At 42.2% G+C, this 110,936-nt stretch overlaps 2 protein-coding genes across 3 annotated transcripts; both read right to left on the bottom strand.

Annotated features, from left to right (window-relative positions):
• Positions 1–1,043: 1,043 nt before the first annotated feature.
• kif2c (kinesin family member 2C) lies at positions 1,044–67,513 on the bottom strand. 2 transcript variants are annotated; one of them, XM_067989685.1, is made up of 21 exons: positions 67,382–67,513; positions 49,754–49,848; positions 48,340–48,423; positions 47,444–47,492; positions 44,009–44,116; positions 43,007–43,104; positions 41,823–41,921; positions 40,581–40,635; positions 34,679–34,841; positions 32,827–32,917; positions 29,878–29,941; positions 29,706–29,797; positions 27,414–27,556; positions 25,777–25,981; positions 22,925–23,035; positions 22,039–22,106; positions 20,815–20,935; positions 18,484–18,561; positions 5,332–5,427; positions 4,001–4,136; positions 1,044–2,369 (listed from the first exon to the last, which is right to left on the bottom strand). In XM_067989685.1, exons 1-21 carry the CDS (start codon positions 67,458–67,460, stop codon positions 2,305–2,307), a joined length of 2,100 nt encoding a protein of 699 aa, XP_067845786.1. In that variant the 5' UTR covers positions 67,461–67,513; the 3' UTR covers positions 1,044–2,304. The 2 variants fall into 2 exon arrangements, with proteins under 2 accessions (XP_067845786.1, XP_067845785.1); XM_067989684.1 differs by lacking the exon at positions 18,484–18,561.
• Positions 67,514–98,835: 31,322 nt separating this feature from the next.
• Positions 98,836–108,350, bottom strand: LOC137324890 (putative nuclease HARBI1). Its single transcript, XM_067989583.1, has 2 exons — positions 107,763–108,350; positions 98,836–99,351 (listed from the first exon to the last, which is right to left on the bottom strand). The coding sequence occupies exons 1-2, from the start codon at positions 108,348–108,350 to the stop codon at positions 98,836–98,838; spliced, it is 1,104 nt and encodes a 367-aa protein (XP_067845684.1).
• Positions 108,351–110,936: the final 2,586 nt, after the last annotated feature.

The following is a 110,936-nucleotide window of genomic DNA, read 5'->3' as shown; positions in this document are numbered from 1 at the left end:
AAAATCCAGCATTGAGCACTTTGGACATTTTGCCAACTGTGCATTGTAAGTTTATTTAAGAGGCTTGTGATTGACATGACAGGCTGCAGGATGGTTTAAAGTGAATGCAAGTGAGCAAATACTAAACTTTTGTGGGTATGAACTTTCCCCATTTTGATCTTTTCTGTTTCTCAACCTGTGGTCACACCGTAGTTTAAAAACAAATCCTGCTATTGCTAACATGAAAGTGTCAAATTCCCTACTAAATATCAAATGATTCTACTAACCAACAGGTGCTTTTTTGCCAGTTATTTATTGTAATTTACTGATGCAGCATTAATACTGACATATGCAGCAAAAACATAGCATAGCAACTTTCAGGGACTGGTCATGCTGTGGTTCATTGGCCTGAAACTGCTCAGTGCAATCCTGTGTGTGCTTGCATTTAGTGTCCTGCACAGAGCAAGCCTATTGCTTCTTAGATCAATTAAACAACTACCATAATAGTTATAGTTTGCTGCACTGAGTGCACTGTATGCCTAGAATGACAGAAATAGTGATGATCTTACAGACCCCTAGGATTGGTTTAGATGATTTGCTGCCGGTTATGGGATTCATGTCAGCATAGGATTGTAGCATTAATTTTAACTGGCCACAAGCTAGTATGCAAGAGTAGGAAAAGCAAGATTGGTACTGCTTAGGGCTGTTTTCCCCAGCAGAGGATAGGTGGGGCATGTGACAGTCTGATATACAAGTCAGGCTACTTTTCCGATAATAGTCAGGTACCTTTGTGCCAATCAATCTGGAATCAGTGGAGCAGATGCAAGACAGAAGGGTAACTGAAAAAGGGCCCTCACCCTGTTTCTATTGGAGAAGTTCAATTTATGTTTGTGTATTAAAAATACTTTTGAAGACATCAAAAGTAGAAACTGGCTGTACTGATGTGAAACACTGAAACCTATCTGCAAGTTTCACTTGAAAATATTATCTCAAAGCTCACCACTTGTATGCTCAGACAAGGTGGTTTAACTAGTTATTTTAAAAGGTCAACAGCTGTAAACCAGTTTGTATGGTAATTAATTTCTTTATTAAATGTGACAATGAGTATTACAGTATAATGATGATTCTTCAACATATTCCAATGGCCCACGCATTCTGGGATTGGACAAATCGGCATGGACCAGAAAATAGCTCACATTTCACTTTTCCATCTTCAGTACAGCAATCATCTAGGGATAGACTAAGAAAACCTTAATTCAGTTCTTCAGCTCATCTATGCATTAAAAAAAAGTCGTTTCAGAATCAAAATCTATTGATTTCTCTCCTCCTACTCCATTTCTAGACATACAGAATTTTAAAAAAAAATACAAATGTAGGAAATGCTTTTAGTTATGAATTAAGCAGATTCTCAATTATTCCTTTTGTTGTAGCTTGCTTTGCCCTCACAGTAGAACAGTTCAAAAATATCAGATTGCCATGCTTCACATCAGCTCTTCCAGACTGCACAAGAGTCTGATTTTTGCCTATACTGCAAGGTAAAAGTCTGCAGCTGGTTTATAAACCTAAAAGTTCACTAAGAATTTAGGAAAATGTTTCAGCAGTCTATAACAGAGATATACCAAGATCCTCAAAGTCAAAAATGGTAGCATTTTAATTGCATATTGAATTGGCAGTTGGTTTTAAAATCAATTGTTACTGGAGGACCTCATAAACCAGACAAAATCACTGTTCATGAAATCCAGATACCAAAGATTTGGTAGTGTATCCTACTGGAACAATTATAAAAGGATGCGTTGTGAAATTCTTAGAGAATCTTGTATGTATTAAGTACAGTTCCACAATACCAACACATTAAAAATATAGATTGGTCTTATGGAACATTTCTGCTACATTTTGGGATGGGGCAGGAAGACAAGGACACAGCAATTCCATTCTCCTACTTAATAAAAGTTCTCTTCAAACAAGTTCATTTCTTCACAAAGCAACCAAGGAATGGATTAGAGAAATCAATGCACCCTGAAAAACTAAACAGCTAAACGGCATTGCTATGTGTGCAAACTTTCACGTTTAGTTATGTGTCACGAAGTCAGTTCAAGCATATTATATACTTAAGATATAAATCTGTACAATTTTCAAAAGAAAACATTTAAGAAAGTCGTAGACAAAGTTTTAGAAAGAGGATTGCAAGAACAGGAACAGTGAAGAGAAACACATGCACAGTTTGCGGCCCCTGGGTGAATGACAGTTGAATCCAGTGGCCAGGACAGTTACAATGCAAGTGATTTAACAGATGCTTAAGATTCTCAAATTGAGGCCAATGACTTCTCAGCCGTGAGTTTTGGCAGCTTGTTCCTCCTTCTGCAAGGCTTGTCTCAAGGCTTTCAGGTTTTCTGTAGATGAAAGACAAGTATTTTAATACATACAGACCAAAACAAGTTTAACATCCAGATGAGAAACAATCACTTCATTGAGCTCTGCAACATGAATAAATTGCAAGCTAGTTTAGTTTAAAAAGAGAGCTACCATTTAAAATCTGATGTCTCAAATCACATTTAAAATGTTTTATTTAAACTTAAAACCTCTGTACAAATTGAATAAGTCAGTTGCAAATTTAAGAAACTAAGAACACTCCACAAACATGAAAAAGCATTGACAACAACTAATGCAATATTGGCCAACAAGCTATAGCAAATGGCATCATTAACTCATCAGGTACATCCTTGTCTTATTTATTTTGACCACAAATCACTAAAAAGATAAGATCCTAAAGGAAATGAAATAGCCCTACATTTATGGAATGTAGGGATAAATAATATTTTAATTGAAGACTTTGTAAAATATATAAATACTTAACTCTTCAGTGGATCAGCATCAGCAGTAAGTTAAAAGTAACACTGTAAAATTAAAGTATAGCAAATGGGACCAGTACAAATTCTGGAGAATGGAATGGGAAAAAGGGAAAGCAAATAAATTTTAGTTTAGTTAATGACTTTGAGCTCATTAATGCACTGCTTAATTGATGATGCAAGCTTGAATACCACCTTTTACTGTGAGCAATGATTTTGGCATAGTTCTTGCCAATATGGTGATCACACTGATTATCACTAATATTAAAGTTTTAAGTGACCTACGACATCATTCTATTGTATATTTGACATACACCCATAGTGTTGAATTCAGGATTGGATATGGAATTCCATAGCTTATGTAAATGCTCTGCCAATATGGTTTCTCTGCCATAATTCAAGTTTACTGCAGCTTTTGCCTGCCAGTTAGAGGGCCTCAATAATTTAGAGTAAAAAACACCTGTTTACTGGATAGTCTCCCAAGGTACAGGTATCCATTTAAAAAAGTAACTATATTTTAAGAAAACAGTACAATATATTGGAGCACCAGAATGTTCATGGGTTTGCAGTGTCACGAGGCAAGTGACAAGTATGTTGCCCTCTTCCCTTAGTGGGAAGAGAAAGATCATGGGTCGCTTTTAAGTCCAGTTTATTGGTCAAATTACATGCTTCTGTACCTCTGCCAACAGAGCCAGGGAGAATATTCAGTGCACAGTGTTTTTGGGGGAGGGGAATAGGCATAGGTGGCAGACCCAAGAGAGAGTCTTACCTACACAATAGTAAAACTTTAAACACCAGTGGCCATAAACATGGCAGGGGGGGGGGGGGGGAAATCTCATCTTTGATAGTAGCGCAAAACAGATTAGCAAAATCAGTGCCCGATTTTCTTTTCCACTGAGAAAACAAAAATTGAGCGTAGTGTAAAACAGGCTGCTGATTTGCTATCACCCATAACCAATTTCATCTAAGGTCTCTCTCCATTCGGTGCACCAATCCTTGTCTGGGCTCCAGGTCATTTAGGGAAGGAAGACATTGAAGAGGGGAGTGAAAAGCAACAGGTCAGCATTACATACTAAAATATTCAATCCTCCCACTTGTCTTTACATAGACAGATCAGCTCCATTTCATAATAGTTTTCCTTCATCCAATACAAGAATGTAATTTTAAAAATGTACTGTCAAATTCTTGAAATATTTCCATCCTCTCGTCCATGTACGTTTGTAATGTGTTGGTGTAAGTCTCAACATTATAGTCAGGTAGCTGAGTCATCTTCAAGAGTTTATTATCTGCATCACTCCACTGTAATAGTTTCTGTAAAAAAAATGGTAAACACTTATTCTATACATTTAAAAATGCCCCATGCTCATTAAATGACAGATTTCAGTGGTGGCAATTGTTGGTTATAGAGATGGGAAAATGGCACAATCAGCATTAGGCATTCCTAGGTCTGGTATAGCTTAGGTTGGATAAAATTCCTTCTCTGCCCAATGTGCCTCAACTCCAACCTCTTGCACTACACTAGTTCATGAGTTATTTCCCCTCATTAGCTCTCTTTGCAGGATCTTGATTAGTCATGGGCATGTTTTTGCTGTGAACTCAAAAGCAATGGGAATTAGATTGAAACGGCATGCATCCACTTTACTTGTAGCCACATTATCCCAATTTGACACTAATATCAGCATCCTGACATACAGGCACCACAATCTTGGCTGCAGTGTATCTGAACAGAACACAGGAGGGATGCTAGGGAACTTCCAGGCTCGTGCTAAATTTCACATCGTGACACTAATAAAAAAGGTAACAATGTTTGAGTTTTGGAAACAGTAGACTTGTTGGCTGAAAGTAATGGCACATGGTCTTTGTAGGATATTACTAGCAGACCACAGCTGGCTTTTTTGTTAAAAATCTGTAACTAATTTGTACTACAAGCTAAACAATTTACTTAAAATCTGTTAAATACCTCTTAGTATTTTAAAAACCTGGATCATGTACCCAAACATTTTCTCTAAAAGAACGAACATTCAGTTGCGACTCTTACAAAGCTTCAAGTTGAAAAAGCATCACTATCCTTCCAACAGATCAACATCCATTAAAAGCAGGGTGCCCAAAATTGCACTCATACACTGCACATTCTCCCCACCCTCATCCCTCCTTACTGGGGTTGGCTTAATGGGCATGGGTTGCTCTGTGATACCTTGTCCATTTGAAAGAAAGCCTTGACTGAGAAATGGTGGGCTACTCCAACAAAGAAGATGGGTGTGGGGTGGGTAGAAATGAAAGCAATGGGCAGTCACAACCAATCCTGATCCAGTCATCAGATATCCATTTACATTCAATTGTAGCACCCCACAGCTGCCCTGATTGTGATCAGTTACGATACTGGGGATCAAACTTGGAAGCCTCCTGGTGTAAACGGCTCAGCTATTCACTTGCAAAAAACAAAGTCATTGGGGAGTTAAGGAATTAATCAACATTATGACTTTTTGGAAAAAATTCTATTTCATACCTGTTGAATTTCTCGATGTTCATCCACCACCTGTTCTTCCAGTTCAAAAATTCTCGAAACATCTACATGCAAGTCACAAATCTTTGATGACGCCTCCTTAAAATGGAAGAACAATCAACAGAACGCATTTATAAGCAAGTACTTAGGTCCAATTTTTAAAATGGTGTGCATATAGCAGATCAAGGTCAATGCCATTTAGCTACATGGCAGAATGTATGTATATTAGTGACTGAAGTGTTAATGCTTTCAAAAAGGAACGTAGTCTTTTAATCTTACATTATCCTCTCAACAAGGGAGATGAAAGTTTAACACACTGGTGGGTTGCCTGCAAATTTCAGCAACAAGATCATTATGCAGGTGAATGCAAGAGCTGCTAATTTAGATATTCCAGTTTTTCCATTACCTGAAACTTTGCTTTGGAAGCAAGGTAAATTATACATCCAAGAGACTGAGTGGTCTCATTTCCCTTTCCATCTACAGTGTAGATGATTCATTTCAGTCATTTAAAAAAAATTCCAGTCCACAATCAATTGAAAACTTTCCTGATCAGTTGATTGTGGCTAGGAGAGATCTTTGACAATCTTGGGGGTCAGATAGCTCCTTTAAGTGAAAAGCAGAAAAATGTCTGTACTCTTGACTATGTGCAGACAGAACTCATAGGTTTCTTACATTTGCACACAGCAAATGAGATTCAAACTGAAGCTAGATGCAAGTAACTGCAAACAATTGATATTCTGTATATTGAAACACTGTTGTAAAGATGATATTTTGCTTTAAGAGGCTACACCTTTCATTAACCTCTGACAAAGGATCTCAAATGATGGATTGACTGGTTCCGGATTGCACTGTAGAATAGATATTCAAGGAGAGCAAGGGAGTCTCATGGTTTTTTTTAAAACTAACATGCAAAAAAACCTAACAGTATTGGAAGTTGGAGATGAGAGATAGCTGAAGCAAAGAAAGGAGGGAAACACAGTTTCATTTGGACCGTTGCAAGATCTATAAGTGGACTTTGCAAAAGTCCAACCCATAAGAGTGTGTACAATCAGCTTATTGTAGCTGACAGATAAGCCAATACAATTAAAAACTGCAAACATTGGAAATCTGTCCAAGTGTATTTGCAGTTTTATTTCCATTAAGCATCTGAAAATAAAGACATGAACAGCCTTTACCATTCTTGATCCCATCCCAAACACTAACATTTCTTTCAGAGGCTGATTAACCTGCTATGTATTTCCATTATTTTGTTTTTATTTAAATACATATACTATATTGATTAATCCAGCACAGCTTTATACCCACAGGGCATTAGCCAGTTAGAGCAGCTTAATTTTTTTTAGGGGTGGGGGGGGGAAATGGAGGAAGAAAAGAACTAAATAGAAAGAGAGAAAGCAACTATATCCAAGAATTGTATCCTATTCTTAGTATTTTGTTTTACAGTACTACACTTTTCTTGTAGTTCATTAATTGCTTACAATTAAGCAATAGTTTTGATCAGGGCTGTTTCAGATATAACTGGGAGATGGTGTAAAATTCTTCAATATTTTCCCCATTTGTATGTCCTAGTCCAATTAAAAACAAGTAGCTAACTATAATATATTCCATACACAAGGATATTTACCAAAGTCTTGTGGCAGAAGGAAAATTTTCAGGTGCCTGCCGTGTTTATCGTACTGCATCACACCTTCCCACTGGACAAGCTAGATAAGAATAAATTCTTTTGAAGAGGTAGATTACTCTTGGGTGGATCACTGGAGTTACATATCATCAAAATGTAGCTAGCCAAAAACTTCAAACTCCATATACTCACTCCAGAAGATTGGATATTACTCATGTACTTTCTCTTTGATTCCTCTAGCAAAGAGCCAGTACAAAACACGATGGACCAAATGACTGCCCTTTGTGCTGCAAGTTTCTAAACTTCCTACATTACGCAGCCAACTTGAATACTTTTGGTTAATGGAGACATTGATGGGGATATACAAATAAAAATCAGGAGGTAACCTGCAGAACACAGACTCCTGAACTGGCTAGCTGCACAATTTGCTCACAATGAGCATTTGCCCCGTCAATTACTGTTGCTGCACAGCAGTACAGCAACAGTTAGGTTGTCATTGGAATGGGAGTCTTCAGAGTGTGAAATTGACAATGCAAATGGATTATGGTTATCACTTTTTGGCTAATATGAGCGGCTGCCTGTTTTAAACGTAGACGTTGTAAATGGTGGGGACTGTATCAGAGTATAGGAGTAAAGAGGTCTCGCTGCAATTATATAGGGCTCTGGTGAGACCACACCTGGAGTGCTGTGTACAGTTTTCGTCTCCTTACCTAGGGAAGGATATATTTGCCTTAGAGGGGGTGCAATGAAGGTTCACTAGATTGATTCCTGGGATGAGAGGGATGTCCTAATGAGGAGAGATTGAGTAGAATGGGCCTATACTCTCGAGTTCAGAAGAATGAGAGGTGATCTCATTGAAATGTTTAAAATTCTTAGAGGGCTTGACTGGGTAGATGTTGAGAGGCTGGCAAGTCTAGAACTAGGGGTCATAGTCCCACCTAAAAAGTCTGCCATTTAGGACAGATGACAAAATTTCTTTACTCAGAGGGTTGTGAATCTTTGGAATTACATAGAAACATAGAAAATAGGAGCAAGAGTAGGCCATTCGGGCCTGCTCCGCCATTCAAAATGATCATGGCTGATAGTCTAACTCAGTACCCTGTTCCTGCTTTTTCCCCACATCCCTTGATTCCTTTAGCATTAAGAAATATATCTATATCTATCTCCTTCTTGAAGCATTAATATATCTATCTCCTTCTCTACCCCAGAAGGCTGTGGATGCTCAGTTGTTGAGTACATTCAAGACTGAGATAGATAGATTTTTAGACACCTATATTATGTAGGGATAGGGCAGGAAAGTGGAGTTGAAGTAAAAGGTCAGCCATGATCTTATTGAATGGCAGAGCAGACTCTAGGGGTTGTATGGCCTACTCCTATTTCTTATGTTATGATAAATTACAGGGGCAGTATTATACAATTTCCCAAGTTACATTGCATTAGCTTTAGTGCCAGGTTGCTTCTTGTGCGTTTTTGTAGTGCCCTAGTTAAAAATCTGACCGTAAATCGCTTTCTTACAAATACAAAAAGAATAATTTCTCTTCTATATCCAACGGGACTGAGGAATTGTTTGAAGACCATTGTTCGTTTGCAATTTGATCTCTAGACGTGGGCAATGCCAGCAAGGAAAAGAACTTACATTTATATAGTGCCTTTCACTGCTTCAGGACATTCCAAAGCACTTAACGGCCAATAAAGTACTTTTACAGTAGAGGGAAATGCAGCAGCCAATTTGCACGCAGCAATGTCGCACTGACAACTATGAGAAACAACCAGATAATCTGTCTTCATAGCGCTGAATGAAGGATAAATGTTGGCTAAGAGAACCTCTCTGCTCTTCAAATAGTGCCATTGGATCTTTTACGTCCACCTGAGTGGGCAGATGGCACATCAGTTTTAAAGTCTCATCTGAAAGATGGCCCCTCTGATGGAGTGCAGCACTCCCTCAGTACTGCACTGAAGTGTCAGTCCATATCATGTACTTAACTCTTGAGTGGTACTTGAACCCATTACCTTCCGAGTCAGAAGCAAGAGTGCTTGGGTATGGTAGCATAGTGGTTATGTTACTGGACTGATAATCCAGAGTCATGAGTTCAAATTCCGCCATGGCAGCTGGGGAATTTAAATTCAATTAATTAAATAAAATCTGGAATTAAAAACCTAGTATCAGTAATGGTGGCCATGAAATTACCGGATTGTCGTAAAAACCCATCTGGTTCACTAATGTCCTTTAGGTGGAGGAAACCTGCCAACCTTACCCGGTCTGGCCGATGTGTGACTCCAGACCCACAGCAATGTGGTTGATTCTTCACTGCCCTCTGAAATGGCCTAGCAAGCCACTCAGTTGTACAATCTCACTAAAAAACAAGAGTCATAAGAATAAAACCGGACGGACCACCAGGCACCGGACACGACAGAGGCAAACCAAGCCCAGTCGACTCTGCAAAGTCCTCCTCACTAACATCAGGGGACTTGTGCCAACATTGGGCGAGCTGTCCCACAGACTAGTCAAGCAACAGCCTGACATAGCCATACTCACAGAATCATACCTTTCATCCAACATCCCAGACTCATCCATCACCATTCCTGGGTATGTCCTGTCTCAGCAGCAGGACAGACCCACCAGAGGTGGCGGTACAGTGATATACAGTCAGGAGGGAGTGGCCCTGGGAGTCCTCAACATTGACTCCAGACCCCATGAAATCTCATGGCTTCAGGTCAAACATGGGCAAGGAAACCTCCTGCTGATTACCACCTAACGTCCTCCCTCAGCTGACGAATCAGTCCTCCTCCACGTCGAGCACCATTTGGAGGAAGCACTGAGGGTAGCAAGGGCACAGAATGTACTCTGGGTGGGGGACTTCAACGTCCATCACCAAGAGTGGCTTGGTAGCACCACTACTGACCGAGCCCCGAAGGACACAGCTACCAGACTGGGCCTGCGGCAGGTGGCGAGCGAACCAACATGAGGGAAAAACCTAACTGACCTCGTCCTCGCCAATCTACCTGTCGCAGATGCATCTGTCCATGACAGCATTGGTAGGAGTGACCACCACACAATCCTTGTGGAGACGAAGTCCCGTCTTTGCACTGAGGACACCATCCAAAGTGTTGTGTGGCACTACCACTGTGCTAAATGGGATAGATTCAGAACAAATCTAGCAGCTCAACTGGGTATCCATGAGGCACTGTCGGCCATCAGTGGCAGAATTGTATTCCAGCACAATCTGTAACCTCATGGCCTGGCATATTCCTCACTCTACCATTACCAACAAGCCAGGAGATCAACCCTGGTTCATTGAGGAGTGTAGAAGAGCATGCCAGGAGCAGCACCAGGCGTACCTAAATATGTGGTGCCAACCTGGTGAAGCTACAACTCAGGACATGCATGCTAAACAGTGGAAACAACATGCTATAGACAGAGCTAAGCGATTCTACAACCAATGGATCAGATCAAAGCTCTGCAATCCTGCCACATCCAGTCATGAATGGTGGTGGACACAATGATGGTGGAGTCCAGCTCGTGAGTGCAAAAGACAAGGCTGAAGCGTTTGCAACCATCTTCAGCCAGAAGTGCCGAGTGGATGATCCATCTTGGCCTCCTCCCGATATCCCAACCATCACAGAAGCCAGTCTTCAGCCATTTCGATTCACCCTACGTGATATCAAGAAACGGCTGAGTGCACTGGATATAACAAAAGGCTATGGGCCCCGACAACATCCCGGCTGTAGTGCTGAAGACTTGTGCTCCAGAACTAGCTGTGCATCTAGCCAAGCTGTTCCAGTACAGCTACAACACTGGCACCTAGCTGACAACGTGGAAAATTGCCCAGGTATGTCCTGTCCACAAAAGGCAGGACAAATCCAATCTGGCCAATTACTGCTCATCAGTCTACTCTCAATCAGCAGCAAAGTGATGGAAGGTGTTGTCGAAAGTGCTATCAAGCGACACTTACTCACCAATAACCTGCTCACCGATGCTCAGTTTGGGTTCTGCCAGGACCACTCGGCACCAGACCTCATTACAGCCTTGGTCCAAACATGGACAAAAGAGCTGAATTCCAGAGGTGAGGTGTGAGTGACTGCCCTTGACATCAAGGCAGCATTTGACCGAGTGTGGCACCAAGAAGCCCTAGTAAAATTGAAGTCAATGGGAATTAGGGGGAAAACTCTCCAGTGGCTGGAGTCATACCCCCTAGCACAAAGGAAGATGGTAGTGGTAGTTGAAGGCCAATCATGTCAGCCCCAGGACATTGCTGCAGGAGTTCCTCAGGGCAGTGTCCTTGGCCCAACCATCTTCAGCTGGTTCATCAATGGCCTTCCCATCATAAGGCCAGAAATGGGGATGCTTGCTGATAAGTGGCAAGTAACATTCGCGTCAGACAAGTGCCAGGCAATGACCATTTCCAACAAGAGAGTCTAACCACCTCCCCTTGACATTCAACGGCATTACCATCGCCAAATCCCCCACCATCAACATCCTGGGGGTGACCATTGACCAGAAACTTAACTGGACCAGCCATATAAATACTGTGGCTACAAGAGCAGGTCAGAGACTGGGTATTCTGCAGCGAGTGACTCAGCTCCTGACTCCCCAAAACCTTTCCACCATTTACAAGGCACAAGTCAGGAGTGCGATGGCATACTCTCCACTTGCCTGGATGAGTGCAGCTCCAACAACACTCAAGAAGCTCAACACCATCCAGGACAAAGCAGCCTGCTTGATTGGCACCCCATCCACCACCGGCACACTGTGGCTGCAGTGTGCATCATCCACAGGATGCATTGCAGCAACTCGCCAAGGATTCTTCGACAGCACCTCCCAAACCCGCGACCTCTACCACCTAGAAGGACAAGAGCAGCAGGCACATGGGAACAGCACCACCTGCACGTTCCCCTCCAAGTCACACATCATCCCGACTTGGAAATATATCGCCGTTCCTTCATTGTCGCTGGGTCAAAATCCTGGAACTCCCTTCCTAACAGCACTGTGGGAGAACCTTCACCACACGGACTGCAGCGGTTCAAGAAGGCGGCTCACCTCCACCTTCTCAAGGGCAACTCGGGATGGGCAATAAATGCTGGCCTCGCCAGCGACGCCCACATCCCATGAACAAATAAAGTCAAAGCTGACATCTACACTATGTCTAGTTGCCCTGAGGTAGTGGTGGTCCTTCTCAAACTATGGCTGTGCTGATAGTGAAGGAATTCCCTACCTAGTACTATCACTGGATCAAAATCCTAGAATGATAATTCACGTCCAAGTCAGGATGATACGAGTAGAGGGGAACTTGGTGATACTACTTTTGTTCTAGTTAGTGGTAGAGGTCATGGAGCTTTCATCATCAGCAGAGTACTGCAGAAGGCATGAAGAGTCAACTTTTGTGTGGGACTGGAGTCACATGTAGGCCAGTCAAGGGAGGGGTGGCAGGCAGCCTTCCTGAAGGACATTAGTTGATTTTCACAACAACCCAGCAATGTTATTTTTTGGTACTAGCCCACAAGCTACCAAATTAAAATAAAGTTTCACAATTTGACATGGTGAGGTTTGAACTCACCACTTTTGAGTTGGCAGTCCAGTGCCCTGATCACTACACTACTGTACCTGTAATTGTTACTGTATATAGATTTTTTTTTAAAAGCACAAAGCTAAAGTCTAAACTAACCACAGCTCCAATTATGAACTGAGCATCTTGTACTTAGGAAAAATTTAGCTCCTTAAATCCACCTGAAACTCCGCAATGGCTACAACACTGTACAATATATATCCTGATCGCTACTAGAGCGAACACATGCCTAATCAGTACACCACAAATGGCACTGCAATTTGATGAGCACAGTTATCTTTTGCAGCTTCAAACATGGAACAAGCAATCTCAAGGATGGCTATCCACTTTGAAATCAGGGTGGGCTCATTAACAGAACTTCCTACTCCAGGGAACCAGAGCCATTGTGGCAGTTTCCAGAAATTTGGATCTGCTGATTTAACTGGAATGTAAAAGTTCTAGTAATACTCATCTAGTTCCTAAGTGACAAGGTACTCATGCCAGGTTGCAGTTGTGCAGCAGTTGCTGCCATCAAATTGCTGTTTATGATAGCATAGCAATTTGATTTGTGACCCAGAGAACACAGTAAGCGAAGGACAGCAACAGAATGATCAAGTTTAACATGAATTGGGAGCCAGAAATACCAGAGACCAGGGGCTCGATTTTGGCGTCGGGTTTCCAGCAGGGAGGCCCGGAAAATCCCGATATCCAGTCACGTGACCGGATCGCGACGAAATCCCGGCCACTTCTGGGTACCACGCTGACGTGCGGGGCTGCGCGCGCAAGCCCCGCTGGTGGGAATCCCGCAGGCAATTAAAGCCAGCAGGGTTCCACTTGAGAGTACTTACCTTGCTTGTTGAGGTCAGTTAATGAGCTGAATCAGCTGTCAAAAGAGGAAGTGTGGGATTTTAGGTTCAAGGCAGTGAGCTTCACACACTGGGGGAAACAGTCTCTCTCCAACCAGGCGTGTTGCAGCCAGCAGCCTGTGGCAGGTGCCAAGGTGCACTCCACGGGGGACAGCCCTCACCCACGCAGGAGGCCACCGCGTCACATAGGGCAACCCCTGCCCCCCACCACGCCAGAGGACAGACCGACACGAAACCGCAGCCCCAGTCCGAGGAACCACCCACCTACGCTGCACAACCCCTCAGACCAACACCTGCCAGATGGGTGGTGTGTGAACACCCTCGGAGGACGAAGAGCATGACCAGCCCCAGCAGCCTCGCAGTCCACGCCGTCCGCCGCAGACGTGGATCCCCCCAACACGGTGTTGTTGCACGCCCACCTGCACAGCAGGAGGGAGGGCTACCGCAGAGAGAGACGCATCGCAGAGGGCACTACCCTCGCCACAGGGTCCACAGACCGAGGCGCAGCTCCCCGGACCTCTCCGAGCAGCAGTGCACAGGGAGGCGCAGATTCGCTCGACATGTAGTCGTGGAGATCTGCAGGCTCTTTCATGCCGAGCTGCTCCTGGCTGGCCCCAGCACCAACTGCTTACCTGTCGCTGTCAAAGTCACCACTGCCCTCCGCACCTTCTCCTCTGCATCCTTCCAGGGTGCAGCCGGCTACACCGCCGATGTCTCTGTCGTCTGCGCGGACGAGCCCTGCAAATACACCTGCACCTACTCTGCAGTAACACGATGGGTGGCATCAGTGGTGGGTCCTCATAGTGATACCCAGGAGCGGGCATTATTGGACACAACGGACAGGATTCGCGGAGACATGGCAGTGGTGGTGTCAATATAATGTGTGCTGTTTGTTGCTCTGAAATTCAATATAGGTAACACCCATGACAAACCCTCAGACACCCTTGTGCACCCCCTTCATGCTCACGACACGTTTGCCTTACGCTGCCTACTGCACATATGTGATGCATGCCCTGTGGCTGCAGCACAGGTGGTGGCAGGTTGAGTGAGGCTGGCCGTGAGGGAGATGCACGAGAGGGTGAGTATGGGATGGAGCAATGAGATTGTATGAGGATTGGGTTGCGTGTTAGTGGCAGGATGAGTACTGGCGAGGTGAGTAGGTGGAGGTAAGATGAGGATGGGGTTTGAGTGGGTATGAAGGGTGATATTACAGAATAGTGTTGGCGGTGCCGAAGGAGATGTGGGGTGGGGGCAGTGTTGTGGCAGACGGAGTGTAGGGGAAAGACTTCGTGTTCTCACTGCGGCTGACCTACTGCGGTCATTGCAGCGCCTCCTGCACTGTAAGCAAGTGGGCCATATGTTGGTGGCGCAGGTGACCCCCTCTGCCACCTCGAGCCAGGCCTTCTTGGTGGCAGAGGCAGGTCGCTTCCTCCCGCCCGCCGGGTGGAAGATCTGTGTCCTCCCCCTCCTCCTCACCCCATCTGATGATACCTGGGGTGAGGCATCATTAAACTGGGAGCAGCCTTCCCCCTGGGCTGCAATTTGTTCCATTGGTTGCAGCATCTGTCAGTGGAGGACTGCCCCTTTAACTAGAGAGCCTCCAGCTGACAGATCGTACTGCGCATGCGCAGCCCGACCGACGCGCAGGCCAGCGCCGTGGACCCCGGAGGAGCAGGTAATTGATTCCTATTAGTGGGTTGCCTGCTACGATCGTGCGGGCAACCCACTAATTTCGCCGAGCGTGTTGACCACGCTCCCGGAGGACCACCCGCTGGGAACCCGCAGGCCTGCTAAATTCGAGCCCCAGGAGTCAGGTATGTAACTTAAAAAAGGACTAAATTCATAGAAATGAGGGAACAACTAACAAATGGATTGGAGGAGGTTATTTAACAATGTAGTAGAGGTCAAGTATAACATCTTTAAAAGAATATTGCTAAGCTTGCAGGATAAACACATACCTAGAATCAGCAAGCAGAGTTAAAAACAAGTGTGACCCTAGGTGACAGACACAGGCAATTATAGACAATAGTCCGACTTCAATTCCACATAAAAACAACAGAATCAAATCAGAAGTAAACCAGAATTAATCACTACTACTAGAGTCAGTTGCGGCTCAGTTGGTAGCACTTGCCTCCCAGTCAGAAGGTTGTGGATTCAAGTCCCATTCCAGAGACTTGAGCACAAAATTTAGGCTGCCATGCCAGTGCAGTACTGATGATGTGGAGATGCCGGTGATGGACTGGGGTTGACAATTGTAAACAATTTTACAACACCAAGTTATAGTCCAGCAATTTTATTTTAAATTCACAAGCTTTCGGAGGCTACCTCCTTCCTCAGGTGAACGATGCGGAAATGAAGTCCTCGAAATGAAGTCGCATTTATAATTCACAGATTTGTATATTCTGAGACCTGGCAGGTAACACCTGTCTGTCTGCACACTGATTGCCTTGGCAACGGGCAGTTGAAAAAACTGTCTGTTATCACCAGCATTGTTCTGTGAATTATAAATGCGACTTCATTTCGAGGACTTCATTTCCGCATCGTTCACCTGAGGAAGGAGGTAGCCTCCGAAAGCTTGTGAATTTAAAATAAAATTGCTGGACTATAACTTGGTGTTGTAAAATTGTTTACAAGTGCAGTACTGAGGAAGTGCTATCTTTCGGATAAGATGTTAAACCGAGGCGCCGCCTGCCCACTCGGGTTGATGCAAAAGGTCCCATGGCACTATTCGAATAAGAGGTGGGAGTTCTCCCTGGTGTCTTGGCCAATATTTATCTCAACCAAATTCACTAAAAATAGATTGTCTGATTATTACATTGCATTTTGTGGGATCTTGCTGTGTTCAAATTGGCTGCCGAGTTCCCTACATTACTTCAAAAGTACTTCATTGGCTGTAAAGCGCTTTGGGACATGGAGATAGTGAAAGGCAGTGTATAAATCCAAGTTCTTTCTTTTAGTAAGCAGCAGTTCACATCGATTATTACAAGGGGAAGATTCTGCCTGACCAACCTCAATTTCTTTAAGGAAGAAGAGGGATATGGGCCAAGTGCAGGCAATTGGGACTAGCTTAGTGGTATAAACTGGGTGACATGGACATGTTGGGCCAAAGGGCCTGTTTCCATGTTGTAAACTTCTATGATTCTATAGTAGAAGTGACAACCCACATGGACTATGGAAAATCTATGACATGGTGTATTTCAGAAATGGATCTGACAAAGTGCCATAAAAAGGCTGCAGGGATTCAAGGTAAATTTAGGAATGTATAAGAGATTGACTCGAGGTGGAATACAAAATACTTGTTAGGAGTTATGTTGGGATGGGGAGAACTATGAATTAGGGTGCCCCAGGCCTCAGTTTTAAAAAAAACTCTTGGGATGTGTGTGACACTGGCAAGGCAGCATGCATCACCTGTTCCTAGTTGCCCTGAAGACATTAATAGCAAGCTACATTGTTTGGGACTGAAGTCACATGTAGGCCAGTCGAGGAGGGGTGGCAGGTTTCCTTCATTGAATTAGTGAGCCAGTTTTTTTTTTACAAAAATCCAGCAACTTTCACTCAGTTTTGGGCTACCCTGCAAGTTTAGATTTATTGAATTCAATTTCACAATTTGCCATGATTGGAGTTAGTAGCCAAGCACTATACTAACTAGGTTACTACACCTTCAGTGTTGGGAATACTGTTTATTTCTAATTGAATCAAAGTAATTGTTCTAAGAGACTCAAAGCAAATCAGTCTGATTTATAAGGGGGCAGAGCAGTAGGAAGTATAGAATCAGAGGAAGCACCTAACATAGCATAAATTGAACAAAATATCTATGTGGGCCAAACAGTTTCAGATGAAATTTAACAGATAAGTGTAAAAATACTGTAAATAGTAAAAATAAGAGTGATGTACTCCATGAATGGTGTTGAAATACCCAAGAATGTTAAAAGACACCTTGGATCTTAGTTGAACTTCAAATCTACACATTCAACTAATGCACAACAGCACTCAATAACACCAATAGAATGTTAACTATATAGCTTAAATTTTTTTTTTTAAAAGTCAGAAGTTGTGATCAAACTATACAGTGCACTGGTCAGACTGCATCTCAAGCACTGTGTACAGTTCTAGTGACACAATAAAGATATTCAAGCACTGGAGGGAAGTGCAAGAACCCCATGGAGTCAAATATGAGTTCCGAGGAAAGATTGGAGAAACCTGGGCTTTTCAGTCTGGAAAGGAGGCATCAATGAGGTGATCTTGCAAGTATATAAAAGATATTTAACAGAATGGAAAAGGTAAATCCAGAATATTACTTTAAAGTTATTTGCAAAAGTAGGACAATGGGACATAATTTAAAACTAAGACTGATATCAGGAAGTTGTTCACACAGGAAAAGGTGATTAATACATGGAATGGACTACCGGTAGAGTAGGAGAGATGAAAACCCTGAATCATTTAACAATTCGATGCAGCAATGGCAGTTGCGGTGAGCTTTAGGTAAGTTCTGGATGGAAGAACGAAAATGGACTGATTATCTTGTGATTTTGCCTTACCTGTGCATAGACTGCAGTTAGTTGAAACAGGAACATTATGTATTTTAGAAGATATACTTTATAAAATGTGCTTCATTATCCGGAGTTGTGTGTTTTTGTATATAAAGAAATCGTACTGGTTTGAAAATACTTCACAGCTGTAGGCAACAATTGTGTATACAATTTAGTTATAAATCTAGATTACAACAAGCGCCCCAGATATCCAAAAGTTACACAACAAAAAAAATCCAGTATAGGAACCTCAAGCTTACCATACTGGGCAGACAGTAACAAAGAAGGGAATTTGACAGTTAACATTAGAACACACATCTGGACGAGTCAAGATAGATCAAATTTTTATTTAGAGAATTTTCTTTGAACCCGATGTTTGAGTTTCACATGGAACCTAAATATTGCTGCAATAGGTGGCTCAGCATAAGCTATCAAAAGAAAAAAGGCTGCTGGATTGCACACCCACCCAAAATGAAAATTAGATGGGTTTAAAACAAAATTTAAGTTTCAACATTTCAAGCTATCCCTGTGTCCACCAATAAAATCTGAAACAGCCCTGAGTTTTGGGAAAACTAGTAAGAAACTATGAGCCTAACCTGAGGTACGTCCAAAGACAAACCACCATGCGCTGTAACCATTTCCTGATTCTCACTTAGAACTTCAGTTTCGCCAGGCTTTAAAGACAATACCAGAGGGGTATGTGAGAAAGACTGTGCTATGCAGGAGTTACCATAAACAGAGGTTAGATAGACGACATTCAGTGGCCATGAAAATTAAAACATGCAGTATTGCTTCCAATTCTCTTGGGAACTATAAAAGGACCCTTTTGTTTGAGATATTCTATTTTTGAAGTAAAGTTAGACAGATTATTTCAGCCAAGGAAGGTTTGGAAAAAATAAGGGCACCTGATACTGTTTGCATGCATGAACTGTGGAGCCAAAGATTCTAAACACCAGAAGTTAAGAACATGCTGTGTTATTCCTTGCAACCAAGGCCCTTTCTCTCAAGTATTTAAAGGTAATAGAAATTATATTAGTGTCTTTTGCACAAAAGCTATTTCAATTTCTTAGAAGGCAGACCAAATTGCTATTAGGTGATATGTGGCTCGATAAGAATAGTTAAGCTGCTTTACTTCAGTGAGTGAACTCACCAGTAAGTTATGATCAACTGGTACAAATTTTAAAAAGGTAAATACAAAATAAATATGCTATGCTACCTCCCCAAAAACTCAGTAGGTTATCTTACTTGACAAAGTTCTAACTGTTTCAGCATTTTTGACTGATCCTACCACAAAGACCCTTAGATTTTTCTTTAATAAAACTTGACTGCTCACATGTAGGTCTTTTTCACCACCATTCCTGTCCTCATAGGAAGTTGGGGCCTGGCTCCTACCACCTCCCCCTGTTTTGGGCAGGGAGAAGAAAAAAGGGGATGGCCAGTAAAGCTGCTAATCAAATATGCTACCATGTCCCCTCCCTTTGAAACCAACCATAGAAAGCTCAACAGGAAGGGACATTCCACCCCCCCCCCACCCCAGTGCAAATGTTGGTTCCGAGCCCCTATAATGAGATAGTGGCACCCCCTTTGTTTCCAATCATCCTGGGTAAGTCAATGTCCAGCTTTAATGGACATTCTCCTAATGGATGGCTGCAGAGACAGAACCATGTTCAGATTAGAAAAAGGGGAGGAGAGAGAATAAACAGCATCAGTGGAAAGATGCAATGGGTCTGTCAAGTAATAGATGGAAGCCTTAAAAGAAAGACATTAAAGAAAAGGATGCGTGCATAGCTAAGGCAGTGGGAGGCCCAAGGAAAGTGAGAAAATGGGAGATGGAAAACAGAAAACCAGAGTTTCAGGTTTGAAACTATAAACAGGTTTGAGACTGAAATAGAAGATGCTGGCAAAGTAGTGAGTTCACCAGCTCCCAAAAGGAGCTGATGAAAGGTTAGAGCATTTTAGATGGGGAACCCTTCATCAGATCAGTTCATGTTTTTCAGTTCTGAAGGGTATGAAATGTCAACTGTCTATTTTCTACACTGATGCTGATTGACCTGCAATTCCTGCCTTTTCTGTTTGCTTCATATTTTTAAAGTTGAAAAAAACCCTTTTGTACATTAGAAATAAACTAGTTTAGAAAGAGGTGGGGGAAGAAAGTGAACTGAAAGATATCTTACACTTGCATTCAACTGTCAGCTAATGTTAGGTACTTAGATCCATGGATGGTGGGAAGGCCAAATAACATGCCCTTGTCTTTAAGAAAGTTTTCAAAATGATCACTAGATACAACTCAAGTTGATCCGGATTTTTTGGCAGAGGGCAAGAAAAAGGGGGTGTAAAAGAATAAGCGGAGTGAATCTATATTCAACTAGTTCTTGGTTCACTGAAGTAAACAGTGAATTAGAAAAAATTTTTTAAAAACCGAGTATAGCTGTGTGTTCAGTTATAGCACTGCACAGCAGGAAACAGAAGTTTAAGATCTACTCAGTGGAGAATCTTCAGAAATCTCTGGATGATCTCAATAAAACAAACCCTAGAGGGTGTAAAATATCATACTTTGATTTTGAGCCTGTCCTATTCTTTCAAACTATGGTAGTGCTTAAATATCAATGGCAGATGTCTTTCTGTTGCATAGATTTGGAAGGTCAGGAAGCTAGGCAACAAGAATAATGAAGTGAAGCAGACATACTCCTTCCATAAGTCCAGCATAGGTGGTCATCTGTTTTCTACATGTGCAAAGTTGGTTAATACCATTACTTCAAAATGTTCACTTTGGAATTTGGCTCAGAGAAAATATTTGTGATGAACAACCTTACTGTAAGTGATTCTGGAATTTTCTGGGGTTGGGGGAAGAAGGGAGAAAGTATATTGGAACACAGTAGCATTTTCAGAGGACATTATTAAAGAAAGCAGCTCCAAACTGTACTTACATTTTTTTCACAGAGCATGCGAATGTCAGACTGTTCCAAGGACTCGTTGAATCTTTTTTCTTTAGATATTGTGGAACATTCTGGCTCATTGAGAACTTCCTCAACACCAAGTTCTTTCACCCTTAAACAGACATGGATACAATTCAATCCCTCTAATTACCACCAGATAAGCAGCAAAAATAGACAAAGTACTTAAACAGTCACAGGCTACTGGATTATGTCTAGTTGTTTATTGCTGAGCATTGCTCAATTCAAATTCACTGGGAAAGTATTACTGAAACAAAAAAAAACAAACATTTGCAATCTAGAATCTGTACTTCAGCATTTATGACCAGAGTCAAATGTGCTTTGGTACTCAGGTACCCTGTGATCCCAGATTACCAAACAGTAATTCTGCCAGACAAAGATTTGAAGTTTATTGCAGTTATTTGTATTTAATAATTCTACAGACCAACACAAATGGACAGCCTTTGTCATTCCACTTCTCAAGGTGGTGATTCATGCTGGAGTAAGATTCAATAGGTGCTAGCTGCCCTCTGGTACCTTGCCTGAGTGGGCATTCATTAAGAATTTAAGTGTTGGCAGATTGTGGGGCCAAAGTCAAGCCCAATCTTATCCTCACACTGATCCAAAGAATGGTTCCCCCCCAGACACAAACATCATTGTTGATCAGCAACAGTAACTAGAAGTTCCTTAGCGCACATGGGGAGGGGGTGGGAAGAGACTGCGTAGCCCACAAACCAGCACATCGTGGTGCTCCCATCTGTTGATTCACTGAAACACCCTAATGGGAGCGAGAGAGAGACTAATATTTTGTATAGTCAACCAAAATCCCAAGACAAGATGGCATTCCCTCACTTAATATAGACCCTAACAAACCAGAGGGGGGAGAAGGAGGCCATTCATGCTGAAGGACCATATTAGAAGGCCTCCACTTATCAAGTCAGAACAGTTGATTGTGAACAGCATATGTTAAAAGAACATTGAATTAAAATAATACTTCCAAGAAATTATGGCATAGCATATTTAATAGCCCTGATGCATGGTTCTAATAGTTTGAATGGAAGGAGTCAACACTTGATGTTGCCATCAGCATGCAACAGACCACCCAGCACCAACTAAGCACAATGACAGGCTCACTAAAAAAAAATGCTCTACATTTCTCATTTGCCTTGTTCATAGAACATTTCTGGAATCCAATTTCTATAGTTGATCTGTTATTACCTGTCCGCATATCTCAATGTATTTAGAGTGTGTTCACAGGAATTTAATCCTGGTGAAATCATTGCAATCTAGGAGAGAGAGAGAAAAAAAAAAAATCAACTCAGGCAAGATTAACAAAAAGTTTCCAATGAATTGACTTCAGCGCAACATTGGATACCTGATAATTTTTTATAGAAATCAAAATACTTAATCTTCAGTTTTGTGGATGGTTCCTCATTCCATGCTGCAGCAGGAACCAACCATAGCTCCTCCCAGAACATGACAACAATATAGGACTGAAAACAAACAGACCTTCCACCTCCCTTTCTGAACAATCTCAGGACAAAATATGCCAGTAAATTAATACTTAGTCAGTGAGAGACCAAAGCAGTCTCAAACTGTGGCGCCTGGCAGAGTCTGCACCTCAATTTGCTTAAATTTATAAATTATGCCTCTCCTAGCAATCGTCTGCTCATCTCCCACTTAATCTTTAGAAACTCTCCGTTGGCCTGGATGGCTCTCATACGGTTTTGTCTCTAACCCTCAAAGTGCACGACCTGATTGAATACTTGACACACCAGAGCATTTAAATGACATGGAGAGAAGTTCAAACCAGGGGCACAATAGGATTTGTTAGCTAGACATCTACAAAGACATGTTAAATACTTCAAGAAGATGGTTTTAATGCAAGAAGCACTTGGATGACAAAACAGTTTCATTGCTCCTTGCTAATATACAGCGCACATTTCAAAACATTCTCCATGATCTACCTCTTGCTAGAAGAGGCCAAAGGCAGCTCATGAATTAGAGGGTCTAATTTGTTTAAAAAAAACATCGATTCCTGTATAGCAAAACTTCACAAAAAATCATTAGAAACAAATCTTAGACTCTTGCATAGAAAACATACCATGCAAGTCCTTGAGTTTTCGCCAATAAATGAATCTCTCAGTACCAGGGTCAGCTTGCTTGCTCGAAACGGTGTATAGATATTATTCTGCCCCAATGATCGAATGCACTCCTGGAAGACAATAAAGCTATTACCGCAAGGAAAGCATACAAGTAATTCACATTTTAAAACAGAGCAATCAAATCCCTAATTTCTTCCAAGCTACCATTTCATGAAAGCAGCATCACAAATTAGCCAAATTTCCCAGTTAAGCCTTACCTTGTGCATAGAGCTAGAAATGTCACCTGGGTGCTGAAGTAAGCCAGGCATCATGGGAATTGCAGCTCCACAATTGTAACAGGGTGAAAATTAGAATCCAGAGTACAACCATGATAACCCGTCACCTGACATTCATCTTCCACCATCTACAACATGACCCTGCCAGCAATCACATCTTCCCCTTCTCTTTCTTGGTCCCTCCATAATACCTTATCCCTACATCCAGCTGCTGTTATCCAGAACTTTTCCATGCCATCCTAACATATATATCTACCGCTATGCTCCAGGGCCCTAAACACTCCTCCTTTGAGAAATAGCTATTTACATGTACTTGCTCCAATCTCATACATTGCATTTTCTGCTCATAGTGCAGTCTCCTCCACACCGAGGAGATTAAATGTAAAATTAGGTGTCCGCTTTTCTAAATATCAGTTCCATTTGCAACAGTGATCCTGAGCTCGTCGCTAATTATATTAGTTACTTTTTTAAAAAAAAGATTTTCTTTGGGTTCAATTTCACTGGCCACTCCTGTAGATGACTTCACACCCCTTGTGAATCAGCCGCTACCTGCCCAATATCTAGGAAAACATAGCAAGATCAGGGATTGAAGAATTATCATTGCAATCTGGCTTACTGGAATAGATCACATATTGCCACTTGACCACCTCATCTTTGGTATGTGGAAAAATATACACATCAGACTACGGTTCCAGCTATAGATCAGGAGAATTTATTAAAGATTAAAATAAGTAAATGAACAGTAATTACAATCTTTAATCTCTGTCAAAATCAAAAGATGCTTCTCCAGTGCAGACCAACATAAAAATGGTTACATTGAGTCTACAGCACAGAAAAAGGCCATTCAGCCCAACTGGTCTATGCCAGCATTCAAGCCTCCTCCCACCCTACTTCATCTAACCTGATCACCATATCCTTCTATTCCTTTCTCCCTCATGTGCTTATATCTATCTAGCTTCCCTTTAAATGCATCTATGCTATTTGTTTCAACTACTCCTTGTGGTAACATGCTCCACATTCTTACTACTCTTTGGGTAAAGAAGTTTCTCCTGAATTCCCTATTGGATTTATTAGCAACTGTTTTATATTTTTGACCTTTAGTTTCTGACTCCCCCACAAGTGGAAACATTTTCTCTACTTCCATTCTATCAAGACGTTTCATTATTTTCAAGACTTGTATCAGATCACCCCTCAGCTTTCACTTTTCTAGAGAAAAGAGCCCCATTCTGTTTAGCCTTTTCTGTTAAGTGTGTCCTCAGTTCTGCTCTCATCCATGTGAATCTTTTTTGCACCTTCTCCAATGCCTCTATATCCTTTTTATAATATGGAGACCAGAACGGAGTACAGTACTCCAAGTGTGCTCTAACCAAGGTTCTATACAAGTTATGTTAAACTTCCCTGCTTTTCAATTCTATCCCTCCAGAAATGAACCCCAGTGCTTGGTTTGCCTTTATTGCATTAACCTGCGGCACTACTTTTTAAGTGATTTGTGTTTCTATACCCCGATATAACGGTCAGTCCTGTTCTTTCTGTAGCCATGTTTCAGTTATTGCTACTACATCTGGCTCCTCATTACGAATTATTGCTTCCAGTTCCCCCGTTTTGTTCCGGATGCTATGCACACAATTTAATTTGTTTTTAATAATTGTTCCCATCACTATTTTTACAGACATATTGTACGCAAGTTCTATATTTGTATTTGCTCCCTGACCGTTTATGTTCCCCTTGTTCCTTACCTTGGTCTGACTTTTATTTTCATCTCCGATTTCTTGAAACATTCTTCTTACTTCACTGTATGCTACCAGAATTGTTAACCCAGCCCGCTCATTGCTACTGACTTCAGACTGACTGCAATCTAAGAGATACTGACCAAGATTTAGCTCCAATTCCTTAAAAAAAGGACATTAAACTGTATCTCAACTAGATTTAGGCGGTCAGATATCACAGGATCTAGTGGTATTTGCCCACACAAATACGGTTGCCAGAAAAACAGGGGATCGAAACAGTCAAAGCATGCATGCAACTGAATGGAATGGCTTGATTCCTTTCTGGGAAGCCCAATGATCTTTTCCAAATACTTGGAAAAGGGAATTGGATATATATCCCTTTAGAAAGATGTTACCGAATCTGCTTCCACTACCCTTTCGGGCAGTGCATTCCGTATCACAACTCTGCTTAAATCCTGTGCCTGCCCTCCTCCCACCCCACCTCACCTCATGTCACCTCTGGGTCTATTGACAATTACTGTAAATTTGTATCCTCTGGTTACTGACCCTTCTGCCACTGGAAACAATTCCTTCTTATTTGCTCTATCAAGACCCTTCATGATTTTGAACATCTGTATCAAATCTCCCCTTAACCGTCTCTGCTCTAAGGAGAGCCACCTCAGTTTCTCCACATAACTGAAGTCTTTCATCCCTGGTACCATTCTAGTAAACCTCCGCTGCATCCTCTCTAAGGCCTTGACATCCTTCCTAAAGTGTGGTGCCCAGAATTGGCCACCATACTCCAGTTGGGGCCTAACCAGTGTTTTATAAAGGTTCAGTATAACATCCTTGCATAATACACTTAGTTACCTTCAAGGCAAGTAGGCTTTTATTAATCTCTGCCCCTTCCATTCGTGTTTGTCTATCTGCACTGCTAGTATCAGCACCTCGCTCATTTCCAGCCAGATCAATGAGGGAAAACTGGCCGTAAAGCTTATCATTCCTCCGTAGAATAATCTGGAAGACTGCATGGGACCTGGAGGAGTTGTTATTTGCAGAAGTTTGCCCAGAGGTCCTATGAAAACAAAAATAACCTGTAACCTTTTAAAACTATACCAGGAGCATTAGATTAGTTTTAGAGGAGCTTTAAACATTTATGCCCCGAGTTTCCGCTAGATTGCGCAGGTCTTTTCAGCGCAATCCAGATGAATCAGAGCAAAACATAGCAGAATTTCAATTTACATATGCCCAGTGTAATTTGAGTTTCCGTGATGTTTTGTGCTGGCTCAAAAAAAATTGTGCTGAAGCCAGCCCCACCCACAAAACTGGCTTCGCCCCCCCCACCCACACCCCGATCGAAACAACGAGGATGGTGCATTGCTGCCAATTGCACCCATCTGTGGCCATTTGAGAGTCTTAAAATTAAGTTAGTTTTCTTAGGCGCACAAGTAGGCATATTAAAAAATATTTAATTTACTAAGAAACTGACTAATGTACAGCAATTAAAATAGTAAATTCTTCAGTTTAGTTTTTTTTAAACAAAAAGTGTCATTATCAGTGATTTAAAAATCAGGTTACGCACAGGTAGAAGACCAGACACTTATTAAAAATGCTTATTGTTTGTGATAAACCCATTTTCAGCTCTATTAATAAAACTGCACCAGGTTACCACTCAAATACATCAATGGATATTTTTATTGCAAAAAAATTACTGTTAAGCTACTGTTTACGGGAGATTTTACATTTGTGATTAAGTTATTGCAAGTTTCTGCTAAATTGCACTTAAACCCAGCCAGCGCATCCTTTGGCCGCACTTTGCGGCCAATGCGGAAATTCAGGGCTTTAATTTTTATAACTGAGCGTTCCCCGATCAAATTTGCATAAGGTGGTTCAGTTTCCATAAAATTTTAAAATACAGGGAATGCTTGCTGCTGGCATCTTAAAACTGCTACGTCAGCAAATTTTGCTGTGTCATGGCCCCTTCCTAGGCTCGAGTTGTTCTTTTCACACTTGGACAGTCAGTGATACTTTACATCCTCTATTCAAGAGTTACTTTACTTGAATACTTTCAGAACAATGCAAGCACATTACGTGGGGCTTAATTTCCATCGTCATCCTTAAGATTACCCTCAACATATTTAAAAAACAGCAGTCTGACTTTCCTGGCATTTGTTATATTGCTGCAACTGCCAGTCTGGTTAAAGACAGGTTTAAAGTGACCAGCCCCCTCTCAAATACATATATATTATAATTATACCACACTAGGAAATACTTTACACACCGAGCCATCAGGCAGGTTATTGAAAAGCCTGGGATAGCTCAACATACTTCAGAGATACAGGCATGTGTTCAAGAACAAGAATTGTGTCAATATATGGAGAAAATTAAGTCCTTTTCATTACTGTTCATATTTCTAAGGCAAGAGAATCTGGGGGAAAGTGAGGTTTCCCCAAGAAAAAGAATTTAAAAAATGAACTTTGGAAGTGGGAAAAGAGTGGAGTAGTTACCTGTAATTGTTCCCCATATCAATATTCATGATCACATCATCAACACAGAAGACATCCTGCTCCAGCAGCCCTACAATCTGTACCTGTTGTTTATTGTCTTCCATTATGCGCAGCTTAGTTTTCTTGTTCAAGAGATCAAATACCTACATCAGAATTGCCAAAATGAAAATTGTGTCAAACAGTAAGCCAGGTGGGGGAACAATTTTTGTTTTGAAGTGTACAAAATTAAATATACTAACACCCACACAAAATAGTTTCAATTCAAGGGAGAGAAAACTGAAAACTAGAGACAGTCCCCATCTCACAAAATGTAAGAAAGGCTCAGGTAGAGGCCTGGCACCATGGAAATAATCCCCTCCATTAGGTTGGGGGAGGGATGAGGGAAAGAGAAAAAAAAAAGTTAGTAACCACAACACGTGGAGCACTGGAATCTCAGCTGCAGACTATTCAATTGCCAGGCTTGATTAACATTTATATTTTGGCTTCCTCTTCAGAGGACTGCATCTGCTCACCTAGGTTTGGATAGGGAGGAAAATCAACCAAATAGGGACAAAGTCTTTCTCATGCTTCCTGATGTAGTCAACCAGTGAAGACATCTGCAGGCTAGATCTTCCAGCTGAACTTTTTCTTCATAGTAAGCTGGTTGTGTTAAGAGATGGAAAGGGCTGAAATCTTTTGGAGGTGGGAAAAATAGGGAGGGAAGACTGCAACAATAAAAAGGTAGACAAATCTAGCCATCCTATGTAATCCAAAACAAACCCCACTGCACTGCTCATTTCCCCATAGTCAAAAGGTCTTCCTCGGCTTCAAATATTTATCCAATTTTCCCTTAAAAGACAACAGTCCCAACCACTCCATTGCGCCATGCTCCAACAACACTCCATGTAAAGAAATTTCTCCTAGTCCCTTTCCTCACTGAATTTTAAATTAATGACCCTTCATCATGGACTCCACAACCAGAGAAATAATCTTTCCCTAATCACCCCATCAAAACCATTCATAAATTTAAAAAAAACTTACCATCTCCTCTTGGCCTTCTCTGCTGTAGCGGAAATAGTCCCAGTATCTCATCACTTCATAACTCTAGGTTCCCATCCCTGGTATCATTTTGGTGAATCTTGGCTATATGCTCTCCTGGCTTTGAGAGTTTTCCTCGCTGTTTGCTAAACACTAGTTCTGCATAATTAGCAATTTTGATAATGTATTCCCCATGCTCTCAAAATTGGATCCAACCTAAGGTACACCACTTCCAACCTTTTGCCAGTCCAAGCAACATCCATTAACTGATTTCTACCAACCAACATTCCACTATGCTGCGACATTTCTTTTTACACCATATCTCTGAATTTTTCTAACAAGCCTCCTTATCAAACACCATCTGAAAATCCATTTACACCACATCTACTGCATTATCTATCCACAGTCACATCTTCCCAAAAAAACCTCTTAAATTTGACAAACAAATCTCTGCTGGCTGACCAATTAATCCATCCATTTTCAAATGGTCACTAATTTTGTCCAATTATGGATGGTAAGAGTTTGCCTATAACTGACATTAGACTAACTATAGTTACTTAATTTATTCCACTCCTTTCTTGAATGGGGATGTTATATTGGCTACTTTCCAGTTCCCAGCACAACTTGCATAATTGTAAGTTTTTTTTAAAAATGTGGTCACAGAGCCTCTGCTAGCTCTTCTGGTTTCTTTCAATAGTCTAGGGTGCATGCCATCTGGGCGTGGTGACTAAACTCCCTAGAGTTCTGCTAATTCATTCAGAAAGAATTCTTCCTGCAGCTATCTTCAAGAATTGTTCCACATCTAGCATACCTACATTTTCACCTCCACCATCATTTAGTTAGATGGCAGGGGATAATTGGACTTTGGCACATTGTACAGGCTGATAAGTGAGGAACATGTGTAACTGGTGGGAAGATGCAACTACTGCAGGATAAATTTACACAGGCAGTTGATGTTATAAAATTCTTAAGTCAACACTTATAATGGGAGAAGTTGACAACAGAAAGCAAGGATTTAGACATGACATGTGCATACAGACAAGTTTAAAAAAATGATACATCTCTGCCATTCCTTCACCCTCCACGCCAAGCAGCCCCACCCTCAACTATTTTGCTTTTTAAATTAATGTTAGCCTTTTTCATATTCCTCTTAAGCCACTCTAAGCTCCTTTCTACTCCCCTTTATATTTAAGATTTTCTTCGGTACTGTTAGCATGTAGCTCTTATGTACACTTTGTTCATTTAAATGATTTTAGTCACAAAGTGTGATCTTACCTTACCACTATAGATTTCAAAAAAGCTTACGAAAACTTTCAAATTTAGGTCCTTGTATCGGGGCTGTTCAAGCAGCAAAAACACATCTTGAGCTGAAGAAAAAAAAATAAAGTTAACAATTTGCCTGTTACACAATAAAGGCATTTCACAACCATTTTTGTCGATTGCTTACTTGCAAGAGCGTAGATTCCTTTTGAACAGTCTTGGTTTTTCCCTGAGAAGTCACCACCCATAGTCTGCATAAAAGAAGAGAAATGAGCTTAAAAAATTCTATTATGGGCTATGCTCTCCACTGAGCAACTGCCAGAATAGCTAAAGCGCCAAGGATCAAGGCTGCAAATAATTGAGACATCTTCACAATAGCAGACACTCCAATTTACGTGAATGTGCACTATTTCAATTTCTTACTACACTTCAGAAATCTTTCTTCCACCCCCAGAAACAATTCCCAGACATGTTAAGGGAACCAAAGTAAGTCTTCTCAGGTAACAGAAGAGTTGTAAATTAGAAAATGTCAAATAGATGGGAGTAACAGATAGATAATTGGTTGTGTACAAAACATTGAAGGAAGAAGTATCAGTATTACTGACGTCAGTTGTGCTTCTAGTGGAGATTTTGCACTAACCTAATGTATAAGTGGCTGTAAACACAACCTGCAATGTCAGAGAATGGGAAAACTCCTGCAAAGGCAGGATTAGCAGCCAAATGGCTTGTGGGTAAAGAATATAAAATCTGCTGCTGCTTAAAGAAGCAATGGCAGCACTGGAAGTAAGCAACCCAGGTGTTAAGGATAGCAGCCAGATCAAAAAGTATCAAATTTAAAAAAGGAGCCAGACCTGCTGGTCCTAAGAGACAGTAGGAGCAATAGTCTAATAGCCTGTTTGGGATTGGGTACTGGAGACCCAAAAATGTGGTACACATTTTATCTAGGGAGGTGGCTGTGTAAGTGTGCCACCCCCTTACATCCCAGGACACTTAGAAAATAATAGGGTTTGGCAGAGTCAACATGGATTTATGAAAGGGAAATCATGTTCGACACACCTATTGGAGTTCTTTGAGGATGTAACTAGTAGAATTGATAAGGGGGAACCAGTGTATGTGGTGTATTTGGATTTTAAGGCGGCTTTCAATAAGGTCCCTCACAGGAGGTTGGTGAACAAAGTTAGAGCACATGGAATTGGGGGTAATATACTGGCATGGATTGAGAATTGGTTAACAGACAGAAAACAGTAGGAATAAACAGGTCTTCAGGTTGGCAGACTGTGACTTGTGGGGTAGTGCAGGGATCGGTGCTTGGACCCCAGCTATTCACAATCTATATCAAATGATTTGAATGAGGGGACCAAATGTAATATTTTCAAGTTTGCTGCTGACACAAAACATTGTGGGAATGTGGGTTGTGAGGAGGATGCAAAGAGGCTTCAAGGGGATATAGACAGGCTAAGTGAGTGGGCAAGAACATGGCAGATGGAATGTAATATGGAAAAATGTGAAGTTATCCACTTTGGTAGGAAAAACAGAAATGCAGAGTATTTTTTTTAAATGGTGAGAGATTGGGAAATGTTGATGTACAAAGAGACCTGGGTGTCCTTGTACATGAGTCACTGAAAGCTAACATGCAGGTGCAGCAAGCAATTAGGAAGGCAAATGGTATGTTTGCCTTTATTACAAGAGGATTTGAGTACAGGAGTAAAGGTGTCCTACTGCAATTATAAAGGGCCTTGGTGAGAATGCACCTGGAGTATTGTGTACAATTTTGGTCTCCCTACCTAAGGATATACTTGCCATAGAGGGAGTGCAACGAAGGTTCACCAGACTGATTCCTGGGATGGTAGAATTGTCATGAGAGATTGGGTAGACTAGGCTTGTATTCTCTAGAGTTTAGATGAATGAGGTGATCTCATTGAAACATTCAAAATTCTTACAGGGCTCAACAGGGTAGATGCAAGGAGGATGTTTCCACTGGCTGGGGAATCTAGAACCAGGGGTCACAGTCTCAGGATATGGGATAGGCCATTTAGGACTGAGATGAGGAGAAATTTCTTCACTCAGAGGGTGGTGAATCTTTGGAATTCTCTACCCCAGAGGGCTGTGGTGGCTCAGTCATTGAGTACATTCAAAACAGAGATCGATAGATTTCTAGATATTAAAGGTATCAAGGGATATGGGGATAGTACAGGAAAATGGTGTTGAGGTAGAAGATCAGCCATGATCTTGTTGAATGGCAGAGCAGGCTTGAGGAGCCAGATGGCCTACTCCTACTTCTTATGTTCTTATGTTCCTGGTCCACATTCCAAATTCCAGTCCACAAGAAAAACCTTGGCATTTCAGGCCCAATGTCCAAAAACAATTAAAGATGATGTAGATCATAATTTATTCTAAAGAGTAGCTTAGACCACATCGCAACATGGGTTCATCCTTTTCTTCCACCCAAAGGGCAAGCCAAGCATCCTACTCAGACTCATACCTCTAATCACTAGCTGGTGGCATTAGAGTGTACAATATGCTATGTTCTTATGGAACATGCTTAAAAAAACATTAGTGGAGTGCTGCAAAAACTAGAGGCACAAACTTGCTTATTCCACATTGCAGATCAGTATATTTCTCGGCATTTAAAGTTGTAGCTTTTTTCCCCCTCCTGATACAGTTGCTCCTGTTCTACAGTTCCATTTAGGTCAATACTAAATTGTACTGGTTGAAATCGCATGATATTTAGAAGATAAAAATATGGTGAACATACAATATTATACAACAACCAAGTGCAAAACATCAGTGGGAGCTCATCCAAATTTAGGAAATGGCAAAAAGAGTTTTAAAAATTTGTTTAGTGTACAGTGGGCCTGGACTAGTAACCTAGGGAGGAAAAGTTTGTTACCTTGATGCACATCAATTATGAGCACAAACAATTTTGCTTGGCTACAAAGATGAGCAACTTTAATAATGTCAACTCCTGTTAATTCGGTTATTTTGCTCAAGTGAATTTATACTGGTCATTTTAATTAAGCAATTTTAAGATAACATGGGAGGCTATTTATGCATGAACTAACAGATCAAATGAAACAATTACAAAATCAAGAGGAATGGATGTTATAATAGATAAATTAAGTGCACAATAACTTACATGTGTTTTACCACTTCCAGTTTGCCCATAGGCAAAACAGGTAGCCATTCCCCGCTCAAAGATGGTCTGTACTAAAGGCTTTGCTGTGAATCTGATAACAGATCAAAATTTTAAAAACATCACAAAATTCTGCAACATCCTTTTATTAGCACTCATAATAAACTTCTCCAAACTCCAGGGCTTAGCTGCTAAACAGGAATGAAATGAAGATTTTAATGCAGAACTAAACTATTTGGAAACAAGACCAGATGATTACAGAGTCTAATTCTTAAGTATTTTTCTAAGACAAATACACCACCAAAATAAAGATACACAAATCTGAAAAAAGGTTGATAGCAAAATAGATTGTACCATCATAGAATTTTACAGCACAGAAACAGGCCATTCAGCCCAACCAGTCTATGCGTTGCCTACACTCTACACGAGCTGCCCCCACTCCACTTCCTTCATCTCACCCTATTGAGATATCCTTCTATTCCTTTCTCCCTCATGTACTTATCTAGCTTCCCTTTAAATGCATCTATGCTATTTGTCTCAACCACTCCATGTGGTAGCAAGTTCCACATTCTTGCAATTTTCCTGAATTCTTTTAGATTCATTAGTGACTAGATTATATTTATTGCCCCTAGTTTTGGTGTCTCAAGTGAAAACATAATCATCTCCATGTATGCCCTACTGAAGCCCTTCAGAATTTTAAAGACCTTTATCAGGTCACCTCTGAGAAAAGATCCCCAAATCTTTCCTGATTGTACCCTCATTTTGCACTACTTCTATATCCTTTTTGTAATATGGAGACCAGAGCTGTGCACAGTACTCTAGTGTGGTTTAACATAACTTCTCTGCTTTTGAATTCTATTCCTCTACAAATTAAAAAAAGAGCAAACAAAGCACAGGTTACGGCTTTGTTAACCGGCATTGCTACTTTTGATTTGTGTAACTGTACCCCTAGATTCCTTTGCATCTCTACCCCATTTAGACTATTTTCCCCAGGAGTGGATGGCCTCCTTATTCCTCCTACCAAAATGTACCACCTCAAATTTATTTCCTGCTTAATTAGGTCCTAAGTAGAGATTTTATTTCTTCAGTGAGGAAGTTCATTTTTCCAGCTAGTTTATAATACTGCAATTACTTTCATTCAGAAACATTGGTGTACTGGTTCTTGATTTAGTAGACAAAAATCTAAGGTTTGATTTCAAGTCCCATTTAGTGATGTAGGAGTCAAGATAGTATAAGAGCAAGGATAAATACACCTGTGCTAGGTTTGTGAAACAGCTACTATGCTACAGTAAAATATCACATAACATACATTTGTGATAAGTTTTTCCATTCAAGCAATAGCAGTAATTGCTTATAGAGCTTCAACTTTAAATTTAAAGCACAAGTTAAAATGCAATTTGTACAATATCCAAGTTTTAGCAACTCTAGCCCAAAAGTTAAACTGGCATCTTTTATCACTACCTTCTGCAATAACCTTAAAAGGAATACTCTAACACACATGAACATATGAAATTGATGGGCAGGTAAAGATCAGCTGGTCCGTCAAGCCTGCCCCACACCATGATGGCCTGACCATTATGTTAAAATCCTTTAATCTAAAGAACACCATTTTAACGTGGAAGATCAAGTAAAATAATCTTGGTAAGAAGGGAAGATTTGGCAATATGCCAACGAAACCAAAGTCCAAATCTCACATACAAAGTCTTGAATTTTAAATAAGATAAATCTGATGACAGATCTTAAGGTGAATAAATCCAGCAGTCATTCTCACCTCTCCCATGAGAACACTTCAAGTGACAGCCTGGCATTAGTAATATTTAAACAGTAACTCCAATACAAATTTAAATTTGAATACCTGTATACTTCTTCATTGGTAATCAAATCATCAAAGGCATAGTCAAATCTGAAGGGCTGGTTATCCAGGTACTTTGTGAGATCAACTTTCATCTTTGGCTCATGTACCAGAACTACATGTTTGCTGGAAACTGTAATTACATCAATCTCTTTTTTTGTCTTTTCTGTGGAAGTCAAAGCACACAATTAAGCCTGAACTTTAAAAGCTTCATTTAAGAAATCGTAACTTTTAAAGTAAGCTAATTTTTAAAAAATTGAAGCATTCAATTTGGTTATTTTTGGATTGCACCAACTATAATTCTGCATTATTTTAGGTATAGATCATGGTCAAAGACCAAAAAAGATTACTCCCTTTTCTTCAAAAGTATGCACTACACACCATGGAATAAGATTCAGCCCCATTAACTTTCCTTAATTCTGCAAGATGTCTTGATCATGTATTTTTGTTCAGAGCCTTTTTACTCATGTTGACAACTTACCTATGTCATCAACAAAATCAAATCAATCTATTCATCACTTAAAAAACATACTTTAATGCCAGTTAGTCTCACCTCCTTCTGATTCAGATGGAATAACTTATGCAATAGTATGCCCAATAAATCATTACCATGTTATTGGGAAATAATCAGGTGAGTGGGCAGTAATACAGTTGCATTCTGCACTGACAAGATCAGCAATACTCCACTGTATACTAGCAGTTTCAATTAGAGCTCAAACTATAAACTGAAAATATAACTAGTCAGCAGGATTTCAAAATGGAAGGTCATGCTTGACCTCAATGAATTCTTAAAAGTAACAGAAAAAGAGAAGGCAAGGGTAATGCAGTGGCTGTAATGTACATGGACTTTCAAAAGGCCTTCAATAAAGTATTGCATAGTAGATTCATGACTATGGTCAGAGCATGTGGAGTCAGGGGACAAGTAGCAGAATGGATAGCAAGCATGCTACAAAACAGAAAAGAGTGTAGGGGTTAAAGATAATTACTCAGACTGGCAAAATGTGGGACGTGGTGTTCCACAGGGAGTCAGTGCCGGGACCACTGTTCATTTACTGTAATTACGTTTACATAAACGATTTGGACTCGGAAATCGGAAGTACAATATCAAAATTTGCATATGACACCAAATTAGGAGGTATAGTTAATACTGAGGAAGACTGCAACAAAAACAAGATGACATTAACAAACTTTCAGAATGGGCCTGTAAATGGCAAATGAATTTCAATATAGACAAGTGTGAGGTGGTGCATTTTGGTAGGAGGAATAAGGAGGCCACCTACTCCTTGGAAAAGTAAGTCTAAATGGGGTAGATGTGCAAAGGGTACAGATTGACAAATCATTAAATGTAGCAACACAGGTTAACAAAGCCATAAAAAGTGCAAACAATGCACTGGAGCTCATTTCTAGAGGGATAGAATTGAAAAGCAAAGAAGTTATGTTAAACTTGTTTAGAACCTTAGTTAGACCATTGAGTACTGTGAACAGTTCTGGTTTCCATATTACAAAAAGGATATAGAAGCACAGGAAAAAGTGTAAAAAAGATTTACAAGGATGATACCAGAACTGAGAGGGTACAATTGTTAAAGACTGAATAGGCTGCGGCCCCTTTCTCTAGAAAATTAAAGACTGGGAGGTGACCTGATAGAGGTCTTTACCCTATCGCAGCCCTTCATAATTTTAGACGTAGAGAAGATGTCTCCACAGGTGCTCTGTGAGCCTCTTGCCCATATCTTTAATTGTTCAATAGTCAGGGATAGTTCCCTTAGACCACAAGATAGATCACGTAGTTCCTATTTTCAAAAAAGAGGGAACAAATCAGAGTTGGGGAACTACAGACTTCAGTCTGACAATTATTGGGAAGATTCCAGAAGGGATCATAAGAGATGCCCTTTATAATCACTGGGAAAGGGAAGGGGCCATTAGAAATACACAACACCGCTTCCGAAAAAATAGGCTGTGCTTAACAAATTTAATAAGAGTTTTTTGAGGCAGTCACTAGGGTGGTGGATGAGGGCAATCTGGTAGACACTGTCTACCTGGACTTTCAGAAAGCCTTTGATAGGGTACCTCACAATAGGTTACTTCACAAGATAGAATCTTATGGTACTAGTAGAAATTTGACAAGCTAGATTAGGAATTGGCTCCAATCTTGCAGCCAAAAAGTTTTAGTTAACAGATGAGGGTCAGCTTGGAGACATGTCACTAGTGGTGTCCCCTAGGGATCAGTCATAGGCCTGCTACTCTTCACGGTCTTTATTATTGACCTGGACAGTGGCGTTGGGAGTATGGTAAATAAGTTTGCAGATGACACCAAAATCTGTGCAAGCATTAAGACGGTAGAGGAGTGCAATCAAATCCAAAAAGATTCAGATGTGCTCGAGGAGTGGGCCACACATTGGCAATAATGTGTCATGCATGTTGGTATCATTTGCAGGAAACAATACTGAAAGAGGTTGAGCAACAAAAAGATCTTAGTGTTATTGAGCACAGATCACTAAAGGCTCATGACCAATGTAGAGAAACTACAGCTAAAGCTAACAAGGTATTTGGGTTCTAACCACTCAGTATAAATCAAACGACACCATTTTGACACTACATGGGTCACATCAAGAGTACTGTGCTTAGTTTTGGTCCCCCCCACTGGGTTGTATAACGGCATCGGAAAAGGTCCAGGAGAGCTACAAGAATGATTCCTAGCTTAAAGAACCTCAGCTACTCAGATAGGCTCAAGGACCTTGGTCTATTTACTTTAGAGCAGTGCAGACTTAGGTAACTCAATCGAGGTCTATAAAATAATTGAAGGGCTGAATAGCATCCAGTTTAACAGGCTGGGGAGGATCAGGGGACACGAGTTTAAACTATGGAAGAGTAGGAATAGACTGGATGTTAGGCAGTTCTTCATTTCCCAGAGAATTGTCAGCCTTTGGAATACATTGCTGGCTGGTGTGGTGGGTGCTGACTCTCTGCACGTCTTATCATAGAATCATAGAAGTTACAACATGGAAACAGGCCCTTCGGCCCAACATGTCCATGTCGCCCAGTTTATACCACTAAGCTAGTCCCAATTGCCTGCACTTGGCCCATATCCCTCTATACCCATCTTACCCATGTAACTGTCCAAATGCTTTTTAAAAGACAAAATTGTACCTGCCTCTACTACTGCCTCTGGCAGCTTGTTCCAGACACTCACCACCCTTTGAGTGAAAAAATTGCCCCTCTGGACCCTTTTGTATCTCTCCCCTCACCTTAAATCTATGCCCCCTCGTTATAGACTCCCCTACCTTTGGGAAAAGATTTTGACTATCTACCTTATCTATGCCCCTCATTATTTTATAGACTTCTATAAGATCACCCCTTAACCTCCTACTCTCCAGGGAAAAAAGTCCCAGTCTATCTAACCTCTCCCTACAAGTCAAACCATCAAGTCCCAGTAGCATCCTAGTAAATCTTTTCTGCACTCTTTCTAGTTTAATAATATCCTTTCTATAATAGGGTCTTCAAGAAGGACCGGTTTCTGACTGGGGCAGAGATCATGTCTTTATAAATAACACTTGGTCCATGTGATCCCCTGGACTGGTTTCAATCACCTGAGGGGATCAGAGGAATTTTAGGATATTTTCTCCCTTATTAGCCCTGGGTTTTTCTGTTTTTTTTGTCTCACCCAGGAGATTACATGGCTGCAGGGGTGAGGTTGGGGGAGGGAACAAGTGCCCTTGATGGTCCAGCCATCCTGGTGTGGGGCAGGCTTGTTGGACCAGCTGGTCTTTACCTGCCTGTCAGTTTTGTATGTTTGTATTTGTGGGGAGTCCAAAAGTAGGGGCCATAAATATAAGATAGTTACTAATAAATCCAATAAGGCTTTCTGGAGAAACTTCTTTACTCAGAGTGGTGAGAATGTGGAATTCGCCATCACATGGAGTGGTTGAGGCGAATAGCATGATTAAAGGGGAAGCTAGACAAGTATATGAGGAAGAAAGGAATAGAAGGATATGCTGATAGGGCAAGATGAAGTAAATAGAGTGAGAGGAGGTTCGTTTGGAGCATGACCACCAGCATAGATCTGTTGGCCCATCTCTGTGCTGTAAAATCCTATGTAATTCTAGATAATTGTAAGAAGCCATACTAACTTTACACAAGACTGCAATATTCACCACAGCCACATATAGGACCTATAAAAAAGGTATGTCGGCCTGCACAGCTTATTGCTTCATATAGAAAATACATGAAATCAAGAAATACATAACCAAGTCATACTACAAAAGGAGTAGCATGGAAAACATAGTATGTGTGTTATATCTTCATTGAAGATGGCTAATTTACCCACAGAAAAGTTACTGAACATATCAGACTCTTCTACATGACATTCAGGGTAGAGGTGAACACACTTGACAAACTACAAGTTCTTAAAACAATTATATCTAGGTAATGCTTTAAAAAAAGGTATGCAATGGTCTACACATTCTTCTGGTCAGGCAGAGCATTCTCAATTATCATGGACAAATGACTGAAATCTGTATCTCCGCTTGATTACTTGAAATGAACAAGGATTTGGCAAGAAAGTTCTTTGGATGTCACTTGGTTTCAGCAATAGAAAACTATTACAAAATGAAACCAATTTGAAGGTTTCTCTCCCAGTAAAGTGCCATAAAGATTACTCTGGTTCTTTTATAATGCTGGTTTCATTACCTCAGGGGTCTGAGCACAGTGGCAAGAAACATAATTTTAACATGCCAGAGCATCATAATCCAGTGTCCTGAAGGCAGCAATGTTAACTGCCTGTTCCTACTTGAACCAATAGTTCAAAATCATTAATCTCCACATGCTGAAACAATGAGCCAAATCTTGCTGGAATGGCACATCTCGCAGCGTGCGCAGTCAGTCAGATTTTTTCTGGCCCCTTCAGCTTGAATATAATTTGTGCCATAACTTGCTGGAAGTGTGAGATGATAATGGTGCAGCGAGGGCAACGGGGCTTCTGGGACCAACAGTCTATCTCTTTAGCCAATGAGATTTAAAGGTTTGAAAAAGAAACAGGAACGACAGAAGGAAATAGGGTGAAGTAGAGTCAAATCAGGTATAGAAAGAGAAATGTGGGGGAAAGAAAGGTTCGATTGAGAGAAAAAAGATACAGGAAAATTTTTTTTAAAATTTACTACATGCAGGAATGAGACTCAACAATTTAAATTGTTCCCTTTCTGGACAGGAGAAGTTGATTGGTATTGTATTAACAATTATCATGTCATTAAAATGGTACTCACACTGTTAAGTATGAGCCCTAACTTTCTGTGGCACATTTAACTGGCAATTAATGTGCAAATCCAGCAAGTTCTTAAATATAAAGGGGAGGCTAAGGGAGATATGCGGTTTGTGCAAAGCAAATGGTGGAGCAGTGTAAATCGACCAGCAAGCTGTGGAAATTTGCAACTCACAGCATATCTCTTCATCCCCTGAACTTGCTGACCAATTTGCATATTAATAATGATGTGCATTGTGAACTCCATTATTTTTAGGGGGAAGATTTGGCCCAATCAAAACCACTTCCTAGTGACAATCCACCTCGGGAGTAGAATCATTAATCATCTAGTTCCTGGCAGCTGTTGGTCAATCAGGTAGATTAGTGTTGAAATTACAAATCTCAACCTTAATATCAGTTTGATTTCTTAATGCAAGTGGATGCGAAATACTGTCGATTGACATTTTGGTAGCTGCCTATTTCTATAAATTGCTGGAAGAGCCACATAGGGTAGAAACTGGTCTCAATTCCACCCTCCACCTCCTCCCCTGCCCTGTGTAAGAATTGATTATAAATGGTGAATTTCAAGCACTTCGAACACCACAGGCATAGTACAGTGTCAAAGGTGTATGAAAATTCTATAATCCAGCAGTTACGGGTCATTCAACACACCTTTTTTGCTGAGTGGCCGTTTTCGAACACAGACACATATTTTGTGCAGCTCAATCTGAAAGAGTTGAAAAAGTAATTTAATGACAAAACCACTAGATAGTACACAAAATCTTGGTTATTGTAATGTATTTCATTATCTTATTAGTGAAATTTCCACTTCTAGAATGGAGTCAAAATCTCACATCCCCAATATGAATCCAAGTATAATGAAGCAGCGCAGCTGTCCACACCACAGTGATACCCACTTTGACCTGCAGTCACTCGAGAAAGGTCAGCTTCCATAAATCCTATTACTTTAAAGTCAGACTGAAACTGGCACTGCAATTTCCAATCCAGTGATTAACAAGTCACCTCAAACACCAAAAGTATTACTAATCTTTCCCAAGAGTAGAATTTCCATCATAAGGTTTGCCTGCATCACAGTAGGTACACAAGATTGAAAAAACTTCCTGCTTTTGAGGCAAACTACTCATTTTTATAAGCCAGTGAACCACAGCCTATCCTGATCAAAAAGTACTTTAGTTACTTAGAGCTACATAATGCAATTTTGTTTAAATTAATTCAAAAAATCCTAGCAGATAACACCAATGCAAAGAGCTTCTGGAAGGTGTGCAAGCATAGTTTCCCACCTTTAATCTATCAACTCTTGCTCATCAATGGAGATATCCTTTTGGACAAATCTCAACTCGTTGGCCTTGAATTTTACAAACCAAAAGCAATTGGCACAGTAATAAAATCTCAATTAGTGACAATCAGAACTATAAGTGCAGAAATCTTAGTTTGAAACTCCAAACAATGGGATCAATTAAAAAGTTATTGAGAGAAGAATGCTTTTATGATTCTTTTACTTCGGGTATAAAAAACAAAATTGATTGCTAAACACTTTGGAAACTGCAGTTAACTTCATTGAAAGATTACTTTCAGTAGGACGTGACCAAAGTGGTGCCCATTTTTTTAAAAAAAAAAGCAAATCAAATTTAAAAAAGAACATGGAGTGCAAGGTGAATTGAAGGAGAGAAAAAAAAAGTGGAAAAGTAGTGAGTCCCAACTCAACAGGCTCATTGCTTTGGGTCCCTTATTTTACCTCAAGGTTAGCACTCTCCCCATCCCATTTGAATAGGCTTCACTCATTAAGACTCTTAACTGCCAAGTGTACTAGATTTGACTATTAGTTCCAGAGGTGGGAAAGCAGCACTTCTTTCCTCCAGTGCACAATGTGAATGATGCAAGATTACTACTCACAGTATCTGAAGTAGAGAGATGATTATAACAGTCTAAAGTAGCTCTGAATTCTTTAATCATCTTCATGAATTCCCAGTTTGGATTACTGGTGTCATATTCCTGCAACAATTTAAAACATTATACTTAATTCTATACTTAGATTTTTTTTTGAGGAACTAAAACTATGTTTGTAACCAAGCCGAGACTGAAACTACCACTTCTAAAATAGATGTACAATCCACATAACAGTGTGCAAATATTAGGCAGTGAAGTGAGGGAGCAGGAAAATATTTTTAAAAAGGCACTACTGAACCAGCACTAAGACAGGGGCATAAATTCACAGGAAAATTTTGACCTGAAAAGAATGGCTTTGGCAGCTAATACTGACCACCTTGAGAACATTAGAAACTAATTTTGCATGCATCATTGTATGCTTGAAGTCAGAACAAGCCACGGTGCTGTTTTAGCCCAGTCACATATTAATAGCACAGGAGGAGGCCATTCAGCCCATCATGCCTTTGCCAGCTAATTATCCAATTAGTCCCATTCCCTCGATCTTTCCCCATAGTCCTGTAAAATTTTTCCCTTCAAGCATTTATCTAATTGGGGCTGGTAAAATTCCAGAATCTGCATAGGCCAAGGACCAGTGTTATGCCCAGATTCCCAATTTTTGAATCAGGAAGGGAGGAAGAAATGGGATGGGGGCAGGGGGGTTAAAAAAAAGGCACCAAACCAAGGACAATTTCATGATACAGGACTGAATGTTGCACAAGATAAGTCATGAAAGTCACTTGAGTAGGCAACTGGGATACTGTGCAGCTCATGTACTGCTCCAGATATGGAGGACAAGGACAAGAAAAAAACCCACACACTGAGAATTTTATATCAATGTTAGATGAAAAAAATGACCCCCCACCTGATAATAGGCAAACATATATCCAACACACCCTTTAGAAAAAATGTCACTTTGCACTTCTGGAATCCAAACAAAAAAAGGTGCTATGTTGGCTTAAGATTCTTAGTTTTAAAATTTCATATGGATGCCCATCACCTAAACAAAATTAACACTTGGGTTACTAACTGATTCTTTTAAAAAAAATCTAGAAAAACAATAAAACAAAAAAAGTTATGTTTTATACCCCTCCTAAGGTGGCATTTATTCAACCGGCACCACATCTGGATTAATTGTGCGAACGGGTTCCTACCTGCGTACGCTTTTCTCGTATTTCCTGCAGCTGAGTTCGCCTATCTTCACGCTGTTTCTTCAGCTTTTCAGTTTCTCTTACACAGGTTGACTTTCTTCCTGTAAGGCAATTCAAAAATCTGTTCACTTCTAGATGTTACCAGAAACCAGAGCCTGTAGAAATACATGTTCAGTTCACATTAGCAACATGCCTTTACCGACACTACTGATCGCACACAGATCTCACTTGCTCAAGTACCACATAATTGTGCACCCACGGAACTTATTTTTACCCACCACACCATCTCAATGTACAATGGTACCCAACAAATCAAACCGGCAATAAATCAGGCTGTGGAAGTTACATACACAGTCCCCCCCATCTCCATCCTGTTCACACACCACTTAACTCGCAAGGAATTTATCTGTACTGCACAGATGTTCCAACGGGTCTCTTATGCTTATCATATCAGGACATCCAACTGGATTTTATTTGTGTTAGTGCATTTATTGTAGAAATGCCATGTTCAAGAGTGATGGAACACAGTGGTTTTATTGCAAGAGTCACAAGACTCAAACATAAATGCTGTACAACAAAAACGTGTACCATCAAGTAACCCCCTTAGCCATCTTTTGGGACCACTTGGCCAGCTTAATTCCATTGTACAAGCCCTTCCTATTACCATATTAAAACACCAGTGCCATGGTAAAGACTGATGATCACCTATTCCTTTGGCTACAGCATGCTCTGGATCCAGAAAAACCACAAGCGTAAACAATATTTTAAAAAAAATATGCAACAGGACTCAGTAGGAGAAATAAAAACGATGTATTCAGAAGTAAAAAAAAGAAAATTCATCCAAATGGTCACAATCCTAAATGCTATAAATATGGCAGGCATTTCTCACCTCAGGGACAAAGTACTCTCTTCAATATCAATACAAACCAATGGAGTAGGGGTATGAGTGTTACAACAATCCTTAAGTGTGAGTTTTAAAAATCAGGTCCACGACATGCCTTTTACCTGTGGCAATGTTCTTGCAGTTTACAGGTTCTACTTCAGCTGGTCTTGAACTGGGCACGACTTGCATCTCCAACGTGGCTTGTGTTCTTGAACGAGTAGGGCGTGGTACTGAAGAAAAAGTGGATGAAATGTTAATCCTATTACCCTTCTGTAAAATTTTAAATCATACAAGTCAAATCAAATATCCCAGTGACCACACATTTACCCGATACGGAACAAACAGCTTGCAATATGCAAGCGTTTTGACACAAAGTAAAAGGTCAACTTAAGTTACTACCAGATTACAGAGGCATTGACAGTGGAATTTTTTGACATAATTTGAACATTGACTGCACTAAAAAAAAGCAAGATTGAGCTAAGTTTCTAACCAAGGATTAATAAAAAATTCCTGAAGGAACATTTTAATGCCTTCAAATGCTTTATTTTTAATAGATATGCAAAGAATTAAAAATGATTCAAGATGCAACCCCCATCATTTTACGACTATAGTAATTCTTTAGATTGTAGATATGTCGTTTCTTTAAGCAAAAACAAAAAGCTGCAAATGCTGAAAATCTGGAATGAAACAGAAAATGCACATGTCCCTCAGCATCTGCATCAAGGTTAGGTTAGGTTAGGTCAGTTTCCTTAATTTGGAGTACCTCTTCTACTTGAAGAAAAATATTTGAGCCAAATCCCATTTTATTCCCAAACTGCAGCACCTGTACTCGTGAGGATAAGTGACCTGTTCACAGCACCCCCCACTCCCCATCAATGCCACTGTAAGCTGGCCACCATTAGGGAGACCAACTCCTTTTAATTTTCCTCCTCCACCAGCACCCCCACCATTATTATGGGGAGATTTGTGCCCTCTATTCATGCCATCTGATCACCCCACATCAAAAGAAATTCAACCCATGTCTTAATGTTGTAATGAAATAAGTTGTTGATACAATGAAGTGGGCTACAAACATGGAACTTTTAATGAGGCTTGGAGATACTGGCATTGCATTCCTAATGGTTTCTTACAGCTCTACCTCTGACAGTTAGCCAAGAGTAGCATTAGCTATTGTTAAAAGGAACGAACCACCTAAGGTCCTTTACCTTGGGAAGAAGTGGAAGCAGAGAAACAAAAAATACATTCTCAAACTCTAGGTTCTCAGGGACTGGCTAGTGCACTAGCTTTAGAACAGTACCTTTTCATTTCAGTCCAGACCAACGATGAAATCGACTGTCTACCAGTTGCCAGCATCCTGTGTAACTGAAGTCAGGCTTTCAAACTAGTTCTTGGGGACAGAAGCCGACTGAAACAACCAGATATATCAAATCTACTCAATCATTCTTCTATAGAAGTACTGTTTTTATGTTGACCCAAAAACTTTAAAAGCAAACAGTACTTCAAAAATGCAAGCTACACACCCTGGACTCCCTCTTTAGTGAAAGTGACCAAAAAAAAAAAATCTGAATTCAGAATAAGAGACCAGAAATCATTTAGTGAATGGTGACAGAGTAATGTTACCTGCAACCACTTAATCAGAATCAAGGACAGGTTGTGGAATATTGTCAAATAAATAAGCTCCATTAGATTCTATACAACAAGAATTCACCACCTGCCTCTGCCCCAGTTTTGTCAGTAGACAAATGGTCAGCTGCATTTCAATTTTTATTTTCATGTGGGATGCAGCTCCATTTAGGAAAGCTCAAACATTTGAAGTTGCTTCACATGCAACAATCAGATCAATTTACAAGTTATGTAAGGATCCGATATGAAGTCACATCTCATCTTTTTATGACCCGCAAACAGATAAAAAATTTTCAGGATCTAAATTTTGAAAAGCTATTGCTGCCACTTGGCAGGATAGCAGAGATGTAAAACTCCAGCATTAATAAAGTTTGAAAGTTTTTTGAGGATAGTGAGAAATGGTACCTTTTGGACTGAATGTGCACTTAGAAAGTTTTTCAATCATACCACACCATCCCAATATGAAACACTCATTCTCAATTTACAGATCTGCTGACTGGAATTTTACATTCATCAACTAGCCAGGGAGAGCTGTCCAGATTAATTGATATAATAACTCCTATAGCAATTCTATACTTGTACTATATCTGGTCATTTATGGCTTATTGGAAGTCTTCACTACCTGAGTGTTTCCTTCTTTGCCAACTTTCTCCTACCCTTCCTTCCTGAAGCTATCAACTCCTTGCAAGGGTATAGTCCCACAGACATCAGGCACCCTCAAGTATATTGCTAAAGTTGCTATTATTTCTGTGGACCTGGACTTCAAATGTCAGCAGGCTATTCAACTACTGGGGAAGAGAAATGGGTAGATATCATACTTGAGACCAATTGGATATCACCTGACAACCACATACACTCTTTTCCAGGATTGGTCCCTAGATAACATTCAGGAACAGGAATCCCTGCATGTTTTCCTCCAATTATACCATTCTGACTTCTACTCTAGCTAATATCACAGATTGCGATTTCTCAGCCTTCCAGTTTAAGACAGTCTTTCCATCAGGTTCTCATTTAAATAGGTCATTTTTCTACCATCTTTCCCCACCCCCAGCTCCCATGTTTATATAGATTATTTCTCTACTGGCTCCTACATTTACACAGAGGGCTGGTAGATAGCATCTCCATACAGACTGACTAGTTTTAGCTGAAAGCTCCTACAGTCCTCCCTATCAGCATGTATTTGTTTGTTGATCTAGAAATTGTACCTCTGATAGACTATTGTCTGGAGAAATTCCCAACGCTCCTAAACTTGTGGTTTATTAGTTAAACCAGTGCCCCCATGCCCGACAACTTAACAGTTCCCTTGTCCACATGCCTCTCAGTTACCTCATGGCTAAAATACCCAAGTTTCTCACGTCTTCCTTCACTTCTGATTCTAGGTCTTCTCTGAACTACCTTGAGGACTTGTGTCTCAGTGAACAAAACTGGATATTATACTCAAGATGTGATCTGACAGGAGCACTGCACGACTTCATGTTTTGGGGCTACATTTACTTTGTCGATTGCTGTTCGATTAGTTGGTTGTAGAATCTAATAAATCCTCTAGAGCTTAATTGCAGCTACAGCTACTCCAACACCAGTCACACTATTTATGACACCCATTTTTTCTTGCCATGTACAGTACTTTACACACATCCATATTAAATTTCATCTGCCATTGACCTTCCCACATTTTCAAATGGATTTAAGGCACACTTAGCAGGAAAGAAGGGGACCCTTTCCAGATGGTAACGAAAATATTCATGCAGCAACATAAGAAAAAAAGCCATTTTGCCCATTCCTTCCATAGACCAAATCCAATCTGTTCTATTATAGATGCTACAAAATCCATTTAATCTCAAGGAAAGGTTCTGCTAACTTTCTTTCTCACTCTCTGAAAGTAACAATGATGCAAAATATTCTACATTAGAATCTGTATGTAAACCTCAACTCACTTTCCTTTGCGACCCCATTCTTTGGCAGGGCTGATTCACGTCTTGGGATCTGAAAAACAACATTATTTTCTCAACATCCAGAATGAACCTTTTATAGTTGGAAGGGGAAAATGAGAATTTCCATTTTTCTATGTCAAAAACTATAGCCTACAACCAAAAGCACATGCACAACTATTCTACACTTGTACCTACTAGCAGTCACTTTAATTCTCAGTACAGATGTTAATCCAGAACACAGTATCCCTTATGGAGAAACTAGCGTACCTATATAATTAGATGCCCTGCATTAAATCATTCTGTGCTAGGATCATACTTTTCCAAAACACAAATAAGCAACTAATTCCCTGTAATATAGGTCCAAGACCCCACCCAAAAAGTTATTATTTGAAAAGAAGCAATTTGAATGACCGGGGGGGGGGGGGGGGTGGTTAGTGGGGGAGAAATTGAGCAAAGTGGTCCCAGCTATCAATTTGAGCTTTGCACCCAGCTGAATATACAGCCATGTAAAATATTTATTAAAAGGGAACAAAATTAAAATTTGCACTAAAGTCATTAAATTTACCCATTAAAGTTTTTTAAAAATTCCAGCAAGAAGCTTTCCCCACACAGGCCAGTCTACATTTTTTTTTGCTTTAAAAGGTAGGTGACTGGTTCTGTTTCAATCCGAGAGTTGAAGTACCGATCAGCCATGATCGAATTGAGTGGTGGAACAGGCTTGAGGGGCTGAATGGCTTACTCCTGTTCCTATCTACTGCATACTTTACTCCATTTGCTATCCATTGGTTTTGTATTGTCATTTCTTGGACAAATGTTTACTTGTCAGTAAATAAAGGATAAAATTTTATACTAGCTATTAAATAAATGCACTACACAAGAACTGAGGATTTAAAACTTACCCTCATGTTCCTTCTAGGGAGGCTCGGAGGTGGCATCTTTTCTACTAAGTTAGGATTTAACAATAGCAAGCTTTCAATGTCGATCTGGAAATAAAATAAATACACCCAGGCTCACTTGTGTCAACATAAAACTTTTGTGAAACACTAACACATTACACAAAGGTTTTTTCTTCTTAGAAAGAAAAACAGTTGTTCCATACAACATCCTGCAGTTTCACTACCTCACATTTGAAGGTTGGGGGTTTTGAGCGAGACAGACGATAGATTTCATAGCTGCTTGCCCATTTACCATCAACATGCAAACCAATTCTGCTGGGTTCCCCCTAATTCTAGGTACACAATGAAAGCACCTGACAATTCATATATAGTGCATGATGTTAGCTTTTTATTTCTGGGATCAGGATTTGAATCCAATCCAAAATGATGGGATAAAAAAGTTTCCTTGATCAGTTAGCTGCAAGGATCCATGTGACGTGAGATGTGACAGTCTGAACCCTATTTCAAGTAGGTATGCCCCACACACAAAACTGTCACTTACTCATATGCTACAGGATAGCTTGTGGAAGTGGAAAAAATACTTCATGTAAAAAAGCATACCAGCTCCCATTAACTTGCAGCTTTTCCCCTCAGTGATCAAGAAGGTCCAGCCATTGGAAAATAAAGTCACTTACAAACCAAGTGGAAAGTAAGGCAGTCACAAAAAATACAAATGCTTCAAAGTTTTTTTAAAAAATAAAATTGAGTTTCAGAATTACTTATGTAAATCCTGACAGTTGTTTGGTTGTCAAATGTGACCACTTGGTAATCAAATATATCCAAATCAATCTTTTTTGGGAGAGGGCTGGGAATAACACAATCAATAAAAAAATTGTTCATCCCATCATCTAGGTACTAGGCAATGCTTTCAGAGAGAAAAAAGATTTGGTAGGAGATACAAGGCACCAGAAGAAATGGGGTACAATTTATAATGGGACTAACAACCTACTTCCAGGTCTGTCACTGCCCAGTTAGGGACAGATTTGTGGAGTAGTTGAATGCAACCCTCAAGCCCAAATTCTCTATCTGGACAAACACTTTGTTGTAAGCTAGACAGGTACAAATATGAATCCAGAGCCTTGCAACCTTGGTTCAGAGATGATTTTTTTTGGTGGGGGGGTGGGTCTCCATTTTGCTGCAATATTTGATGGTTTCAATAATCAGACCTGAGCATAATTACCAATATAATTTTCAGAAACTGACTTGTAACAAATAGTCAATGGTAGACAACTTCCATTCTACTATCAATATTGATCATATTTTCAATTTTAACAAGGCTTTGCCATTCATTATGAAAATTTTGACATCACATTATCCTCTTTCAACTCGAATGCAGCACCAAAATATGCAATATGCATTTCTGACAAGACTTCCTTACCTCTTTGGCTTTACTTACGGTGTCCTCTAGCCACTCAGCTCTTACAGAAGATTTCTCTGTATTCAATTCAGTTATACTTGCATCTTGTATCATCCCTGTGAAGGGACCAAGACAATTAATAAAGCATTAAAAATTAACTATGGGAAACTAAATATCTCTTCACCACCCACCCCCCCCCCACATCAGGACAATGTAGTATCTCTAATATTATACCCTCAATTGGAGAGCATTCTTCCACATATTTAAATTTATCCCTCAAATCCATGTTATAAAAGTGTCTTTAAATATGCAGTACATAAAAAGCAGCCGTCAGTTTTTGTTATAGGATGCTTACGAGAACATTTCTAGAATTGCAATATCACACAGACAAACTTACTGTTGCAATGAGTATACATTCACTATGCATGATAATCAATTGGCTAATATAATGCGATGAGTGATTGAGCAAGTTTCTAGAAAGCACCTTTACTACAGAAATGCAGTAAAATCTGGTTCACAAATTCAAGAGCCGTTGTCATGTCTGCCCAAATAAATCAGGTTTTATGCCAAGTTCCTCCATGTGGAATTGAAGCATACATAATGGACAAGTGTATTTTTTAAAAAAAATTTCACTCGTGAAAACATTGAGACAGGCAACAGAGGTCTGCAGCATTCTGAAGTGAAACACACAAAAATCTAAGATGCTCCCTCAAATTGGTAGGTCACAAGAATTTGCAATGAAGTTATGTCCCATAAACTGAATTTGACCAAATATTACATATTAGCCATTACAGTTAATCAACATCATCTAAGTGCCCCTTTTCTCCCCTACATGCTCACATTTTTCATTAGAAGTGGTGGATGTTCTGTTCACAGGCCAAAAATCAAGAAAACTATTAGGAGGCACATGTTCAAGGCAACTCCATTGCATTTCCTTTTTCAGACTTGTGAAGCAGCTGATCAAGATTAGGAGCTTCTCAGAATGTGGGGCACATACCCATCCACCACTCCTCTGCATAACAAGTTCACCATACTGTAGCACTAGAGTCATAGAGTCATAGAGTTATACAGCACGGAGAGAGGCCCTTCGACCCATCGTGTCCGCGCCGGCCATCAGCCCTGTCTACTCTAATCCCATATTCCAGCATTTGGTCCGTAGCCTTGTATGCTAATGCTCACCATTGCAGACCATCATAAGAACACAAGAAATAGGAGCAGGAGTAGGCCACATGGCCCCTCGAGCCTGCTCCGCCATTCAATCAGATTATGGCTGATCTTCAACCTCAACTCCACTTTCCTGCCCAATCCCCATATCCCTTGATTCCCCTACAGACCAGAAATCTGTCTATTTCAGCCTTGAATATATTCAACAACTCAGCATCCACAGCGCTGTGGGGTAGAGAATTCTAAAGATTCACAACCCTCAGTGAAGAAATTCCTCCTCATCTCAGTCCGAAATGGCAGACCCTTTATCCTGTGACTATGCCCCCTAGTTCTAGACTCTCCAGCCATGGGAAACGACCTCTCAGCATCTATCCTGTCAAGCCCCCTCAATTTTATTTCTTCTCAACTCGAGAGTATAGGCCGATTCTACTCAACCTCCCCTCAGGAAGACCCTCTCATCCCAGGAATTAATCTAGTGAACCTTCGCTGCACCACCTCTAAGGCAAGTATATCCTTTAGATAAGGAGATCAAAACTGTACACACTACTCCAGGTGAGGTCTTACCAAAGCCCTGTACAATTGTAGTAAGACTTCCTTACTTTTGAACTCCAACCCCCTTGCAAGGACAACATACCATTTGCTTTCCTAATTGCTTGCTGTACTTGCATGCTAACTTTGTGCTTCTTGTACAAGGACACCCAAGTCTCTCTGAATACCAACATTTAATAGTTTCTTACCATTTAAAAAAATTCTGTTTATCTATTCTTCCTACCAAAGTGAATAACCTCACATTTCCCTACAGTATACTCCATCTGCCACCTTCATGCCCACTCACTTAACCTGTCTATATCCCTTTGCAGACGGTCCTCCTCACAGCTTACTTTCCCACCTAGCTTTGTATCGTCAGCAAACTTAGATACACTACACTCGGTCCCTTCATCTAAGTCATTAATATAGATTGTAAATAGCCGAGGCCCAAGCACCGATCCTTGCGGCACCCCACTAGTTACAGCCTGAAAATGAGCGTTTAATCCTATTCTGTTTTCTGTCCATTAATCAATCCTCTATCCATGCTAATATGTTACCCCCAACCCCTTATCTTGTATAACAACCTTTTATGTGGCACCTTATCAAATGCCTTTTGAAAATCCAAATATACAACACCCATTGGTTCCAATGCTAGTTACATCCTCAAAAAAAAATCTAATAAATTTGTCAAACACGAATTCCCTTTCATAAAACCACGTTGACGCTGCCTAATCATATGATTTTCTAAGTGCCCCGTTACCACTTCCTTTATAATGGATTCCGGCATTTTCCCCAGATGACTGATGTCAGGCTAACTGGCCTGTAGTTCAGTTTTCTCTCCCCCCTCCTTTCTTGAATAGCAGGGTCACATTTGCTACCTTCCAATCTGCTGGGACTGTTCTAGAATATAGGGAATTTTGGAAGATCATAACTAGTGCATCCACTGTCTTTGGAGCCACCTCTTTTTAGAGCCATTGTATATAGGCCATCAGATCCAGAGGATTTATCAGCTTTTGGTCCCATTAATTTTTCAAGTACTTTTTCTCTACTGATATTAATTACTTTAAGTTCCTCACTCAGTTGACCCTTGGTTCCTCACTATTTCTGGTATGTTTTTTTGTGTCTTCTACTGTGAAGGCAGATACAATATATTTAACGCCTCTGCCATTTCCAGATTCCCCATTATAATTTCTCCTGCCTCTAAAAAGGGACCAACGTTTACTTTTGCTACTCTCTTCCTTTTTATATCCTTGTAGAAGCTCTTACAATCCATTTTTATATTTCTTGCTAGTTTACTTCCATATTCTGTTTTTTCTCAATCAATTTTTTGGTTGTCCTTTGCTAGCTTCTAAAACTCTCCCAATCCTCAGGCTTACTACTCTTCTTGGCAACATTATAGGCCTCTTCTTTTAATCTAATAGTATTCTTAACTTCTTTAGTTAGCCACATTCCACCATCATATATAGTAAAACAATGTGCATGTTACAGAATACACACTAATCAGATCTGTCCTGGTAGAAGCACTATAATGAAATTAACATTTCAGTAGAATTTCTTCTCCTTCAGGTTTAATTCAATAATTACCCTTTGAACACTAGGTTGGTATTAGCAGTAAAGTCCAAGTACAGCCATCTGTAGATTCCTGCTGGCATTGTACACACTATGTATACAAACTTTGCTGTGGTGGTAGTATTGATTGAAAACTACATAGTTCCATGGCGTAGGAATTTTAAAAAAAAATTCATTTATGGGATGTGGACATTGCTGGCAAGGCCAGCTTTCATTGCCCATCCCTAATTGCCCTTGGCGGCGAGTTGCTTTTTTGAACCACTGCAGTCCAGGTGGTGAAGGTACTCCCACAATACTGTTAGGTAGGGAGTTCCAGGATTTTGACCCAGCGATGAAGGAACGGCGATATATTTCCAAGTCAGGATGGTGTGTACAAAAAACACGACATTAAAGCACCATGCTATCAACTCAATTTACATGTCTTTCTGAAGTTCAGTCAACTGAAAGCAATACTTCTATTGAAGAATGGTACATCTTTCAATTTGCATTTCAGGCAGGCTGCAGTGCACGAGGCTTACAATTTTATACTAGCATGTACTGACTGGAGCAATAATTCAGCCTACATATTGTTGGCCAGGAGCTGAAGTAACCTGAGATTTCGAGTTGCTGACACAGGCAAAAGCAACTTTTGAACTGAAGTAACCTGAGTTCAGTCGCTGGCCTGAGCTGGCTGGAACCAGTTTGAATTAGCTAAGTTTTGTGAACGACAAAGGAGATGTGATAAGACAAGTCTTATTTAGAAAAGGAGTAATAAGGTAATGCTAACCTAAGTCCCTGGGACAGAGCCAATGAGAAGACACACAGACTAGGCAAGCAAGCCTAAACCAACAGGAGAGAGAGACAGCACAGCTTGAAGAGATAAGATTCGGAATAAGAATGAAGAATCTGGAGCGTGGTGCAAACTGCATGTCTATATCTAACCAGGCGTATAAGCTATATGTATATGATCTAACGGCGTGAATAATGCGAATTGAGAGTTGAGAGAATTGACTCTTCTCCTCTTTGTACTAAGCCAATAACCGTAACCAGTGACCTCCAGTCAACAATATATCTGGTAGAAGAGTTAACCCAATATCCGAGTTTGGGGAGCTTTGCTTCAGCAACTCAATCCACAAGATATATGATAAAACTACTGTAACTGTAAAATAGCATTGGAGTGATTGTCATAATATATCTCTGCACATAACTAAATTTGTGCCATTCATGGCATTTTGAAAGTTTACCATCTCCACGTCAGACACTTTCTACAGAACCACTTACCAAAGTTTCATAAAGCACTTTAGTTAGTCCAGGAGATTTGCCAAAAATCAAGCAGACACATTCAGCTTGTATTACAAAATGATGGATGAGAAATGCAGACTGACAGCACTGTCCTCATAATCTTTACGTCATCATGAGGAAGCTATTGTGACATCATAAAACAGCTTGACTTGTATTTGTTTGAGACTTTAACCACAAAATGGTGAAGTACAAGCTGAGTCTTAGCAAATTAAGTCTTCAAAACCAAAACAGCTCACCACTTTCAGTGGAGCAATTAGGTGCTGAAATGTAATGAAAAAAGGATCCATTATCTTAATCTCTAGAACACTCCTTTAAATGCAACATCAAAACAGCCTCGCTGTTGCATTATCTAATTTCTCAGAAAAGCCAAGCAACATTTATGGAAAACAAAAAAGATCTTATACCATATTTGCAGTTTCAGATACAATATTAAAAAGAAACAGATTTCAGGACACCAAGTTCATATGATTACAAATTCCTATCCCACTCACATCTACTTGCTTGAGCTTTAAAGCATGTTTCCAATCCTGTCCTAATTTCAGATACCCAATCTACATAACTATTTTGCTCAGATTTTAATCTGTCTCCTCCCTCTGCACATATGCTTCAAATATGAGATCAAAAATATAACAAGGTTCTATTATCAATTTGCAATGGCATCCTAATCTCAATTCAGAAATTGCATTTTCAGGAATTACCAAATCATAATTCATCACTTAAAAACAGCTGTATTATATTTAGTTTTATTGCTAATGAAAATTTTCATTAATGTAAAGGTTACCATAGAAAGATTTTAGCGCTCTTAAATTTAAAAAGGTGATGAAATAGTTATAGAATATTCAGGCTACACATTTATTGGATCATCACAATATAACTATAATACAAGTAACAAGATGGTAATGGAGAAAATAATGGACTCAAAATGGACAAATCTCCAGAACCTGATGGTTTCCATCCCAGAGTATTAAACAAAATAGGTCACTCAATTTTGAGAGTCCAAAACTAGAGGTCATAAATATAAAATATCACCACTAATAAATTCAATAGGGAATTCAGGAGAAACTTCTTTACCCAAAAAGTGGTAAGAATGTGGGATGCGCTACCACAAGAGTAGTTGAGGCAAATAGCATAGATCAATTTAAGGGGGAAGCTAGATAAGCACGAGGGAGAAAGGAATAGAAGGGTATGTCGATAAGGTTAGATGAAGTAGGGAGAGGGAGGAGGCTTGTGTGGAGAATAAATGCTAGCATAGACCAGTTGGGCCAAATGGCCTGTTCCTGTGTTGCAGTTTCGATGTAACTTGAAGCTCTCCGGATTCAGGAATTGTGTTGTTGGATTGGAAAATTGCAAATGGCACATCTTGGTTTAAGGGAGGGAGGGAGAAACCAGGTAACTACAGATCTGCCAGTTTAACATGGGGATATTACTAGAATCGATCCGACTTTGCACAGCAAATCTTTCCAACTCCATCAGGGACAGAGCAACTGAGTATTTGGACAAGTATGTGTGGATCAAAGAGTCAGCATGGATTTGTGAAGGGCAGGTCATGTCTGACTAATCTAGTTGAATTTTCTGAAGAGGTCACTAGCATGGTGGATTAGGGGAGTGCCTATGGATGTTGTCTATATGACTTTCTGAAGGTATTTGATAAAATTCTGCACAAGACATTATTAGTGAAGCACGGGGAATTAGAGATCACCTTGTAACATGGATTGGTAATTGGTTGGGAGGTAGGAGATGGAGTAGGGATAAAGGGAACATTCTCCGATTGGTAAGAAGTGACAAGCGCTGCACCCTAGGGATCTTGAATGGGGCCTCAGCTTTTGACTATATTTATTAATGACTTGGATGAAAGAATGAAGAGTTGTGTATCAAAGTTTTTTTTTTATTCGTTCACGGGATGTGGGCGTCGCTGGCGAGGCCAGCATTTATTGCCCATCCCTAATTGCCCTCGAGAAGGTGGTGGTGAGCTGCCTTCTTGAACCGCTGCAGTCCGTGTGGTGACGGTTCTCCCACAGTGCTGTTAGGAAGGGAGTTCCAGGATTTTGACCCAGCGACAATGAAGGAACGGCGATATATTTCCAAGTCGGGATGGTGTGTGACTTGGAGGGGAACATGCAGGTGGTGTTGTTCCCATGTGCCTGCTGCTCTTGTCCTTCTAGGTGGTAGAGGTCGCGGGTTCGGGAGGTGCTGTCGAAGAAGCCTTGGCGAGTTGCTGCAGTGCATCCTGTGGATGGTACACACTGCAGCCACAGTGCGCCGGTGGTGAAGGGAGTGAATGTTTAGGGTGGTGGATGGGGTGCCAATCAAGCGGGCTGCTTTATCTTGGATGGTGGCGAGCTTCTTGAGTGTTGTTGGAGCTGCACTCATCCAGGCAAGTGGAGAGTATTCCATCACACTCCTGACTTGTGCCTTGTAGATGGTGGAAAGGCTTTGGGGAGTCAGGAGGTGCGTCACTCGCCGCAGAATACCCAGCCTCTGACCTGCTCTCGTAGCCACAGTATTTATATGGCTGGTCCAGTTAAGTTTCTGGTCAATGGTGACCCCCCCCCAGGATGTTGATGGTGGGGGATTCGGCGATGGTAATGCCGTTGAATGTCAAGGGGAGGTGGTTAGACTCTCTCTTGTTGGAGATGGTCATTGCCTGGCACGAATGTTACTTGCCACTTATGAGCCCAAGCCTGGATGTTGTCCAGGTCTTGCTGCATGCGGGCTCGGACTGCTTCATTATTTGAGGGGGTTGCGAATGGAACTGAACACTGCAGTCATCAGCGAACATCCCCATTTCTGACCTTATGATGGAGGGAAGGTGATTGATGAAGCAGCTGAAGATGGTTGGGCCTAGGACACTACCCTGAGGAACTCCTGCAGCAATGTCCTGGGGCTGAGATGATTGGCCTCCAACAACCACTACCATCTTCTTTTGTGCTAGGTATGACTCCAGCCACTGGAGAGTTTTCCCCCTGATTCCCATTGACTTCAATTTTACTACGGCTCCTTGGTGCCACACTCGGTCAAATGCTGCCTTGATGTCAAGGGCAGTCACTCTCACCTCACCTCGGGAATTCAGCTCTTTTGTCCATGTTTGGACCAAGGCTGTAATGAGGTCTGGAGCCGAGTGGTCCTGGCGGAACCCAAACTGAGCATCGGTGAGCAGGTTATTGGTGAGTAAATGCCGCTTGATAGCACTGTCGACGACACCTTCCATCACTTTGCTGATGATTGAGAGGAGACTGATGGGGCGGTAATTGGCCGGATTGGATTTGTCCTGCTTTTTGTGGACAGGACATACCTGGGCAATTTTCCACATTGTCGGGTGGATGCCAGTGTTGTAGCTGTACTGGAACAGCTTGGCTAGAGGTGCAGCTAGTTCTGGAGCACAAGTCTTCAGCACTACAGCTGGGATGTTGTCAGGGCCCATAGCCTTTGCTGTATCCAGTGCACTCAGCCGCTTCTTGATATCACGTGGAGTGAATCGAATTGGCCGAAGACTGGCTTCCGTGATGGTGGGGATATCGGGAGGAGGCTGAGATGGATCATCCACTCGGCACTTCTGGCTGAAGATGGTTGCAAACGCTTCAGCCTTGTCTTTTGCACTCACGTGCTGGACTCCGCCATCATTGAGGATGGGGATGTTTGCAGAGCCTCCTCCTCCCGTTAGTTGTTTAATTGTCCACCACCATTCACGACTGGATGTGGCAGGACTGCTGAGCTTTGATCTGATCCGTTGGTTGTGGAATCGCTTAGCTCTGTCTATAGCATGTTGCTTCCGCTGTTTAGCATGCATGTAGTCCTGAGTTGTAGCTTCACCAGGTTGGCACCTCATTTTTAGGTACACCTGGTGCTGCTCCTGGCATGCTCTTCTACACTCCTCATTGAACCAGGGTTGATCCCCTGGCTTGTTGGTAATGGTAGAGTGAGGAATATGCCGGGCCATGAGGTTACAGATTGTGCTGGAATACAATTCTGCTGCTGCTGATGGCCCACAGCGCCTCATGGATGCCCAGTTTTGAGCTGCTAGATCTGTTCTGAATCTATCCCATTTAGCACGGTGGTAGTGCCACACAACACGTTGGATGGTGTCCTCAGTGCGAAGACGGGACTTCATCTCCACGAGGACTGTGCGGTGGTCACTCCTACCAATACTGTCATGGACAGATGCATTTGCGACAGGTAGATTGGTGAGGACGAGGTCAAGTAAGTTTTTCCCTCGTGTTGGTTCGCTCACCACCTGCCGCAGGCCCAGTCTGGCAGCTATGTTCTTCAGGACTCGGCCAGCTCGGTCAGTAGTGGTGCTACCGAGCCACTCTTGGTGATGGACATTGAAGTCCCCCACCCAGAGTACATTCTGTGCCCTTGCTACCCTCCGTGCTTCCTCCAAGTGGTGCTCAACATGGAGGAGGACTGATTCATCAGCTGAGGGAGGGCGGTAGGTGGTAATCAGCAGGAGGTTTCCTTGCCCATGTTTGACCTGATGCCATGAGATTTCATGGGTTCCAGAGTCAATGTTGAGGACGCCCAGGGCCACTCCCTCCTGACTGTATATCACTGTACCGCCACCTCTGGTGGGTCTGTCCTGCCGGTGGGACAGGACATACCCAGGGATGGTGATGGAAGAGTCTGGGACGTTGGCTGAAAGATATGATTCTGTAAGTATGGCTATGTCAGGCTGTTGCTTGACTAGTCTGTGGGACAGCTCTCCCAATTTTGGCACAACTCCCCAGATGTTAGTAAGGAGGACCTTGCAGGTGACACTAAGCTCGGAGGCACAGTAATTTGTGTGGCTGGGAACAGGATTTTACAAAGGGACATAACAAACGTTAGGAAGTGATGCTTCAGTTGTACAGAGCCTTGGTCAGATCCTGTCTGGAGTACTGCATTCAGTTTTGGGCATCAAACCTCAGGAAAAACATTGGCCTTGAAGGGAGTACAGAACAGACTCACCAGAATACTACCAGGGCTTAAAGAGTTAAATTATCAAGATAGGTTGCATAACCTTGGTTTGCATACCTGTTAGTAGGTTAAGGGGCAATCTATTCAAAGTCTTTAAAACGATAAAGCAAATTGATAGGGTAGATACAGAGAAACTATTTCTTAAAATAGTTACAATCTTAAAATTAGAGCTGGGCCATTTAGGCATGAAATCAGGAAGCATTTTTAAAATTCACACAAAGGGTAGTGGAAATCTGGAACATTATCCCCCAAAAAAAGCTGTGGATGCTGGGTCAATTCAATTTTTCAAGACTGAGATCAATAGATTTCTGCTGGGTAAGGATATCAAGCAAAATGGAGCAAAGGCAGGTCAATGCAGTGAGGCACTGTTCAGCCATGATCTAATTGAATAGAAGAGCAAGCACAAGAGGCTGAATGGCCTACTCCAGTTCATGTTTTTCTATGCCATATATTCTTAAATAACATCCTTTGAGAGATGAACCCAAATTCTAATGTGCAGCATGCTATTTTATATAGTACAATCTCCTCATCCCCCTACATGCAACCAGTGAAATAATACTATTTAGGCTTGTGTATAAATATCGGTTTATCTTCAGTAACTTCAATGTTTAAAGCATCAGAAGGAATACTGAAAGCACAGCCCTCAAACTCAACTCCCTCACAAACTCAACACCTCCACAAAGCCCACCACTTGCTTCAACTCTTCTCACCCAGCTTTCCCCCCCATGGCTCTATGCTTGTCAACATGAACCTCTCCCATGCTTCTAGTATTATTCCCAACCCTTTCAAAAAAGGGCTCATCACCCCTTTTAAATGTCCACCCTCAGCCAATACATTTTCCTCAAACTACTATGTCTTAATTTGACTGTCTCTAAAGGTGCTTGAATACAATGTTACCCATCATGCTCACTTCATCCTGTTCCAATCCCATTTCTAAACACACAGCACTGAGACCACTGTGGTCAAACATGGCACATTGTCCTTATTTGCCACCTTTATCACTCTTGACCATTCTATTCTTCCCCATCACCTCCCCTCTGCAGAGGATCTCCACAGCAATGTACTCTCAGCTCCCACTTGGCCCAATGCAGTTTCTGCTCCCGTGCTCAGGTGTCACTTCCATTGGCTCAGCTTCTACATGTATGACAATATCCAGCACCATCAACTTGAATGTCATTTCTAAACTAGCCAACTGCAAACCCTGGAAGAGTGGAAATTTTCAACTCAACATTGACCAAACTAATGTCATTCTATCTGGCACAGAACAGCACTGACATGAATCCAGCTCCATCAGCCTCCTCAAGTGTTGGTTCAGGCTGTATCTAGTGAGGTGCAACCCTGCCATTCCATTGAACCCTTATCAATCTTTGTTGCAAATAGTGCATCTTCCACTGTCTGAGTATGCCTCTACCTCCTCCATCTCCATGTCTTTATAACTTCAAGGATTGAGTTCTCAAACTACAGCTAACTAAGAACCCTCAGCCAGAGTTTTCTCATCCACACACACACAACCTATCCTCATCAAGCTCTACTGGCTCCCTGTGCCCCAGCAAATCCACTTTAAAATTCTCACACCAATTTTCAAATGCCCTATATTTGGAATCATAGAAAGTTACGGCACAGAAGGAGGCCATTTGGCCCATTGTGTCCTTGCCAGCCAAAAAAAAGAGCTATCAAGCTTAGTCCCACTTTCTAGCACTTGGCCCTAGCCCTGTAGGTTACATCACTTCAAGTGCTCACCCAAGTACTTTTTAAATGAGTTGAGGGTTTCTGCCTCTACCACCCTTTCAGGCGGTGAATTCCAGAGCCCCACCAACCTCTGGATGAAAAAAATTCTCCTTAGCTCCCCTCTAATCCTTCTACCAATTACTTTAAATCTATGCCCTCTGGTCACTGACCCCTCTGCTAAGGGAAATAGAGTGGATAGGGAGAACCTATCTAGTCCAGTCATAATTTTATATACCTCAATTAAATCTCCCCTCAGCCTCCTTTGTTCCAAAGAAAACCACCACAGCCTATCAAATCTTCTCATAGCTAAAATCCTCCAGCCCTGGCAACATCCTCATAAATCTCCTCTGTACTCTCTCGAGTGCAATCTCATCTTCCCTGTAATGTGGTGACCAGAACTCTAATCAGTATTCAAGCTGTGGCCTAACCACTGTTTTATACAGTTCTAGTATAACCTCCCTGCTCTTATATTCTATGCTTCAGCTAATAAAGGAACGTATCCCATATGTCTTTTTAAACCACCTTAATCTACCTATTCTGCTACCTTCAGGGATCTATGGACATGCACTCCATGGTCCCTTTGTTCATCTACACCTCTCAGTATCCTCCCATTTATTGTGTACTCCCTTGCCTTGTTTGCTCTCCCCAAATGCATTACCTCACACTTCTCCGGATTGAATTCTATTTGCCACTTGTCTGCCCACCTGACCAGTCCATTCATATCTTCCTGCAGTCTACAGCTTTCCTCCTCACCATCAACCACACGGCCAATTTTTGTATCATCTGCAAACTTCTTGATCAAGCCCCCCACATTCAAGTCCAAATCATTAATATATACCACAAAAAGCAAGAGACCTAGTACTGAGCCTTGTGGGACCCCACTGGAAGCAGCCTTCCAGTCGTAAAAACACCAGTCAACCATTACCATTTGCTTCCTGCCAGTGAGCCAATTTTGGATCCAACTAGCCACTTCCCCTCGGATCCCATGGGCTTTTACTTTTTTGCCCAGTCTGCCATGTGGGACCTTGTCAAAAGCTTTGCTAAAATCCACGTACACTACATCAAACGCAACATCCTCATCGACCCTCCTTGTTACCTCCTCAAAAAATCCAATCAAGTTTGTCAGACACGACCTTCCCGTAACTAATCCATGCTGACTTTCCTTGATTAACCTGTACCTTTCTAAAATAACAATTTATGCTGCCCCTCAGAATCTATTCCAATAACTTGCCCACCACCGAGGTTAGATTGACTGGCCTATAACTACTCGGTCTATCGCTTTCTCCCTTTTTAAGCAACGGTACAACGTTAGCAATCCTCCAATCTTACGGCACCACGCCTGTAGCCAGGGAGGATTGGAAAATTATGGTCAGAGCCTCCGCTATTTCCTCCCTTCCTTCCTTCTCTACGGCCTGGGATACATTTCATTCGGGCCTGGCGATTTATCTAATTTCAAAGATGCTAATCCCCTTAATACTTCCTCTCACTATGTTTATCCGATCCAATTTTCACACTCCTCAACTACAATGTTTGCATCATCCCCCTTTTGTGAAGACAGATGCAAAGTATTCATTAATAACCATACCCACATCATCTTCCTCCATACATCGGTTACCCTTTTGGTCTCATAGGCCTCACTCTTTCCTTAATTATCCTCTTGCTCTTAATGTATTTATAAAACATTTTTGGGTTTTCCTTAATTTTACTTGCCAGTATTTTTTCGTGCCCTCTCTTTGTTTTCCTAATTTCCTTTTTAATTTCACTCCTGCACTTTCTATACTCCTCTAGGCTTTCTGCAGTATTGAGTTCTCGGTGTCTGACATAAGCTTCCCTTTTTTTGCCTTATCTTACCCTGTATGCTCCTTGTCATCCAGGGGGCTCTAGATTTGGCAGTCCTACCCTTTTTCTTTGTGGGAACATGTTTACTCTGAACCCCTTGAATCTCCCCCTTGAACACCTCCCACTGCTCTGACACTGATTTACCCTCAAGTAGCTGTTTCCAGTCCACTTTTGCTAAAATCACTTCTCAGATTAGTAAAATTGGCCTTTCCCCAATTGAGAACTTTTACTCCTGTTCTGTCTTTGTCCTTTTCCATAACTATACGAAAACTAAATGGAATTATAATCACTACCAGCAAAATGCTCTCCCACTGATACTCCTTCCACCTGCCCAGCTTCATTCCCTAAAGAAATCCAGAACTGCCCCCCCTCTTGTTGGGCTTGATAAAAGTTCTCCTAATTTTAGCATTTAAAAAAAAATGCTAGCCCAGCCAGCACCTTGCATTCTGTTCAACTGCAGTTTGTTACTTGTTCCCCATTCTATTTGAAACTCATTTTTCTACCATGGAACCATAATCATGCCACTATCACAACAAAATGGTCTACATGGTATCTTGGAACAGCAGAGGATAATCTTGAGGGAAAATCCCTCAAGATTGTCATATACATGTCCAGTACAGCTGGACATCAGTTGGGAGTGAGAACTGAATGCTTTCTACATATTTGCATCATCTCTAACACCATTTCACATCAAGCGCACAGATGTTAGGAACCTGTGTCATGTGTTTCACTAGTAGCTACAAACAGCACATAATGGGACAATAACTTGTAAGACTCGAAAATGAGGGAGCTCTGGAGATCACCATCTTGTATACAAGTGTGCTTTGACTAACGTTTCTGTTATCACTCAGTAAAAAAGTTTCCATATGGAGGCTTCATACTTAGATACATTTGGACCACAAAATTCTTCCAATTTCTGGACTGCACATATGGCCCCAAAATTGTAAGTTTTTTTCCCCCCCAAAAATATAGTTTACTATTCCACCCCTTCCCATGCCTTTCAAAATAACCATTCTACGTGTGAGTGCCAATAAATGTGGGCACATAATTAGACCAAAAAGGGCATACATGAACTGTCTATTAGGGGGAACTGGTTAGTGACAAAAAATGGGGCCCCTAAAAGATGCCCTTCTTTACCCCAGGGGTGCTGGAGATCAAAGGGATCACCCACACCAGATTTCAGTTAACTCAGCACAGACCAATGATAGAATCCAAGATCTTCCTGATCTGTATGGCTCATTCCACAATCATCAGTCCATTTAGCAACTGGGGAAGCAACAACTCTACATTTTAAAGAAGATGTAGGTTGAATAAAATATCAAGGCAAGCAAGAAATTGGTTTGAGCTATCTATTCCACCTTGTGTCAAATGAATTACTCTAGGAGTGCATCTTCAATGTCTTTCAAAGTTACTTTGGTAATTACACCTCTGAACTTTTTGCATAAGTTTCAAATATACTGTCCTACACATTCTTGCACCTCCCTGCATTGACATCAAGACTCACTGCACAATGTCTAATCTTACCCTAATCTAGTTACCCTTTCCCATGACTAACCATGAAACACTGTAAATAACTATCTTCCTTTCCTCATATAATCTACATGTTCTAAAAACTTAAAAATTACCCAACCATCACTTCTATTTATCTGGTCATCTCTTTTCCACCTTGGTATCCTATCCTACAATCCATGGTTAATCAAGTTTCAATTTTTAAAAATTACTTGTCCACATCAAGTCAAGGTCCAACTCTTTCAAGCTGAAGTCGACTAAGAGACCCTCCACTCCATCTCAGAAAATAGCTAGCTATGGCTGACATTAACCCCATGTAAGGAATCTTACAAAACCAGGTTATAGTCCAACAGTTTTATTTGAAAATCACAAGCTTTCGGAGATTATCTCCTTCGTCAGGTGACGAAGGAGATAATCACCTGATAGAGGAGATAATCTCCGAAAGCTTGTGATTTTCAAATAAAACTGTTGGACTATAACCTGGTGTTGTAAGATTCCTTACATTTGCCCACCCCAGTCCATCACCAGCATCTCCACATCATTAACCCCATGTGATCAGTTTGAACTCTCCATGTTTCCAGCAATGTTTAAAAAAAAGATTAAAAATTAATCTCAGACAAGAGCTAAAGCAAAAAAAAACTCTACACAGTTGTGAATGAAGTACAAAATTGTTTCTAATCTATTAAAATACAAACATAAATAGGAGCAGGAGTAGGCCACAAAGCCTCTCCAGCCTGCTCTGCCATTCAATAAGATTATGGTTGATCTTCGACCTAGAATCATAGCATCGTAACAGCACAGGAGGCCACCATTCGGCCCGAGCCTTCTCTTAGTAAGAGAAATCCAGTTAGTCCCATTACCCCGCCGCCCTGCAAATGTTTTCCCTTCAAATATTTATCCAATTCCTTTTTGAAAGCCACAACTGAATCTGCATCCACCACCCTTTCAGGCAATGCATCCAGATCATAACTACTTGCTGTGTAAAAAAGTTTATCCCCACGTCACCTTTGGCAAAAGAAACAATCACCTTAAATCTGTGTCCTCTGGTTCGCAACCCTTCTGCCAATGGGAACAGTTTCTCTTTATTTACTTTATCTAAACTAGTCATGATTTTGACCACATCTATCAAATCTTCTCTCAACCTTCTCTGCTTTAAGCAGAACAACCCCAGCTTCTCCAGTCTATCCACACATCTGAAGTTCCTCAACCCTGGAATCATTCTAGACAATCTTTCCTGCACCCTCTTAAGGCCTTCACATCCTTCCTAAAGAGCAGTGCCCAGAATTGGACAGAAAACTCCAGTTGTGGCCAAACCAGTGTTTTGTAAAGGTTCGATGTGGAGATGCCAGTGATGGACTGGGGTGGACAAATGTAAGGAGTCTTACAACACCAGGTTATAGTCCAACAGTTTTATTTGAAATCACAAGCTTTCGGAGCTTTCCTCCATCACCTGACGAAGTATACCTCCTGTATGCTTTTTTAACAGCTTTCTCAATCCGCCCTGCCACCTTCAAAGATTTGTGCATATATACCCCCAGGTCTCTCTGTTCCTGCACCCACTTTGGAATTGTACCATTTAGTTTATATTGCCGCTCCACATTCTTCCTGCCAAAATGTATCACTTCTCTGCATTAAATTCCATCTGCCAAGTGTCCGCCCATTCCACCAGCCTACGTCCTCTTGAAGTCTATTACTATCCTCCTCACTGTTTACTACACTTCCAAGTTTTATGTCATCTGCAAATTTTGAAATTGTGCCTTGTACACCCAAGTCCAAGTCATTAATATATATCAAAAAAGCAGCAGTCCTAGTGCAGACCCTGGGGAACATCACTGCATACCTTCCTCCAGCCAATTTCTATGCTGCCACTGCCCCTTTTATTTCATGGGCTTCAATTTTGCAGACAAGCCTATTATGTAACACTTCAAACACCTTTTGAAAGTCCATATACACATCAACCACATTGCTCTCATCAACCCTCTGTTACCTCATGAAAAAAACTCAATCAAGTTAGTTAAACACAATTGGCCTTCAACAAATCTGTGCTGACTTTCCTTTATTAATCCACACTTGTCCAGGTGACTTAATTTTGTCCCAGATTATCATTTCTAAAAGCTTTCCCACCACTGAGGTTAAACTGACAGGCCTGTAATACCTCAATTCCACTTGCCCACCCGATCCCCATATCCCTTGATTCCCCTAGAGTCCAAAAATCTATCAATCTCAGTCTTGAATATACTTAATGATTGGGCAATTTCTCCTTATCTCAGACCTAAATGGCCAACCCTTTATCCTGAGACAATGCCCCCTAGTTCTAGACTCTCCAGCCAGGGAAAGCCTCCACCCTGTCAAGCCCTCAAAATTCATGTGTTTCAATGGGATCACCTCTCATTCTTCTAAACTCCAGAGAGTATAGACCCATTCTACTCAATAAAACAGAAAATGCTGGCAAGATGCCAATCATCTTCAGTTTAAAAAAACGGGGTAACCATTCAGGTTTAGGCCAAACATAACCTGCCTATTCTCAGGCATGCATATTTTAAGCATTTTACTTTTATTTCCAGCGTATCTTTTAGTCAACACAATTTATTTAAATCTGTTAACATTTGATAATGTATCACAAACTCTTGCTACAGTTATCGACACCTTCACTGTCCCTTGTTGTTTTTGCTGGAGTTAGAACACCACATGCTGCAAATTCAAACTTATAATCCAATCAATAGACCACTCACCGCGCCCAATAGCTTGCCGACATCGGCGTCACAATGCGCCAACCATCCAATCACCGCAGGGATTTATAATTTATGCGCGTCTCTGGGGAACGTGACGTCGACACGGCGGGTAATTCGAAAAATCATTGCTTCAGTGCGCGTGCGCACTTTCTCCCGACTACACGCCGCTTGTTTTCTTTTAGTATTTTGATTTAATTTTTTCAAGAAGCGGGAGACGGTTAAAAAGATCTCCCCCCCCACTCAACACTAATAATGAGCCAAGACTACCTCCGCTTTAAAGTGAAATCAGTCCATCTAGTTTCGTATTGGCAAAACTTCGTATTTGGTTAGAAAAATAATTCCTTACCATTGCTGCGTTGAATTCTAACAATAAGGCCCACTTTCAATCGCGCGAAATTATCAGCCATTCTTTTGCACAATCGCATTAAAACCACACAAACACCCCCCGCCGGCAGCACCGTCCAAACCGAACAACTTTTAAAACAGTGCGCGCCGAATTCTAAAGAGTGAGCATGCGCGACAATGTCGTCACACGCCGGAAACTCTTAAAGGGACATTTAAAGGTAAGGGTGGGCTTGTCGGCTGTAATGCAGAAGGTACAATTCTGTTCATCAGTGAGATGTGTGGGAGCGGGGCTGTCCCTTTAAGAATGCAGGTCCCTTTGTAGCAAAACACCGACCTGTCGAGGAGAATCAGAGGACAATTATGTGTTTTGGTGAATGTTAAAAATCAAAAGAAATGTGGAATGGATTAAAATTGTACATAAAAATGTTTTAAATGTAATTTTACAATTTTATGAATAAAGGGAATGTGCAACAAAATTAATTACTGTGGAATAAATGAAATTGTATATCTTAAAGGGAGTAGTATAATAATTTGTATTTATAATAAATTTTCTGTTTGGCTACGAGTGAAGCATTGTGAGCGAGAGGACATAGATATAAGATTAATTGTAAGATATTTAAGACAAAGAGCAGGAGAAACTTTTTCACACAGAGGGTTGTCAGGTTGTGGAATGCACTACTGGTGCTAGTGATAGAAACATGTCAACATTAAGAATAGGTTAGCTACATGGTTGAAGGAAAGGGGAATAAAGGGATATAGGAACACAGAGGGGGAGGGGGTGCACAGCATTCACTCAATCAATCAAATCCTCCTTGGCCCCAAATATTGTTACCCTCCTCTGTTGCACCTCTTCCAGCATAACTATCATCATCAAAGGGTATTGTTTGACCTTCATGCCCTTACATAGGATTGCATAGAGTCTACAGCAGAGAAACAGACCATTTGGCCCATCTGGTCTATGCTGATGTTCATGCTTTGCTCCACACGAGCCTCCTCCGACCCCTTGCCAACCTTCAACAGCTGCTCTTAAATTCAATAAAACTAAAGAGTCAAAATTCCTCAAGGTACCTCATGAACTCTTGAACTCTTCCTGTGGTAATGTTGCTGAAAAAACAATGTAAGCTACCATGTTGATGGTAAACTGGGTAGTGCTGTGGGTTAGACACTGGTCTTTAACCTCTGGGACTTGGGATCAAATTCAACCTAGATAGACTGTAAAGGCCTCATATGAAATTAGTCTTAATCTAGTTTCTAGTGGGCATGGGCTTACAGCACAAAATTGGCACAATTTATCATATCTAAGTTTGCCGATGACACAAAGATTGGTGGCATTGTAAGCAGTGTAGATGAAAACATAAAATTACAAAGCGATATTGATAGATTAGGTGAATGGGCAAAACTGTGGCAAATGGAATTCAATGTAGACAAATGTGAGATCATCCACTTTGGATCAAAAAAGGATAGAACAGGGTACTTTCTAAATGGTAAAAAGTTAAAAACAGTGGATATCCAAAGGGACTTAGGGGTTCATGTACATGGATCATTGAAGTGTTATGAACAGGTGCAGAAAATAATAAGGCTAATGGAATGCTGGCCTTTATATCTGGAGGACTAGAGTACAAGGGGGCAGAAGTTATACTGCAGCTATACAAAACCCTGGTTAGACCGCACCTGGAGTACTGTGAGCAGTTCTGGGCACCGCACCTACAGAAGGACATATTGGCTTTGGAGGGAGTGCAGCGTAGGTTTACTAGAATGATACCCGGACTTCAAGGGTTAAGTTACAAGGAGAGATTACACAAATTGGGGTTGTATTCTCTAGAGTTTCAAAGGTTAAAGGGTGATCTGATCGAAGTTTATAAGATATTAAGAGGAACGGATAGGGTGGATAGAGAGAATCTATTTCCGCTGGTTGGGAATGCTAGGAGTAGGGGGCACAGTCTAAAAATTAGAGCCAGACCTTTCAGGAGTGAGATTAGAAAACATTTCTACACACAAAGGGTGGTAGAAGTTTGGAACTCTCTTCCGCAAACGGAAATTGATACTAGCTCAATTGCAAAATTTAAATTTGAAATAGATAGCTTTTTGGCAACCAAAGGTATTAAGGGATATGGGCCAAAGGCAGGTATATGGAGTTAGATCACAGATCAGCCACGATCTTATCAAATGGCAAGCAGGCACGAGGGGCTGAATGGCCTACTCCTGTTCCTATGTTCCTATGTTCCTAAATAGCAATGATACTCAAACAGGACCGTGGATGATTGTTGTGGGAATTGGGCTGCAGCACATTGTTAAGGTACAGCAGAGCAAGCTTTACTCTGTATCTGGATTTGCTATATGAGACCTAGGAACTTGATGCTGACATTGGGTGCCTAGGTTCCTCAGTGCTAACATCCCTCATCTCAATGAGCACAAAAAAGAAAGAAAAAGATCAAACAAGGTAAAAGCACGATATCTTCAACTTTTTCTGAGGTAATTTTGCTGAAAAACAATGGGGTAGCAATGAAATTAACATCTCTCCTGTAAAGTAGATTTATGGGCAGAGTATTTGTGAAAATTTCTTCTTTCTCCCTCCTTTAATTTGATTAGCATGTTGTGTGTAATAGCACATGACTGCCATAGGGTGGCACAAGATGCCTACTCTAAATGTATTTGTCCTTCTTTAAATCATCTGTACTAGCTTAGAATATCCTTGCTTATTGTGCGCATTTTTGGGTAGATTCAAGTTGGCTGTAAGAGGAAAATAGGAAGGGGATGAGTTGAGCTGAATCCCTGACCCTAGAAATACCCACTACATTTTTCTTCTGGATGCAGTATTGGTAACTAGCAACACTCAACAAAATACTGCCTGCTGTATGGAAATGGTATTAAAACACTCAATGGCCAAGGTGGAATTTCCCACTTTTGTCACTTCTGAACTGCCTCTCCAAATGAACGCTGGTATAAAATAGGCATTCAGGATTGCTAGAAGGCTGCATCAGGTGGAAGTACTGTTCGAGTTAACCTTGTTGGCATTTAGTATTTGCTGTCAGTTAACTGCAGAATACTCTCTGGAATGTTTTTTGTATTTATTTCCAGCTGAAACTTGCTGAAAGGTTCAGTATTGCTTCTTGTACTGTCTCGTTTCCTTTTTGGGACATTTAGGCATTTATCTAGGATGTCCATCAGCCAGTCAATCCTGATTCACCACATCCATCATCAACAACAACTTGCATTTATATAGCGCCTTTAACAAATACCACCCCTGTTCTTTAGATACGGGGATGGTGCCAGAGGACTGGAGAATTGCAAATGTTACACCCTTGTTCAAATAAGGGTGTAAGGATAAACCCAGCAACTACAGGCAAGTCAGTTTAACCTCAGTAGTGGGGAAACTTTTAGAAACGATAATCTGGGACAAAATTAACAGTCACTTGGATAATTGTAGATTAATTAAGGAATGTCAACACGGATTTGTTAAAGGCAAATCGTGTTTAACCAACTTGATTGAGTTTTTTGATGAGGTAACAGAGAGGGTCGATGAGGGCAATGCGGTTGATGTGGTATATATGGACTTCCAAAAGCATTTGATAAAGTGCTGGATAATAGGCTTGTTATCAAAGTTGAAGCCCATGGAATAAAAGGGGCAGTGGCAGCATGGATATAAAATTGGCTAAGTGACAGGAGACAGAAAATAGTGGTGAATGGTTGTTTTTTGGACTGGAGGGAGGTATACAGTGGTGTTCCCCAGGGGTCGGTACTAGGACCACTGCTTTTTTTGATATATATTAATGACTTGGACTTGGGTGTACAGGGCACAATTTCAAAATTTGCAGATGACACAAAACTTGGGATTGTAGTGAACAGTGAGGAGGATAGTGATAGACTTCAAGAGGACATAGACAGACTAGTGGAATGGGCGAAGAAGTGGCAGATGAAATTCAACGCAGAAAAGTGTGAAGTGATACATTTCGGTAGGAAGAATGAGGAGAGGCAATATAAATTAAAGGGTACAATTCTAAAAGGGGTGCAGGAACAGAGAGATCTGGGGGTATATGGTATTATTGAAGGTGGCAGGGCAGGTTGAGAAAGCGGTTAAGAAAGCATATGGGATCCTGGGCTTTATAAATAGAGGCATAGTGTACAAAAGCAAGGAGGTTATGATGAACCTTTATAAAACACTGATTTGGCCACATCTGGACTATTGTGTCCAGGTCTGGGCACCACACTTTAGGAAGGATGTGAAGGCCTTAGAGAGTGTGCTGAAGAGATTTACTAGAACGGTACCAGGGATGAGGGACTTCAGTTACATGGATAGACTGGTGAAGCTGTGGTTGTTCTCCTTAGAGCAGAGAAGGTTGAGAGGAGATTTAATAGAGGTATTCAAAATCATGAAGGGCCTGGACAGAGTAAATAGAGAGAAACCGTTCCCATTGGCGGAGGGGTCGAGAACCAGAGGACATAGATTTAAATTGATTGGTAAAAGAACCAAAGGCGACATGAGAAAATCTTTTTTTACGCAGCGAGTGGTTGTGATCTGGAAAGTACTGCCTGAGTGGGTGGTGGAGGCAGATTCAGTTGTGGCTTTCAAAAGGGAATTGGATAAGTACTTAAAGGAAAACAATTGCAGGGCTACGAGGATAAGGCAGGGGAGTGAGTCTAGCTGGATTGCTCTTGCAGAGAGCTGGCAAGGACTCGATGGTCCGAATGGCCTCCTACTGTGCTGTAACCATTCTATGATTTTATAAGGCACTTCACAGGAGCGTTATCAAACAAGATTTGACACCGAACCACACAAGGAGCTATTAGGACAGGTGACCAAAAGTTTGGTCAAAGAGGTAGGTTTTAAGGAGTGTCTTAAAGGAGGAGAGAGAGGTAGAGAGGCTGAGAGGATTTGGCAGGGAATTCCAGAGCTTAGGTCCTAGGCAGCTGAAGGCATGGCTGCCAATGGTGGAGTGATGAAAATTGGGGATGCACAAGAGATCAGAGTTGGAGGAACGCAGAGATCTCGGAGGGTTGTAGGGCTGGAGGAAGTTACAGAGATAGGGAGGGGCGAGGCCATGGATGGAAAACATGGATGAGAATTTTAAAATTGAGATGTTGCCAGACCGGGATCCAGTGTAGGCCAACGAGCACACAGGTGATGGGTGAACGGAATTTGGGTGCAAGTTATGATACGGGCAGCAGAGTTTTGGATGAGCCAAAGTTTATGGAGGATGCAAGGTGGAAGGTTGGCCAGCAGAGCATTGGAATAGTTCAGTCTAGAGGTAATGAAGGCATCGATGAGGGTTTCAGCAGCAGATAAGCTGAGGCAGGGGCGGAGACGGGCAATGTTACTGAGGTGGAATTAGGTGGTCTTTATGATGTAGATTATATGGGGTCGGAACTCAGCTCAGGGTCAAATAGGATGCCAAAGTTGTGAACGGTCTGGTTCAGCCTCAGACAGTGGTCAGGGAGAGGGATGGAGTCGGTGGCTAGGGACCGGAGTTTGGATGCGTCAAACCATATTTGCAGGCAACACACCTACCTTGGGGAACTATTTTCATATGATCCGGTTAGTAGAGCATCAAATGCCGAACTGTGTCATCTGCTGTAAGGAGACTTCCTGTTAACCATAAGACCATAAGAGATAGGAGCAGGAGTAGGCCATTCGGCCCCTCGAGCTTGCTCCGTCATTTAGTGAGATCATGGCTGATCTGATTTTTACCTCAACTCCACTTTCCCGCCCTTTCCCCATATCCTTTGTCTTAACATGTAGGATATAGCTGGCACAGCCAGTAACAGTACTGGCTAGCGGCAGTCTCAAGCCTACATCCGCCTCCTTGCAGGCATACTGCAGTATTGACCTATGGTTATGATTCGATGGAGTGACAAGCAGGGCCACTTCCTCGCAATTACTTCATGAAGCACCACTTCCACCTTAGCGGCCAATAAATATGAAAAGCGAACAAGGAGAACTCTGCTAAGTTTCTTTAGGAAGATATGGGCCTAGATTTTCCACTTTAGTTACACTGGCACCTCGATATAATTCAAGTGGGAAGAGGTGCAAACTGCCACTTTACTGGTTCCATGCTCACCTCCACCACTTATGGCATTTCCTGCAAGTGATGAGGAACATACAATATGCCTGCCCATAGATACGAATATACAAAAATGTCGGATAGGAAAAGGCCAACTGGTCCATCTAACCTGTCCCATAAAGCCGTGATGCCTAATGCATCACGATACAGAAAATCCCTACCCACCCAGAGCAATGTAATCTCCTGGGAGAGGCGAAAAAACAGTAAAAACCCAGGCCAGCTAGTGGGAAAAAAATCAGGAAGATTCCTCTCCAACTCCGTTAAGCAATCAAAACGAATCCAGGAGATCACATTGACCCTGACCTTCATTACAGGGTATCTACCTCTTGTATGATATGATCTCCACCCCAGCCAGAAACAGGTTCAGCTGTCTCATGAAGGTAGGTAGTGATTCAGCATTCAGTGTAAGAACCAGTAATCTGTTCCACAGGCCTACTATTCTCTGGGAAAAGATGAACCGCCTAACATCCAACCTAGTTCTGACCTTACGTAATTTGTCTTCTCTAATCTATCCAGTTGAAATAATTTGTCCACAAATTATGAAATGTGTAAACACAATCTAGTCCCTTCATTATTTTATAAACCTCGATCAAATTGCCCCAGAGTCGACAATTCTCTTTAAGCCTGTCTGGGTAGCTAAGGTGTTTTAAACTGGGAATCAATCTTGTGGCCCTCCTCTGCACCCTTTCCAAAGCCTCAATATCCCCCAGGATTCAAAGGCATTCGATAAGGTGCCACATAAAAAGTTGTTACACAAGGTAAGGCCTCATGGGGTTGGGGGTAATAGATTAGCATGGATAGAGGAATTGGCTAAAGGACAGAAAGCAGAGAGTAGGGTTAAATGGGTCATTCTCAGGTTGGCAGGCTGTAACTAGTGGGGTGCCGCAAGGATCGGTGCTTGGGCCTCAGCTATTTACAATCTATATTAATGACTTAGATGAAGGGACCAAGTGTAATGTATCCAAGTTTGCTGATGATACAAAGCTAGGTGGCAAAGCAAGCTGTTAAGTGAGTGGGCATGAAGGTGGCAGATGGAGTATAATGTGGGGAAATGTGAAGTTATTCACTTTGGTAGGAAGAATAGAAAAACAGAATATTGTTTAAATGGTGAGAAACTATTAAATGTTGGTGGTCAGAGAAACTTGGGTGTCCTCGTACAAGAAACACAAAAAGTTAGCATGGAGGTACAGCAGGCAATTAGGAAAGCAAATGGCATGTTGGCCTTTATTGCAAGGGGGTTGGAATACAAGAGTAAGGAAGTCCTACTACAGTTGTACAGGGCTTTGGTGAGATCTCACCTGGAGTACTGCGTACAGTTTTGGTCTCCTTATCTAAGGAAGGATATACTTGCCTTGGAGGCGGTGCAACAAAGGTTCACTAGATTAATTCCTGGGATGAGAGGGTTGTCCTCTGAGGAGAGGTTGAGTAGAATGGGTCTATACTCTCCGGAGTTTAGAAGAATGAGAGGTGATCTTATTGAAACATAAAAGATTCTGAGGGGGCTTGACAGGGTAGATGCTGAGAGATTGTTTCCCCTGGCTAGAGAGTCTAGAACTAGGAGGCATAGTTGCAGGATAAGGGGTCAGCCATTCAAGACTGAGATGAGGAGGAATTTCTTCACGCAGAGGGTTGTGAATCTTTGGAATTCTCTACCCCACAAGGCTGTGGATGCTGAGTCATTGAATATATTCAAGGCTGAGATAGATAGATTTTTGGACTGTAGCGGAATCAAGGGACATAGGGATCTGGGTGGGGGGGAAAGTGGAGTTGAGGTCGAAGATCAGCCATGTTCTGATTGAATGGCGGAGCAGTTTCAAAGGGCCGTAAGGCCTATTCCTGCTCCTATTTCTTATGTTCTTAAAATATCTTTGTTTTGTAGTGAATTGTCCTGTGAATACAACCTAGTACCCTGTTTGCTTTAGCTATAGCTTTACAGCATTGGTCTTGAACCTTTCGAGAGTGATCCACTATAAAATCCAGATTTCTTTCTTTCACCACTGGCTTCAATTCTGTTCCCCGCATGGTGTAGGTATATTTAGCATCAGACCTGCCCACGTGCATGTCAGTACACTTTCCTAAGTTAAACATCATTTGCCAAACACTGGCCTATTCCCCCAAGACATCGAGATCTGCTTGCATTAGCTTAGCATCCTCTACAGTTAATGAAGGTAGTAAAGAGCAAAGGTTCTAACACCGATCTCTGCGGGGCACCACTGGTGGGTGAGAGTATTGCTAAAGGAAATATGTCTTCTGATGTATTTTCCGCCATTTGCTCCTTTGCAATGTTGGGCTTAAGGTACACCTGTTCATTACTGTCATTGAACGTTGCTTTTTAAAAAATCCACCTAGCAGCATTGATCTCCCTGACCCCACTGTCCTGCCTCAGAGCCCTGCCACAGTCAATCTCCAACCCCCTACACATATAGAGGGGGATGTAAGGGATGAAAAATCAGAGGGATAGGCACCTTTGGACACTCCAGCAGCTGCATAAAATAAAGCATTTGTGCAGACCTGGGAACTGGCTCCCAGTTTATCCTGTCATCCGAGATCCCCTGTCTGCTTATTTTGTGTCTCAGAAATTAATCCCGCCTTCTCACTCCTCTCTCCAAAATCACTAAATGTTTTCAGTTATGTCTCCATGATTCCTCTAACCTCTCTGTGATCTCTTCTTTCTGCCTTTAAGATCGCTCTGTTGTCTCATGTCTCAGGGATTTCTTCCATTATCTACATGTCTACAAGATGCTCCATCCACCCTTGCTCTGCCTGAGATTTTCTTGCTTGAGATTTTCTCTTGCTTTCAAAACATTTCCAAGATACCCCACCCATCCCCCATCTTCTCTGTGGCTAAAGGATACCCCCACTTCATGGAAACCCATTGGTGGCTCTAATTGAGCCAGAAGAAAAAAAATCAGCAGAACAGTTATCATAAAGGCTCCTGGTGCCGCAGGAAAGAAACAAAAAAAAATTAAATTCTGAGGCTCCCTGTTTCAGGCAGGAGTATCTTGTTCAAATGACCTAGCTGAAATGTGCATCACGTGCAAATGGAAAAGAGACCTAGTATTACTGGTCTGCACCCCTTTTTCCAGTTTGTTACGCCTCGTGAACAAGTGCACATAAGGTGTAATGATCATGAAAGTCAGCTGCACCTAGTGGAGAATTGCAAGTGCAGACTTGCATCCTACCACTGTGTGGTGCAGTATGTTAGAGCTCCCATGTGTTTCACCATCATGCTGCACCCAATATGATATTATTCATAACACAATATTCCAAAGAGGGAATAACTTGTGCTGACTGACATAAACTGAACCAGTTGGTGAAAAGGTAATGTTCCTACAGTGCTTTATCCTGTTAGCAGCTACTATTAAAGTAATGATGAACAAACACCCTAACATTTCATCATCTCATTCCAGGTCAAAGCCCAGTTCTGCCCATCTTGGCCTCCGAGCATGTAACATCTGTCTGCTCATCATCAGCTGCAAATTAGTTTGTTCTGTGTTAAAGTAAACGCTACATTCCATCTGGTGAAATTAGATATGTTGTGATGCCAATGGCGCTGACAGCACAGGCACAGGCATGATGGAGGGGAGGGGAAGTAATGTGAAGGATATTTTGTGGAGAACCAAGATAGTTTTTTTTTGGCTTTGCTTTGCATGGATTTTAGAAAATCATTGTTCACCGGAAACATTTTTGTAAAAGTTGATCAGATTGGTTTAAAAATTGGGTACCAATGTGCAATAAGATACTAGCTCAATTGCTAAATTTAAATGTGAGATAGATAGCTTTTTGGCAACCAAAGGTATTAAGGGATATGGGCCAAAGGCAGGTATATGGAGTTAGATCACAGATCAGCCATGATCTTATCAAATGACAGAGCAGGCACGAGGCGCTGAATGGCCTACTCCTGTTCCTATGTTCCCGATGTTTCCTAAGTTCTGACATGCCTTATAGGCTTGATTCCGGAATTTTACCCGCTAGGAGTACATATCATTAACTTGGGCATGGAGGTCAATGGTCCATACAGGGTTTCCAACCTATTATCTTTAATGGACAGAACATCTTTTAGGGCCCACAGAAATTCCCAATATGCACTTCTAGCTTTTCAAGGGGGCTGATAGGCCCTTTAAAATTTTTATGCGTTCAATTTTGGTTCCCTCATATGTTGGGTGATATACAGACCCTGGAAAAGGTTCAGGGGTGGGGGCACTAGATTGATATCCAGTTTAAAGGCCCATAGTTGCCACAATAGGCTTAAAAGAGATGGGGCTTTTTACTCTACGAAAGCACCGACTTTGAGGAGATTTTATTGCTATCTTCAAAATAATGAAAGGATTAGGTTTGATACCTGTGCATGGCGTGGCACTGAGCCAAACTGATCATTGAAATCCCAGATTCAGTGTTTGGTTTATACTGAGTTAACTGATCCCAGCTGTGGTAGCATTAGCTGGCGGTACACCTGACTTGAGCACCTCAGGCCAGGACATGATAAGATCAACGAGGATTCCTGCTCCTAACTGTTATTAATAACACTTGTTGGAAGAGCACGTGTGTGGACATTGGGTGAGGATAGGATCAGGTTTGGCTGTGATGCCACCCTTAGCTGCTAATATTTACTGCCTTTGCTCATACATCAAGGATGGCTACTTGGAGAGGGTATCAGAGAGCTGCTTCAGCCCAAGGAATTGGACCTCAGCATGAGCCACCACTATTAGAAGAGAAAGGGAAGAGAGGAAAAAGGGAATGATGATGATTCCAGGTTTTAGATTACTGAGCTAAGAAGAGAAGGTAAAGAAGATAAGCCTGTTGTCACTAATGAAAAAAAGATTAAGAGATAATGGGCCAGAAATTGCTTTCACAATAACGGTAAGCCCAACAATGTTCACCATTATTAGTGGTGAAATTGAAGATTCAGTTCCGGCGACCGCACATGCGCAGTCAAAAGCAGAAATTCAAAACTTGTTCTTCCTGGTTCACTGGTGAACTGACAGCTTCGCCTTAAAGGGACTTTGCCGGTTGCAATCAATAGAATCAATGGACCAGCGCCAACTTGCTCGCCTGCCCAGCTAGAAACTAACTAATATTGCTACAAAACAGGTACGCTCAGTTTTAAAAGTTTAAACTAAGTTTTAACAGCGGGTAAGTCTTAATGACTGCCTAACAGCCTCTCTGGCACTAAAAATTAACTTTTAAAAATGTGTAGTCTCATTACTCCTGATTTTAATTGTTTTTTGACATTTAAAAAAAGATTAATTAAAATTTTTTATACTTTTTCCTTCTGTCTCTTTTACCTCAGTCTTTTAATCTTATCCTCTCTTTATTTAACTTTTTCTGTGTCATATTATAATACCTTAACGGGCACATCCGATTTTTAGTCTGCACTGTTTGTCTATGAACTGCACTTCCTGGTTCTCACAGCGTGGCTTGCTTCAAGCTAGTTGGTTAAGGGGTCTTAGAGAGCCTTTTGTTATAAGTGGATAGCCTGGTGAAGGATAGAAAGCTGGAGCCTGGTCTTCAGTTGTTTCCAAGCCTTTATTCACACAGCAATCCCCCTTACACACACACACCACACCCTAGGTAAGCACTCATATAAAAAGGATACAAGAGAGTCCCCAATTGACACACACCACCTGAATACAATTAACACTAATTGTTATAAATCACATGATACAATTAAAGATTCCTTTTTCTCTCTTTAAGTAAAAAAACTTTATATATATAATACAAACAAAAATTTGAAAAAACAAAAACTTCCATACTCTGTACAACTTGTACTATTCAAAGCATTACATTGTGAGGCGACCCTTCTCCAGGACCCCCAATAATTTCTTTGTACATGTATTTCTTTTAGTAAAACAATCTGACAGTTGATGGCTTGAATCCACCCATTTAATTTTAGAGATTTTCTTTCTCTCCAGCATTTGTTTCAAGCCAGCAAGGTCAATCTGTAATCTTTTCTCACTCACATTTTTCGTAGAGTGTACATTATCCCACAACAAACGACTGTCTACATAACATTCAATGGGTATACTATCTTCAGCACTTCCATTGTACAGGATATCACTCAAAATATTTGACAAATAGAATCCCATTTTCATGCATCAACAAGAGCCAGTGTTTCAGCAGCCAGTGTACTTTTAACAACACTTTTTATTTTCTTAGCTTCCCAAGCTAAAGGACAACATTTCCCATTCTCACCCATAAGAAACACTATGAAACCAGCTGCACTAGAATATCCATCAGGAAGATTAGCATGTGAAGCATCGCTAAACACAACTAGCTTCATTTTCTTTGGGTCACCTAAGGATGAGAACTTAATACACATTTATCTATATTTAATTTTTGTAATGTTTTATTTGCCCTTAAAACATTCTCTACTATGGGGTGTTTCATTGAAATACTTAACTCCAACACATCAAAGCTAGCATCTGGTCTCATCTGAGTGCACAACCAGTTCAACTGACCAATCTAGCTTCATAATTGCTCTGTCTCTTCTTTAGATATAACATCACCTTTCTGTGATGACCTAGTATGATACACCGGGATGGGAGTAACACTCTCTAAATAGGACTGTTGATTTAAAGTTATACCAGATCCACTCTGCTTAATATCTAAACCAAAATATTTAAAAGCCCCACAGACCTGACTCCCAATTTTAAATTCTACGCTAATCTTATTAATGACGAATTTCTCAAATTCTGCAGTACTACACCATAAGAAATCATCAACATGCATCATGAAGATGCCTGGAAGTTTTCCGTTATGGTACCAATAAAACATTGCGGGACCTGCTTTTAGTTGAACACAACCTATTTTCAGTAAAACAGATCTCACCGCAAAATACCATACCCTGGAAGCATCATTCAGGCCATAGACGCATTTGTTTAGTTTCCATAGTTTTCCTTCCGCATCTGCTGCCTCTTTAGGCGGTTTCAGAACCACTTCTCTCTGAAAAGAATCACCCTGCACAAATATGGCTTTTATGTCAATTGACCTATACGCCCATGAAAATGTTGCCAAAAGAGCCAAGAAGATTTTTAAGATTACCTTTCCAGCAGTGGGAGAATCCACTCAAACATCTGTATCCACCAGTTTCTCTTCAAAACCCCGAGCTACTAATCTCGCTTTAGCCTTATAAGTCCCATCTGCAAGGTCTTTTTCAGTACAAGCCCATTTATGTGACAAAGCTGGTTGACCCTTATCTGTTACCTCAGAATAAACTCCAAATTCTTTCCAACTATCTAACTCCCTTTGTTTTGCCTCACTTACGCGTTTATCCCCAAGTTTATTGGCAGCCGCCAAAACTTCACGATCGTGAGGACTTCTGCTTCTAGTTCTGTTACGTGACTGTTCTGTGTCAATCTACGTCCTCTACTTCTACTTCTATGTCTGTAGGGACTACTACTGCGAGATCTCCCTCTTTCACCTCTAATTCGTGATCATTTTCTGACGTGAGATTCAATTCCGGACTGCCTGTCGATACTTGTACTCCGCTTTCGTACTCTCCACTCTTTTACCTCATTCTGCCAGTCAATGGATCTCGCTTCTTGGCCATCATCCTGAACATTCAACCAATATTTAAATCTACAACATTGATTCAACAACATTCAACACTGATTTCAATAACTTCAGATCATATCCACTGCTCCCATTTTTTCGGTCAGCTAGTGCTGGTAATGTTCTGCTGCTGCCATTTACAGCTACTCCTGATCAATCTTTTGTTTCTTAACCACCCTCCTTGCCTTGCACCATCATCCCTTTTGTCATTTAATCACTCGTGCCCTCTACCCTATCACAGACCTTCCCCTTTGTTCTTTCCTTCCCTCTCCCTCCCCCCCTTTCCCTGGCTCTGTACTTGCTTAAAAACTTTAAATCTCTTAACATTTTCCAGTTCTGACAAAAGGTCTTCGACTTGAAACGTTAACCCTGTTTCTTTCTCCACAGATGCTGCCTGACTTGCTGAGCTTCTCCAGCATTTTCTGTTTTTATTTTAAACCTATCAGTAGCTTTGCCTGCATGTCCCAAAATTGTTGCATCCCTCCATTCATTAGTCCTTTCTGGAACATATGTCACCCTTGTACCCACTTTGGGTAATTGTTCTATGGATGTGATAGCTCTGCCATGTGTTTCTTGATCACTGATATTACCACTTTCCAGCCCTTGATCTACCTCAGTCTGTTCCTCAGGAACCTCATCAAATAAATCATGAACATCTGAAGCAGCAGGTGCCTCGTTTACTTCTATCTACTGCTCAGAGTCTGAGATTTTATAATTCATAAGAACAGAAGAAATAGGAGCAGGAGTAGGCCAATCGGCCCCTCGAGCCTGCTCCGCCATTCAATAAGATCATGGCTGATCTGATCCTAACCTCAAATCTAAATTCATGTCCAATTTCCTGCCCGCTCCCCGTAACCCCTAATTCCCTTTACTTCTAGGAAACTGTCTATTTCTGTTTTAAATTTATTTAATGATGCAGCTTCCACAGCTTCCTGGGGCAGCAAATTCCACAGACCCACTACCCTCTGAGTGAAGAAGTTTCTCCTCATCTCAGTTTTGAAAGAGCAGCCCCTTATTCTAAGATTATGCCCCCTAGTTCTAGTTTCACCCATGCTTGGGAACATCCTTACCGCATCCACCCGATCAAGCCCCTTCACAATCTTATATGTTTCAATAAGATCGCCTCTCATTCTTCTGAACTCCAATGAGTAGAGTCCCAATCTACTCAACCTCTCCTCATATGTCCGCCCCCTCATCCCCCGGATTAACCGAGTGAACCTTCTTTGTACTGCCTCGAGAGCAAGTATGTCTTTTCTTAAGTATGGACACCAAAACTGTATGCAGTATTCCAGCAATAATCTTTTATGTGGCACCTTGTCGAATGCCTTCTGGAAGTCTAAATACACTACGTCGACTGGTTCCCCTTTATCCACCCTGTACGTTATGTCCTCAAAGAACTCAAGCAAATTTGTCAGAAATGACTTCCCCTTCGTAAAGCCATGCTGACTTTGTCCTATTAAATTATGTTTATCCAAATGTTCCGCTACTGTCTCCTTAATAATAGACTCCAAAATTTTACCCACCACAGATGTTAGGCTAACTGGTCTATAATTTCCAGCCTTCTGCCTACTACCCTTTTTAAATAAGGGTGTTACATTAGCAGTTTTTCAATCTGCCGGGACCTTTGCCGAGTCCAGAGAATTTTGGAAAATTATTACCAAAGCATCCACAATCCCGACTGCCACTTCTCTCAAGACCCGAGGATGTAAGCCATCAGGTCCAGGGGATTTATCTGCCTTGAGTCCCACTAATTTACTGAGTACCAATTCCTTAGTAATTTTAATCGTATTTAGCTCCTCCCCCCCTAGAGCCCCCTGTTTGTCCAGTGCTGGTATATTCTTAGTGTCCTCTACCGTAAAGACTGAAACAAAATATTTGTTCAGCATTTTTGCCATCTCCATGTTTCCCGCCATTAATTTCCTGGTCTCATCCTCTAAGGGACCTATGTTTGCCTTAGTCACCCTTTTTCTTTTTATATAACTATAGAAACTCTTGCTATCTGTTTTTATATTTTTTGCTAATATATTTTCATAATCTATCTTCCCTTTCTTAATCAATCCTTTCGTTACTTTTTCCTGTCTTTTGAAGACTTCCCAATCTTCTATCCTTCCACTAAGTTTGGCTACCTTATATGTCCTTGTTTTCAGTCGGATACTATCCTTAATTTCTTTACTTAGCCACGGATGGCTGTCATTTCTTTTACACCCTTTTTTCCTCAGTGGAATTTTTTTTTTTTTGAAAGTTGTAAAATAACTCCTTAAATGAACACCACTGCTCATATACCGTCTTACCCTTTAATCTATTTTCCCAGTCCACTTTGATCAATTCCGCTCTCATACCATCATAGTCTCCTTTATTCAAGCTCAGTACGCTTGTTTGAGAACCAACCTTCTCACCCTCTAATTGGATATGGAATGTAACCATGTTATGGTCACTCATTCCAAGGGGATCCTTAACTAGGACATTATTAATTAATCCTGGCTCATTACACAGGACCAGGTCCAAGGTTGCTTGCTCCCTTGTAGGATCAGTTACATACTGCTCAAGAAATCCATCCCTAATACACTCAATAAACTCTTCCTCAAGGCTGCCCTACCCAATTTGATTTGTCCAGTTAATATGATAGTTAAAACCCCCCATAATTATAGCTGTTCCCTTATTACATGCCCCGACTATTTCCTGATTAATACTTCTTCCAGCAGAGTTGCAACTATTAGGAGGCCTATATACTACGCCCACTAGTGTTTTTTTCCCTTATTATTCCTTATCTCTACCCAAACTGTTTCATTATCCTGATCCTTTGTCCCAATATAATTTCTCTGTATTACAGTGATTCCTTCCTTTATTAACATAGCCACCCCACCTTCCCTTCCTTCCTGCCTGTCCTTCCTGATTGTTAAATACCCTGGCATATTAAATTCCCAGTTGTTGTCACCCTGCAGCCATGTTTCTGTAATGGCCACAAGATCATACCCATACGTAGTTATTTGTGCCGTTAGCATTCGTAACAAAATGGACGAGTTATGTGCATTCAGATAAAGAACTTTCAAATATGTTTTGTGACACTTAGTTCCTGCTTTTTCCTTTTTTAACACTTTACCTTTTACTCCATACCTTCTGTCCCTACCTGACACGCTTTCCTCTGACTCCCTGCTCAGGTTCCCAACCCCCTGCCACAGCTTTGATGCTGGGTTAATCGCCTTACGCCTTCTAGTTTTTATTTTATCTGTCGTGCCTGAAGTACACTTCCTTTCCGCTTAATCGTGAGGTATGAACCTTAACAGTTTGATTACAATGTTGGACAAGTACTGTCTTACCATCACGACCTATTACCTTACCAGGGCCTTTCCAACGCTTATGACCCTCTTCTTTATAGTATACCAAATCTCCTGAATTGAGCTCTGTCTCAGATGGTCCAATACGATGCCTCAGTGCTCTACGAATTTTCTCTGATACCTCAGCCTTGATAAAAGCCTGTCTCCCTGCATGCATAGCATTTAAATGCTCAGAAAAAATGGCACTAATTGTAGTACCTTCTAGAGCAGGAGGATCATCACAAAGAACAGAAGGTAATTGGGGATTGCGCCCATAGATTAGTTGGTAAGGACTGTATTCTCCAACCATCTGAAGAGAATTCTTTGCATGAACTGCCCATGTCAGGGTAGTTGACAATTTACACTCTGTTCAATCAGCCAAAATTTTATGCACCGTGCTATCAATCACAGCATGATTCCTTTCACAAAGACCATTGCTAAAAGGGCTCTCAGTTGCTGAATTCATGACTATTATATTCATATTCTCACACATATCTCTGAACTCCGCGTTAGCAAACGCACCTCCATTATCGGTCAAAAACTTTGCTGGTGTCTCAAGTCCAGTCCCTATCCATTTTTCCATAATTTTATCTATAATTACCTCCTCATTATTATTTATTAGTGTAGAAATACTAAATCTCGTAGCCAGGTCAACAAAGTATAAGATGAAAACATTTCTGTCTTTGTCCCACATCTTTAGATCCATGGCAACCAGCTCATTAAAGTCACGTGCTCATGGAACACTTTCAATGGGACGTGGGGGCGTCCGTCTATACTTCTCACAGGTTTTACAGTTCTCACTAATCTCTTCTAATAGCCTCATATACTCCTCATCAACTACACCGGCATCTTTTAGCATGATTTTAAAACATTGACAAGTAGGGTGGGCATATTGTTATGTAACTTTAAGACAATTTGTTTTTTTCTCACTCATCCTGATCACCTGATGCCATTAATACTTGTCTAACACGCTGATGAGAAACATTAGGTTTTATTAAGAGGATACGATAATGCCCTGACTGGGTAAACTGCAAATTAACCGACTTCCCAAAAATGATTGCCTCATTGATTTCCATGTCAAGTTTCATTTTTGCCTTTTTCAGTGACGGTTTACCCAAAAGCATGGGTATCTCACTAGAGACTACATCCATACTTATAAAAAGGCTTACTCCAGCTATCTTACATGGAATTACCACTCTCTTGAGTGACCGCAAGGTGTTGTCATCTCCAAACCTAAAACATGCAGCACTTTTATATTCCTTAACCTTGTGTCGATCTTCGCTACTTAGTGAATCAAGATAACATTTTAACCAATCTACCCCCCATACAGTTGAGGTACATACACATCTAACACCGCACAATTAAAGGAATCCACGACTAATACACTCATCACAGGATTAAAACTTCTTGTGACCAGTATAATCTGTTCAGATTCATCATTATCTTCATCCTCATCCTCATCCTCAGAGCTACTTTCTTCATACGTCATTTCAAAGACCCTGGGGGAAAAATTGGATAAGGGTCCGTTTTGGGCAGGGGTAGCGCGATGCGCTAGTACCCTGCGCTTGATGGACCCTACGCAGGCAGGACGCAAGTTTGGACCCACCCGAGGACTTATCTGCATGTGCAATCAATGCAATCTGCATGCCAGACCTCACCAATCTGCCGATCTGAGTTGGTACCAGGCCTGCAAGAGTGCATGCCCCAAGGTTCTCTGCTGATGCACTAGAGACCTTGGGTGCAAAAGGTGGACAGAAGGAGGGACATCCTATATCCACAGGGGGCAGGGGGGGGGGTGCAAAAGGCCCTCCAGATATATACTCAAAAGGCAGTGGGAGGCAGCGAGGGACAAAGTCAATGCCAGGCGCACAGCCTTCATGAACATGGATGCAGTGCAGGAAGAAGTTCAATGCTTTGACACGAGTGGTCAAGGTGAGTGAGGTCAACTGTCAAGTGGCATCTCCTACCAACTGCACCACTAGACGCATCCATTTCTCCACGTACTACACACCCCATCACCCACATACCAACAAACTCCATCAGTACTCAACTCTTCCAATCAGATGCTTCCTCTCACCCTTACACATTACCACTGTTTCAAGCCACCCACCCACAACTCACAGGCCACACACACTGGCAGCAATTCAACCATGACAGGCACATCACCCAGAAACACGTCCCGCTTTCTTCCAGGAGAAGGTGGAGCATATCAAGAGGCAGCAAGTGACAGTGGCATTTAACCCCTCGAGCCTGTTCCGCCATTCAATGAGATGATGATGGACCTGTGACCTAACTGCATATACCCGCCTTAGTCCCATATACCTTAATACCCTTGGTTCACAGAAATCTATCAATCTCAGATTTAACATCCACAATTGAGCTAGCATCAACTGCCGTCTGCAGAAGAGCGTTCCAAACGTCTCCCACCCTTTGCGTGTAGAAACATTTCCTAACTTCGCTCCTGCATGTCCTGGCTATGTCCCCGCCAAAAACAGTTACAAGTGTCTCGGCAGACAGAAGCAATAATCCAGCCACTAACCTGTAAATCCTGCATGGTCCCTTTAAATAGCGCCGGTGGGGGGTCCTCCAGGCACTCTAAGACACGTTCAGATGGTCGGGGTTAAGACGATGCGTTGAGTTGAGCGTTAAGTCCCAAAATGCTGTCTATCACTTTAAATCAGCATTGCACACCGATTGTGGCCATTTTCTCCCTTCTTTACATGATTCCAGCATTCGTTATCTGTGCCTGCGCAAACTCCTATACCAAGATGGCGTCTGGCGCACGTCACGCAGGAAATGTGCGTGCGCATCCAAAATGCCATCTTGGATGTCGAAGAGGCCATGTAGCGCCGAAACAATGGGCATGACACAGCCCAATTTAGCGCCCCCTGTGCCTTCATTCTGGGCATTTCGTCTCATAATGATATTTCGAGTCACATCTAAAGCATCTACTAATTTTTCCTTGGGCATGCCTGGGATTCATTCACCCGTTATTACTGTCCCAATTTTGTCTTCTGTTGATATAACTGGATTTGCTGTACCTGTTTTCATCACCAATCCGGCTGTCTTTAATGCTTCCATCATATTGACGTCTGTGTCCAGCCTCTTGAAAATTTTGAAACCTGGACTGGTGCCTGCGATTAGTATCTGGAACATTTCGAAACCTGGTAACCATCGAATCTTCTATTATTTGTGCCACAGCAGAAGGCCCCATTTGTTCCATGAAGGCTGAAGGGAAGGACTGTTTCCCCAGGAATTTTTTTAAAGAAGCAGCCATTTGGTTCCAACAGAGTCTTCTTTTCCAAGAACTGGACGCCAGTTAGGACCAGTTACCTGTCCATATGAGACACTTTAGCACAATTCAGTACCGATCCAGAGATTCCCAATTTGAACTTTTATACAATTTGTTAAAGTCCATGATATACTCTTCCACTGAATGACGGTCCATTTTCCGAAATCTATCAAATGCTGACCAGGCCTCATAGGCACTTAACAGGTCATCTTTCTTGTAGATTTGATCCAGAAATTCTATTAGAAAGGTAAAACCTTCATCATTATCCAAAAGATCTGCATCCATCTCAGGAATTACCTTACTTCTGATTTTACTTCGTTCAGGAAGCTACAATGCCAAGGCCAAGCTTTGTTTTCTCTTCGGCAGAGTAGTAACCCATGTCCATATATCAGCCTTTCCACCATCTACAAGGCACAAGTCAGGAGTGTGATGGAATACTCTCCATTTGCCTGGATGAGTGCAGCTCCAACAACACTCAAGAAACTCAACACCATCCAGGACAAAGCAGCCCGCTTGATTGGCACCCCATCCACCACCCTAAACATTCACTCCCTTCACCACCGGCGCAACGTGGCTGCAGTGTGTACCATCTACAGGATGCACTGCAGCAACTCGCCAAGGCTTCTCCGACAGCACCTCCCAAACCCGCGACCTCTAACACCTAGAAGGAGAAGGGCAGCAGACACATGGGAACAACACCACCTGCACGTTCCCCTTCAAACCAAACCGACTTGGAAATATATCAATGTTCCTTCATCGTCGCTGGGTCAAAATCCTGGAACTCCCTACCTAACAGCACTGTGGGAGAACCTTCACCACACAGACTGCAGCGGTTCAAGAAGGCGGCTCACCACCACCTTCTCAAGGGCAATTAGGGATGGGCAATAAATGCTGGCCTTGCCAGTGACGCCCACATCCCATGAATGAATAAAAAACCAATTCATTCTTCCACTGGTCATATGGTTCAAACTCCGAGAACATTGGAGGGAAATTGTACCTCAACGATTTAAATTTGCTTTCTTCCATTTTCCACAATGGCCTCTAGGCTTTCAAGTTTTTCTTCTTTATGACCAAAACAAATCATAGTTTCCAACTTCCATCTTTAGACAACCATCCTCTGCTGCCATGTTATAAGTGGATAGCCTGGTGGTGAAGGATAGAAAGCTGGAGCCTGGTCTTCAGTTGTTTCCAAGCCTTTATTCACACAGCGATCCCCCTTACACACACACACCACACCCTGGATAAGCACTCATATAAAAAGGATACAAGACAGTCCCTAATTGACACATACCACCTGAATACAATTAACACTAATTGTTATAAATCACACAGTCCAGGAAAGAATGCTGACATTTTTAGAACTCGCAGTTGCTGCCAAAAAGAACGCGTTAACTTCGTGGGTGAATTTAAATCGCCACTCGGAGCAATTTACGGGCCGATGTGTTACAAGTTTAATACAATGAAGGGATTCAGTAAGGTGAATCCTGAGAGGCATTCTGAGGGACACATAGGCAAAACTAAATTTAAATATTAACTTCTTAAAACGTCAGGTCATTAATTTATGAAGTAGGCTGCTACCTAGTGCTGTAAATACTGATTCATTTGAAGCAAATTTAATAATTTAGTGAGTCAGCAAGAAGCAGAGGGATAACGGTTTGGGTGTGGAAAAGATGAAAAATGGCCAGATTGTGTGTATTACAATAGTATTATAGATTGTATATTGAGACAGAGGCTGAATGACAGAATGAGCTAGTTGGATTGAATGGCCTATCATTGCTCCAACATTTTAATGCTTTTGACCTAGGGAGAAGTTGACGTGATTTGTTTGAATGTGTACTTTTACTACCTCAAGGAAGGGTTCCAACTGTTGTGAAGAGACACCAGAGGGATTTTTGCTGGACAGAGAAGAGAGGGCACCATTTTCTATTGTTCCTTGCTTCCTTTCCTTACTCTATCTGTATAGAAATTTCAGGGGCTGATTAGCTGCAGATATTACTACCGTAACAGATCAGACAATGTACCCCAGCAGCTGAGGGTTTATAGTGGGAGATTTTGATTCTAATGTTGGCTGAGAGGAAGAGGAGCCAGTTTTTATATTTCCTGAATAATCTGGGGGTATAGAATAAAACGCCACCAAATGTATTGTCTGAGGAGCTGCACTCTTAACATCTGTAGAACAGATTTTAGAAAAGTACATCTGCTTGACCTGGTTCTGTAAATTAGTGATGCCTTAAAGGACTTTTACTGTAAAGCAGATGCCCTATTTCTATGTGTGCACATGAATGTATGTCTGTCATTAAATGTTTTATCCACCTTGATCAAATTCAATAGAGTGACAGGTAGGTAAACAGAGAATAATGGATGGCTGGAAGGCATTAATTCAATTGAATTGTTCCAATGAGGTCATAACTTTGAGAGCTAGATCCTATTATATGTAGGATAATAGATGGTAGGTGGTGAGTTACAAGGCACTCAACCAATTCAGTGAAAGGATTCATGAACCACAGCGAAGTTTGAATGGTATAAACACACATGCCAACCTAAAAAAACTAGCAAAAGCTGACCAACAGTTTCAAAAAAGTTGACACAGCATTAAAAAAGCTGACTTACTAAAACACAGCTCTGAATATAGGCTTATCCTATGTGAAAACAAATAGTTACACTAAAAGTGCAGTGGGACACAGGCCTGTTGTAAGTTAGGTTACAGTAATATCGAATGATCCAGCATTTTTTATTGCAGGAAAAAATTGCAGTACACAAAAGCACAGTTTGCAGTGGTGACAGACTTAGAAATTCATGAAAAGGAGTGCGATTGCTTAAGGTACAAGACTTATTTCTTGGTGAGGCTGAGGGGAGTGCCCTCAGGACAGTTTGATACTTTATTTGGTGCATTTTCCAACATTATGGCGTCTCCTGTAATTCTGCTTTTCAAACCAAAAATAAAGAGGAAAATTGTCATCTTTACTGCCTGGGAGTAAAGAATCGCCTAGGGTGGAGAATAGAGAGGAAAATTAGGTTAGGAGGATTAATAAAATGAATAAAAGAAAATTGAGCGGGCTCCGTTATGGGTGTGTGATTCTCCCCACCTGATTTTCATCACTGCACTCTGCCCACACCATGCTTTACACCCATGCAGTAAAGATGAAAATCTATCCCAATTTATCCTGGTACAGTTAGATATTTTAAATATGAAAGTAATATTACTCAATATAACTTTAGAGTCTAGTTCCTTCCACTGAGAATTTCGCCCCAGATACACCACATTAATTTGTGAACTGAAACCTTTTATGACATGCAGCAATAATAAAGCTAACCGATAGTGCATTCTATGCTGATAGGACAAGGATGGCTCAGTATCACATTGTCCCTGTATTGGACTTGATGGCAGTCAGGGCGGGTGATTAACTGGATTGAAGGCATCCTGTTTTAATCATCTTAAACAGAAACTATTTTGAAATATTTTCAGGAAGGATAAATGGAGTCAATAGTGTAACATCAAAAAATCAACCTTAAAACTGAGTTCAGACTTTTTTTTCCACTTCTAGATTTTGATTAAACTGCTGTGCATCTCACATATTTCCAGTTTTTAAAACATTAAAACATACATTGCTCTTTTGGCCCAGTCAAACAGCAATTGTTTTGTAAATTTACAAACCATGCACACTGCAGTTGAAAGTACACAAAAGTGCAATTTGCAGGATTGGGCACAGGGTACTGAATTTTTTGCTCTCAGGTGGCTGTGACTGACAGCCTCCAGCTTGGGGATGTGAAATCAATTCTTACCAATCATTACTACAACAATAACTTTCATTTATATAGCGCCTTTAATGTACTAAAACATCCCAAGACGCTTCACAGGAGCGATTTTCAAACAAAATTTGACACCGAGCCACATAAGGAGATATTTAGGACGGGTGACCAAAAGCTTGGTCAAAGAGGTAGGTTTTAAGGAGTGTCTGAAAGGAGTAGAGAGAGGTAGAGAGGCAGAGAGGTTTAGGGAGGGAGTTCCAGAGTTCAGGGCCTGGACAGCTGTCACTCTTTACTGCCACTCTTTACATTATTCAGTGGAAGTTTACGGTTCTGATATGTATGGTGTCGTAAGGGCTCTCTTCCCTGTATCTGCAGGACAACAAAACGACCTCCACCACAGTGTGACAAATTGAAGACCACTTTCAAGCTTACAGAACGTACCTGGGTGCTGTGACTCACGCACAAACAGACCAATCACCTCATCTCAGATCACAGGAGTATACTGGAATGGAATCTGCTGCTAAAAAAAATTAGCAATGTAGTTATTTTGAAAAGCACATGAAGCACAATTATGACACCGTTATTACATCCAGCCTTAGATATCACACTCCTCCTTTTGTTTGACAACCACTGATACTATTTCTTTGCTGACTGGGATAAACTAGTTAAAATATAAAACCCATCTCATTCTCAGAAAGTCAGATGAGTGAATAGCTCCAAATGCTGAAATACTGTCTCTCCAGTGGAGTGGGAGCAGACGACACTCACTCTCACCTACCGAAGCACCTGAGGCCGGCTGGATGTGGTGCTTTATTACTCAGATACTGGACCTCCTGGAGGGACCTCAGAGCAATGTTGTCCTCTCGTGTTTCCCACAGCTTTAACTGAGGGAGGATGCGACCCTGGGTCATGAAAACCATAATTTTTTTAATAAACAATAATTTAAAATGAAAAAAAACTGCACTAACTTAAATTAGTCTTTTTTTTTTGGTAGCAGCACATAGTAATTTGAACTGGTGTCACTGAAAAGCAGTCGGAATATCATTAAAAAAAAAGATAATTTGCAGTAAATATCAGCAGAACTGTGGGTTTGAATAGAAATCATAGAAAATTTACGGCACGGAAGGAGGCCATTCGGCCCATCGTGTCCGCGCCGGCTGAGAAACGAGCCACCCAGCCGAGTCCCACTTTTCCGCATTTGGTCCGTAGCCCTGAAAGTCATGGCTCTTCAGATGTACATCCAGGTATTTTTTAAATGTTGAGGGTTTCTGCCTCTACCACGCTCTCAGGCAGTGAGTTCCAGACCCCCACCACACTCTGGGTGAAAAAGTTTTTCCTCATTTCCGCTCTAATCCTTCTACCAATCACTTTAAATCTATGCCCCCTGGTTATTGACCCCTCCGCTAAGGGAAATAGGTCCTTCCTATCCACTCTATCTAGGCCCCTCATAATTTTGTACACGTCAATCAAATCACCCCTCAGCCTCCTCTGTTCCAAGGAAAACAACCCCAGCCTATCCAATCTGTCATCATAGCTATAATTCTCCAGTCCTGGCAACATCCACATAAATCTCCTCTGCACCCTCTCTAGTGCAATTACATCCTTCCTGTAATGTGGTGACTAGAACTGTGCGCAGTACTCAAGCTGTGGCCTAACTAGTGTTTTATACAGTTCCAGCATAACATCCCTGCTTTTATATTCTGTGCCTCGGCTAATAAAGGAAAGCATTCCATATGCCTTCTTAACCACCTTATCTACCTGTCCTGCTACCTTCAGGGATCTGTGGACATGCACTCCAAGTTCCCTCACTTCCTCTACACCTCTCAGTATCCTCCCATTTATTGTGTATTCCTTTGCCTTGTTTGCTCTCCCCAAATGCATTACCTCACACTTCTCTGGATTGAACTCCACTTGTCACTTTTCTGCCCACCTGACCAGTCCATTGATATTTTCCTGCAGTCTACAGCTTTCCTCCTCACTATCAACCACATGGCCTATCTTTGTGTCATCTGCAAATTTCTTAATCACGCCCCCTACGTTTAAGTCCAAATCGGTAATGTATACCACAAAAAGCAAAGGACCTAGTACCGAGCCCTGCTGCACCCCACTGGACACAGCCATCCAGTCGCAAAAACACCCGTTGACCATTACCCTTTGCTTCCTGCCACTGAGCCAATTTTGGATCCAATTTGCCACATTCCCTTGGATCCCATGGGCCTTTACTTTTTTGACCAATCTTCCATGTGGGACCTTGTCAAAAGCCTTACTAAAATCTATATAGACTACATCAATTACGCTACCCTCATCGATCCTCCTTGTCACCTCCTCGAAAAATTCAATCAAGTTAGTCAGACACGAGCTCCCTTTAACAAATCCGTGCTGACTGTCCTTGATTAGTCTGAGCCTTTCTAAGTGACAGTTTATCTTGTCCCTCACAATTGATTCCAATAATTTGCCCATCGCCGAGGTTAGGCTGACTGGCCTGTAATTACTCGGTCTATCCTTCGCTCCCTTTTTAAACAATGGTACAACGTTAGCAGTCCTCCAATCCTCCGGCACTACGCCTGTATCCAGTGAAGTTTGGAAAATGATTGTTAAAGCCTCCGCTATTTCCTCCCTGGTTTCTTTTAACAGCCTGGGATACATTTCATCTGGCCCTGGTGATTTATCTACTTCCAATGATGCTAATCCCCTTAATACTTCCTCTCTCACTATGTTTATCCCATCTAATATTTCACACTCCTCCTCCTTAACTTCAATCCCTCTCCTTTGTGAAGACTGATGCAAAGTATTCATTAAGAACCATACCCACACCTTCCGCCTCCACACATAGTTTACCTTTTTAGTCTCTAATAGGCCCTACGCTTTCCTTTGTTATCCTCTTGCTCTTAATGTATTTATAAAACATCTTTGGGTTTTCTTTGATTTTACCTGCTAATATTTTTTCGTGCCCTCTCTTTGCTTTCCTAATTTCCTTTCTAACTTCACCCGTACACTTTGTATACTCCTCTAAGCTTTCCGTAGTTTTGAGTTCCCGATGTCTATTATAAGCTTTCTTTTTCTGCCTTATCTTACCCTGAATGCTTCTTGACATCCAGGGGGCTCTAGATTTGGCAGCCCCTCCCTTTTTCTTTGTGGGAACATGTTTACCCTGAACCCCTTTGAATGTCTCCCACTGCTCTGACACTGATTTACCTTCAAATAGCTGTTTCCAGTCCACTTCTGCTAAATCACTTCTCAGTTTAATAAAATTGGCCTTTCCCCAATTGAAAACTTTAACTCCTGCTCTATCTTTGTCCTTTTCCATAACTATGCTAAAACTATCTGTATTATGATCACTACCACCAAAATGCTCTCCCACTGCTACTTCTTCCACCTGCCCCTCTTCATTTCCGAGAACTAAATCCAGAACTGCCCCACCTCTCGTTGGGCTTGCTATATACTGGCTAAAAAAATTCTCCTGTATGCAATTTAAGAATTCTGCACCCTCTATACCAGTCACACTGTTTGTATCCCAGTTAATATTAGGGTAGTTGAAATCCCCTCCTATTACTGTCCTACTGTTTTTGCACTTCTCAGAAATTTGCCTACATATTTGCTCCTTCTGACTGTTTGGGGGTGTATAGTACACTCTCAGTAGTGTGACTGCCCATTTTTTGTTCTTTAGCTCAACCCGTAAGGCCTTATTTGATGATCCTTCTAAAATATCATCCCTCCTCACAACTGTAATTGTTTCCTTAACCAAAATTGCCACCCCCTCCTTTTTTATCCCCCTCTCTATCAAGTCTGAAAACCATGTAACCAGGGACGTTGAGGTGCCTGTCCTGCCCCTCTTTAAGCCATGTTTCTGTAATAGTTAAGATATCATTCTGCCACATGTCTATCTGTGCTCTCAGCTCATCTGCCTTATTTCCTATACTCCTTGCATTGGAGTAAATACACTTAAGGACTGCCAAACTCCTCCGTTGTTTATTTTTTAACCTTCATTCCCTCTGCCTTCCAGACTCACTCACTAATTTTCTGCCTTCCATTTCCAGTTCCGACTTTATCCCATTTGAATCCACACTCAGGTTCCAGCTCAAAGTTTCACAGCTTTCTCTCTGATTTTGAACACCTCTATCAAATCTCCCCTTAACCTTCTCTGATCTAAGGAGAACAACTCCAGCTTCTCCAGTCTCTCTATATAACTGAAGTCCCTCATCCCTGGCATCATTCTAGTAAATCTCTTCTGCACCCTCGCTAAGGCCTTGACATCCTTCCTAAAGTTTGGAGCCCAGAATTGAACACAATACTCCATGTTTTATAAAGGTTTAGCATAATTTCCTTGCTTTTGAACTCTATGCCTCCTATTAATAAAGCCCAGGATCCCATATACTTTTTTAACAACCTTCTCAATTTGTCCTACAACTTTCAAAGATTTGTATATGTGTACCCCCAGGTCTCTCTATTCCTGCACTCCCTTTAAAATTGTACCATTTAATTTATGTTGCCTCTCCCCATTTTTCCTACCAAAATGTATCATTTCATACTTCTCTGCGTTAAATTTCATCTGCCACATGTCTGCCCATTTCACCAGTCTGTCAATGTCCTCCTGAAATCTGTTACTATTCTCCACATTGTTTACTACATTTCCGAGTTTTGTGTCATCTGCAAACTTTGAAATTATACCCTGTTTACCCAAGTCTAGTTTATTAATTTTATTTTTTATTCGTTCGTGGGATGTGGGTGTCGCTGGCAAGGCCAGCATTTTTCTTTTATTTTTATTTTTAAAATATTTTTTATATAACAAAAAGAGCAGTGGTCCTAATACTGACCCCTGGGGAACACCACTGTATGTTGCTCTATTTATTCACATATTATATGTAAATAGATCCTTTATAAATAGAGGCATAGAGTACAAAAGTTTGGAAGTCATGATGAACCTTTATAAAACACTGGTTCGCCCACAACTGGAGTATTATGTCCAGATCTGGACACTGCACTTTAGGAAAGATGTGAAAGCCTTAGAGAGGGTGCAGACAAGATTTATTAGAATGATTCCAGGGATGAGGGACTTTAGTTACGTGGATAGACTGGAGAAGCTGGGGTTGTTCTCCTTGGAACAGAGAAGGTTGCGAGGAGATTTGATCGGTGTATTCAAAATTATGAAGGGTACAGACAGAGTAGATAGAGAGAAACCGTTCCCGTTGGTGGAAGGGTCAAGAACCAGAGGACATAGATTTAAGGCGATTGGCAAAAGAATCAAAGGTGACATGAGGAAAAACTTTTTTACACAGCGAGTGGTTATGATCGAGAATGCATTGCCCGAGGGGGTGGTGGAGGTAGATTCAATCATGGCCTTCAAAAGGGAATTGGATAAGTACTTGAAAGGAAAAAAATTTGCAGGGCTACAGGGATATGATGGGGGAGTGGGACTAGCTGGATTGCTCTTATATAGAGCCGGCGCGGACTCGATGGGCCGAATGTCCTCCTTCCGTCCTGTAACCTTTCTGATTCTATGATTCTAAATCAACTTGTTGCTTTACAATTGGCCTTGTGTTACTAGGGGGTTAATCAGTCTGCCTTACAGAAGACAGGAGAAATGCACGGATCCAGTTCACACATCGAGACGTTTCATTGTTATGATCCCCAGACCACACTGTCATATGACTAGATAATGGGCAGTAAAGGTAAACTCCTGATTGTAAGGGGTGTGGGATCTGTTTACTGCAGTGACCAGTAGCACTGGACGCAAGAGAATATCTGGTACAGACTTGAAATTTGTAACAGTAATCTTATATTTGATTTTAGAAAACAGCTCTCGTATTTGTTATACATTGTGCTTTTTGAAGCTTTTAATATTTGTCAAGGGCATTCCAATTAATCAGTCCAAATTTTGCAAACGACATTAATGAGAAAGATGGGATAGTAGCTGCTGCAGACCAGAAGACTCTTTCACTCTTCCATGGTTATCTTGCTGTTGGTGGCCAACGAGCTTTTTGTGAGCTGCATGTGGTTCTTCTGTGTCTGAAGTGCCTTGTTTATCTGCCCTCCCTACACATTCCATCCAAATATCAACACTGACGAATAACAAAGTAAGCAATTAGGCACAAGACAGGTAAGCTTTCATAAGAACATAAGAACTAGGAGCAGGAGTAGGCCAATCGGCCCCTCGAGCCTGCTCCGCCATTCAATAAGATCATGGCTGATCTGGTCCTAACCTCAAATCTAAAATCATGTCCAATTTCCTGCCCGCTCCCCATAACCCCTAATTCCCTTTACTTCTAGGAAACTGTCTATTTCTGTTTTAAATTTATTTAATGATGTAGCTTCCACAGCTTCCTGGGGCAGCAAATTCCACAGACCTACCACCCTTTGAGTGAAGAAGTTTCTCCTCATCTCAGTTTTGAAAGAGCAGCCCCTTATTCTAAGATTATGCCCCCTCGTTCTAGTTTCACCCATCCTTGGGAACATCCTTACTGCATCTACCCGATCAAGCCCCTTCACAATCTTATATGTTTCAATAAGATCGCCTCTCATTCTTCTGAACTCCAATGAGTAGAGTCCCAATCTACTCAACCTCTCCTCATATGTCCGCCCCCTCATCCCCGGGATTAACCGAGTGAACCTTCTTTGTACTGCCTCGAGAGCAAGTATGTCTTGCTCCTGATCCATTTCTTCCATTCTGATCCATTTAATCTATATTTTTGGAATTAATTTGTTTTACTTCTGCTATCTGCATATATCCTGCAGCACACTTATGAAGATCGAGATCTTCAACTGCGGTTTCATGTTTCTGAAAAATAAAGCTTTTCTTCTTTATACAATGAATGTTTTTTTAAGAAACAGACTCTATGCTTTTCTTAACCCCCTCCCAAATATTAATATTGGATTAATTAGATATTTTTTAAAGACGTTAATGTGTTAATTGCAATATTTTTATTGCAAACGTGGATGACCTCCTCTTCATGATTTCAACAAGACTATGAGAACTGCTTGTGTCTTGTAGTAAGATAAACTCTGCAAAATGTTGTTTCTGAACCTAAATTGATAGGGATATATTTCAAGTATGCTCACTCCAGCTGGTTGGAAGCTTCTGGAATGTCTGATGATACTGGAGCTATTGGATGAACCAGAGAGGATCAGCTTATACCCAGGTGTATAGCTATACATATGGCCAAAACTGAACAGTTAACATCAAAGGGACTGTAGCTGCTGCAGGCCAAAAGGTTTGTTCCATTTTTATGCATTACATTAATCTTGGCCATTTTCAATGATTTGGAGAGATTTTCTCTGCATTAAAACAAAATTTTGGAGCTAGACCCAAGACAGACTTCTTAACATTTTTCCCTGTGTGGCTGTCAGGCCCAGGAGCCTTAGGAAGGGAAAGCTATTTAATTTGAGCAGGTCTCTGCAAAGATGAGATTCTTGGAAGGCTGATGCTCTCAATGAAGCTTCTCCTTGGTAAGATTATATGGTTTATATTTAAATGACTCGCTGTATGCTTGTGTCATTGATTTTGTGTTGAACCAAAGTTGCCTGGTGATGCAAATTCCTCAGTAAGAACATACAAAATAGGCCATTCAGCCCCTCGAGCCTCCTCCACCCCATCTTCATATTGCTCGTTGTCTTCGTCCACCTCCTCCTCTTCTTCAATGTTTTCTTCATCAGAAGATGATTGATGAGCACTTTGGTCGTCCTCCATCACTAATTCTCTCTGCTGCACCATGTTATGCAGGACGCAGCACACTACTATCATTCTGGACACCCTCGCTGGCGAGTACTGAAGGGCACCTCCAGACCGAGCCAGGCACCTGAAGCGCATCTTCAATATGCCGATGGCTTGCTTGATGACACACCTGGTAGTCATATGGCTCTCGTTGTAGCGCTCTTGCGCCTCATTGTTGGGGTTCCTCACATTTATCATGAGGCAAGTTTGAAGGGGGTGTCCCTTGTCTCCTGCATCTGCAGCAAGTGCCTGCAGCTCGAGGGACTTCAGCTCAGAGTTTTTGAGCTGGAGTCCGAGCTGCAGACATTGCGATGCACCAGGGAGGTGGAGAGTTATTTGAACACTTTGGTCCAGGAGGCAGTCACACCACTTAGATTAGGGAGTAGTTCAGATTCGTTCAGTGGTCAGGGACAGAAGGGTGTGACTGCAAGTCAGGCAGGTATGGGGACCCAGGATGCAGTGATGGAGGAGCCTCAGCCCTTGACCTTGTCCAACAGGTATGAGGTACTTGCTTCCTGTATAGATGAGATCAAAGACTGTAGGCAGAATGGGCAAACTGACCATGTCACTGTGGTACAGGAGGCCATTCAAGTGGGTGGAATAAAAAAGCATGTGGTCATGGTAGGGGATAGTATAGTCGGGGGATAGACACTGTTCTCTGCAGCCATGACCACAAGTCCTGAAGGCTGTGTTGCCTGCCCGATGCCAGGGTTAAGGACATCTCCTTGCAACTGGAAAAGAACCTGGAGAATGAGAGGGAGGATCCAGTTGTTGTGGTCCAGGTAGGAACCAACGACACAGGTAGAACTGGGAATGAGGTTCTGCTGAGACAGTTTGAGGAGCTAAGGTCTAAATTAATTAGCAGAACCTCAAAGGTAATGATCTCTGGATTATTATCTGAGCCATGTGAAATTGGCATAGGGACAAACAGATCAGAGAGTTAAATGCGTGGCTCAAAGAGTGGTGTGGGAGATAGGGGTTTCGATTCATGGGGCACTGGCACGAGTACTGGGGAAAGAGGGAGCTGTTCTGTTGGGACGGGCTCCATTTAAACCGGGCTGGGACCAGTGTCCTGACGAATCGAATAACTAGGGCTGGAGATAGGGCTTTAAACCAGGTGAGGGGAAATTTAGAAATCTAATGAGAAAAATCAAGGCAACAGAGCAGTGTAGTGATTTGGGTAAAGATAAGTAGAGTGTGGCAGGAAGGGACAGAGAGTTTACCAATAATAGAGCATCAATGAGTAAGGTCACAGCAGGAAAAAATGGTAAAACGTCAAAATTAAAAGCTCTTTATCTGAATGCATGGAGCATTCGTAACAAGATAGATGAATTAGTTGTACAAATAGAGATAATGGGTTTGATCTAATAGCCATTACGGAGACATTGTTGCAAAGTGACCAAAATTGGGCACTAAATATTCCAGACTACATGATGTTTAGAAAAGACAGGCAGAATGGAAAAATAAAGGATGACATAAGGACAGTAGTGAGAAAGGACTTTGGCTCAGAAGATCAGGAAAGAGAATCAGTATGGGTGGAGATAAGAAATAACCAGGGGCAGAAAACATTGGTGGGAGTACTTTATAGGCCCCCTAATAGTAGCTATACCGTTGGACAGAGTATTAATCATAAAATAATAAGAGCTTGCAACAAAAGTAATGCAGTAATCATGGGGGACTTTAATCTTCATATAGACTGGGCAAATCAAATTGGCAAAGGTAGTTTGGAGGACGAGTTCATGGAATGCATTTGAGATGGTTTCCTAGAACAATACGTCATGGAACCAACCAGGGAACAGGTTATTTTAGATCTTGTACTGTGTAATGAGACATGGTTAATTAGTAATCTCACAGTAAAGGATCCTCTGGGGAAGAGTGATCATAATATGATAGAATTTCACATTCAGTTTGAGAGTGACATACTTAAGTCAGTAACTAGAGTCTTAATCTTAAATAAAACCAATTACATAGGTATGAGGTGTGAGTTGGCTAAGGTAGATTGGGAAATTAAATTATAGGGTATGATGGTTGAAAAGCAATGGCAAACATTTAAAGAAATATTTCAGTATTCTCAACAAATATACATTCCATTGAGAAATAAAAACACCACTGGAAAAGTGATCTATCCGTGGATAACTAAAGAAGTTAAGGATAATATTAGGTTAAAAGGAGAAGCCTATAATGTTGCGAAGAAGAGTAGTAATCCTGAGGATTGGGAGAGTTTTAGAAACCAGCAAAGGATGACCAAAAAAATGATAAAAAGGGAGAAAATAAAATATGAAAGTAAACTAGCAAGAAATATAAAAACAGATTGTAAGAGCTTCTACAAGTATGTAAAAAGGAAGAGAGTAGCAAAAGGAAAGGTTGGTCCCCTAGAGGCTGAGACAGGAGAAATTATAATGGGGAATCAGGAAATGGCAGATGCGTTAAACAAATATTTTGTATCTGTCTTCACAGTGGAAGACACAAAAAACAGACCAGAAATAGTGGGGAACCAAGGGGCTAATGAGAGTGAAGAACTTAAAGTAATTGTCAGTAGAGAAAAAGTACTTGAGAAACTAATGGGACAAAAAGTCGATAAATCCCCAGCACCTGATGGCCTACACATGAGGGTCTAAAAGAGATAGTGAATGCATTGGTTGTGATCTTCCAAAATTCCCTAGATTCTAGAACAGTCCCAGTGGGTTGGAAGATAGCAAATGTAATTTCGCCATTCAAGAAAGGAGGGAGAGAGAAAACAGAACCACAGGCCAGTTAGCCTGACATCAGTCATTGGGAAAATGCTGGAATCCATTATTAAGGAAGTGGTAACAGGGTACATAAAAAATCATATTATGAGGCATGTTGACTCTGTCTATGATTAGGCAGAGTCAACATGGTTTTATGAAAGGGAAATTGTGTTTGACAAATTTATTAGAGTTAAAAGAGGATGTTAGTAGCAGGGTAGAAAAAAGGGAAACCAGTGGATGCAGTATATTTGGCTTTTCAAAAGGCATTCGATAAGGTGTCACATAAAAGGATTTTATGCAAGATGGGGTTGGGGGTAATAAATTTGCATGGATAGAGGATTGGTTTACGGACAGAAAGCAGAGAGTAGGGCTAAACGGGTCATTTTCAGGTTGGTAGGCTGTAACTAGTGGAGTGCCGCAAGGATCGGTGCTTGGGCCTCAGCTATTTACAATCTATATTAATGATTGATGAAGGGACTGAGTGTAATGTATCCAAGTTTACTGACAATACAAAACTAGGTGGAAAGTAAGCTGTGAGGAGGACACAAAGGGCTCGATATTAGTATCCGCTATCGGGTGCGTTCCTGGCAGGGGGGCTCCGAAAATTGGGGAATACCGGAGCGGGTCGGGAGCCTGGCTCCAACCCGCCCACTTCCGGGTTCCCCACAGTCGCGCTGACGTGCGCGCGCAGCCCCCGCATGTGGGACGCCCGCAGGCAATTAAAGCCAGCGGGGTGCCACTTAACAGTATTTCGACTGGTATTTCAGGTCTTTAACAGACCTGATTAAGGAGATATTTTACATGGGGTGGGATTTTACAAACAACTAGGACTGTTTCCCGTACTGGGGGAAACACTCCCAGTTCAAATGGACATGTTGCAGCTATCAGCCTGTGGCAGCTGCAAAGGTCCATTTGACAGGTGGTGGGGGGAGACCCTCACTCACTGCAGGAGGCCACTCTGTCACTTTGGACAAAGTTTGGCCTCCACCACCCTCCTCCGAACAATAAAATTCACCAACTTGCACACTTACCCCGGGGTCCAGAGACATGTACCTACCTTGCGGACCCCCTCAGATGTACATCTTCCGGATGGGGGCCGCCGTAGCTGTAGTCATGACCTCCTCAGCATCGCCAGCCTCGCCGGCCACGCCGTCCACCTCTGACACGTGGAGCTCCACAACACAGTGCTGTGACACATCCACCTGCACAGCAGGAGGGAGGGCAAAGGCAGAGAGAGATGCGTCACAGAGGGCACTACCCTCGCCACAGGGTCCACAGACCGAGGCTCAGCTTCCTGGACCTCTCTGAGCAGCAGTGCACACGGAGGCTCAGAGTCACTCGACATGTAGTCGTGGACATCTGCAGCCTCCTTCATGCCGAGCTGCTCCTGGCTGGCCCGAGCACCATCTTCTTACCTGTCGCTGTCAAAAAGTCACCACTGCCCTCAACAACTTCTCCTCTGCATCCTTCCAGGGTGCCACCGGGGACATCGCCGACGTCTCTCAGCCGTCTGCACAAAAGAGCCCTGCAAATACACCTACACCCACTCTGCAGTGACACAATGGGTGGCATCAGTTCTGGGTCTTCATTGTGATCCTCAGGAAAGGGCATTATTGCACAAACCAGACAAGATTCGCAAAGACGTGGCAGTAGTGGTGCCAATATAATATGTGATGTGAGTTGGTCAGAAATTCAATATAAGTAAAAACCATGACAAACCCTCAAACACCCTTGTGCATCCCCTTCATGCTCACGACACGTTTGCCTTACGCTGCCTACTGCACATATGTGATGCATGTCCTGTGGCTGCAGCACAGGTAGTGGCAGGTTGAGTGAGGCTGGCCGTGAGAGAGATGCACGAGAGGGTGAGTATGAGATAGAGCCATGAGATTGTATGAGGATTGGGTTGAGTACTGGCGAGGTGAGTAAGTGCAGGTAAGATGAGGATGAGGTTTGAGTGGGTGTGAGGAGTGATGTGACAGAGTAGTGTTGGCAGTGCAGAAGGAGGTGTGGGGTGGGCGCGGTGATATGGCAGACGGAGTGAAGGGGAATGAGTAAGTGTACTCACATTGGCTGACCTACTTAGGTCATTGCAGCAGCTCCTGCACTGTATGCAGGTGGGCGATATGTTGATGGTGCAGGTGACCTCCTCTGCCACCTCGAGCCAGGCCTTCTTGGTGGCAGAGGCAGGCCGCTTCCTCCTGCCCGCCGGGGGGAAGATCTCTGTCCTCCCCCTCCTCCTCACCCCATCCAATGATACGTGGAGTGAGGCATCATTAAACCTGGGAGCAGCCATCCCCCTCCTATTTCTTGCAGCATCAGTCAGCGGAGGATTGCCCCTTTAAATAGAGCTCCTCCAGCTGACAGACCTTACTGCGCATGCGCAGTCCGCCTGCCGCGCAGTCTGCATTGGGGAACCCAGAAGACCAGGTAAGTGAATCCAATCAGCCTGCGATTGCGCGCGGGACAGACTGATTTCACCGGGCGCGTTACCCACGCGCCCAATCGCCCCTCCGCCGTGAACCCGCAGCCCTGCTAATATCGAGCCCAAAGAGTATACAAAGTGATATAGACAGGTTAAGTGAGTGAGCAAGAAGGTGGCAGATGGGGTATAATGTGGGGAAATGTGAGGTTATTCACTTTGGTAGGAAGAATAGAAAAACAGAATATTTTTTAAATGGTGAGAAACTATTAAATGTTAGTGTCTCGAGGGACTTGGGTGTCCTGGTACAAGAAACACAAAAAGTTAGCATGCAGGTATAGCAGGCAATTAGGAAGGCAAATGGCATGTTGGCCTTTATTGCAAGGGGATTGGAGTAGAAGGGTAAGGAAATCTCCTGCTGATTACCACCTACCGCCCTCACTCAGCTGATGAATCAGTCCTCCTCCATGTTGAATACCACTTGGAGGAAGCACTGAGGGTTGCAAGGGCACAGAATGTACTCTGGGTGGGGGACTTCAATGTCCATCACCAAGAGTGGCTCGGTAGCACCACTACTGACCGAGCTGGCCGAGTCCTGAAGAACATAGCTGCTAGACTGGGCCTGCGGCTGGTGGTGAGCGAATCAACACGAGGGAAAAACTTACTTGACCTCGTCCTCACCACTCTACCTGTCGCAGATGCATCTGTCCATGACAGTATTGGTAGGAGTGACCACGGCACAGTCCTCGCAGAGATAAAGTCCTGTCTTCGCACTGAGGACACCATCCAACGTGTTGTGTGGCACTACCACCGTGCTAAATAGGATAGATTCAGAACAGATCTCGCAGCTCAAAGCTTGGCATCCATGAGGCGCTGTGGGCCATCAGCAGCAGCAGATTTGTATTCCAGCACAATCTGTAAACTCATGGCCCGGCATATTCCTCACTAAATGAGGAGTGCAGAAGAGCATGCCAGGAGCAGCACCAGGCATACCTAAAAATGAGGTGCCAACCTGGTTAAGCTACAACTCAGGACTACATGCATGCTAAACAGCAGAAGCAACATGCTATAGACAGAGCTAAGCGATTCCACAACCAACAGATCAGATCAAAGCTCTGCAGTCCTGCCACATCCAGTCGTGAATGGTGGTGGACTATTAAACAACTAACGGGAGGAGGAGGCTCTGCAAACATCCCCAACCTCAACGATGGCGGAGTCCAGCACGTGAGTGCAAAAGACAAGGCTGAAGTGTTTGCAACCATCTTCAGCCAGAAGTGCCGAGTGGATGATCCATCTCAGCCTCCTCCCGATATCCCCGCCATCACAGAAGCCAGTCTTCAGACAATTCGATTCACTCCACGTGATATCAAGAAACGGCTGAGTGCACTGGATATAGCAAAGGCTATGGGCCCCGACAACATCCTGGCTGTAGTGCTGAAGACTTGTTCTTCAGAACTAGCTGCGCCTCTAGCCAAGCTGTTCCAGTACAGCTACAACACTGGCATCTACCCGACAATGTGGAAAATTGCCCAAGTATGTCCTGTCCACAAAAAGCAGGACAAATCCAATCCGGCCAATTACCGCCTCATCAGTATAGTCTCGATCATCCGCAAAGTGATGGAAGGTGTCGTCGACAGTACTGTCAAGTGACACTTACTCACCAATAACCTGCTCACCGATGCTCAGTTTGGGTTCCTCCAGGACCACTCGGCCCCAGACCTCATTACAGCCTTGGTCCAAACATGGACAAAAGAGCTGAATTCCAGAGGTGAGGTGAGAGTGACTGCCCTTGACATCAAGGCAGCATTTGACCGAGTGTGGCACCAAGGAGCCCTAGTAAAATTGAAGTCAATGGGAATCGGGGGGAAAACTCTCCAGTGGCTGGAGTCATACCTAGCACAAAGGAAGATGGTAGTGGTTGTTGGTGGCCAATCATCTCAGCCCCAGGGCATTGCTGCAGGAGTTCCTCAGGGCAGTGTCCTTGGCCCAACCATCTTCAGCTGGTTCATCAATGACCTTCCCTCCATCATAAGGTCAGAATTGGGGATGTTCGCTGATGATTGCACAGTATTCAGTTCCATTCGCAGATAATGAAGCAGTCCGAGCCCACATGCAGCAGGACCTGGACAACATCCAGGCTTGGGCTGATAAGTGGCAAGTAACATTCGCGCCAGAAAAGTGCCAAGCAATGACCATCTCCAACAATAGAGAGTCTAACCACCTCCCCTTGACATTCAACGGCATTACCATCGCCGAATCCCCCACCATCAACATCCTGGGGTCACCATTGACCAGAAACTTAACTGAACCAGCCATATAAATACTGTGGCTATAAGAACAGGCCAGAGGCTGGGTATTCTGCGGCAAGTGACTCACGTTTTGACTCCCCAAAGCCTTTCCACCATCTGTAAGGCACAAGTCAGGAGTGTGATGGAATACTCTCCACTTGCCTGGATGAGTGCAGCTCCAACAACACTCAAGAAGCTCGACACCATCCAGGACAAAGCAGCCCGCTTGATTGGCACCCCATCCACCACCCTAAACGTTCACTCCCTTTACCACCGGTGCACTGTGGCTGCAGTGTGTATCATCCACAGGATGCACTGCAGCAATTCGCCAAGGCTTCTTCGACAGCACCACCCAAACTTGCGACCTCTACCACCTGGAAGGACAAGGGCAGCAGGCACATGGGAACAACACCACCTGCATGTTCCCCTCCAAGTCACACACCATCCCGACTTGGAAATATATCGCCGTTCCTTCATCGTCGCTGGGTCAAAATCCTGGAACTCCCTTCCTAACAGCATTGTCGGAGAACCTTCGCCCCACGAACTGCAGCGGTTCAAGAAGGCGGCTCACTACCACCTTCTCGAGGGCAATTAGGGATGGGCAATAAATGCCGGCCTCGCCAGCGATGCCCACATCCCATGAACGAATAAAAAAAAAGGAAGTCTTACTACAATTGTACAGGGCTTTAGTGAGACCTCATCTGGAGTACTGCATACAGTTTTGGTCTCCTTATCTAAGGAAGGATATACTTGCCTTGGAGGCGGTACAACGAAGGTTCACTTGATTAATTCCTGGGATGAGAGGGTTGTCCTATGAGGAGAGGTTGAGTAGAATGGGCCTATACTCTCTGGAGTTTAGAAGAATGAGAGGTGATCTCATTGAAACATATAAGATTCTGAGGGGGCTTGACAGGGTAGATGCTGAGAGGTTGTTTCCCCTGGCTGGAGAGTCCAGAAATAGTCGCAGGATAAGGGGTCAGCCATTTAAGACTGGGATGAGGAGGAATTTCTTCACTCAGAGGGTTGTGAATCTTTGGAATTCTCTACCCCAGAGGGCTGTTGATGCTGAGTCATTGAATATGTTCAAGGCTGAGATAGATAGATTTTTGGACTCTAGGTGAATCAAGGGATATGGGGATTGGGCGGGAAAGTGGAGTTGAGGTAGAAGATCAACCATGATCTTATTGAATGGCGGAGTATGCTTGAGGGACCGTATGGCCTACTCCTGCTCCTATTTCTTATTTTCTTATTGTCTCCTATGTGCCAGACCTTATGTCTGTTTCCTGGTAGGAAGAGGTTTGGAATGTTGGACTTCCGCAGTATAAAAGCATTGTGACGACTCCCGGGGAATTTGGCGCACACCTGCATGAACTTTTTCTTGTGATTGCACACCAGCTGTACATTGATGGAACAAAATCCCTTGTGGTTGACGGATACTCCTGGTTGCTCCGGTGGTGCTCGGATTGCCACGTGTGTGCAATCGATGGCACCCTGTACCTGTGGGAAGCCAACCAGAAACGCGAATCTGACTGCCCGCTCATTCTGGTTATTGTCGTTGCAGGGGAAGTTCACATTCGTTGACATTCTGCCAAATAACCCATCCATTACCTGCCTTATACATTTATGTGCAGCCGACCGAGAGACCCTTGAGAGGCCTCCAATGGCGCCCTGGTAGGAGCCAGAGGCAAAGAAATTGAGGGCAGTGGTGACTTTCACAGCAACGGGCAATGCGTGGCCGCCTGTTCCAGCAGGGAGCAGCTCTTCTTGAAGGAGGCTGCGGACGTCTGCGACCACCTGATGTATAAGTCTGAGCCTGTGGAGGCACTGCTCTTCTGGTAGGTCAAGGAAGCTAAGCATCTGTCTGCAGACCCTCTCAAGTGGATAGTGCCTTCTGCGTCCTCGGCACCTCTGTTGCTCTCCTCTCTGCTGTTCTCCACCTTCTTCTCCTCTCTGCTGTTCTCCACTCTGTTCTCCTCTCTGCTGTTCTCCACCTTCTTCTCCTCTCTGTCGTTCTCCACTCTGTTCTCCTCTCTGTCGTTCTCCACTCTGTTCTCCTCTCTGCCGTTCTCCACTCTGTTCTCCTCTCTGTCGTTCTCCACTCTGTTCTCCTCTGTCGTTCTCCACTCTGTTCTCCTCTCTGTCGTTCTCCACTCTGTTCTCCTCTCTGTCGTTCTCCACTCTGTTCTCCTCTGTCGTTCTCCACTCTGTTCTCCTCTCTGCTGTTCTCCACTCTGTTCTCCTCTCTGCCGTTCTCCACTCTGTTCCCCTCTCTGTCGTTCTCCACTCTGTTCTCCTCTCTGCCATTCTCCACTCTGTTCTCCTCTGTCGTTCTCCACTCTGTTCTCCTCTCTGCCATTCTCCACTCTGTTCTCCTCTCTGTCGTTCTCCACTCTCTTCTCCTCTCTGCCATTCTTCACTCTGTTCTCCTCTCTGCCGTTCTCCACTCTGTTCTCCTCTCTGTCGTTCTCCACTCTGTTCTCCTCTCTGTCGTTCTCCACTCTGTTCTCCTCTCTGCCGTTCTCCACTCTGTTCTCCTCTCTGTCGTTCTCCACTCTGTTCTCCTCTCTGTCGTTCTCCACTCTGTTCTCCTCTCTGTCGTTCTCCACTCTCTTCTCCTCTCTGCCGTTCTTCACTCTGTTCTCCTCTCTGCCGTTCTCCACTCTGTTCTCCTCTCTGTCGTTCTCCACTCTGTTCTCCTCTCTGTCGTTCTCCACTCTGTTCTCCTCTCTGCCGTTCTCCACTCTGTTCTCCTCTCTGTCGTTCTCCACTCTGTTCTCCTCTCTGCTGTTCTCCACTCTGTTCTCCTCTCTGCTGTTCTCCACTCTGTTCTCCTCTCTGTCGTTCTCCACTCTGTTCTCCTCTGCCGTTCTCCACTCTGTTCTCCTCTCTGCCGTTCTCCACTCTGTTCTCCTCTCTGCCGTTCTCCACTCTGTTCTCCTCTCTGCCGTTCTCCACTCTGTTCTCCTCTCTGCCGTTCTCCACTCTGTTCTCCTCTCTGCTGTTCTCCACTCTGTTCTCCTCTCTGCCATTCTCCACTCTGTTCTCCTCTCTGTCGTTCTCCACTCTGTTCTCCTCTGCCATTCTCCACTCTGTTCTCCTCTCTGCTGTTCTCCACTCTGTTCTCCTCTCTGCCGTTCTCCACTCTGTTCTCCTCTCTGTCGTTCTCCACTCTGTTCTCCTCTCTGCCATTCTCCACTCTGTTCTCCTCTCTGCCGTTCTCCACTCTGTTCTCCTCTCTGTCGTTCTCCACTCTGTTCTCCTCTCTGTCGTTCTCCACTCTGTTCTCCTCTGTCGTTCTCCACTCTGTTCTCCTCTCTGCCGTTCTCCACTCTGTTCTCCTCTGTCGTTCTCCACTCTGTTCTCCTCTCTGCCGTTCTCCACTCTGTTCTCCTCTCTGCCATTCTCCACTCTGTTCTCCTCTCTGTCGTTCTCCACTCTGTTCTCCTCTCTGTCGTTCTCCACTCTGTTCTCCTCTGTCGTTCTCCACTCTGTTCTCCTCTCTGTCGTTCTCCACTCTGTTCTCCTCTGCCATTCTCCACTCTGTTCTCCTCTCTGCCGTTCTCCACTCTGTTCTCCTCTCTGTCGTTCTCCACTCTGTTCTCCTCTCTGTCGTTCTCCACTCTGTTCTCCTCTCTGCCGTTCTCCACTCTGTTCTCCTCTCTGCCATTCTCCACTCTGTTCTCCTCTCTGTCGTTCTCCACTCTGTTCTCCTCTCTGTCGTTCTCCACTCTGTTCTCCTCTGTCGTTCTCCACTCTGTTCTCCTCTCTGTCGTTCTCCACTCTGTTCTCCTCTGCCATTCTCCACTCTGTTCTCCTCTCTGCCGTTCTCCACTCTGTTCTCCTCTCTGTCGTTCTCCACTCTGTTCTCCTCTCTGTCGTTCTCCACTCTGTTCTCCTCTCTGCCGTTCTCCACTCTGTTCTCCTCTCTGTCGTTCTCCACTCTGTTCTCCTCTCTGTCGTTCTCCACTCTGTTCTCCTCTGTCGTTCTCCACTCTGTTCTCCTCTCTGCCATTCTCCACTCTGTTCTCCTCTCTGTCGTTCTCCACTCTGTTCTCCTCTCTGTCGTTCTCCACTCTGTTCTCCTCTGTCGTTCTCCACTCTGTTCTCCTCTCTGCCATTCTCCACTCTGTTCTCCTCTCTGTCGTTCTCCACTCTGTTCTCCTCTGTCGTTCTCCACTCTGTTCTCCTCTCTGTCGTTCTCCACTCTGTTCTCCTCTGTCGTTCTCCACTCTGTTCTCCTCTCTGTCGTTCTCCACTCTGTTCTCCTCTCTGTCGTTCTCCACTCTGTTCTCCTCTCTGCCGTTCTCCACCTTCTTCTCCTCTCTGTCGTTCTCCACTCTGTTCTCCTCTCTGCCGTTCTCCACTCTGTTCTCCTCTCTGCTGTTCTCCACCTTCTTCTCCTCTCTGTCGTTCTCCACTCTGTTCTCCTCTCTGCCGTTCTCC

Source organism: Heptranchias perlo, chromosome 9, assembly GCF_035084215.1.
Source record: "Heptranchias perlo isolate sHepPer1 chromosome 9, sHepPer1.hap1, whole genome shotgun sequence".
Taxonomy (NCBI): domain Eukaryota; kingdom Metazoa; phylum Chordata; class Chondrichthyes; order Hexanchiformes; family Hexanchidae; genus Heptranchias; species Heptranchias perlo.
Note: the sequence above shows the minus strand (reverse complement) of the source record. Positions and strands in the feature narration are given on the sequence as shown.

What these genes read in the sequence shown, in the direction of transcription:
- LOC137324890 (XM_067989583.1), bottom strand. Translation starts at nt 108,350, where the DNA reads ATGCTTAGCTTCCTTGACCTACCAGAAGAGCAGTGCCTCCACAGGCTC. An exon ending in TACCAGGAAACAGACATAAG is followed by an intron (nt 99,352 to 107,762) that starts GTCTGGCACATA and finishes CAATGTCTGCAG; the next exon opens with CTCGGACTCCAGCTCAAAAA.
- kif2c (XM_067989685.1), bottom strand. Translation starts at nt 67,460, where the DNA reads ATGCGATTGTGCAAAAGAATGGCTGATAATTTCGCGCGATTGAAAGTG. An exon ending in TCCCTAGAAGGAACATGAGG is followed by an intron (nt 47,493 to 48,339) that starts GTAAGTTTTAAA and finishes GTTGTTTTTCAG; the next exon opens with ATCCCAAGACGTGAATCAGC. An exon ending in GATATGGGGAACAATTACAG is followed by an intron (nt 25,982 to 27,413) that starts GTAACTACTCCA and finishes TTGTTTTCATAG; the next exon opens with GACCTCTGGGCAAACTTCTG.